A 137528-nucleotide genomic window follows, 5' to 3' on the forward strand; every position below is an offset into this window, starting at 1 on the left:
CCTATTTTCCTGCTGTGTCTGAGATTTTATTTCTATACATATATGCTTATTCTCTTAAAATAGTTATTTAGTTTATGCATATGAGTGTTTGCCTGTATGTATGTATGTATGTATGTATGTATGTATGTATGTGTACCATGTCCCCAAGGAGGGCAGAGGGGGACACAGGATCTGTGAGAACTGGACTTACAGGCAGTGGTGAGCTGCCATGTGGGTGCTGGGAATCAAACCAGGTCCTCTGTGAGAAGAGCCAGTGCTCTTAACCACTGAGCCCCACATATGTGCTGTCTTGGTCAGTGTACTATTGTGAGAAGACACCATGAGCAAGGCAACTCTTAAGAAAGAGAGCATTTAGCTGGAACTGGCTTACAGTTTCGGAGGTTTAGTCCATTAGCATCATGATGGGGAGCATGGAAGAACACAAGGTTACTAGAGCAGTAGCTGAGAGCTACCTCCTCATCCTGATCCACAGGCAGAGAGAAAGAGACAAACAGACAGACAGACAGGAAGAGAGACATGCGGACATAGAGAGCAAAAGAGAGACAAAAACAGACACGCACAGAGACAGAGAGAAAGAGACAGACACAAAGAGACAGAAAAACAGACAGAGAGACAGGGAGAGAATGCACCATAAGTCAGGCATGGGCTTTTGAAACTCAAAGCCCACCCCTAGTGACACACCTTCTCCAACAAGGCCACACCTCCTAATCCCTCTCAAGAAGTTCCACTCCCTGGGGTACAAACATTCATATATGAGCCTATGGGGCCCATTTTCATTCAAACCACTACATGTGCTTCTCCAGTTTCCAAGGTCATTACATTCAAAGATTTAAAAAAAAACTCAAGGTCTTTGCTTCTCTCTCTCAGTCTCTCTCTCTCTCTCTCTCTCTCTCTCTCTCTCTCTCTCTCTCTCTCTCTCTCTCTCTCTCTCTCTCTCTCTCTCTCTCTTGTCCCAACTGTGACTGAAGTTTACACTAACTGTAAAGCCAGATCTCCCAAAGAGTCCATAGACTATGCTAACGTTTATAACCCCAGGCTAGGATGGTATGTGCATTCTGGGAACTGATGTGCCAGGCCCAAGGTGAGGGACAGTGTGACAGCTACCCAGGACAACATGATCATTCTGTAATCACCATAGACTCCCAGGGTGACCATCTCTCACCGGGTGCCCATTGGACTGACCATCCCTTCAGAGTTTTTGTGGTGCCTCTAATGAGCTTTTCTCCACAGACCTCTCAGTATTTTGCTATAAAACATGTTTTCCTTTAGTGTGCACTTATGTGATGTGTATGTGTAAACGTATGTGTGTGTGTGTGTGTGTGTGTGTGTGTGTGTGTGTGTGTGTGTGTGTGCTTCTGCATATGTGTGTAGGTCACAGAACAACCTTGGGTTCTGGTCATTCATTTCCTTCCACTTTGAGACAGAAATCCCTCTTCTGTTGTTTGCCCCTCCGAGCTGGCTGGCCCTGCTAGTTTCTGTGGATTCTCCTGTCTCTGTCTTCCACCTGACCACAGCAATACTTAGAGTACAGACACATGACACCATGCCCGACTTTACAAGGGGTCTGGTGACTCAAACACAGTTCCTCACATTTGCAAAGCAAGCGTTTGACCCACTGAGCGGTCCCCAGCCTTTCTCTGTAAGACATTCTTACCTCACTTTTTCTCTGGCCCTTCATTAAAGCAAAGGCTGAGCCTCCTCACTACAAGTTAACAGGCCAAGACCATGCATGTATGAGGGACACTGACCCCACAGGGCAGTGGTTCTCAGCCTTCCCAATTCTGCAACCTTTTAATACAGCTCCTCGTGTGGTGGGAACTCCAACCACAAAATTGTTTCATTGCTACTTCATAACTGTGATTTTGCACTGCTATGAATTATAATGTAAATAGCTGGTATGCAGACTGATGTGGGAACCTCAAGGGTCACGGCCCACAGGTTGAGAACCCCTGCCATGGGGCACTTTGCAAACCTCTTTATAGTTTGAAATCTGTGTATATATAGTGCAATATCTAATATTTCTAAATAGAAAACTGTGTTCTATTCCAGTAGCAGGATGAAATGTTATGCAGACTTGCTCTATCCTACACAGGATGTGAACCACAACTTTACCCAGAGAATCCACTCAGTATATGTTATCAACCTAGATGGCACTACAGAATTTATTTGTGTTTTATATATGTCTTCTACACAGAGCACGGAGGTGATTTTAATTAACGTATTTAATAATTTCATGTATGACGCAAAGTTTGTATGCACCAAACCATCGGACTTGTGACATGATTTTAGAGGTCTGGGATTTCAGATTTTCACATTAGGGAAAGGCCTGTGTCAGAAAGGAGGCTGAACAGAGCAGAACAGTCAACTTTCCACCATTAATTTTTTTCCCCTCTTTTAGAACTTAAGTTGACTCTTAAGTTCCTTGATGCAAGAGGAAAAGATGACGTCATTCAATGCCAAGACTGAGTACGGGTCTGATGTAATTGAAGCATTCTTGTAGCTCTGGGCTTTAGAGCAGCTCAACAGGCCCAGCCCAACCACTCTGGATCACGCTTATGGAGATGAGGCAGAGGTGGCTGGCAATGAGTAGACCTCTTACTTACATAGGCACAGCATTCCAACCCTACTCATCACAGAAACAAAAACAAAAACAAATGCACTATCTATAGACAGGGAAAAATTAATACGTAAGCTGTAATCCATTCCTACAGTGGAATATTGTATACTGGGTAAAATAGATGAATATAGCTAACCTACAGACATATGGGGGAATCTTATAAGTACCCTGGTTCTTCTTGTCTGTGGCCTCACATTTTAGGCTTCCAACGAATGATCCCTATTCAGTAGTGATCCAAAAATATTAAATGGAAAATTCTAGAATGATTAGTCCATAAACTGTAACTCCTGTTACCCCTTAGGTAGGAGTGAATGTTTGTGAAGTTCTGGTCTGTCCTACCCAGGATGTGAAACAAGCTTTGTCCAGTGTATCCAGGAAGTGTGTGTTAGACATCACTTTGAAGCATCCTGCAAAGTTAAGAGGCACTACTGTAGTGCTGAATAAGGAAAAAGAAATGTCTTAGAAGATAACACGTGGTAGGGCCGAATTTTATAACACTTAAGAGTAAGAACAACTGAAATGCATTGTTTGGCTGCATACAGCGACGTGGGGAAATTAATGGAGGAAGAACCACTTGGTGAGTTCCAAATGGAAAGTCCTGGAGGCTTCTAGAAGAGCGGCAGAGTGGGATGGGGTGTGGCCTAAGGCAGCCTGGTATTCCTTTTCTGGCTGCTGTGACCGGGACAGAAACACTTAAAGAAAGAACAGGATCTCAGAAGATGAAGATCGAAGTCATGGCCACTTGGCCCCTGTGTGCATGGAGAGAAAACCATGCTGGTGGGAGAGTGTGATAGGGGGAATCTTCTCCCTTCATGGGGGTACAGGAAGCAGGGTGAAAGAGACACAGAAAGGGGTCAGGGCCAAGATACACTCAAGGGTGCCTCCCAGGAACCCTTCTTCCATTGGGTAAGTCTCATTTCTCAAAGTTACCAGAGCTTCCCAAAGACCACTACCAGAGGGCAACCCAGCATTCCCAAGGTGTGCCTGTAGGGGGCATTGCCTTGTTACTTTTCTGTTGCTGAGCTAAAATATGAGCAAAAGGGACTTAAGGAAGAAAGGGTTTATTCTGGCATATGGTTCCAGTGGAACAGAATCCATCATGGTGGGAAAGGCCCGGCAATAGGCAGGACACGGCAGCAGAAGCAAGAAAGCTGACGGGTAACATTCCCACCCACACACAGGAAGGAGAGAGAAACAGGGGGAAATGGGGGGGGAGGAAGTGGCAAGAAGCTAGAAACCCACAAAGTCTGCCCCAGTGATGTCCTTCCTTCAGAAGCAAGACTCCACCTCCTAAAAGCTCCACAACCTCCCCAGACAACGCCACCAGCTGGCGACCAAGTATTCCAGGACCACAACCTATGCGGGCGATTCGCACTCGGTAGAGCCATTCACAAGGGCACCCATAAATATGGGCGGCGGCGGGGGGTGGGGGGGCATCTCGTTTACTCTGTGTGGGATACTGGTGTGGGACAGAGGTGTGCACAAGATTGAGAAGATGAGGGGAGGGTTCTGACCATCGGGGTGGTCTCTGAACTTGAAGCAGCAGCTCTGGGAAGCACAGAGCAGAAGCTACACTGCAGGCCAGCACAGGCAACAGACCATCAGAGGTTTGAACAAACAGAATGAAGGAGAAAGGGCAGAGAAGGAAGCCTTCCCTAGGTGCCCTCGGTAGTAGGAACACCTCCCCCTCCCCCACTCTACACTTTCTTCCAGGAACAGCTGGCCCCAGGGTAACAGGACTCCACTCAGACTAGCTGTTCCGGCCTGAAGGTCATGAGTCTCTGGCCCAGCCCAACGCAGGGAGAAAAGGAAGGGCCAGTCTTTCTCTTGTACTAGAAGACTGAATCCTGTAAGACTGAAGGAAGAACTCACAAGGTAGGGGGGTCCTGGGTCTCCAGAGTGCTGGTAAGGTCCAAGCCAGGCCTGAGAGTCATCAGGGTCTTCTTTAAACCAAAGTCACCCTTCCCTTGTCCCCAGTGAGCTGGATTGCAGAAGCCTTTGCTGTCTTCTGCTGTGAGGAGACACAAGCTCTGGGCTGGCAATGTTAAAATGGTGTTAAGAGTAGGGGCCTGCTTCCTCCCGCCTGTGTAAGATACCTTCTCTTTGTGTGTTTTGGTTGAGGCATTGAGAAAAACACCAAAGGGAAGTCCTAAGTCTGCCTTTCTCTGTCCCAGCTTAGCTAGCTATGCTGGAAGCCCAGTGCAGCCTGGATCTTCTCCTGGCCCTGATGTGTACAGGGAGCATGGTGTCTGGGCCTTACAGCCACAGAGAATGCTCAGGGAAGACACCCATCCTGGAGACACCAACAGCTGTTTGCCAAGCTGTTTGTGAGCTCTGAGCTGAGCTCTATGCAGCTGGATGCTCAGCACTGGCTGTTTGTTCTGGAATATTCTATGTCTATAGGGCCTTTAGTATGACGAGAGAGCAATAGAATCTCAGAGTCATGAGGGTACAATGTCAGCAGCGGTGGGAATATCACTCAGACCTTTGCAGTGTCCCCAACCCCAAACTGTACTTGGACAGGGCTCTCTGATTTGCATCTCCTTTCTCTCAGGGGCCACACTGCTGTCCAAGTTCTTCCTCATGGCTGACCTTCTCCCTCTGCTGCCCTGGGCTCCCCAGGGGTCCCAGGGTGGGAACCAGGACTCAACAGGATCTCCAGCTGAGCAACAGACACAGACTGACAAAGTCCAGGACCTCTCCCCTAAATCCTGGAGACTCTTGGGGGTGCCTACTATTCACATAACTCCATCCAGTGATGGAGAGTCACCTCCAGGCACCCCCGATACACCACGATTTCAGAGTATGAAGACCTTGGACCCGGAGTGTCTGTCGCAAGACAGGTCAGACTTGGGAGTGGGATGGGAGGTGTCGTATGTTTTGCCTCAGCTCGAGTGTGGGCTCCTTTTGCTGAAGCTCAATTAGAGTCTAGCCTGAGCCCATGAGCCCTGATTCGAGGCCATGAAATAGATGTGTATATTAGTTATGTTTCTTTTACATGTAACCAAATACCTGATAAGAAGGAATTACAGAGGGGTTTGTTTGGGTTCATGATTTAAAGGTATCATTCATCATGATAAGGAAGGTACAGTACTAGGGGAGTCTTGCAGCTGTGGCAGCAAAAGCAGATGGCTTCAGGTCCTCTCATCTCTGATGACCATGAAGCAGTGAGATGGGCACACCAGCCTATGCTCTTTTTCTCTTTTTCCCCTCTTGTATTCAGTCTGGGATCCCAGCTCAGGACTATGCTGCACACATTCAGGGCTACTCTCCCCCACCACACACACAAACACTCTGGAAATGCACTCCCAGACGCACTAAGAGCTGTGCCCTGTAAGGCTCTAGTTGCCTCAGTCCACTGAAGTCAACAAAATTAAGTCAGCACAAGCCACAAATAAAGGCCTGGAATGTGCTTCGGGACCAGTGACTGTGGGCCCAACTGCATGCTGTCGTCAAGAAGGCTCACAGCACAGGCTGAATGTAGGTGAGGCCTGGATAATGGCTAAGAAGCAAAGGTGACAGACTGTAACCAGAATTTGGTTTCCAAATGGAAATAGGCTGACATGCAAAACAGCCTAGGGTAATGGATCAGAGCTTAAGAACAAGTGCTCCTCTTGCAGAGAAATGAAGTTAGGTTCCCAGCACCCACATTAGGCAGCTCGCAGCCACTTAGAACTCCAGCTCCAGGGCATCAGATACCTTCTTCTGGTTTCCATCATATGCAACATCTTCATCCCCCCCCCCCCCACACACACACACATACACTAATCAAAAACATCAAAACATCTTTTTAAAAAATAATTTTAAAAATTAAAAATAATACCAAGGACAAGACAAAATGAGGGCAAATGTAGTTTTCTGCGTCTCTAGTGGCAAGACATATTTGTAAGCCACCACAGAGCTATTTCCTGTTGTGGCTCACAGGTGGGTGTAAAACATTCAAACAAAACTTCTTCAAAGAAAACCGACTTCTAGCCCAGGGAGACTGAAAACAAGAGGTTCAAGGACAGAGTATCACCAAAGGAAAGAACCCGACAGACTGACCTTAAATAGAAAGAACTGTGTGCTGGGGTTTCTCCCCAGCTACGGATGCTGAGAAGGACCAAATGTTCAGGAAGCACAGCTCTGCCAGCACCAAAAAAGTCCCAGAAACAAGGATGATCAAGTGGGAGAGAGAGTCAAACTGCAGAAGGATACAATGGGGACTAGTTGTATCTTTCAAAGATACTGAATAAGAGGCTGGCTTGTTGACTCCTGTGTTGTAGCAAAACCGCACAGGAGTGATCCACACTGACTTCAGGGCAATAGCCAGGCAGAGACAAGAGGAGTAGGCACTTGAGCCTTTGGTGGCAAACGTTACAGTTTATCTGTTTTTAAAGGTGTATTTTTTAAATGTGTCTTCATGAGTGTCTGGCACGTGCATGTGAGTGCCTGCAGAGGCCAGAAGAGGACACTGGATCCCCTGGCGCTGGAGGAAATGCTTACTGGGAACAAAAGCAGAACAGACCTTAAGCACCAAGCCAGCTCTTCAGCCCTGTACGGTTTTTGAGACAGGTTCATGCTTTATTGTCTAGGCTCAGACTCATGGTCCTCCAGCTTCAACCTCCAGAGGGCTGGAACAACAGGGTGTAACACCACGTGGGACTTAACACTAAGGAACTTAGCCCTTCCCCTCCCTCCTCTCTCTCCCCCTCTCTCTTTCTCTTTCTCTCTCCTTCCTTCCTTCCTTCTAGACTGTTTCCTGCATTACCTTGGCAAGTCCAAACTCTCTCTGTAGACCAAGCGGGACTAAAACTTACAGCAATCCTCCTGCCTCTGCCTCCCAAGGTCCTCTAAGGTCTGTCATACCACGTAAGCTTAACAGCTTAATTCATCTAAAACAAACAAACAAACAAAATCCAGCTAAAATGACCAACCACCCACAGAAGTCCGGAGTGATTTTTTGATATGCAAATTTGAGCACAATGGCCTCCCACTTAAATACTTTAATGACTTTCCATTGTCCTTAGAAACAATCAGAACCTTTAAAGAAATTAATGAGGCTTTTTATGCATACTGAACCTCTTATGATGGTGAGGACACAGATGGCCATTATACACTTTTATTTGAAATGAATATTCACTAAGTAAAAATGTAAAAAATTTGTGGGGTTGGTGGTTCCTGCCTGTAATCCCAGCATTTAGGAGGCTGAGGCAGGAAGTTCATAAATTCGAGCCCTGCCTCAGCTACATACTGAGGTTTGAGGCCAGCCCAGGCTACATAATGATATCCTGAACCTCTCTCCAGCCCACCCAAGCCCTCACCACCAAAGTAAATGTCTTTCTAAGAGTAAACAAGCTACGGAAGTATAAAAAGAGCAACGGACACAGAAAGATGGAAGGCAGCCATGCAAGAAGAGCGAACTTCCTCCTGTGGAAGGGATAGCAGTGCAAAGGTCCTGAGGCCGGGGGGGGGGGGGGGGGGGGGCAGGTGGGATGAGCAGGGGTGTAGATTGACACCTGGGATAATCAACCGGGAGGCTAAGGAGGAGCCAGTTAGACAGACAGGTGGAAGGGGCCCAATCAGGAGGGCTCTGGACACCAAGGTGAGCACTTTTTTTTTTTTTTAACAAGGAATGAGGTGGAACCAGGGAAGGGCTTGAAGCCAAGAGGCCTCTGGCCAGACTTGGCGATTCACAGGCTCTCTGGCTGTAAGTGGTAACAGAGTGGGGTAGGAATGGAAACCAAACAAGGTGGGACTGGGCCTACTGTAGCTGGACAAGAGGCTGAAGGCCGAAGAGGGGTGGGGAGAAATCCCTGGGCTGGGTCCCAAAGCCAGAGGCTCGTTCACATTGTGTTCTCCAGCAAGGACGACAACCACGCCTGGCTTGCAGAGGTGGGTGCAGGGCTGGCTGGCACAAGAACTAGTCCTACACTGCAATGTATGGTCATTTCCCGTCCTGAGGCTCGGCAGGCTTCCCAGTATTAAAAGCGCTGATGAGCCCTGCCCCTGTGCTGTTCTGGGGGAAACCCCTTGCCTGGGAACAGGGGGCTCCCCAGGCCTGAGAGACTTGCCCAAGCTCACACAGTACTGCTAGGAGCCGGGTGGGCTGGAATCTGACATGGTCTGCACGATTAGGCTGGGGAAGTCTCCATACACACACGCGCGTGGAAAAGTGAACGCTTCTAATGCAGGAACTGCGGTTCTGAGGCTGGGTGGGGAGAGCGGGAAGAGGCTTTCCACCCTCCAGCTGTGGTTCCCCCACCCCACCCCACCCCCAGACTTCCGCCCCAGGCCAGTTCTTCCCAGCATCAGCCTGTCACCCACCTCCATCCCACTTCTCAGAGACTCTTCTGGGTCCTAGGGGAGAAGCCCAGGGTGTTTAAACTTGTTTGCTCATTTGTTTTGAAGACAAATTCTCACTCTGCATTCCAATGGCCTGGACTTCATTATGTAGCCCAAGCTGGCCTCGAACTCATGGCAATCCTCCTGCCTCAGCCTCTGGGATGTGAGGCGTGCGCTATCACGCCCCGCCCAGGCTGCTCATTTTAAATAAAAATTTTCTTCTATCTCCCAGCCGGACTCTTTCTCCAGCCATCCTAGGCCTAGGCCCGCGCTCGCGTCCAGGTCCCCCTCCCGGCGGGGGCGGCGCCGTGACGCGCGCGGGGCGGGAGCAGGAAGGGGGTGTCGCTGACGCCGAGGCGGCCTCCGGCGGCTCCGGCCTTTTGTGCGGGTGGCAGGGTCCGGTGGAGGCGGCGGCCGAGGCAGGCGAGGCCCGGGAGGCCCATCTCAGCGCAGCCGGCCGGGTCCTGCCCTGCAGCCGGGGCGCCGCATCCATGTTCGAGTAAGCACTGGGCCTCGGGGTGGGAAGCGGGGACGGCGGTGCGATCGGGCTGCGGCAGAGGGCCGGAGTGGGGTTCCCAAGCTGGTGCATGTAGGAGCGACCCCGCTGGGGACCAGGAGGGGTACACGTGTCTCGGGTGCTTGAGGGATTGCAACCTGGCGGCGAGACCCAAGCTTGGGGCGTCACTACCGGCCTGGGACGCGTATGGGCAGCGGGGAGCTCCTCTAGGCCTGGATCGTCCCCCTACAGGGAGCCCTGACCCAACACCCAGATGAAAGGACCGCGAGCAGCCCCACCCCCCATCCCCAGTACTGGGCAGGCCCGGCAGATCCTCCGGTCGGTGATTCCCGTTTGTCTTGGGGGCTGGGGAGAAGGAGCTTCTTTGAGCCTGAGATCTCGGCGGGGTGGGGGTCGTGTGTGTTCTGCCCCCCGCCCCCGCCACTCCTTCCTGGTCACCTGTGCCTGCGGGTTTCCGTTTGTGATTGTGCTCAGCGTGTGTGTGTGTGTGTGTGTTGTGTGTGTGTGTAACAGCTGGAATCCTTTGGGGCAATGTTGTGTGGCTGTCTGTATGTTATCTATCATCTTCTGTGTGATGGCTACCACCCAGGTCGAATGCATCTGGTGCTCTTGGACCCACTGTGGTTGTGTGTGAGACATGTCTCATTTTCTTTGTGGCACCGTGTGCAAATCACACATTCTGAGCTTGTGCCTCATTGTGACTTGTACAGCATTCCGCATCAGTCTCTTGGCTGGCTGTGCCTGTAATTCACCATGAATTACGTCTGTGAGTTACCTCCGTGAGCTCTCATTGTGATTTTAGTATGTGTGCATGTAGTTGGGGCTCGGCTGCTGTGCGCCTGACGTCCACATTTGGACGTCTTTTGGTTCCGTGAACAAGTAGAAATTGCATGTGTCTACCGGTGACAGTGTGGTGTCACTGGGCCCTTCGGGTGGCTCATTTACCTCTGGTTCCGTCTGTGGGAAAGTCCCAGTGTATCCAAATGTGGCATTGTTGCATGCCTTGGGTGTGTGTGGGAGATTGTCTCTGTCTCCCAGACCCTTTGTGGCTTTGTCTGTTAAAAGAGACAGAGACCCCTTGTGGTTTTCTCAGCTGAGAACCCTCCCTCCTGGGATGTTGGGTGTAACCTTAACTGCTTTGCAAAGCGTGCCCCTCCTCATGCTGACCCTTCAATATCTGGCAGTGCATTGTTCCCAAGCCCCCCTTGTCTATGGGAATGTCAGGGCTCTCTCACCTTGACAGCTGATAGTTCCATTCCTCGACCCTCGAGAACTGGCCCTTGCTTTGTTTTCTCTGCCTGGTGAACACCCTGCAGTTAGAGGGACAATCGGGATGTGTAGGTTGATATGATGACTTCCCATAGGAATGCATGTCTGGGTCACTGGGTCCCATGACTAGGTGACGTGTGAATAGTTTTGTAGTGGGTTTTGCTGTTTGTTTTGGTCTTCAGTGTAAAACTTTCTCATGGTTGTATATATGAAGCTGATTTATGTGGACTTACTGTGTTTCTCTGACTCTGGGATGCTGTGTGACTGTAGCATATTTGCGCGCGCGCGCACGTGTGTGTGTGTGTGTGTGTGTGTGTGTGTGTGTGTGTGTGTGTGTGTGTGTAAAACGTTCCTGGCAGTTGTGTATGAATTTGACACACTTACAATGCTGTGGTTGTTTATGCTCGTGACACTTCGGTACGTGTGAAAGGCAGAGAGACAGGTGGGAGAGACTTCGTTCACCTGCAGGCCAGTTTGCCTGGGACCCTCTGCGTCCCCAGCCATCTTTCCCATTCCCACACACCTGTTTGTGCCCTTGCCCCTCTGTGCTGAGGCGGATCCTGAGGCCCAGGACGCAGAGCATCTGCACAGTGAAAACGCCATTCTCTTTCGAGTCTCCGCCCCTTAACGGTCCTCCTCTCGCCACTCTGATCCCTCCCTTCACTCTCCCAGGACTGGCTGGCTGGATGGCTTGGGCCACCCTAGGGCTCTGCTACCCGCCCTTGAGAACTTCCTCTTTGTCTCATCCAAGAGCAAGAGGGATGAACTTGGCTTGTCTGTGCCTTCAGCCTGCCCTCGAGTGGACCTGGGGCTTCAGAATGGGTCAGGCCCAAATTTTAGCCCAGAGGTGAGAAGAGATCACAGGAACCCCCGTGGCCTTCTGCTCTCTAGAAACATGCAGGGTGGCCCAGGGTCTTGAGGTCTGCATTGGGAGCCCACGTGTCCTCAGTTCTGCTGGTCCCATGCTGTTCTCAGACCTGCCAGCCTCCTTCCTGGCCCTGAACTTGATGCTTTGAGAGAGTCCAGCACCGTCTCTCCCACACTTCGCCAGCTCTGTTCTTTGTCCCCAGCCCTTGGCCTCAGTAAGCCTGGCCCAGCAAAGCCTTTTGCAGTCAGTCTGGCTCACTTAAGAAACCCTCTCTGCTCCTAATTATTCTGTCAGAATTCAGTGTGCATCAGATTTTAAGTTGAGGTTTCTGATGGGGCGGGGGGGGGGGGGGGGGCGGTGGAGATTGACATTTGAGTTTTGTTTCTCTTTTGTTTTGTGGCAGTCCTGGTGATGGACTCCAGGGCTTTGTACATGCAAGGCATATCCTCCAGATTCTGTTGGGCGGATTCTACTGATTCACATGCCCAGCTCCTTATTAGTCATAGCTACTGGTGGGCCACACCCCCAGACCCTCACCACTAGGTTCAGGGCCCTTTAGCTACACATTCCCAACTCTGGAGTCCTTAAGACAGACTCTTGCTATGCAGCCTATGCTGGTCTCAAACTCTGTGATCCTCCTGCCTCAGCCCTGGAATACTGAATTAACAGGAGTGCCTCACCACCTCTGGATGGAATCTGTTTCAAACAGGTTCCTGATGATGTTGGTGGAGTGCTCTGGGGGGCTGTGCTGAGCTTTACAGCAAAGGCAGATGTCAGAGGCCATTATTTTGATTTCTGTGGGGTTGTGTGTGTGTGTGTGTGTGTTGCTCTGGCTCCCTGGTTAGTACAGCCAGGTACTTGGGACCTGCTGCTTACAGTGTCCCCACTGTGTTCTGTGTATGTTTAGACAGCAATAGGAAGGTCTAGGGCACCAGCTGAAGTCCCTCCAGGGTCAGCATAGCTTCTTGAACAGTTTCAGGAAGGTCGGTAGCAGAGGTGTCCCTTTTATTTCAGAAGCTGTGCACAGGGGAAGCTGTCATACATTGCTTCTTCGTCCCTTTGTCTTACATATCATTTCTTCTCCACGCAGCCTGAGGAGGTAAGAAAACCAGGTGAAAGTGAGGCTAGAGAAGGTGTAGATGCCGCCCTGTGGCTCTGAGGCTGCAAACCTTTAAGTCCTTTGAATCCAGGCTCTGGAGGGAGCAAGCAAGCCTGGTCACTTTGCTCATGCCATGGTGGTGCCTACTCATGGGCACCTACTAGGCAAAGGGGAGAAGGATGGGGAGCCAGAAGGACGGCATGTTCCTGGTAGATGCTCTGAGGACAAGAAGGTGAGGGTCCGGGCAGTGGTGGCACACGCCTTTAATACCAGCACTTGGGAGGCAGAGGCAGGCGAATTTCTGAGTTCGAGGCCAGCCTGGTCTACAAAGTGAGTTCCAGGACAGCCAGGGCTACACAGAGAAACCCTGTCTCGAAAAATCTAAAAAAAAAAAAAAAAAAGAAAGAAAGAAAAAAGAAGGTGAGGGTCATCAGCAGAAGGCTGTGATTTCAAATGGATACATGGAGACATGTCTGTCGAGCATGGCGGGGCTCCGGGGGAGTTCTGCCTACATCTAGTGAGAGAAGGGCATATGGATAAAGGGAAGAATGAAGGCAGGAGCTGGAGAAGAGGGAGTTCCCATGATGAGGGCCAGGGAAGGGTTGAGGGCTTTCCTGGGATAAGTAGGGTGGCCTGACAACCAGGAAGTCTCTGCTCAGTGTGGGAATAGGCTTTCTCGGGCTGTAAGTTGGGACAGACTGAGTTCAGACACCAAAGCATGGTGACCATGGAGAGCCGTAGTGACCCAAGCCACTGTTGATGTCCTTTTATTTAGTCATATCATTTATAAAATGACTTTATAAGAATCACATGACTTCCTCTCTCACACCCCATCAAAGCAGGGCTGCAGCATAGCGGGAACTAAGACAGCCCTCAGGCATGTCCCCAGAAACCCATAGAGCTGCTCGTTGGGGTGACTGCTGCAGCAGCAGGGTATCGGAACCCGCAAAAGACAGAGAGGTGCACTAAAGTCTTGAAGTGTTGTATAATATCTGCAAGGGCCAGGCATGTTCCTGTGGCCTGTAGGTGACTCTTTAGTGACTTCTTGATGTGACTGCAGAAGCAACACCAGCCAGGCATGATGGCACAGGGCTGTTCTACCTCAGAATGCTGAGGCAGGACAACCAAAAGTTCAGTCCCAGTCTAGACTACTGAGTTTAAAGCCAATCTGTACAGTTTATTGAGAGACCCCACCTCAAAATAAAAAGTAAAAGGGGGTCTGGGACGTGGCTCAGTGGTAGAACAGCTGCCTAGAATCCCCCAGTGAGGGGCTGGGGGTGTGGCTCAGTGGTAAAAATATCCACTAAGCATATACCAGGTTCTAGGTTCAATTCCCAGCTCAGCAAAAAAAGAAAAAAAAATTGCAGAGCAAAGAAGAGCAAGGGCAGTGTGAACAGGGAGACCTGCATGAACTAAAGATTATATGGGGGAGACATATTTGAAGAAACTTTCTGGGGGAGCAGAGATGGCCTAGTAGGTAAATGTGCTTCACTAAACCCAGCCACCCATGTTATATTCCTGGGATCCACACGGTAGAGGGGACCAATTGCTGAAGACGTTCCTGAAAGAGGAAATACCACTTGTATTCCAAAGTAGATCTGTGTACTGAAGTTAGAATCCTTCCCAGAAACTGCTGTGCCTCCCACTGTAAAACTGGACAGTCCTGGGCCCAGGCACACAGTGTTTTTGAGCAGCGATAAAATCAATCACTCGGAGTGTTTGACAGAATCCTGATAAGAAGTCAACAAAGATGTCCTTTAAAGTCCCTGCCTCTCATCCCCGCCGCCCTTATGGCTGTCGGTGTTTGCACTGTTACCAGAATGTTCTGTTTGCTTAACGTCCGCCTCTGGCAGGATGTTAACTCGCCAGAACCAAGACCAGGTCTCTGTTAGTGCTGGGCGCAGCCAGATCAGGGCTGTTCATTCAGTCCCACAGTGTTTATAAGCATTAATTATGGGCCCTGTCTCTAGTTTAGGTGCTAAGGATACCGACAGCAACCAAGACTTCCTCCAGTTCACAGTTTAGGGCAGGCAATAAAGAAACTGTGTAAACAAATGAACAGGGTGAGTGGAGATAGTGTGGGTGAGTCAGGAGGAGGGAGGGCGGGGAGGGAGGGAGCTCTTTCGGGCTGAGGGACCTTGGAGGAGGAGGGCTGAGGATGGAGTCCGTTATGCTGAAGCTGTGGGTGGGCTTGTTAGATAGAGGAGACCACAGATGCAGGGTGTGACCCTAGGAGCTTAAAGAACAAGAGGAGGCTGGAATGACTGGGACAGAGGAGGAACATGAGGCCAGGGAAATAATGAGACCTGGTCACATCGAAATCAGACTTAATTTTCATCTGGAGAGAGGGACAGCCAGAGTAGGGCTTAGAGAACCCTGAGCTGACTCAGCTAGCTGATCACCAGCTTCCTGGGCAGCAAGTGAGGAGAGACTGAGGCAGAAATAGCAGTAGAGAACTAGAAGAAAGTTTGTGTGCCATCTGTGTGAAAAGGAATGGAGGATGGGATGAGGAGACACAGTAATGAAAGGAAAGATGGAAGTTTTAGAGGTGGTGTTGGTGGGGGTCATGGACAGATTAGAGATGAGGAAAGGAAAGACACTAAGAAAGGTGCTTTGGGGTGGGAGACATGGTTCCTGGTGGCTAAGAGCTTATACTGCTCTGTAAGAGAACCTGAGTTCAGTTCCTGTTACCCATACGGTGACTCACAACCACCTATAACTCCAGCTCCCGGAGCTATGGCACCCTCGTTTGGTCTATACTGGCACTGCACATCTGTGAGTCTACATAAACAGTGCATGCACACACATACACACAAATAAAATAACACTTTTTAAAAATGTTTTAACACTTCAAAAAGAGGGGTACTGCCGGGCAGTGGTGGCACATGCCTTTAATCCTAGCACTTGGGAGGCAGAGGCAGGCATATTTTTGAGTTCAAGGCCAGCCTGGTCTACAGAGTGAGTTCCAGGACAGCCAGGGCTACACAGAGAAACCCTGTCTCAAAAAAAAAAAAAAAAAAAAGGGGGGGGGGTACTTAAGTTTGCATTTTGAGTGTCACATGTCAATAAAGGTTTGCTTTATGAATAAATTAATAAGATTATGTTTTAAAATAATTGGGTGTTGGGCATGGGTAAAAGCATTTGCCATATAATCCTGATCACCTGAGTTCAATCCCCTGGTGGAAGGAAAGAACTGACTTCCAGAAGTCCTCTGTCCCCCAGATGTGGTCATAAAATAGCAAGTGTCATGGAGGGCTCACTGTGTGCCTGACTGTTAGAGAGACTTCACAGTTTGATTTCTTTAATCCCCCATAATCCTACACAATGATGATGTATGTGGGGTCATCATTGCCTGGGCTGTAGTGAAGCAGTAGAGGCACAAGGATATTCAGGCCTGCTCTAGGGTTAGAGAGACAGGAAGGAGGTGAATGAGTGGGTAGGGAGATGGATAGAAGGAAGGAAGGAAGGAAGGAAGGAAGGAAGGAAGGAAGGAAGGAAGGACTGACTGATGGACTGATATGTTGTTGACTAGGATGGTAGATGGATAAACAGATAGATAGTTGGATGGACAGATGGAAGGATGGATGGACTGGTAGGTGGGTATATAGGTGGCAGGTGGATGACTATATGGATGAGCTGTGGTTAGGTGGGTAGGGGATCCATAAATGAGTGGACAGCTGGGTTGGGAGATGGATGGATGGAACTGATAGGCAGGTAGATGGCTATGTTGGTGGATGCATGAATGGGCAGGTAGATCGTTGGATGGATGAATAGGTGGGCAGATGGAGCCACTAGATGGATGCACCTTCAAAAATCAGGCTAATTCCTGCCCCTAACCTCCCCCCACCCCACCCCCACTCTCTTCTCTTCCTCTTCCTCTCCCTCCCTAGCACCACGCCCCACTCTGGCCGGAGCTCCCCAAGCAGCTCGCCGTCTCTTCGTAAGCGGCTTCAGCTCTTGCCCCCAATCCGCCCCCCTCCGGCTCCTGAGCCAGAACCAGGCACCATGGTGGAGAAGGGGTCTGACAGCTCCTCTGAGAAGAGTGGCGTGTCGGGGACACTCAGCACCCAGAGCCTGGGCAGCCGGAACTTCATCCGCAACAGTAAGGTGGGTGAGAGCTCAGGTGGGGTCGGGAGAGGGCGGCAGCAAGGGCAGAGAACACAAGTCTCCTCCTAACTCATGTCTTTCTCTTGCAGAAGATGCAGAGCTGGTACAGTGTGAGTATCTGTCTGCACATGGGGCTTGATAAAGGTATGGGAGAGGGCTGTCTGCCTGCTGGGAGCTCCAGACCAGAGAGAGCAGTTAAGGAGTGGGCGATACATAAGATGCTTCTATTTAACACACAGGACAGGATGCTGCTATTTGTGGTCTCTGAATGGCCTTGGGTGGGTCTTCCCCTCCCCGCTTGAGAAGTATTAGCCTAATCTTGTGATACCAGAGGGAAGAGTGGATAAGATTTAGTGATGCTGGTGGTGGTACCTTGCACAGGGCCTGACTCTTATATGAAGTCAGTAAACAGAGAGATGGCTCAGCAGTTAAGACTACTGTCTGCTTTCTCAAAGGACTCAGGTTTGATTCCCAGTACCCACATGGCCATTCACAACTGCCTGTAACTCCAGTTCTAGGGGACCAGATGCCCTGTTCTGGCCTCCTCCAGCCCTGGGCACTCTCCCCATGCACCCATATACATATAAGAAAAGCACTCATTCATATAAGTAATTTTTTAAAAGTCAGTAAATGGAAGGTATTCTTATGGTGGCATGTGTGTTGTGAGCAAAGAAGCCCCAAGGGCCAAGAAGACTGAGAGGGATCAGAAATTTTGGGGGGACAAATAGCGGCTTGGAATTTTCACTCAGGTTACCATGCCCCAAACCTCTCCACAGATGCTGTGTCCCACATACAAACAACGCAACGAGGACTTCCGGAAACTGTTCAGCAAACTTCCTGAAGCAGAGCGCCTCATCGTGGGTGAGTGTCCATGCCCCCAGCCTCAGTTACTGACCTGGACCAGAGCTTCTGGCCTCTCTCCTGCCACCCTGCTGGTTTGTGGGCTACCGCTGGGACAGAGCACGTGACTCACCGTGTCTGCCCGTCTCTCCCTCCGCCACTCTCAGATTACTCCTGCGCCCTGCAGAGGGAGATCCTCCTCCAGGGCCGCCTCTACCTCTCTGAGAACTGGATCTGTTTCTACAGCAACATCTTCCGCTGGGAGACCACAGTGAGTCAAGCCGCAGGTGGATGCTGAGGGGCCTCAGGGCCGGCAGGGCTTCCGGCTAGTTCTCACTGCCCTGTGCTGTCTTTTAAGATTTCCATCCAGTTGAAGGAAGTGACCTGTCTGAAGAAGGAGAAGACGGCTAAGCTCATCCCCAATGCCATTCAGATCTGTACTGAGAGTGAGAAGGTGAGTGATGGACAGATGGGGGTGGGGGGCACGCACCAGGATCACAGAGGAGACCCCCCCCCAGCTTACCTAGACATGCCCATCAGAGCAGATCCTCATTTGTGTTGAACTTGGCCTGTTTATTGTCTTGGTCCTCGCAGTGGTCCATCCCCACTCATTTTGGCTGGGGCCCCTACAGTATTCTCCTATGCAATGGCCCCCTTACATAGATGTTCTGCAATGCACTGATCCTAAAATCTCCCACGAACCCATCAGTTCAGATGTCCCCACCCCCAGCCCCAGCCCCAGCCAAAGCTGGGATAGAAACCCAGGGCTTTATATCTTCCAGAAAAATACCCCACCCCTGAGCCATCTCTCTAGATCTTGTTTGTTTGCTCTTTGTTTGGGGAACAGGGTGTCTTATGCAGCTCTTTCTGTCCCAGAACCCTCTATGTGGTTCAGGGTGGCTTTGAACCCACAGAGATCTGCCTGCTCCTGCCTCCTGAGTGTTGGGATTAAAGGCTTGCTTGTTTGTTTTTGTTTTAAGTATTTATTTCTTTTTATTTTACATGTATGGCTGTTTATCCTGCATATGTGTACCACATGTCTGCAGTACACATGAAAGCCAAAAGAAGGTGTCAAACCTCCTAGAACTGGAGTTACAGATGGTTGTGAACTCCCTGAAGTGGGTGCTGGAAACCCAAGCTGGGTCCTCTGCAAGAACAGCAGGCGCTCTTAACAACTGAGAGATCTCTCCAGCCCCTAGACATTGTTTGTTTGTCTGATTGTTTTTGAGACAGGGTCTGGCTGGCCTCAAACTCCAAATCTTGGCTCCGCTGCCCTAGTACTGGGTCAGCAAGAACCACACCTGGCATTTGCTTCATATCTGCTTAGTTGAGAGATAGCTGTGTCACTCTAGAGTCCTAACAAGAAACAGGAAGGACTAGGGAATGACCTGACAGCAGACTCCCCTTTGTGTTTGTCAGCCCAGAGCTGGAAGAGTTAGCCATCCCTGACATCAAAAGGGGCTAGGAAAGGCACTGAGCATTGCTTCTGCCTCGGGCATGGGGAAGGTTCTCTCTCCCACCACCTCCAGGAGGCTCTTCGCCATGGTGGTGACCACCGGGTGTCCCTACCCCATCCTGCCTCTCAGTCTCCTCACACCCCTCTTTTTGCAGCATTTCTTCACTTCCTTCGGGGCCCGAGACCGCTGCTTCCTCCTCATCTTCCGTCTCTGGCAGAACGCGCTGCTTGAAAAGGTGGGTATGACTGATGCTCAGGAGAATGGGATTAACTAGGGATGACCCAGAACTCATAGGAAACTCCCAGCTCTTCCTGTGGGCACCAGGCCCTTCTGCATCTGTGGCTTCTCCAAAGGTCTTGCCAGGGATAGGCCAAGAGTTCCCATGCCTAGCATTGAAGCAAAGTCCCCAAAGGAGGAAGGGATTGGTACAGACTGGCCCCCCGATGCTGAGGGAAACCTCCATGTGAGGCAATACTTAGTAGGGAGGAAGGGCATAGGTGAGCAGTCATTACACCTATCCATCAACACTGCTGATACCCCTGAGACACCCTTCCCCATCCCTGCTCGGCTGTGTGCCTCACTCTCTCTGCGGCACTCATCCCCCAGGGCAACTCCAAACGGGCCATCCTCAAAAGTAAGACTGCGAAAGACCTCCCTCCTCTCAGGAGCCTGATGGGGCAGCATCCCCAAAGAGGACAAGGCCAGAGGAGGGCCCTTCAGTTCCATTCTCATCACCAAGCAGTTGTGTGTGGCAAAGGGGACCATCTCTACTTCAGAGCTCCCAGGACTGGGTGTGGGCTGGGCTCAGTGATTTTGCTTATCTCAAACTCAGTGGATTAGGCATTGCTGGGGCTCTGATCTCAGCTCTTTCACCTCCCAGCAGGGTGACCTTGGATGGGCTACTGGGCACTTCGTGTCTTGAAGTCCTGAGAGTGTTGCACTAGTATCTACTTTGAGGTAGCACTTACGCAGCGTTTGTAGGAATGCCAGCAGCGGCCACTGCCTTAGCTGTTATCATTAGCTGTTATTATTTCATTATCTCTGGGGCCCAGCCAATCAGTGGGCAGTGGGATGCCCAGGGCTGCTGAGGATATATAGAGGAGGATAGAGACCAGACAGCATAGGAGGCAAGAGCTTGGACTCTTCTGGAATCTGACTAGCTTTGAATCCCTATGGGTCATTTGTGTGACCTTGAACACATGACTTCTCCTTACAGAATTTTCAGATCCTTCTCAGTAAAAAAGGGAATCTTCCATAGCCAGAGCACTATGGACTTAGGAGCTCTACGGTGTGGCTTTTAGGGCCTAGGACCCAGGCTCTGCAGAAAGAGGCAGGCTAAGTAGAGATGGGTAGTCTGGAGTGGATAGCCATGCTGCCCTCTAATGGAAGCTAGGAGAACTGCTGGAACCAGGCAGTAGAAACAAGAGGCCAACCTCCTATCCCTTATGCCTAGACACTGAGTCCTCGAGAGCTTTGGCACCTGGTCCATCAGTGCTATGGCTCGGAGCTGGGCCTCACCAGTGAAGATGAAGACTATGTCTGCCCCTTGCAACTGAATGGTCTTGGGTGAGTTGGAGGTAGAAGATGGCTCAAAGGGATGTCAGGAATTTCTGAGGGGCCTTCCTGAGTCCCTTGGATCTGTTGTCCAGAGATGAATTGTTGATAAACATGAGGTTACTTATGCAAAGCCTGGTGGGGTGGAGGGAGAACACAGTGAGTGTAGCATGTGGTGGCCGGAGGGTCCAGCCATCACCCACTTCCTCCTTTCCCTTGCAGGAGTCCCAAAGAGGTGGGAGACGTGATTGCACTCAGTGACATCAGTCCCTCAGGGGTGGCTGACCACAGCCAGGAGCCAAGCCCTGTGGGTTCAAGACGTGGCCGGGTCACCCCAAACCTCTCTCGAGCCAGCAGTGATGCAGACCATGGGGTGAGCAAGTGGATGCTTATGGGGAAAGATGGGAAGACTGGGAATGGAGGAGGGAGCATGGAAGATCAGTGCGGGGGGGGGGGCAGGGGGGGTGAGGGGACTTGGCAGAGGGATGAGATGGGGATGGGTGGAGAGAGGAAGACAGACAAGGAAAATAGAGGTGAATCGGGCAAATACAGCAGAATTGGAGGAAGAGGAGACACAAGGGGAGCAAGATAGATGGATAAGAGACCGATAGGCAGCAAAGTTTGTAGGCCAAGCTTCCACATAAGCCCTCATCCCTGGGTGGTTCTCAGGCCTCTGTCAGACTAGCCAAGAGCCCCCAGGTACAGACATCTTGTCCCCAGGGTTGGTCCTTCTGGCCAGGACCTAAACTTTAGTCTATCAAACACTTGTGGCCAGAGTTGACATGTGGGAACCCTTGGGCTGGGGTTGAGGTGTGGAAGACTAGATGGACCCCTTCTCTGCAGGCCGAGGAGGACAAGGAAGAGCAAACGGACAGTCAGCTGGATGCCTCCTCCAGCCAGACAGTGACCCCAGTAGCAGAACCGCTGAGTACTGAGCCGACACCACCAGATGGGCCCACTTCCTCCTTGGGTCCCTTGGATCTGCTGGCTAGAGAGGAACTGTTGACAGACACGAGTAACTCGTCCTCATCCACTGGGGAGGAAGGTAAGGAGGGAATAGGTGGCCCCCATTCATTCTCTTTGGTTATACCCAAGTCGGGACCAGTGAGAGCGGAGGCGTTGGTACCTAGGGCACATCATACAGATGGTTAGGGATGTCGCTCAGACAGCATCCTGCATTAATGGTTCTGTGGCCAGAAAAGGCTGGCTGTGAAATTGGTTATGATTGTTTTCACTAGGTAGACTTTACTCTTGTGAGCCCCGAGACAGAGCCCTAGGCTTGGTTACCCGACAATACATGGCACAGTGACTGCCACAAAAATCCCAGACATGGCTCTGATTGGTCTGACATGACAAATGATTCCAGTTGACTGTAGGAGTTCTGTGTCAATGGGCACCACTGCAGTGGCTTTTATTGTCTGGGCTGGGGCGTGTGCCCACCTTCGGCAAATCCTATAGTACAGGAAGAGTTTCGTATTGTTTCAGGTTCTCGGGTGTCTCTTGTTCAGGAAGATGAGTTTGCCCTTCCACCCTGGAGGCCTAGGAGTGAGAAGGAGCATTTGTCCCAGAGGAACCCAGAGATGTACCCACATAATGAGGACACTTTTGTCTCCCAGGTGACCTGGCTGCACTGCTGCCTGACCTCTCCGGCCGGCTCCTCATCAACTCCGTCTTCCACGTGGGTGCTGAGCGTCTGCAGCAGATGCTCTTCTCAGACTCTCCGTTCCTGCAAGGCTTCCTGCAGCAGCGCAAGTTCACAGGTCAGGGGGCAAAGGAAACAGAGGACCCTGTGTCTGGCACCTGTAGGAGCAGGCTTCATGCTGCTTCTGGCTAGCAGTGGCCTCGGAGAGGGTTTTCAACCTCTTGCTCACACTGGGTGTGCTTGTAGAGCTTGTGTTATCATGAAACATGAATGAGTTGGTACCTAGAAAGGGCCTCCAGCAGGAGCTATGCTAAAATCTAACCAATGCACATTAGTACCTACTCTCTCAGACTCCTAGAATCCTGGGCAGCCATGGAATGTCCGTAGCAGAGAACATACAATTAGACTGTTTTAAGCAGGTATTATTATTCCTGGGTAGAGCAGACACAATCCTCAGGAGACTAGAGGACAGTGGAGCTGGCCTGGAGAGATGGCTCACTCCCCTGAAGTGCTTTCTGTGCAAGCATGAGGACCCCAGTTTGATAACCAAAACCCACATAAAACAATGGGTACTGGATCAGCAAGGTGGCTCAGTGAGTAACGGTGTTCACCCGAACCCACACGGTAGAAAGAAGAACCAACTACCACAAGTTTTCCTCTGACACACTTGTGCCTGGTACACATGCCAGCCCCCCGTAAATAAATAAATAAATGCAGTGAAAGTATCTTAAACGGGCTAGAGAGATGGCTCAGGGGTTCAGGGCATGTACTGCTTTGCAGAGGACCCAAGTTCTGTTCCTAGCACCATGTGGGTCTGCTCACAACTGCTCACATGTGACTCCAGCTCCAGGAGAACCCAACATCTTAAGCTTCCACAGGCACTGAACTCACACTGACACATCCACACACTGACACACAGATACAAACATATGACATAGACACCCAACACACAGACTCACAGACACACATATGACATAGACACACAGCATGCACACACAGACTCACAGAGACACACAAAAACACACATGACACAGACACACAACATGTGCACACACAGACTCACAGAGACACACAACATAAAAACATGACAAAGACACAGAGGCACGCAGACACACCCACAGACAGACAGACACACACAACACAAAAACACAGACATACTCACACAAAAATATACACAGATACATAGGCACACACAGACACTCAGACACACACATGATACACACAGAGAAACCCAACACACAAAGACATAACACAGACAGCCATACACCATACCACATACATACATATACTGCACACACACATACACACACACAAACCCACTGAGAATAAAATAGATCTAGAAATTCTTTAAAAGCTGGGCACGATGGCACACACTTCTGAGCACGTGACTAGCAGGGGCCTGGCCAGCTGACCTGTCCCAGTTGGTGAGCATCAGGCCAGTGACAGACTCTATCTCAGGGAAGCAAGGTGGACAGCACCTGAAGAGGAACAAGGTTCACTACTGGTTGTTCTCTGGCTCTATATGAATGCTCCCATGTGCACACACACATATATGCAAGCTGCACTCATGAGTGCACATAGGCATATTCACGGTATATACATACGGCCATGCCTCCCCACCCTCCCCAAGACAATGGACAATAACATATTAGGGAAGGCAAGCCTAGGACTCCTAGGGACTGAAGGATGGTGCAATGGGGACCCAAAGGGAGGGTGTGGGGAGGTCCTGGGTTCAGTATGGAACCTGGTATGTGTGAGGGTTCAGGGGACCTCCAAGGGAAGGTGTCACAAAGGTTGGAGTTCCTTCATTTGACCGTTGGGAGAAACCAAGCCTGGTATCAAAAGGAAGCTAAGGTTGAGGCTGTGGCAATGACTGAAGCGGTCGCAGAAGGTGTCAGAAACTCCCCGTCTGTCATTACTGCTGTAGTCTAAATTTTTTTAGCTTCTAAACTAAAAGTGGGGTGGGCAGCACGGTGGAGACACAGTGTAGGGTGGTGCAGTTGGGGACAGGTCCCCAGAGAATTGAAACCCTCCAGAAAGGCTGGGTTTCCTACAGCCTGAGAGCAAAGAAAGGAGAGTGCGCTCTTCATTCTCCACCTCCCTCCCAGATGTGACCTTGAGCCCTTGGAGCAGTGACAGCAAGTGCCACCAGCGCAGAGTCCTGACCTACACCATCCCCATTAGCAACCAGCTAGGCCCCAAGAGCGCCTCTGTGGTGGAGACACAGGTAGGCTTGGGGAGGTGGCTGGCAGGTGGGCTGGCCCCGTGGAGCAGCTCTGACCTCCCGGCTGCTCCTTCTGTCCCCTGCAGACGCTGTTCCGGCGCGGCCCACAGGCGGGCGGGTGCGTGGTGGACTCTGAGGTGCTCACCCAGGGCATCCCGTACCAGGACTACTTCTACACTGCCCACCGATACTGTATCCTGGGTCTGGCCCGGAACAAGGCCCGGCTTCGGTGATCCCGAGTGTGCCCTATCTCTACCTCACCTCAGTGGTCAGGGCTGCCTCCACCCAGCATTGGAAGAGGTCATTGTGAATAGAATAGTTGATGTGCTCAGCTGTTCACTGAACCCCTGAGCACGAGTTGAACATAGATATTCTAGGTCTCAGGGACAAAGATTCCCCTGTAAGGGACCTTAAACTTCACTGGGAAAATTCCAGTGAATTAAGTGATTGCAGAATGTTATTCAGCTCACTACCTCACCTGGCTTTAGAGAAATTCACAGGAGGCTGGAGTGAGAGAGCAGGGGGTTGTACTACAATGATCAAAGGTGGACCTTCTGAGAAAGGAATATTTTGTAATAGAGGAAGAATGTCCAATACAAAGGCTCTGAAGTGGGAGCATGGGAGTAGCTGGAGTAGAGAAGCAGGAGCATGGGAGTAGCTGGAGTAGAGAAGCAGGAGCATGGAAGTAGCTGGAGTAGAGACGTAGGAGTGAGGTGCATTCAGGGAATCAGTCTGAGCCCAGAGGACCCTGAATAAATTCCACAGACAGGCTTCATCTGGCTACAAATGAGGGTGGAATAGGAGACCAAGAGGAGCCCTCCCACTCTGCTGTCTAGGGTGTAGAGGTAGGGCCTAGGACCAGTTGGGAGTGGCAAAAAGGACAATAGTTGAATTCTGGATAGGTTTTGTTGAGAGCAGGGCCTATAACATCAGCACTGAGGAAGCTGGGACCAGGGGATCCTAGGTTCAAGGCTGCAGTGAGTTCAAATTTGTAAGGGCCTATTACAAGATAAAAAAGACTGGTGTAGACTCCACTGGGGGAGGGCCTGAGGGTAGAGCTCAACTGTAGAACTCTTGCTTAGCAGGTAGGAATTTCAGTCCCTAGTATAGCCCCAAATCAATGGCAGTTATAGGGAGACCCCTAAAGTGTGGTTTAAGTGTAAATGTGGATGGAGGAAGCCGAAGAGTCCAAGGCCTAGGTTTGAGGTGATAAAGACCCTTTTCTGAATTAGAAGTCCGGGGCTTGTAGATTCCCCCTACAAACCTGACCTAGGTCCTCTCTTGTCCTCCTCCTAGTGTATCCTCAGAGATCCGCTACCGAAAGCAACCGTGGAGCCTCGTAAAGTCGCTCATTGAGAAGAACTCATGGAGTGGCATCGAAGATTATTTCCACCACCTGGGTAGGGGACTGAAGGCTGGCGGTGCAGGGGCAGCTGTGGCCCAGCAGGGTACAGACATACCGAGCCATCTCTTGTCCCTCAGATCGAGAACTCGCCAAGGCAGAAAAGCTGTCCCTGGAGGAAGGAGGGAAAGATACACGTGGACTACTGTCAGGCCTGCGGAGGAGGAAGCGGCCCCTGAGCTGGAGGGGGCACAGAGATGGGCCTCAGCACCCAGACCCAGACCCCTGCACCCAGACCAGCATGCACACCTCAGGTGAGTTACCTCAAGATAGGTAGCTGGAGGAAATGGACCCTGGGGTGCTCCTGGCTCACCCCAAGTTGTTGTTTTACAGGTTCCCTCAGCTCTCGCTTCTCGGAACCATCTGTGGATCAGGGCCCTGGGGCAGGCATCCCCAGCGCCCTGGTTCTCATCAGCATTGTGTGAGTAAGGAAGACTGGCATGGGTTAGCCTGGCTCTGTGATGTGGACCACGTGCTTGGTCTCTCTGGGCCTCTGCTTTGGTTGGGATGTGGGTGCAACTCAGAGCAAGGATTGCATATTGGGATAAGTCCAGCAGAGTTCCCACATGCCGCTCCATTTGTCTTAGAGAAGTCTTTATTGCTGGCACAGCAGCTACCCTGGGGCCCAAGGGAAGTCAGAGGGAAGAAATTTCTGGAAGAAGAGACAAAGTATGTGAAGTTAGCTACTCAAAAGAAGCCAAGTTGTAGATACATTGTTTTTCTGCACCCAGTCCTGAGCTGCATGAATCTGTAGACACAGCAGTGACCAAGAGTCCCATGGGAATGGTGGAGAGTTGTTGTCAGACCCAAGGGAGGGGGCTGGGTTGGTGTGGGAGGTCGTGGCAGCCAGAGATGAGAAGACATCATAGTTTCGGGGGAGCCAAGGACAGATGAGCTGAGACCTCCGTAGGGCTTGGGCAGGGACACAGGCATTTGGAGGCCAGTGTGTATGGGAAGGGCAGGACAGTAAGGAAATGCAAGTAAGACCCCAACATACCCGCTTAGAGCTGACCCGAGCCTGATGCTCAGCCTCTTGAGGCCTCAGTTTCCCAAGATCACCCGGGAACCCTGTGGTCTTGAGGTTCAGAGCTAGACGCCCTGGGTGGAGGAAGGCCAGGTACCAACCCTGCCCTGGGCAGTTCTCACATCACTTGTCTTCCCCTCACTGCCTCCGCAGGATCTGTGTGAGGTAGGGCATCCTCTCTCTGCCATTCCCCTTTATTGAAGCACATCCCCCTGCAGCGTTCTCTCCCTGTTCAATGTCCCTGGCTTTTCCAGGGAAGATGGCTTAGTGTGGCCAGCAAGCATGTAGGCATGACATAGGTCAAAGCGCAAACCCTGTCTTTTCTGCTTATGGGCTGTGTGACCCTAGGCATATCCGTCACCCTCTCTGAACCCCTTTCCTCTGAAAAGGGTGGGAAATGACGGCGCCCTTTAAGGTATGGTTGTGCTAGTGTGCTGTGGGCGGGTGCAGACCTCCAAGCCTGACTGGAGGGGATATCCATCATGATCCCAGGGGCCTGATTTCGGATTCTGTCCCCAGCCTCATCGTTCTCATCGCCCTCAATGCCCTCCTCTTCTACCGTCTCTGGTCTCTGGAGAGAACAGCCCATACCTTTGAGTCCTGGCACAGCCTGGCACTGGCCAAGGGGTAAGAGGAGAGAGCCTGAGGGCAGAATTTGGGGCCAGGGCTCAAGCACGTTAAGATGGCCAGGGCCATTCTCACTCTGATTCATCTCCACAGCAAGTTCCCCCAGACAGCCTCGGAGTGGGCGGAGATCTTGGCTCTGCAGAAGCACTTCCACAGCGTTGAGGTGCACAAGTGGAGGCAGATTCTTCGAGCATCCGTGGAGCTCCTGGATGAGGTATGCGGCAGCCATGCGGGGCTGTGGGGCCTTGGGTCAGGATGCATCACAACCAAGGGCTTCAGTTTCCTCCATCATAAAATGAGGAAGCTAGTTCCGGTAGCTGACCTCTTAGCTTGCTAGGGAGATCCATGGGACAGAAGGAACAAGACTCACATCCTGGAAAAGCATCCTTCAGGCATGGCTGGATCCAGCCATTTAGCTGTAGTAAGAATCCCCTCTTTCTGTGCTGCTAGGTAGCAGGTTGGTTTAGGGAGACATGCAGAGGATAGTCCTTTCTGTCATTAGCTGCTGGGGTCGCATGTCCATCCTTCCCCAATCCGAGTAGCCAGGCTGTACTAGGCTTGGTTCCTTGCCTGCCTTGGGCTTAGGTTGGCTGATAGAGTGACTCTCCCAAGGGCATTTGGTTCTCATCTCCAAAAAGGGATTGATGAAGTCACCCTGTAGAGTTCAGGGGACACTCAAGGTCAGACTGCTGTGTGACCTTAAGTAAGTGACTGTCATTTGGGCCTTGGCTACGTCTTCTGAACTCTTCTAGAGTAATGCCATCCTTCATAAGCTAGCAGCGCACTGACACTTGAAGTAATGCCAAGCACACTGTAAACACTTAATGTTCTTGCTGTTGGTGAGCCTCGCCTAGGCTTATAGGAGGTGCTGAATAACTACCCCGTCACCAAATAGTGCTCCTCTTGATCCCAGAGGACTGCAGCCAGCAGCTGAGGAAGACTGAGGAAAATGTGTGGCACTGGGGTGGGTGCCTCTGATATGGAGGAGAATGAGGGAAAGGCTCTAGCTTTGGTCCCTGAGGGCATCCCTGAGGGACTGAACTGAAGGAATTGATGTAAATTCTGTTTAGTGGGCCAGAGGGCATGGCTCAATGGTAGGGCCCCTGCCTAGAATCCCCCAGTGAGGGGCTGGGGGCGTGGCTCAGTGGTAGAGCCCCTGCCTAGAATCCCCCAGTGAGGGGCTGGGGGCGTAGCTCAGTGGTAGAGCCCCTGCCTAGAATCCCCCAGTGAGGGGCTGGGGGCGTGGCTCAGTGGTAGAGCCCCTGCCTAGAATCCTCCAGTGAGGGGCTAGGGGTATGGCACATTAATGAGAGCAAGAGCCCTTAGCATAGCAGAGCTGTCCTACTACCATCCAGAAGTGACAGTTCTCCAGCCAGCCATGCAGCAGGAAGCCCTATGGATTCATTGCTTTCTTTGTGATGTAAAGAAGGTGAACTGGTGGGTCTTCTTCCTCCTGGGGCAACACTGAGCAGCGACTGAGGGAAGGCTTATTTTATCTCATGGCTTACCGATGTAGTCTATCGGGGTCACTGGGAAGGCTCTGTCCAAAAGTAGAGATGACATAGAGACAGAGAGAAAGGCCAGGCTATAATCATCAAGACCCATCCTTAGTGGCCTGGGTCTGCCAGCTAGATCCATCCTGGAAGTCCTACAACCTCTCCTAGCCCAGGAGAGGATTAAGTGTTCAAGTGCATGAGGAGAGTGAGGGACATTTCACAGTCAAGCCAGGAAAGGAGGAAGTGTTTATTAGGCTCCGTCCTGGGGGATGTCCCGGGAGCATGAGAACAGGCCTCCCCTAGTAACCTAAGTAGTCAGGGAGGCCCTGCTTCCTGAAGGTGCAGCAGCCTTCCGCTATAGTGCCATCTAGTGGGGACCAATAGACACACCAGCCTGTGGGAGATGGCTCAGATTTAAGTAGTAGGCAGGAGGTATGCAGGCAGCATCCTTTGGTTCAAGGCTAGGTACTTAGTCCCCCAGTGTACTACTTACTCACTGTGGACCAGGCTCTAGCATCCCTCAAATCTCTGACATAACTCTATGAAGCTGGGATATTAATCAGGTGATTATATTAATCACCTGTTCTTCAGGCAAGGAAATGGGCCCATAGCAATGAAGGAATTTGCCCTCACACTGTTAGTAATAACAAAGTTCGGATTTGAACCCGGTCCACCTGAATCCACCTTGAGAAGTTACCAGGTGGTGAGGCAGCATGACCGTGCAGAATGGCGTGGAGAGTGTGCTCATCCTACCTCCCTCACCTCTTCCGGCAGATGAAGTTCTCCTTGGAGAAGCTACATCAAGGAATTACTGTCCCGGATCCTCCCCTGGACACTCAACCACAGCCTGATGACAGTTTTCCCTGAGGACTCCTGATTGAAAAGCCACACCCCTAAACGGACAGAAGGACACATGGAACCCTGGCAGCCACTGCTGGCACGGTGCGAATGCCGCCGGGAGGTTCCTGCCTGCCCCTCACAGTGGCCCCGCCAAGAGCCACACAGACCTGGGGACCATAGAACCAAGATGCACTTTAGATCTGTGTGAGCGATTCCAGCTGCCACTGCCTGCTCAGCCAGGGAGCTGGCCTGGTCTTTGGCAGGCTCCCCCTCCAACTAACTTATTTTGCCCAGCTGGGGTTGTGGGGGGCACCTTTTGGGGTGCACAAGAACCCCCTGGGTTTAATGTATTTATTTGGGAATAATGACCCCAATAAAGGGTTGGAAATGGCTATGGCTTGTACCTGTGGGGTCCTGGGAGCAAATGGAGGCTTCCCACTCACCCTGCTGTCATGAACCAGGTCCTAGAGTCCTGTTCCTATCACTGAGGCCAGCTGTGCCTTATGCAAGCCCAAAGCAGCTACCCCAGTGGCCTGCATACCTAGCAGCCCCTTAGTGGGAGCACATGAACACGGGGGAGCCACATTGAGACCCGCCGTCAAAGAGACTTGATGAGTCGATACATGTGTTCTTTGGGTATTGGGGATTGAGTCTAAAGCCCTCACTTTTGCTAGGCAAACACTGTACCCACTGAGTACCACTCACAACCAGGCTTTCCACATCTTGTTTTATTTCTTAATTTTAAAATTTATGTTTATTTATTTTGAGTGAGGTTCTACTACGACGGTCTGGCTGTCCTGGAACTCACTATGTTGAGCAGGCATGCCTTGCATGCACAGGGATCAACCGCTTCTACCTCCCCAGGGTGTGGGCCGCCTTTAGCCAGATTTAATAATTAGGTCTCTAAATCTTTTCTGTTGTGAGATAGGTTCTCACTAAACTGCCTGCTGGCCTTAAACTTACCCAGTAAAGCCCTAGTAGGGCTTTACCTTGCCCTGCTCCCACCTCAGCCCCATGAGGAGCTGGGATATATCAGGCCTGCATCACCAGGCTCAGCATTTATGTGACTCCTAACAAGGCTTGGCAAAGAGTAAGTCAACTATTTACCACAAAAGAATCGGAAAAATGAGACTCATATAGGGACCATCAAATGGGGACCAAGCTGTACATTTCATTGTGGGACAAAACCTTTTTTTTTTCCGAGGGGGGGTATACAAGACAGGGTCTCTGTGTAGTTTTGGCTGTCCTAGAACTCACTTCCCAAGCTGGCCTTCAAATTAGAGAACTGCCTGCCTCTGCCTCTCTAATGCTGGGATTAAAGGTGTGTGCCACCAAGCCAGGCTTTGTGACAAAATCTTAACACCCTCACGGCCACCACTGAAGCATAATTCCTCTCCCCCTGACATCTCCAGATTTAACTTTTTGTTTTAGATTTATTATTTATTCTTTGTGTGTATGGATGAGTATTTTGCCTGCGTGGGTGTTTGTGGACCATGTCCTCAGAACTGGATCCTCCCTAGAACTGAAGCTCTGAGTGGTTGGGAACCACCCTGTGGGGTGGTCCTCTGCAAGAGCAGCAAATGCTCTTAACCACTGAACCATCTTTCTAGCCCCCGATGTTCAGATTTATACACAGGATGCCATCCCTCCCCAAACCAGGCGCCTCCCCGCCAACCATCTGTGGTACTAGTAGAGCCCAACCATGTCCTCTGTCAAACCCTGGGCTGAGAGAGGTCTGGCTGGGTAGAAGGACCTTTGGAAGGGCACATGCTAAGTTGTGGAGTGGGAGGATTGGGTGGAAGCAGGAGCAAGCAAAGGGCAAACCCTGCCCTCCCTCCACCACAGCTGTGTGATTAGGCTGCCACCCGTGCTGCAGCTCTCTCCTCATACCTGCCAACGGAGCACAAGGACAGCACCTTGGAGTAAGAAGAAATCATTTCATCAGAGTAAAAGGCTGTTCTGCCTCTACCACAGCAGGGCTCCTCTTGTAGGGCTGTGAGGAAGTGCCCCTGTGTCCATTGCTAAGGTCTGTCCTCTCCGCACCTCCTCCTCCCAGCCCCCACCAGAGCCACTGGTGCTGGGAAAGGGTTATTTTCTGCACAAGGAATTTCGTGGCTTGGCTTAGGAGGTGCTGGCGCAAAAGCAAAAGCCCAGACCACAAAGGTGTCTGGTGTCCCTGGCTCCTGGCTGCTAGGTCCTGGACCTGCCTCACACTGGGGCTTCACTGGGGCTTTATTTCATGCCGAACTGGAAGCTAGGACAGGGCCAGCTAACCCCTGCCAAGAGTCTCTCTCCCACCTTGGTCCTGGTGGCCCTTTACCGAGCCTAGCAGAAGTTAAGGTGCTAGGGACCTGTTTGGGACACAGGTCAGTGCCCTCACCCAGGGGGTGAGGTACACACAACAAACAGACAAATCATATAAAAGAATACAAATGTGGTGTGGTTGTACATACTGAAGCAGGAGACCTCCAGTTAGAAGTCAGCATGGTCTACATAGTGAGATCCTGTCTCCAAAGTTAAACATACAGGACCCACTCCCCTCCAAGTTGTCCTCTGACCTTCATATGTATGCCTCGGAATTGGTGTATGGTCTCACACATACAGAGTAAGTAAAATATAATAAAAACCAAAACAAACCCCCATAATGTTAGGTACTGACAGCTGTTCTGACAAAGTAAATAAGAGCCAAGATGATGTAGTCAGTGAGGAGAAAAGCAGATTACTCAAAATGGGCACAGAAAATACTGTGAAGGTGACATTGGAGCCCTGGGCTTCACAGGACAATCAGCCCTTCCATCACCTGGGGATAGTAGGCGGGGTCGGGGTGGGGGGTGTCCAGGCAGAATGGAAGTAGGGCAAAAGCCCTGAAGCAGTGATGAGCTGGTGTGCTGGGGGTGGAGGAACGGTGGACGATGGAGTGGGAGGAGAGCTGGGAAGATGACGTCAGAGTAGCAGCGGGGGATCGCGGGAATGGCCCCTTTGAAATCCCGCACCTCCGACCCCCAGAGCTGTGGGATGCCAAGGTACCCTTTTGGCTTGGATAAGGTCTACAGGTTTCTATGTATACCTAGCTTGACCTTTTCACTCCGCCATGCCCTCTTAGGTCCTGGCTCAGAGATCTCCAGTCCGAGGGATCTCAGGTGTCATAAGTAGGTCTCTGGGATGTCTCAGCCTTATCTCCCCCAAGAACTGGGTAAGGTTAACCTCTATAATTAGGAAGACGGAAATTGGTCCCTCAAACTGTCCTCCAAGTCCTCTTGGGTGTCTAGAGATGACCTTTCTCAGAAGAGGAAGAGGAAAGGTTTCCGACACCCCCAGAGAGTCTGGCGAAGTCGGAGTGACCCAGACCATGCAACGGGTGCGCAGAAGCCGCGAAGCCACCGGAGAGGCCGGTGCCCGGGCGCCTCCCGGGCCGCTGCGGCAAAGGCTGGGCGGCCGCGCCCTCCCCCCGCGGTGATTCATCCCGCCCCCTCCCGCTCCCTCCTCCCTCCTCCGTCTCCCTCCTCCCTCCCCGGCCGCCGCTGCAGTGCGCAGGAGCCCGCGGTCCGCACCCCAGCGCCGGGAGCCCGAGCGCGAGCAACGTCCGGAGCCAGGCAGGGGTCGCCGCAGCCTGGATGCGCCCTGTGGCGCGCGCGCACGCAGCATCCCGAGCCTCCCGCCGCGCGGCGGGGATGCCTGCTCTCCGAGCCCCGGGGCTGGGCCCCCGGCGGTAACCGGAGCGGGGGGGCGCGCCCCCCCAGCAGCAGCTGCCGCGCCCGCGCCCGGGCCAGTCGCCGCCGGGGCCCATCGCCTGTCGCCGCGCTCTGCGCACCCACCGCCTTGCGCGGCCATGGGGACGCTGCTGGCTCTCGTGGTGGGCGCGGCGCTGGGTGAGTGTTGCTGGGGAACACGCGCCATCGGCGCTCGGGACGCCCCCCGCCCGAGTGGCCCGAGCTGCGCCAAGTCCCGGCCTGGGAAGTTGTGCGCGGTGCGAGGTCGTTGGGGTCGTGGGACCCTGGACGGCACAGAAGGATCGTGGAGATGCAAGGGTTTTTCGGGGGGTGTGGGGGGACACTTGGTACAGAGGTGCCGCCGCGGGCGCCGGGCCGGGGGCGAGGAGACGCGGAGTCAGCTGCTTGCAGAGCCCCGCAGGCTGCAATGTGACACCCACAGCCGCGTGAGGGATGGGGGAAGGCAGCGCCTGGGACTGGGGCCCGAAACGAACCGGGAGGCATGGATACCGAGTGAGGACTCCGGGCATGCCCTGGACGTGGAGGTAAACTGAGAGACAGACTGGGGCAGACAGGGACATTGGAGGGAGAGAGTTAGGAACTGGAGCCAGGAACAGAGAAACTTGAGAGCAGCAGAAAGATCTGGAGAGACCAAGAAGGGATGGAGATAGAGAGGCAGTCCCAGGAACAGAATGCCTGCCAGATGGAGTTTAAAACAACAACAGTAATAGTAATGGTGAGACATACAGTGGTGGGAAAACCGTGGAATACAGCCCTGCTGGGATCTTCAGAGACCTTTAGGAGGAATAAACATAGGGGAGACTGGAGCAAAAGGGAAGGTGAACCAGAAACCCTGAAGACTAAGAGATCGGGAGGTTGCGGGTGGGGGAGACAAGGAAAAGACCCAGAGCTAAAGTTGGTGACATGACTTACTCAGTTAGTGTGTGGTGGGACACAAGAGGTGGCAGGTAAGAGGGTGAAAGAGGGACCAGAGGCCTCTAACCCAGTGGTGAAGCAAAGAGCTTGGGGTGAAGGTCTTGAAGCGAGGAAGTGAGTCTGCTGAAGAGGGGACAGGGCAAGATGGTGAAGATCAGGAGGGGATGGATTCCGACACAGAATCTAGGGGAAGAAAGAAACAGAGCTAGAGTGAACCCCCTCACCCAACCTTCCTATCTCTCAACCCACGACTGGCTCTGCAGACGTCTTTCATGGTGGGAGTGACATGTAATGCTAGAGCCACCACTTAGAAGGCTATTGGCTTTTTGAGGACCTGGGCACTTCAGTGGAGTTACTCACCACAGTGACATCCTCTTTCCCGGGGCCTCCAGTGTACGTATTCTACTTAGCAACTACTGGGGATAAAGATGACAGATTCTTCCACCTAACAGGCTAGGGGAAAGGCAGGTGGAAAACTGAGGTTCTCAGGAGATGGGTGACTCGTCAAGGTCACACAGGGAGTGAGAAGCAGGGACAGGTTTGGCATCCACTGTTGGTAATAAGGGTGGAGAGGAAACAGATGGTTTCCGTGGGGCAGCAAGCCCGGTGTTGCCTCGGGTGGCAGGCGCCTTGCTAACCGGAGTCCACTGTGTCCGCAGTATCCTCAGCCTGGGGGGGCTGCGTGGAGGTGGATTCCGATACCGAGGCTGTGTATGGGATGACCTTCAAAATCCTGTGCATCTCCTGTAAGCGTCGTAGTGAGACCACCGCCGAGACCTTCACGGAGTGGACCTTCCGCCAGAAGGGGACAGAGGAATTTGTCAAGGTGTGTGGGTGCCTAGGCTGGGCTAGCACCCAGGTGTGGGGTGGAGCCAGCAGTGCTGGGTCTCAGGGTTGTTTGTTTGCTTGGGTATTGCTTTTAGTGCTAAGTAGCTTGGTCTGGTTTCTAACTCTTGTCAATCCTCTTGCCTCGGCTTCTTGAGTGCTGGGATTACAGACATGCGATTGGCTTGTCTGAGTGCATTGCTAATGATGAGGATGTGATACGGTGGATGACCTGGATTTAGATCACCACAGACTGCTGACCACCTTAGGCAAGTCACAGAGCACATGTCCCCAGTGAGGGGCCATGGTCGCTACTCCATATTTTTAGGTCACTACATTTATTTTTAGAGTGTGTGTGTGTGTGTACATGCCATGGCGTGTGTATTGAGGTTAGAAGACACGTTGAAGAAGTCCATTCTGTCATTTCACCACACGGGTCCTAAGGATCGAAGCCAAGCTGCCAGAGTGGTGGCAAGCACCTTCACTTGCTAAGCCATCTCGCTGGCTTCAACTCCCTAGGTCTGTGTGAGGGCTGAATGAGTTGATGCAGCTGGCATTATGGCTGGTAGGGGGGAAAAATGTCAAAAAATGTCACTGGAATTACTTGGCACCAGCAAAAATGTCTTGGACAGTCATAGAGCAAAATCAAAGAGTAGAAGCTTTTTTTTTTTTTTTTTTTTTTTTTTTTTTTTTTTTTTTTTGGTTTTTCGAGACAGGGTTTCTCTGTGTAGCCCTGGCTGATCCTGGAACTCACTCTGTAGACCAGGCTGGCCTCAAACTCAGAAATCCACCTGCCTCTGCCTCCCGAGTGCTGGGATTAAAGGCGTGCGCCACCACGCCCGGCGAGTAGAAGCTTTTGCACTGCGTGTATATTTTGAAATGTGTACGTGGCAGGGGAGGGAGACTGGGCGATGTGAACGGAGGCTGGGTAAGAAATGTAGAGAGGGCTGGTGAGATGGCTCAGTGGGTAAGAGCACCCGACTGCTCTTCCGAAGGTCCAAAGTTCAAATCCCAGCAACCACATGGTGGCTCACAACCATCCGTAATGAGATCTGACTCCCTCTTCTGGAGTGTCTGAAGACAGCTACAGTGTACTTATATATAATAAAAATAAATAAATCTTTTTTTAAAAAAAGAAGAAATGTAGAGAAAGGAGGCTGCAGAAGTCAGGCAGGCTTCAGCTGTGAAATTGTGTGTATATATGTGTCATAGGGTTAGAGTAGTCAGGGTCTGCTGTGGTCCCAAGGCAAGATCTCAACTTCTTTGATTCCCTCACTGTCCGAAGTCAAGATGCCTGAGCTTGGGCTAGGGACATACATGGCTCAGTGAAAGAGTGCTTGCCTGAAATCCACTAGTAAGAAATTGGGGGCAGGGCTTAGCAATAGAGCCCTTGCCAAAAATTCAACAGTAAGGAGCTCAAGTGTGGCTCAGAGTAGAGCCTACTCTACTCTGAATAGGTTCTACAGCTCTACTGACCTAAAATTCCTAAGTGAGGGGCTAGGGTGTGGCTCAGTGGTAGAGCCCCTGCCTAAGATCCTCCAGTGAGGGGCTGGGGTGTGGCTCAGTGGTAGAACACGCAGTAAGGGAATGGGGGTGTGGCTCAATAGCAAAGCACCTGCCTCACATGTACAAAGATTACAATGCCAGAAACACACACACACACACACACACATGCATACAACCTAAAAAACAAAAAGAAAACCTCAAAAGATGTTGATCCCATATATGCCTCATCTGTCCTTGGGGGGATCAGGATGGGGAACAGGTTGGGAATGGCATATGGAAGACAGGCCCAGAGGGTGACTCATATGCCCCACTCATCGCTAACCACCTAAGATCCTACGCTATGAGAATGAGGTGCTGCAGCTGGAGGAAGATGAGCGCTTTGAGGGCCGAGTGGTGTGGAACGGTAGTCGGGGCACCAAGGACCTGCAGGACCTGTCCATCTTCATCACCAACGTCACCTACAACCACTCTGGCGACTACGAATGTCACGTCTACCGTCTCCTCTTCTTTGATAATTATGAGCACAACACCAGCGTCGTCAAGAAGATCCACCTGGAGGTGGTGGACAAGGGTGAGTTGAGCCTTGTCACTCCCTGGCAAGCCAGATGGAGGGACAGATGGAAAGTAGGGGAGAGGTTGGTGCCACATAGAGGCCAGCTAACACCCTGAAGCCACAGGGAGAAGGACACCCTTTTTCTGGGTCTGGAGTCTTCATCCCACAGGAGGTCAGATTAGGCCTTTCCCCTGACAAATGGTATGTGCATCAGACCACACTCATGCTGTGTGACCTCTGACAGGTGTATTCCTATCTCTGAGCCCCAAGCTTGTCCCCAGCAACCAGAGAATATTCTCTATGGCTTGATTCTCCATTCTCTCAGCTGGGGCCCCATAGGGGAGAGGCTGGGGGCCTTATTGGGGCACAGCAGGAATAGCAAAGGACTCTGGTGTTTCTGAGCAGAGCCAGCATTTTGTTTCCAGCTGCCTTGGACCTCTTCACCAAACCATTTTATTGTTTTAGTTTTTGAAGCCTGCTTTGTTAACCTCCAACTCTTTTTTTTTAAATAGGTATATCCCAAACTTTTAAAAAATAGATATATCCTAAACGTCTCCTTTAAAAAAAAAAAGATGTATTTACTTAATGTATATGAGTGCTCTATCTGTACATGCCAGAAACGGGCGTCAGATCATACATTACAGTGATTGTCAGCCACCATGTGATTGCTGGAGTAGAACTCAGGACCTCTGGAAGAGCGGTTAGTACTCTTAACCACTGAGCCATCTCTCCAGCCCCTAGCCTCCAACTCTTGATCCTCCTGCCTCAGCTTCCCAAGTGCTGGGACTACAGACATGTCTCACTATCACAGGATAGATCACCTTCTGATCAACATGTACTGGAATTTTCCAGGGTCCTATGTCCTATTGTCTTAGAAGTCAGGGAGCTATTCCAAGCCTGGAGGCAGCAAAGAACTCTGGGAAGTGGGTCACTGGGGGCCGGTAGCAGTGTGCATCTTCCTAGATCTGGTTCCTTTACCTCTGGCTTCTTAAAAAGCCCCCGTTGGACCCTCCCACCAGCATCTAAGGAAGGAGCCTCACCACCCCCATTTTATGGACCCAAAGGCAAAGGCTCAGGGAATTTAGCTCCTGTGACCAAGTCACCTGACTGGGTCCTGGATTTGAACCCAGCCCTGCCTGGGCTAACGCTCCCTCCCCAATCTGTTTCTCTAGTGCGTCAGCCAGAGCCTGTGGGATTCTTTTTATAATTAGCTTTTTTATGTTTCTCATCAAAATGGTACAGAAGGCAAGTCAGAGGCACATTCGAGGACGTCACCATGCTGCGTGTGTGGTGGGCGGTGGCCACAGAAAGTGGAGTTTTGCCTGGGTGGACAGGGGTCCACAGAACTAAGGCCACCTCGATAAGGGGCCTCACACACCCCTGCTTGTGAGAGAAAAGCTGGAGAGCACAGTCAGTCTCTGTCTCATGGGGGCCCTTGCTCAGGGCAGGCCCGTGTGCAGAGCAGAGATGCCAGCTCAGACCTCCCTCTGTGACTGTAAAGCCTGCCTTTGATCCACGTTCTCTGCCCTGTTCTAACTCTCAGAGCCTGCACAGGCGACTGCGCTCAGAGCACAGAGAGCCTTTTCTGTTGAGCTCATGTTTTCAGAAGAGTCTCGAATTTTCTACTGCTATACCCTAATACTGCTTCTTTACGTTCTGTATGATGTTTTCATTTATTTTGTGTGTGTGTATGGGGGCACATGGCACGCACACGCAGTGGTGCACATGTGGAGTCACTGATAGGAGTCAGTTCTTCTTCCCCGTGTGAAGCTTGGGGAGCAAACTCAGGTTGTCAGACTCGGCAGCCAGTGCCTTAATCTGCTGAGCCAAGTCAGTGGCAATATCATATCATATCATATCATATCATATCAATCATATCATATTCTGGTATTTATTTTCTTACTTATGTGTTCATTTTGAAACATGTTCTCTACTATATAGCTCAGGCTAACCTCAAATTCACATTCCTGATCAAACAAGTTCTCTTGCCTCAGCCTCCTGAGTGCTGGAATTATAAGTGTGAGTTACCACACCCGAAAGGCTAATATGTATTGTTTTGTTTTCTCAGAGACAGAGTTTCTCCATGCAGCCCTGGCTGCCCTGAAATTCTCTCTGTAGACCAGGCTGGCCTCCAACTCAGAGATCCATCTGCCTCTGCCTCCCTAGTGCTGGGATTAAAGGCATGTGACACCATGCCCAGCTGGCCATGTTTTTTGTTTGTTTGTTTTGTTTTGTTCTGTTTTTTGTTTTATTTTTATTTCTGTTTTGGGAGGCTTTCAAAGACAGGGTGTAATGCTATTTGGGCTAATGTACAACTTGCTATATGGCCAAGGATGACCTTGAACTCCCAGTTCTTCTGCCTGTCCCCTCATATGCTAGGATTACAGCTATGTGCCACTTTGCCCATTTTATTGAGTGTTGGGATGCAAGCCCAAGGCTCCCTGCATGCTGGACAAGTACTCTGTAAACTGAACCCTTATTTTGGATTTTTGATATAGGTTCTCCTTCTGGGAGGTGGGTGCCATCTTGCTTGGCTCCTTCAGGGTTCGGCCGTTATTTCCACTCTTGTCTTGCTGTGTTCTGGCATCAGCCTTATTGGCCCCAAAACACAGTGGAGACTCATCCCAAAGCAGGGTGATGGGTGAAGGGCAGAGAAGGCTCCTCCTGGGGCAGGGCAGGTGTGGAAGGTGGCAGGATGTAACTGGATCACCCAGCACAGGTGGGGTAGGCAGCCCAGCACCACAGGGAACAGTAGTGCCAAAGCAGGCAGGCCAGAGGAACTGACGCTCATAGCCTCAGAGGATGCTGAGGAACCTGGCTCACAGGGGGCTGCTGTGTGGTCCCACAGTCTGTCTTAGAAGATTCCTGGTGTTTTAAGAAGGCAAAGATGGAGTCGCTGGTCTGTGATACCAGCTGAGGCTGAGGCAGAAACCTGGGCTGTAGAGAGTTCAAGGGTAGTCTGGGAACCATGGCAAAACCCCATCATCACATGAAAAATAATGTGGCTCAGTGTCGAGCTCCTGCCCAGCATGCATAAGCAGATGTCTGGGAGGAAAGGGAGGGAATTCAAAGAGCCACCCAGAGGAAGCCGTTGCCCCGCCCCATGTGATCCAGTGGGATCTCCCTCAGCTTCAACTCCTTCTCTGTAAAGTGGGGGGTCCCGCTGTCCCTCCTCCTGAGATGCTCCATGGCTTGCTAAAGACAACTTGGATATTTGATAGCTGTAACTAGGGCTCACCTTGGCCACAGGACTGTGATTTTACACTCTGAACAGTTATGCTTGGAGTTGAGCCCTAGCTCAGAGCCCATCTTGGCTGTACATCTTTGTCTTTGGGCCTTGGAGTCTTTGTCTGGAAAATGGGCTGTAGATTTAAAAGACAACCAAACTGAATGTGGTTGTAGCATGCCTTAACTCTTGGCATTTGGAATGCAGAGGCAGGAAGGTTGTGAGTTCAAGGCCAGCTTGGGCTATGTAAAGACTTGCTTTTCAAACAAAGATGTATAATTTAGCACAGAGCCTGAGGAGGGGCATGGGTAATGCCTGTTGAATGAATGAGTGAGTGAATGAATGAATGAGTGAGTGAGTGAATGAATTGGGGAGCATCCAGCCCTGCATTCTGCCCTCCCTCCTTCCGACTCAGAAACAGCAGCACCATCCAGGCAGGGTGGCAGGCACAAGGCTCATAGGAGGAAGACCAGAGGGAACAGCAGGGGGTTAGGGGAATGAGATCCGGGCTCCCATGGGGGCCAGGGACACAGGGTGGACACCAGCCAAATCCGGCTGAGGACCTGTGCCAAAGTGCCCTTCCCTTCCAGTCCTCTGGCTGGATGCACTCCCTTTACAGTTAAATTTAGGCCCCATGAAAAGAAGCTGGGGAGGCAGGCCAGCACTGCGGAAGCATGGAGGCTTTCCGCAGCAGCCAGTGCAGAGTGAGCAACGCTGGCCGCCAAGCTCCGTGTTCTTCCGTAGCCTCTGCCCAGCAACCGGGAGTGGTCTCTCTGCCAGAGGGGCTCAGAGACAGAGAGCCATTTGCCTGAGATTGCACAGCTAATAAAAAGCAGGCCCAGAGCCCCTGCCTGCCTATAGTCATTCTCCTATATGGCACCCAGCTACCACTAAGCAAGACACCCACTGAGTCTTTGACAGGCTGAGCACTGTCATGAGAAATTGGTCTTTTGCTTCTTGTTGTTATTTTTGCTTGTTTTTTTTTTTTTGGTTTTGTTGTTCGTGGTGGTGGTCTTTTTCTATTTCTGCTGTTGGAGGCAATGGAGGCCCAGAGAACCTTAGTCATTTTCTCAAAGTCACACGACTGGCAGTGGTGAGATTTAAACTCAAGGGTTTTGATTTGTAAAATTACAGACTGTAGTTCTCTCCCCGCCCCCATCCTCCTGAATGTCACAGATACCACATCTGAAGCACCCTGGCCCTAGACCTATCCAAGCACCTTGCCACTATCGGAGTAACTGTAATACCTCCAGAAACCAACATGGTTACATTGTTTGTGGCCCAAGCTCAGAGAGGTTGAACCACTTGCCCGAGCTCACACAGCAAGCATACTTCCACAGTGGGGGCTGTTGTGTCTCCCTGAGCTAGGGCCTCTGCCGCCTCCTTAACCATGCCCTGCCCTGTAGCCAACAGAGATATGGCATCCATCGTGTCGGAGATCATGATGTACGTGCTCATTGTGGTGTTGACCATATGGCTCGTGGCAGAGATGGTGTACTGCTACAAGAAGATTGCTGCTGCTACGGAGGCTGCTGCGCAAGAGAACGCGTGAGTGGGGCTGGTAGGGAGGGCTGGGGCCATTTAGGTGCCATCTGTCGTTCAGAGTATCTGTGTCAAGAGGCAAATAGTGTAGTTGCTCGCAGATGAGGAAAACGGAAACCCAGAGAAGAGGGTGGCACTGCTGCCAGGCAGCAAAGCCGCAACTCGAACCCAAGCCTTCTGGTTGGCAGAGTTACAGCTTGTTGGTCCTGGGCCTCCACAGATTCCTGAATGTCCCATTGGTGCCCTGTAGTTAGAGGCCTCTCATTCAGACTTGGGGTGGGGGTGGGGGACACCCAGTCCACAGCCCTCTCTAATCTCAGGAGCCCTGGAGGCCTAAGGCAGGGACTCAAGTCTATCCCATTCTATTCAGGGTTGGGCCTGGAGGGTCACTGTCTGCCTTTCCTTCCCTTGCACAGCTCAGAATACCTGGCCATTACATCCGAGAGCAAAGAAAACTGTACAGGCGTCCAGGTGGCTGAATAGCGCTGGTAAGGTTGATGGACCGACGGGTCTGCGCATCGCCAGCCAAGAGGGCTCAGGGACACACTCTTAAGTCTCCACTTCTTACCCTGCAGGCTCTGGGCTCCGCCTCATGGAAGAGCCAGCCCCTACGGGTACCCTCCCGCCCTACAGTGGGGATCAGCCCCTGGTGGGTACCCTCCCCCGGCAGTGGGGATCAGCCCTTCGGTCTCCCCAGCCTCACAGTTCTGCAGTGGAGCCACGAGGGTGGGAGCGGGCAGGGACTGATCCCACCTCACCCACCGCCTCCCACCTACCCTCCCACCGCCATGCATGATGGGTGAAGCAATATGGCCGCCCCACCCTGCTTTTGCTGCCTGTTTGGGGGAGGGGGCGGTGAGGCGAGGGGGCAGGCCCCGCCCCTTCTTTTTGCTGATTTGCACATAGGCCACTTCCCACACGCACTGCCAGGCCAGCCGGCCCCACCCCTGCTTGATGGGGTCAAGAGGGGTCGGGACAGGGACAGTAGTGGGCAGGAGGTTCTGGGCCTCATCTCCCCTCCGCTTCCTCCGGCTGGACCTGGGGTTCCCTTCCTGTGACACCTCCTAGCCCTGGCCCACCCGCCCTCTCTCACCAGCCTTCAATTGTGGTCTCTTGGGAAGGGCCTCTTCGGCCTCCTCTCTTTACAGAAGTAGTTTTTGTTCATGAAATAAAGATTCTTGGACTCGAGTCTCTATTCTCTCATTAACACTCTCACCCTCCCACTGCATCCTTCAGCCCCGACCCCTGGGCCTCGTGATGAAACATGTTTCTTGGGAATCTTCATTCCCAGCAAGCAGCAACTACTCTGCCACATTTAAGGGTGCCACCCGGAGCTGTTGAAGTTGCTTCGAGCTTAGTTAATGCTGTGACTCTGAGAGTCATTATTTCATGGAGTAAGACACAGGACAGAGGTGGCTTTGGAATCCACAGGACAGACAACTGTATGTCAGGGTTTTATGGGTCTTGCTATACTCTGAAAGAGTAAAAGGTTTTTTTTTTTGGGGGGGGGGGGGAGATGGAAGGGCAATACACTAAGACAGAGCAAGGATGGATGGAGACAGAGAGAAAGAGATAGGAGCAGAGATAGAAGTACGCAGGAAACCAAAGAGGAAGAGAAGAGCCAGGATCATTGGCCAGGAAGAACCAGTGTGACCCCCGCCTGAGAGAGGCTTCAGGTCCGTGGCTGGAGGAGGTACAGGGCCAGCAGAGAGGGCAAGTGGGTGGCCTGCTGTGTGGGGACAGCTGTCGTGACTCAGATGCCAGCGGGGCCACAGGCAGGTGCAGATGGCCTTCTGGGCTGTTTATCTGGCTCAGGTCTGGGGTCTGACACTAGTGGCCCTTGGCTTCTGGTGGGACCGGATGCACTTGCGTCTAGCTGCTTCCGGCTACTTGGCTGCGGCCTGGGCCTGGGCAACCAGTGCTGCGTTTTCAGGGCCGAGCCCTCATCCCCCTATCAGGACTTTCCGGGCTCCAGAGGTCACTGGGCAGGCAGCACAGCGGCTGCCAAAACAAACCACCCCCGTGACTTGTAGGAAAGTGGCTGGGGGAAGGGCTGGGCCCCCGCTAGGGACAGGAAGGGCTAGAGGCCCATAGCTGTATGAACTGGATCAGTGGAGGGCAGGGGACTGGCATGGTAGAAAAATCGAATGAAGGACCACATTGCTACAAGCATGGTGGACCGGGGACAGCCAGAACTTTCCACCTCATTCCTCCAGTTTGGAATCTTAGCCTTAGGGCCTCTGAGCGCCCCCAAGTTTGTCACAGACACACCTGAGTCCCAGTGGACATGGGAGGCCTGGCTGGTAGCTGAGCCTGCCTGGTCCAACCCCTGCGGGCCCCGCCCCATCAGCCAGGTGGCCTCTGTGGCAGCCTGTCCTGGGGTCCGCCCTTCCCCGCCCCGTCCCCGCCTCCCACCCAGCCCCCTCCTCCTCAGGTGAGGCCGCAGGCTCGGCAGGCCCCACGCTGCTGGCTGCTGCTGCCACCCTTGCCTTCCCGGCTGCCCGCTGCTGTGGGGACAGACACCATGCCCCTGCCCAGGCCCGGAGACTAACCCCAAACCTGCACCATCTCCGGCGAACCCCAGGGTAAGGCACAGAATGCGAAGCCCCTCATCCCCCACCAGTCTGATGCTTAGCAGCCCGTGTAAGAGATCCCAGAAACCCCCAGACTACTCCAGCCTGCTTTCCCTGCTAACTCAGAAATCTGAGGACTCCCCCAAGTTCTCCTCCCTCAAAACCCTCAAGTCCCCTGGAAGTTCAACCTCGCCCGCCTGGCTCTGACCTGCCACTCCAGGTGTCCCCCTGGTGGCTGGTCACACATTGCCACTATTAACCCCCGGCCCAACCTCTGTCTTTGCATGCTCTGGCCCCAGCTCAGGGTCGGCTGTTCACTGGATGGGAGCCTGGGACTGGGGGCGCCAGGACAGAGCCAGGCCAGGCTCCCCCAGGCCATGCCTCCTTGTTCCTGTCCCTAGGTTCCGCCCCAGCCCAACAGGTCAACCTGGGAATCATTAACAAGAGTCCCTGACATGGCGAAGGAGGGTGAGTCCCCCGTCCCTGAACCCCAGCTTCAGCCCTACCTAGCACCCCTCTTCTGTTTCGTCTCCCAGCCTGTACTCAGACCCCTGTCTTGGTGTCCTGTCAGACTCAAGACCACCCGCTCAAAATCCTCGTCTATCTGATTAACTATTAACTGGCCCTTCTGTGTGGCTGTGCCTCCCCGCTCCCCCATATGACCTTCCTAGTGCCTTGCCTCAGTTTCCCCTTAGGTCTCAGGGATTTCTCAGCTAACCAACAACATGTCGTCTTCTGGGGGCTGAGGTGGGGGCTGCTGCTGTTGCCATCTCTGTTAAAGGTGTAGAGCTAGTCAGGTTGCTCTTGCTGTCTTTTACTGTGTGATTCTGGGTAGGCAACTTCACGTCTCTGGGCTTCAGTCCACCTTTCCCTGCAATCAAGTATGGGTGGATACTAATATTCCCTCCATGAGGTGGTTGGGATCGTGGAACACACAGGCAACAGCTTGGGCCTTGGGGCATGAAATACATGTTATAACCCAGAGGTGTTCTGATTCAGGTCAGTCACTGTGGGAGCCCAAGAACCAAGGACCCAAGACCCCTCCAAATCCAGGCATCGTCCTTCTATCTTTTGGCTTTGTGGGCAAAAGAGCAGAAGGGGGACTTTGGACTTGACCTGGACGGATAGAGGAGAGAGACAGAAAAACCACCCCAGGCATGACCGAGACAGCCGCTCACACTCCTTCCCTACCTTGTCTGTACTTGGGGACCAAATGGCTAATCAGGGGCAGTCCCCACCGTACTCCCTGCCACCACCATCCTTCACTGTCCTCTAAGAGTCAGGCTAGCTGATTTCAGTCCTGGGCACTTTCTAGCTGTGTGGCCTTGGACATGACTTATCCTGTCTGGTCATTTGTTTTCTTTGTTAAGTGGAGATGGTCACTGTGCGGGATGGGGGATGGGGAGAACTCCGTGGGAAGCAGTGAAGGTGTGGGCCCAGGGATAAGCACCGGCGTCTAGGCTCCTAGAGTTCAGTGTCTGCTTATAACAATTCAAACTCTAGAGATGAGCTGTGGGCCTCTGTGAACCGGGCTCCCCTCACCTTGTGCTAAGTGGTTGTCAGGTGATGGGCAGAGCCTGGCCCCTTTGGGACAGTTTATATTTTCCTGTGGAGTTGATTGACAAGAGGTATCAGGGCTGGGGTCTATGAGACAGGGAAGGGAAGGAGTATCTGGATGGAGAGTGATGAAGAAGACACAGAGCATGGTCCCTGCATCCCTAGGCAGCTCTCTGTGCTGGGTGAGGGCAGCCCTGGGAAAGGTGACGGGCTGGAGATGACAGCTCCATTCTCATCAACTGTGGCATGGATTGAAGGGATTCAAAGGACAATAAAGTGGGTGGTGTGAGAGCCCAAGAGCCTCTGCTGCAGCTGCTGATTGTGTTTGTGAGACCATGATGGCTGTGGAAGTGTGCAACACTCTGGGCTCCCTGTACTGCTGCTGGGGTCCTGGAATTAGAAGGAGTGATCAGGGATGAAGGAGGGAAGAAGGAGGCCATGCCAAGCAGGGGAAGATGGGGCAGGGTGCTCAGGGTAGATGTTTGATGGAGATGGTGCCTGTGGCTGACCCACCTCAGAAGTGTTCTTGGCAGAGTGGGCTCTCTCCACAAGGTAGTACTAGAGGTTGCTCTAAACCTTGTTCTTTTTCTTTTACTCCTGAAATAATGAGGATCAAAGCCAGGCCCATATACATGCTAGGCAAGAGCCCTACCACTGAGCCATGTCCCCAGCCCCTCACTGGGGTATTCTAGGCAAGGGTTCTACTACTGAACCATGCCCAAGCTCCTAACTGTGGGATTCTAGGCAGGGACTATCACTGAGCCACGCCCCTAGCCCCTCGCTGGGGGAGTCTAGGCAGGGGCTCTACCACTGAGCCACACCTCCAGCCCCTCACTGGGGGATTCTAGGCTCTACCACTGAGTCATGTCCTTAGCCTTCTTTTCTTCTTTTTTTCTTCTTTTGTTTTGATACTTAGTCTCACTAAGAAGCTCAGGCTGGCCTCAAAGTTAACAATCCTTCTGCCTCAGCCTCCTGAGAAGCTGTAATGACAAGCTTCTAATCAGCACTTTGTGAGTTTTGTGGCTTAATCTGTGGAAGTTGTTTTAGGTGTTTGCTAATGACCAATGTGTATCTGAGAATTAGAAGAGACCTATATGGTCTCTAAAAGTCATGCTTATTCTGATGGGGGCTGGAAATGCTGGGCCTGGGTACCACAGAGGCCTAGGGGAATGTTCCTCATAGAGAAAGGACCACTGGGGTTCACATTTACAGTTCCCAGGTTTCTGTGTAAAGGGGCCACCAGGGAGATGAGCCAAAATGGTATTAAGTACACACAATGGACGGTGGGGCTTGGAGCTGGCCAGCCAGAGCAGGAAGTGATGAGCAGATAAAGGGAGGTCCTGGGCTGAAGGCTCCTAAGACAGCTGCCTCTGTGTGGAGGAGTGGAAGTCCCAGGATGAGGGCTTCTGAGGGCAGGGCAGAAAACCTAGGGATGAGGGGGATGAAACAGGACTGCTATGGAGAGAGGAGGAGGGCTTGGGGATGAGGGGGATGAGATGGACTGCTGTGGGGTGGGGAGGAGGGCTTGGGGATGAAGGGAATGAGATAGGACTGCTGTGGGGAGGGGAGGAGAGCCTGGGGATGAGGGGTTGATACAGGACTGCTGTGGGGAGAGGAGGAAGGCCTGGGGATATGGGGTTGACACAGGACTGCTATGGGGAAGGGAGGAGGGCCTGGGGATGAGGGGAATGAGATGGACTGCTGTGGAGAGGGGAGGAGGGACTGAGAAGGAGAGGGATAAGGTAAGACTGCTGGGTGAGGGAAGGAGGGCCTGGGAATGAGGGAAATGTGGTGGACTGCTATGGGGAAGGGAAGAGGGCCTGGGAACGAGACAGGGCTACTACAGGAAGGAGAAGAGGACCTGGGGATGAGAGGCTGACACAGGACTGTTGTGGGGATGGGAGGAGGGCCTGGGGATGAGGGGCTAACACAGGACTGCTGTGGGGAAGGGAGGAGGAGGGACAGGCTTGGGACAGCAGATGTGTTGAATGCAAAGGGGGAAGTGTGTAGAGGCTGCAGGAGCCCCGGGGCCTAGTGTGGTGCTCCGGGCTTGGTGCTAAGGTATCAGGAGTGCCCAGTTTTCAGGCTACTGAGCTATTTTCCTCTGTAAGTGACACTTTGTCTTAACCCACTAACAGAAACTGCCCTGGCAAGATCCTGAACCACTCCCTGCTCTCCTCCTAATGCTGATTTGGTACTGTGACCACTAGCCATGCTCTGAGGGACCTGGGTGAGAGGGCTGGGTTCTTGCAGCCTCCGGGGTACTTTGCAGAAGGTTGGGGTCAGCACAAGGCTTTCTTAGCGGTTGTATTCAGGTGCTAGGATTTCTGGTCCACCGGGGAGGACATCCCCTTCTCTCTAAGCTACTCCTGCCACGCCTCCCATGGCCTCCCCCAGGTCTTGGCACTGCCACAGTTTGGTGTTGTCGCCCTCTAACAGAACATCCTTAGTCTTGCCTGCTAGTCTTAGCCGTGCAGTTCCTCCGACGTGTGGCTCTGCCCCTTGTCATCTCTGTTTGCTGGTCTCAGATAATCTCTTCCTGGGGAATTTCCCCCTTTCCTTCAGAAGCCTCACTTGATGCCTAACCCTACATTGCTTAAAGGGCAGATGGCATAGAGCTTTATCATACTGACACACTGAGGCTCAGAGAGACAGTGACAGTTGCCCATAGCCTCACAGCAAGAATGGCTTATCAGTGTTTATCGAGGACCTGCTGTGTGCCAGGCACACTGGCACAACAAGAGGCCGTTTGGTTTCTTGGGCAACTACTTTGGAACCTGGATCTCAGTGTGCCCGGGGTTCAGGACATGGCCGCAGGCCGAGTCACTGGAGATTCGTGACGTGATCTCTCAGAGCCGTGAGAAAAGGGAACCGTGATGTGGGTCGGAGCTAGAGACGACGCTGGGCACATGGCAGGTGGCACAGGGTTTGGGTATGAGGATGTATTTAAAGAACTCAAAAGTCATTTAAAAAGTGAGTGCTAGGTGCATGCTCATTTAACAGATGAGGAACCTGGGGCTCACAGAGGAGGTTCCACTTGTTCAAGACCCCAGCCTGGAAAGGGTAAGGCTGCTATTTTATATTTTATCCTTTCTTTGTATATTTTTAATTTTCTATATGTGTGTGTACATGTGCCCATGTGTATGAGTATGTGTATGTGTGTGTATGTGGGGTGTGTGTGTGTGTACATGTGTGTATGAGAATGTGTATATATGTGTGCACGCACATGCCTGTGAGCATATGTGTGTGTATATACATGTGGATGTGCATGTTCACATGTGTGTATGGGTATGGATGTGGGTGTGTTTGTGCACGCACATGTATGCATATGAATACGTACGTGTGCCTGTGTGGATACTGGTGTACACATTGAGGACGGCATGAAGAATCTTGTGTGTCCTGCCCTATCACTCTCTGTGTATTCCCCTGATCTGGGGTCTCTCACTGAGCCTGCAGCTGGGCTGATGGCCAGGGAGCCCCAATGACCCTCTTGTCTGCCCACCCCAACAGTGCAGGGCTTACAGACCTGATCCACCCCACCTGGCCTTTTACACAGTGCTGAGAACCTATCTCTGGATCCCACACTTGCCCAGCAAGTGCTCTTACCCATGGAGCCATCTCTCCAAGGCCACTATTTCAGAGTGGGGTTGCCCCCGCATAGTGCGATGCCTGGCATTGTAGCACTTAGGAAGCAGAGGCTAGCCTGAGTATCATAGGGAGACCTTGTCTAGGCTAGTGGTGGTGCATGTCTTTAATCCCAGCACTCTGGAGGCAGGGGCCATTGGATTTCTGAGTTGGAGGCCAGCCTGGTCTACAGAGAGAGTTCCAGGACAGCCAGGGCTATACAGAGAAACCCTGTTTTGAAAAACCAAAACCAAACCAGACCAAAATACAGGCAGATATGGTGACACGTGGCTGCCATCCCAGCACTAAGGGAGGCAGGCAGGCAAACTCTCACTAGTTTGAGGCTAGCTTGTACTATATGATATGTTTGATGCCAGCATTATTAGGTAGTAAGACCTCATCTCAAAATACAAACCAAAAAAAAAAAAAATCAAACCAAAAAAAACTTGGGTTCTCAAACTCCCAGATACAAATTTGATCTTGGAACTGGGTCTTGTGAGAAAGAGGATCAGGTCTTGGGGTTACCAAGAGGGTAAAGATCAGAGGTCACAGGCACCTTAAAGTTGTAAGAACTTCTGGAAAGGTTATCAGAAGAGAGGATCTGGGGACAGGCTGGCCGGAAGCAACAAGGGAAATCCAGAAGTGCCTTGTCATCGGAAAGGAGTGGCCGCCAGCACTGGGGGGGGGGGGAGCAGGAGGCCTGGCCATGCCCCTTCCCAGCTGGAACCCTTAGGGAGCCAGACACCTGGCAGTCCACAGGACAGGAGAGAGACAGCCCTGCCAGCTGCCCAGCCTTGGGAAATGGGGCTTGAGGTGCCACAGGCCCAGGCCTGATTAAAAACCCTGCATTCCCGGGTAGGGGACTGGCCCAGTGCCCAACCCTTGCTGTGCTGAGGACCAACCTGGCAGTGGCCCCAGCTTGGTGTCTGTTGCAGGTGGCCGGACTGCAGCATGCTGCTCCAGACCCAAGGTGGCAGCTCTCACTGTGGGTACCCTGCTGTTCCTGACAGGCATTGGGGCCGCATCCTGGGCCATTGGTGAGAAAAGACACCCCCCTCCCCAAGCTCCTGAGGCCTCCCCTACCCCAGGGTTACAACCGCCTGTTCTCCCCTCTCCACAGTGACCATCCTACTGCAGAGCGACCAGGAGCCACTGTACCAAGGTGAGTAGAGCAAGCCTGCATCCCTAGGGTGTCCCAGAGGAGAAGCACAATGAGGAATGCAAAGCACTCTTGGGACTGATAACTGTTTCTACTCAATGTCTCTCATGCTGTTTGAGCCAGAATTTTGTCTGCAGCTCAGGCTGGCTTAGAACTCACTCAAGCTGGCCTCAGATTTGTGGCAATCCTCCTGCCTCAGCTTCCCAATGAGAGGATTGCAGGCATGAAGCAACGTGCCCAAGTGAGAGGCTGTAGTCTAAGTGACTCGGGAGACTCCCATCCAAGAGGTATAGATCTGACCTGGCTTAGCTTTTGAGGTCTACCTCTGAAGGGTATGATTGCTATCCAACCCCTAGACAAGGCAGCAACGAGTATCCTATAGATATTTTTTCAGTTTTATTTTTGAGATAAGGTCTCATGCAACCCAGGCTGGCCTCAAACTTGAACCTCCTGATCCTCCAACCTCCACCTTCCAAGTCCTAGGATTAGTGCATCACCACACCTAGCTGAAACACACATATAGACATACATATACATATGTATATATACATGTATATACATATGTACATACACATACATATAATAATATACATATTGCGTAACACACACATATAATATGTCATGGGATGTAGTCAAACACATTCCAGGGTGACAGGATGAACTCCCAGCTCTGAGAACCTGGTAGTTTCTATCTGCCCTATATACCAATGTGGGACATGAAGACCAGAGAATCACTGGCCCGTAATGATGGAGCCTGGAACAGCTCTCAGAGTTTGTGGACATGTTTGCAGCACATGGAAGATGCAGCCACAGGAACACAGAGGCAGGGGTCACATGTGAAAGGAAGGACTGAGTCTTCCCCGGTGCCGCTCCAAGCTGCTGCTCTGTGACCCAGGGCAGCAGAAGGGGGTGGTGATGGAGGGGTGGAGCATGCTTTTTCAAAGAAATGGGATTACAGATTTGAAACCGTTGGCACTGGACTCAGTCATCCAGACTGAACTTAGAAACGCTGACCTCTGGCCGGGGACCAGCCTCGAGACTTGATGGTATTGGTACATTAAGTTCTACAACAGTCCATTTTCATGTAGCAGGAGGGCACGGATGGGGCAAGGGTCAGCATGGTAGCACACACGTCTTCATTCTTGGGAGACTGAGGCAGGAAGATTCTGAGTTTGAAGATAGCCTGGGCTACACAGTGAGACTCTGACTCTTATCAGGTCATCCAGGTGGTAGCTGTGTGTATCGCCTGCACAGTTCTTGGTCAGGAAACTGCTGAATTCATTGCTGTAGTGAAAGCTAATATCTCAGGCCTAGCTGCAGGCTAAGGCTGTTATCATCTTAGTGTATGCAACAGGGGAAACTGAGGCACTGTGGAGTAGACGGGCTTGCCCAGGAGCACAGGACAGTAAATGACAGAACAAGGAGATCAGTAGGCTCTATCATTTCACATGGCGCCAACCCTAAAGACTCTTAGGATAGGATCCTGTCTGACTGACAGTTCATCTTGGCTTGCTGATCTGTCTCTCTGGACTCTAGTCTCAGGGCTTCCGCCTGCTCCCTAATACCCTGTCCCTCCAGTGTCTTCAGTATCTTCGAATTCATCCTCACCCTTTGATGATAGAACTCAGGGTCTTGCTCATGCTTAGCTGCCTAGCAGGTATGCTACAGCTGAGCCACGCCCCCAGCCCCTCACTGGGGGATTCTAGGCAGGTACTCTACCACTGAGCCACGCCCCCAGCCCCTCACTGGGGGATTCTAGGCAGGGGCTCTACCACTGAGCCACGCCCCCAGCTCCTCACTGGGGGATTCCAGGCAGGGGCTCTACCACTGAGCCACGCCCCCAGCTCCTCACTGGGGGATTCCAGGCAGGGGCTCTACCACTGAGCCACGCCCCCAGCTCCTCACTGGGGGATTCCAGGCAGGTGCTCTACCACTGAGCCACGCCCCCAGCCCCTCACTGGGGGATTCTAGGCAGGGGCTCTACCACTGAGCCACGCCCCCAGCCCCTCACTGGGGGATTCTAGGCAGGGGCTCTACCACTGAGCCACGCCCCCAGCCCCTCACTGGGGGATTCTAGGCAGGGGCTCTACCACTGAGCCACGCCCCCAGCCCCTCACTGGGGGATTCTAGGCAGGGGCTCTACCACTGAGCCACGCCCCCAGCCCCTCACTGGGGGATTCTAGGCAGGGGCTCTACCACTGAGCCACGCCCCCAGCCCCTCACTGGGGGATTCTAGGCAGGGGCTCTACCACTGAGTCACACCTCCAGCCCCTCACTAGGGGAGTCTAGGCAGGGGCTCTATCACCTAGCCATGCCCACCCTTAGCCCCTCAGTGCCTGTACCCTGCCAGCTGAACTTTCTAGAATACTGAGATATGATGGCACAGACAAGAAAACACAACCCTGACTGAATCCTGACTTTATTTTGTTCTGGGAATGAGATACCTCTAAATATATCTGAGAGTTTGGGAGCACACCTGGTGGTGTGCAGCACACCAGAAGAAAGGCTTTAAAAAAAAAAAAAAAACAGCACGGAACGTGGCTTTCAAATAAAGTGGGCTTGGGGTGCACAGCAGTGACAGGCAGCTACTTGGAAAGGTGAAGCAAGAAAGTTGTAAGTTCCAGTCTTGGCTACCAAGTGAGACCCTTGTCTCCCTAAAGCCAGAAACACACAGGAAGGAAGGAAGGAAGGAAGGAAGGAAGGAAGGAAGGAAGGAAGGAAGGAAGGAAGGAAGGAAGGAAGCAAGCAAGCAAGCAAGCAAGCAAGCAAGCAAGCATTTGATGTCCCCATCCCCAGTTCCAGTATCTTTCCAATACAACCCCCCCAAAAAAAATTCCTAATATGTTGGAAATCTCTTGATCAGTTAGGAATGCTGCCCACTGACTCCCAGTTGCTGTCCTTGTCTTGATCCTGGGCGTTCAGGGGATGGTGAGCAGCACTCAGTGAGAGGTGTCAGGCAGTTCTCAGTGAACCCCAGAACTGGAGGCCGTTTTTATAGCAAGCTGTCTAGCAACTTTTAGAGTCTTGCTGTGGATGAGTCTGTGCTGGCCAAAGAAAGGAAAACCTAAGCAGAGGATGTGGAAGCCAGCAGGCAGTCTGAATTCAAATCCTGCTTGGCCGGATGTTAGCTGTCTGAGCTGAACAGGTGTATCCTGTGATGTTTAGCCTGTGATGTGCATTTAATTTTATTTTTTTTTAATTGGTGCTAGGGATTGGACCAAAGGTCTTATGCATGCATGCAGGCACTCTACCACTGACCTACACCCTCAGCCTTTTGCTGGGGGATTCTAGGCAGGGGCTCTACCACAGAGCCATGCTCTCAGCCCCTCACTGGGGGATTCTAGGCAGGGGCTTTATCTCTGGGCCACAACCACAGCTCCTCGCTGGGGAATTCTAGGCAGATGATCTACTTACTGCTGCGTAAAGATATCAGCTCCCCCTTTTTATTTACATTTCACTGTGAGACCCTTTTCTCTAAGTTACTTAGGCTGGCCTTGAACTCACTCCAAAGACCAGGTAGGCTTGGACTTGTGGTCTGCTAGCCTCAGCTTCCTAAGTAGGTGAGAAGGTAGGCCAGTGCCACTGGGCCTAGTAATGTTCTCCTACGAAATATTCCCAGAATCCAGCTTTCTTCCCTGTGCTGCCCCCTGCTGGCCCAGCCTCTGTCCCTGTCACATCGAGGTCATAGTCTGAACTCTAGTTCTTCTTGCCCTACAGTCTGCCCCTACCAGCAGCCAGAAGGAACTTATACATTCCCCCAATCAGGTCAGTGTGTGACCCCTTCCCCGAGCTGAGTCCTGGTCCCTGGTCCAGCTACAAGCCAACTCTGCCAACCTCTACCTCCTGGCTGCTCCTCACCCAACTCCCTGCCTCAGCCTTCAGATCTCCACTTCCTGTTCCTTAGTTCCCCTGGCCTAGTTCTCGGTTCCCTCTCAGATCTCAGCATCCTTCTCACCTCCTTCGTTTCTTTCTCCTAGCTGCTCATGCGGCACATTCCCAGCGAAGCTGTCCTTGCCTGCCCACTTACAGCAAAGTGCAACGCCACCCCCACATACCAGCTTCTCCCTTCTGTCAGCCTCCATATCTCCACGGCCCCTTCTGCTGTGGCACAGGACACGCTTCCGTTATTTGTCCTGCTCATTATCTGTCTCCCCTCCTGGGCTTTGCACTCCACACAAGGAGAAATGCTGTGATTTTTGTCTACAGCCTAAAATAGGAACCAGTGTGTTCAAAGTTAGTTGGTAAATAGAAAGAAATGCCCCTACGGGCTTTGCCCTGACTCAGGTGTGAACAGGGCTTCTCTGACTTTATGGGGACAAATGGAGGACCAGGGAGCATTGGTTAACCACACAGACTGTCCCAGCCATTCTCAGACAGAACCACTGCTGCAAGCTAGCCTTCTGATACAACCCAGTCCTACATTTTGCCCCCTCTCTCCCTCTTTTCCCCATCTCTTCCTCCCTTTTTTTTCTCTCCCTCCATTCCATTCTTCTCTCCTGAGACATAACGCAGCCTCGATTGACCTCATTCTCATGAGCCTCCTGCCTCAGTCTCCGGAGTGCTGGGATGCTTTCACACCTGACTCTTGTCAGTTTCTTTATGATGTATTGGCTGGGTGACTTTTGTTTTGATTTTTGAAACGGGGTAGCCTTGACTGGCTTTGAATTGGATACGAAGCCCACTCTGGCCTCAAACCTGCAGTACCTTTTCTGCCTTAGCCTCCCAAGTGCTGGGACAGTAGAAGCCACCCCACCTAGCTAAGGTGATTCTGGAATCTAGAATCACTGTCTGACTCCATCTCCCAGGTTTTGCTTTGGTGACAGAAGAGCCTGGGTTCTCCACCTTTCCTCCTCTTCCTCCTCTCCATTGTCATCATCATCATCATTAATCGAGACAGGTTTCTCTTTTGTAGCTCTGGCAGTTCTGGAACTCGTTCTGTAGACCAGGCTAGTCTTGAACTCACAGAGATCTTGCCTCCACCTCCTGAGGGATGGAATTAAAGGCGTGCACACCACCATCCCCAGGCTAAAATGTGTAGCCCAGGAGACTCACGAACTCATGATTCTCCCGCCAATGCCTCCTTTGGCAAATTCTAGGCACATGTGCCACAACAAGACGCCCTCCTCCTCTTTTGATAGGGAGCTTGAACTGTTCTTGAACTCGTGATTCTGTTTTCATCCTCTAAGTGCTAGGATTACGTACTTCATTTCTGCCATGCCCCTTCTAACCTTTCTTTTCTCCATGTCATATTTATTTAAACGTTTTAGTGACCTGGTGAATTAGCTAAGAGTTTCTGACCCCTGCTCCCCCCACCAGTGGTTCCCCAAGCCTGACTGCACCCAGATAGGATCTCTGGACTTGATCAGCCACAGTGAATACCCTGCACAGACTTCCTCTCCCAAGTCAGATGAAGTGAAGTCAAGATCCTGCAACTCGGCTATCCCAGTTGGGGAGAGATACGCACTAGTATAATCCAACCTAGTAGTGGCTGCAGATACCACCTATGGGCCATGAGGGCCTCAGGCAGCCAAGGAAACTCGTGACCCAGGTCCGGCTTTGTCACCCTGCAGTGCAGCTCAGTCCAGGGGACTCACGGCTTGCAGTGTTTGACAAGACAGAGGGAACATGGAGGCTACTGTGCTCCTCACGCTCCAACGCCAGGGTGGCAGGGCTCGGCTGTGAGGAGATGGGCTTTCTCAGGTACCCGGGTGGACCTTGGGGGTAGAGAGGGGGATGGAATCGGGCCAGAGGTGGCTCTGACCCGAGCCCCGCGCAGGGCTCTGGCGCACTCGGAGCTGGATGTGCGCACTGCGGGCGCCAACGGCACATCGGGCTTCTTTTGCGTGGACGAGGGCGGACTGCCTCTGGCTCAGAGGTTGCTGGATGTCATCTCTGTATGGTAAGCAGGGCGGCTGCGGGTGGAAATGGCAGGTCTCCAAATATCATTCTAACTGGTCCCCTGATTTGTCTTTCTGTCGCCACCCCTCTCCTGTGTCTTCTCATAGTGACTGTCCTAGAGGCCGATTCCTGACTGCCACCTGCCAAGGTGAGAGCGTGGGGGTTGGATACAGGGGGCGCTGGGGAGGGTACATATCTTTCTCTACATGCAGCCCAAGACTTGAGTTCTGGGACCCCAGGGTGGAGTGTGTCCCCACAAACTGCCCTGGATCTCCACATGTCATGTCCCCTTGAACAACCCCGCGGTTGAGGGAGAGCCTTGTTCCCACAAACTGCTGGAGCAGGGTGGTATCTCCTCTCATTCTAAACCTTCCTTGTCACCTCTCCACAGACTGTGGCCGCAGGAAGCTGCCGGTGGACCGCATTGTGGGGGGCCAGGACAGCAGCCTGGGAAGGTGGCCGTGGCAGGTCAGCCTGCGTTATGACGGGACCCACCTCTGTGGGGGGTCCCTGCTGTCTGGGGACTGGGTGCTGACTGCTGCACATTGCTTTCCAGAGTGAGTTTTTCCCCACAGTGCCACCTGGGGTAGGGCAGGAGAGAGGTCTGCAGAGGCTGAGCCCAGGGACTTCTTCCTTCTGTCCCCGGCAGGCGGAACCGGGTCCTGTCTCGGTGGCGGGTATTTGCTGGTGCTGTAGCCCGGACCTCACCCCATGCTGTGCAACTGGGGGTTCAGGCTGTGATCTATCATGGGGGCTACCTTCCCTTTCGAGACCCTACTATCGACGAAAACAGCAATGACATTGCCCTGGTCCACCTCTCTAGCTCCCTGCCTCTCACAGGTAAGCCTGGAGGTCTAGCCTCAGCTTAAGGACTCCAGAGACTTAGGGATCAAAGAAGGGGCCTGTGAAGCAAAGTAGATCCATCTTCAGGTTTCCCTGACAATGGCGATAGCAGACCCACCGTTAGGGAGCACAAACTGAATATTAGCCATGGATGCTAGATAGCACGGCTGACAGTCACACACAACCATCTGAGCCTTCCTAAAGGAAGTCAGTCAGTCACTGTGTGATCCAGCGATCCCTTTCCTATAAACAAGAGAAGAAATACAGACGATCACATGGAAAACCAGTGCTCAGATGCTCTTCATAGAACATTTAGTCACGGTAACCTGGGCATGAAGCCTGGAATCCCAGCACTCAGGGGTGAGGAAGAGGCAGGAGGAATGGGCTCAAGGCTAGCCTTGACCACATAGTGAGTTTGAGGCTAACCTAGGCTACACAAGATACTCTAAGTAAATAAATGAGAGGAGTTAGGAGGAGTGGAGATGTTGCAAACACATAAAGAATCTGAGGTTTCTTCTGGGGAGACAGAATGTTCTGCAGTAGAACACAGTGACGGTCGTGCCAACCAGGGAACATGCCAAAGCCATAAATTCACGCATACGCTTTAACATGGAGAATTATAAGATACGTGAATTACAGTTGTGTAAAGCTGCAGTTATATACCTCAGGTAGGCTAAACCCCTCCAAAACCATGCAGAGGAGAGGCTGTATGTAGAGATGTCTCAGTGGTTAACAGCACTTGCTGTCCTTACAGAGGACCTTCATTCAGTTCTAACACCCACATCAAGCCACTCACAACTGTCTCCAGGGAATCCAACCCTCCTTTCTGGACTTCACAGGCAGGCACACACATATGCACACACACACACACACACACACATACACACACACACATGTGAATAAAAATAAATGTTAAATATGGAGGGGCTGGAGAGATGACTCAGTGGTTAAGGGTGTTAGCTGCTCTTCCAAAGGACCCAAGTTCAGTCCCTAACACCCATGTGGCAGCTCACAACTGCCTGTAACTCAGTTCCAGAGAATTCAGTTCCCTCACACAAGCATACATGTAGGTAAAACATCAATTAATACACATGAAATGAAGATAATTAATTTTTTTTTTAAAAAAGGTGCCAGGTGTAGCACATGCCTGTCACCTAAGCACTGAGGGAGGTTGAGGCAGAAAGACTCTGAGGCCAGCCTGGGCTGTGTTGAAAGACCCTTTTCACAAAATACCCACAATAAATAACTGCATCAATAATAGCAAGCTTACATATGTGTTGCATGAAACCATTTTGGTCAAAGAGAATTTATATGACTGTGGTCCCTATGAGACAAAATGGCCTTGTGACATCAGAATCTTAATTTGCATGAAGGACACTCTTAGGATCTTCACGCAATGATGACTCATCTGAGGACACGTTTCTCAGAGCGTCTGCTCGTTGCTAAGTGACTGTGCGCTTTCGTCGGCCTTGGTGTGTCCCGTGTCTGGACTCACCTCGTCCTCCCACAGTCCTCAGAGTGGCCTCTCTTACTGATTATTCTCATTATTCCCTCAAGTGCTTCCTGCTTTCAACGCAGCATCTGCTTCTCACCACGGCTTCTGCGGGGAAATTATGTTGTGTGTATGCTTGGTTTTCTTTTTTTTTTTTTTTTTTTTTTTTGCTTTTCGAGACAGGGTTTCTCTGTGTAGCCCTGGCTGTCCTGGAGCTCACTTTGTAGACCAGGCTGGCCTCGAACTCAGAAATCCGCCTGCCTCTGCCTCCCGAGTGCTGGGATTAAAGGCGTGCGCCACCCCGCCCGGCTCCTTGGTTTTCTTTTGATGCTGGGGACCAACCCCGGGACCTTGTGTACTGTGGGCAAGGACTCCAATACTGGGCTATAACCTCAGCTTGCGGCATGATTATTGTTTTGCACTGGGGTTGTATGGAGGGTGAGGTGACATTTTCCATCAGGGAGACAGTTCCATCAGTGAGGAGCTGCCAGGATTGTTTGCTATGCACTGCTCAATGACAGTCCATCTCAGTGGAGGCCTGTGTGTTTATTGTTATGTTTAATATGATTTTATATTTAATATAATTAATTTATTTTATGTGCATTAGTGTTTTGCTTGCATGTATGTCTGTGTGAGGAGGTCTGATCCTGGAGTTATAGATAGCTATGAGCTGTCACATGGGTGCTAGGAATTAAACCCGGGTCATTTGGAAGAACAGCCAGTGCTCTTAATCGGCCGAGCCATCTCTCCAGCCCCCCATGTGTTTATTATTGCAGTTTTCTGATAGGTGGAAATCAAGGGTCTCAAGAGCAGGGTGTGCTTTCCTGTTTCCTGCCTCTGGGCTGGAGAAAGCCTCATGACTATGGTTAAGAGCCCAAACTTGGGGAATTAAACTAACTTAGGTTTCAATTCTCCTTATGTTATTGTGTCTATGAAACTTTGGACAGGTGACTTGGCCTCTTGTCCCTCCTGATGCAAAGGTCAATCCCAGTTCTCTAGGATGACTGGGGATGAAAGAAAAAGATTTGGGGAAATGGTGTATACATTGGAAGATGAAGATTCCATCCTGGTAGTGATAGGGTGTGCTGGGGTTGTGTGGAGGGTGAGGTGGCTGGATAGCTGTGTCCCATGAAGAACAGACTGGCTAGTGAGAACTGAACTGTATGCTCTCTCTCACAGAATACATCCAGCCAGTGTGTCTCCCTGCTGCGGGACAGGCCCTGGTGGATGGCAAGGTCTGTACTGTGACCGGCTGGGGTAACACACAGTTCTATGGTGAGTTCCAAGCAATACCAGCCAACACCACTAGGAGGGGCTGAATCTGCTCTGGGGGAGGTTCGGTGGACCTCAAAGAGACCCCCAGGCCATGGAGTGGGAACCAGGAGAGAGGGCTTGTTTCCTAATTCTGGTCACCTTACCCATGTCCCCTTAGGCCAACAGGCTATGGTGCTCCAAGAGGCCCGGGTTCCCATCATAAGCAATGAAGTTTGCAACAGCCCCGACTTCTACGGGAATCAGATCAAACCCAAGATGTTCTGTGCTGGCTATCCTGAGGGTGGCATTGATGCATGCCAGGTGAGGGACACAGTGTGCAGCCCCCAGGCCTAACACTGTAGAGAAGGAGCTGGAGTAATGGGAACAGAAGCTCCCCACTGGAGTCATGGCGGTCTCTAGACAGGTTGTCCCATCCCCCCATCACCAGGGCGACAGTGGAGGCCCCTTTGTGTGTGAAGACAACATCTCTGGGACATCAAGGTGGCGGCTATGTGGCATTGTAAGCTGGGGTACGGGCTGTGCTTTGGCCCGGAAGCCAGGAGTGTACACCAAAGTCACTGACTTCCGGGAGTGGATCTTCAAGGCCATAAAGGTGTGTTGCTATGGCGGGGGACTGTTTGGGGCCCTAATAAGGAAAAGTAAGAGGGTACTCTGGAGAACAGGTGGATTCCCATAGGCTTCTGGGGATGGGACAAGCGTCTGAGACCTTGGAAGCCTGTGGCTCTTTCCCTAGACTCACTCCGAAGCCAGTGGCATGGTGACTCAGCCCTGATCTGGCCTCATCTCGCTGCTCCGTGCTGCACCAGCATCCAGAGTTAGAGTTGGTCTGGTGGCTCCAGCCCCACGTGGTAGGCTCCAGAATGGGCCTCACATGGAACGGTTTCCTGCTCAGATCCAGTCCACGGGTCCAAGGATGCTGGATCCAAGGACTTCTCTTCCACAGTGGCCGGCCCACTCAATCCCAGGGCCATTGGCCTCACTCTCCCACCCCATGTAAATATTACTCTGTCCTCTGGGGGGCGCTCTAGGGACCCCTTGTGCAGATGCTCTTTAAATAATAAAGGTGGTTTTGATTAATGGGTCTCTGCGTCTACAAACGGAAGCAGCGGTGTGGACATTTTGAGAGTAGCAGAGAGGACTGAAGGCCTAACACAAATCAAAAAGGGATTGTGACCCTCCCAGTCCCTACCCGTTTGAGAAAACATTTAAGCCGATCCTGGTGGCTGAGTCCTGTAGTTCCAACACTTGGGAGGATCTTCACGAGTGAAAAGCTATCCTGGGCTACGTAGTGAGTTCCAGGCAGGCCAGCCTTGGCTACAGAGTGAGACCCTATCTCAAAAAATAAAAGGAGGGGGGGGGCTAAAATGCCCGAAAGAATCTGACTTTAGGATTGCTCAACCCAACAACTCTCAAATTTCCTTCACTCTGCTAGCTTTCTGCAGACTTTCCCATAACCAGAAGAAACGCGTCCCATTTCTACATAAGTGAGGGTATGTGCAGTGGATCAAGTTCATGATGCACTCCTTTTATGAGAACACAAGAAAGAGCAGGGGGGAAAAAAGCCTGGGGAGGCCTAGCTCTGGGTCAGAATTGGTCGTGTGAACTTGTTGGATTTCCCTGTACCCAAAGTGGTACCTGGGGCTGAGGGCTGGGGGCTGAGGACTGGGGGCTGGGGACGCGGGCTGAGTCTTCAGGATCCACATGAGCTGTGTGTGGGAGACTCTTCATAAAAAAATGAGGCGCTGTTTCCAGAGAAAGTGGACGTCAGTGTTCGAAGGACAATAAATATGTCCGCTTATGGGCAACAACCTTGTGGGGCAGAGAGGGGTGAGTGGCAAGCCTTGTAAGTGCAGCTTGAAGGGCCGGCCCTCAGAGACCCACCCGTTCCTGCTCTTCCCCTGCCTGCATCTGCAGATCTCTGGAGCAGTGTAGATGGCCACCAGGGGGAGCTGCAGCCCTGGCGCTTGAGAACTTGAGGCTCTTCCCAGACAGGCTGAAAAAGGCCGGCTCAGCAGGACAAAATGCTCAACCTATGCTACTTCTCAAGATTTTAAACATTTCTAAATTTATTTTTGCTGTTTTTTTTTCTTGTTGGGGGGGGCTTTTCTTTTTTTTGAGACAGTGTCTCACTATGTAGCCCTGGCTTTCCTGGAACTCACTGTGAAGATCAAGTTTCCTTTGAACTCACAGACATCCATTTGACTCTGCCTCCCAAGTGCTAGGATTAAGGGCTTTGTCACCCTCATTCAGCCTTTTGGGGGGATTTGGTGGGTAGGAACCCTAACTGGTCTGGAACTCTATGTCACCCAGGCTGCCCTTCAGTGTGTGACAAACCAGCCTCAGCTTTGCCAGTGTGGGTTCCCAGCCTTACCACTGCCAGCTTAAGATCTTAACTGATAAATGTTAGAATACCACACAGCCTGTTAGCCGCAAATAGAAATATCTTCAAAAACACCCTGGAGGGACTCCCAGTCCATTTGTCTGGGAAACATTCTAGCCATGACCACCTGATCCCCCACAGCCTTAGTAAAGTCGATCTTCAACGCTGTATTGCCTGCAAAGAGCCTCCCAGTCCTGCATGTCACTCACAGAACACCGATCCACCACTGCCCCTCAGGGTTTTCCAACATTATCTCGTCTGTGGCATTTTGGCGGGTCAATCAAACGTTGGCTTGCCAAAAATGCACAAGACTCCCCTAGCATGCTCAAAGTCCTGGGTTTGAATCCAAGCAACATACACAACTGTATACAGAGTTGGAGGGAGGCAACCATAAATGTCCCCTTCATAATTGTCAGCTGAAAAAAAGGCACCATTCCTGTGTTTTAGAAAGGCGGGGCCTCTCCAGGTGCATGATGCCCTGTGAAGGGTTTGAACAGATTTGTTTTGGAGGAAGGAGAATGCTTGTGCAGAGGGGACAAGTGGAGAGGGCATGGCCTTGCCCCAAGAGGTGGGAGAGGATTGTGGCCCTCCCTATTCTAAGGGACCTGGTAGAAATTTAGGCATGTATTAATTTCTTTTCCATTGCTATAGTGAGACACCCAAGGGTGAATACTTTATTCAGAAATGGGGTATAAGAGCTTGGGGGGATTGATCAGTGGTAAGAGTCCTTGGTGTTCTTCCAAAGGACCTGAGTTCAGTTCCCAGTACTCAGACTGTTTGAGAACACCTGTAACTCCAGCTCCGGGGGGTACAGCGCTCTCTTCTGGTTCCAGGAGCACATGCACTCATGTACACACACACACACAGAGTTAAGAAAACAAATTTTAAGAGGTGTAAGCAGGACAGGATGCAGCACTCAGGGTATTGAAGTAGAAGGATCAGGAGTTTGAGGCAAGCATGGGATACACAGAACCTATCCCAAAACAGAGCGGGGTGAGAAAACTGTCTTCCGCAGCACAGTAGGCTGGAAGTCCAATAGCAATGAACCCCATGAGCACCCACAGTGACCAGTAATGCTGCAGAGGGGCCTGTGGGGGAAAGGATCACGGGAGTAGACTGCACTCAGCAGGGGCTAGTCCTGACCTTTCTGGAATAAGCACTCTCTTGGGCCCCATCAGAATATATTGATCCCACTTCTGCTGGCTAGTGCTATGTCAGCTCCACACAGGTTAGGGTCATTTGGGATGTGGGAACCTCAACTGAGAAAATGCCCTTATCAGACTAACCTGTGGGGAAGTCTGCAGCTCATTTCCTCGATTGATAACTGATGTGGGAAGGCCTGGACCACTGTAGGCCATACCCATCCCTAGACAGGTCGTCCTGGGTGGTGTAAGAACGAAGCTTGGGCAAGCCATGAAGAGCAAGCCAGTAAGCAACATTGCTCTGCTTCAGGGGCCTCTGCTTCAGTTCCTGCATTCAGGTTCCTGTCCTGACTCCCTCGGGGATGGAGTATGAGCTGAGGGTTGTAAGCTGAAGTAAACCCTTTCCTCCCTAAGTTGCTTTTGGACGTGGTACAAATGGGAACTACTGCAGCAATAGGAACCCTAAGACACCTTTCTCCCAAACCCTTGCTCTGGGCTCTGCCTTTTTGTTTGCTTGTTTGTTTTTGTTTCTTCAAGACACGATCTCACTGGGTAGCCTTGGCTGTCCTGGAACTCACTCTTTAGATCAGGCTGGCCTCGAACTCACAGAGCTCTACCTGCCTCTGCCTCCCAAGGGCTGCGATTAATTGTTTGTTTGTTTTTTAAAGATATATTTATTTTATGTATGTTAGTACGCCGTAGCGGTCTTTAGACACACCAGAAGAGGGCGTCAGATCCCATTATAGATGGTTGTGGTTGCTCAGGACCTCTGGAAGAGCAGTCATTGCTCTTAGCCATTGAGCTATCTCGTCAGCCCCAAATGCTAGGATAAATGTGTATGCCACCAGCTGGAAAAGTAGCTGTTGGCTGTCAGTTGCCATAAGTCAGCTGTCCTGGCACTGCTCTGACACTTGCTGTGTCCCCAGCAGCTCAGCCCTCACAAAGAAGCAGGCAGACTCCTTGGTTTGCCAGGAGAGATGGAGCCTAGCTGACAGAGCAGAACCAGGGGCTTCTTGGATGTAGCCCCTGCCTCTGAGAATGACACCTAGGGACTGAGCAGGGACAGCATCCAACACTCACCTTGCCGGGCCTCCCAGCTCAGGCTTCCTGAAGTGAAGCCACATCACATCTCACCCCGTCGTGCCAACAATGCCAGGGCTACACACAGCCAGGTGAAAAGGCTGAAGAAGTTGATGATGCAGGCTCACGGTGGCGCTGTGTCTTAAAGGTTCTAACACTGGTGACCAAACTTCCAAGGGACCACAAAGGGGCGCACTGGGGGTGGGGGCGGGGGCGCGGTAAACCACAGAGGAACACCAGGCCCAGTCCTGTGTGGCAGGAGACTGGGTCTTCACTCTGGGTTCCCCCAGCGCTTTTAACTCTCCAGTGCTTCAAAAGACCCCAGTGGGCTCACCTGACAGGAAAGGGGTTCCCTGTCTTGCCTTCTCTGCCTCCAGGAAACGTTTTTTTTGTTGTTGTTGTTGTTTTGTTTTGTTTTGTTTTCACCTCTTTACTCCTTTGTTTGCATTGTTTAGAAAACAGACAATTCAGGGTCCCATGTAGCAGAGGCTAGCTCAAATTCCCTATGTAGCTGAGGATGGCCTTGGCTCTTTTTCTGCCTATCTCAGCCTCCTAAGGGCTGGAGTGACAGACATAAACCCACCCTGCCCTTTCTGTCAGACAGAATCCCTCTGCTTTCGTGAGTTGCTTTTCTTACTGCTGTGATAAAATCCCTGCTATAATTTACGGGAAGGTTTATTCTGGCTCATGGTTTTGGGGTGGAAGATACAGTCCGTCATCATGGGAAGGCATAGTTGGCTGGGACAGCCAATCACGGTGGTGGGAGCCTGAACCCAACTCTCTTCTTATCTTGCAAGATCAGGATGCGCACAGACAAGCAAATCCGAAGCAGAACCCAGCACCCGCATCACCCCCACTGGAGTCTCCAGCCACTTCCTCACACAACGTCCTACAGCCTCTGAGAACAGCGCCACCATCTGGGGACCCCGTATCCAGACACAGGAGACTGTATGGGATATGTGGGATTCAAACCTTGACTGTAACTCAAGCTGACTTAGAATTTGCTATCCTCCTGCCTGGGTTTCTTGGATTACAGACCTGCGCCTCCACACACAGCTGGAACAGTGAGCTCGGAGCGGCGTGATTGTTAGAATCCACACAGTCAAGCAGAGCGTAATGTGTGGTTTCTTTCTCTCGCTAGCTCTTTCTCAAGTGCAGAGGCTGCCATGATTAGGGAGGGCTGTGACGGCCATTAATTTTACATTCAGAAGTAATTGCTGGGAAGGTTCGAATCATGCGGGTGCGTAGGGAGACGGATTTTTGGTTTCTGCATAAAACGTGGTGTTATTGCAATAATGCGAGTTAATCAAGGAGCTGCCGTGCTGCCCTGTGCCAAACAAAACGCCCAAACCTAGCAGGGAGTAATAACCCTCCGATCAGGCTCACTGGATGAGTGGCACAGAAGGTTGGACAGGGATAGCTGTGTCTGCTCTGTGATGCTCTGCCCTTGGTTAGCAACACGGAGGACTTGATAAGTAGGGACTGTAGAGGCTTCCTGACCTGTGATCTGTGTCTAGGCTGGAGGGCTGGCCTCCACTGGGATGACTGACTCTTCTGTCTGTAGCTTGTGCCCTCTCCCATCATGGCTGCCTCAGGAAATTTGTACTTCTTAAAAGGTAGCCTAGAAGCCAGGAGTGGTGGCGCACACCTTTAATCCCAGCACTTGAGAGGCAGGAGCAGGCAGATTTCTGAGTTCGAGGCCAGCCTGATCTACAGAGTGAGTTCCAGGACAGCCAGGGCTACACAGAGAAACTCTGATTCAAAAAACAAAACAAAACAAAAAAAAACCAAAAAAAAAAAAAAAAAGTAGCCCAGGGCTCCCGAGTATTTCGGAAGTCTCTGCCTTTGACATTCCAGCCCTGCCTTTGCTTTTCAGTCAGCCAGTGCAGTCGCCAGTCTACCTGAATTCTAAAGATAGGGACAAAGATTCCGCCTTTCAGTGGAGAAGGCGTCAAAAAGTCGGGGGCCATTGTTTTAGAACACCCATTGGATCCAGTTGGCAGCTGACAGAGCCAAGAGACAGTCTCTTTAAAGGTCCAGCCTGAGAGAACTGCCTGATGTGACCCAAAAATGGTTTGACAGGAGAAACAGTTGTCATGTATGATGGTTTGTATATGCTCGGCCCAGGGAGTGGCACTATTAGATAGTGTGGCCCTGTTGGAGTAGGTATGGCCTTGTTGGAGTAGGTGTGTCACTGTGGGCATGAGCTTTAAGACCCTTATCCTAACTGCCTGGAAGCCAGTATTCTATCAGCAGCCTTCAGATGAAGATGTAGGACTCTCAGCTCCTCCTGCACCATGCCTGCCTGGATGCTGTCATGTTCCTGCCTTGATGATAATGGACTGAACTTCTGAACTTGTAATCCAGTCCCAATTAAATGTTGTCTTTATAAGAGTCATGGTGCCTGTTCACAGCAGTAAAACCCTAACTAAGACATCACACAAGTGTGAAGTCCTCAGTTCAAGCCCCAGAGCACAGCTGACAAGCTGGGCACAGCAGTGGGCAGCTGTAACCTCAGCGCTGAGGAAGCAGAGAGGGGGATCTTTAGGGATCACTGCCAGACAGTCGGTGTGTTCCTGGTTCAACAAGAGACCCTGTCTCAAAAAGTATGGTGAAGGTCAACAGAGGAAAACATGCTTATATGAAAACACATGCTTATATGAAGATCTGCCTTTTAAAGTTATAAGTAACAAAATTGTGGCCATAGTAAATTCTCAATTGCATTTATTTAATTATAAATGTTGTGTGTGGAATGAGTCGCCTGTGCCCAAGGTGTGTGTATGGAGGTCAGAGGACAGCTTTCAGTATCCCAGCTCCCTCCTTCTGTCACATGGGTTGTTGGGACTGAACTGGGCTGTCAGGTTTGGCATCAGAGGCCTTTACCAGCTGAGCCATCTCACTGGTATCTCCAGATAACTCTCTCCTGTGCCTCTTGGTCCCCCTGTAACCGTTGCAAATGCTGGAGGACAAGTGTGTGTCACAGCACCCTGTCCCCATTGTCCTCTGCAGATGCCCAGTGCCTGACCCTGGGCAACCTGCAGCTATGTACCCCTCCATCTGTAACAGCAACGACTCCTGTTCTGTCCTATGCGTAGGCGTCAGACCTGTTTCAGGGTTCTGGGTGACTTGGAGTATATCAGGTACCTCTGTGGGCACCAAAGTACCCCAGATTAATGGGGAAGCCAGAAGGCTGTTATTGGCATATTCGGGGCGGGGGGTGGGGAACAAAGTATCCTAGACAACTCTGATCTGAGTCAACTCAAAGGAGCTTCAACAACAGCCGGATAAAGGAGTGGCAACTTGGGCACGCTGGGGTTCTGGGTTTCAGCCATCCCGAGTTGTAGCTGAAACATCTTCATAGGGGTCTTAGGTGCTGGGTGACCGCTCTACCTTACAACCTGAGGGGTGGACCCTGGGAGGGTCAGGGTGGGACGGAAGTGACTGGTGTACACAGGGGCCTGGGAAGCTCCCGTGAACTGCTATTCCCACCCAGTCTGGCTGCTACTGGTCTGGATGTGGACAGGAGAGGCGGAAGAAGGAGGAAGGAAGGAGACAGTATGTCTGGGGCTTGCTTAATAGGTAGCACTATCACAGGCACCCAGGACCCAGAAAGAGGTCAGATCCCTACACACACGACAGTGCAGGAGTCCAGCTGTTGTTACAGACAGAGAAACCGAGGTGTCCTACACTGTTTACATCACTGAGGCCATGGGGATCCTGCTCTCAGGTTCAAGCACACTCAGCAGATCCAGAGGGTGGTTCCATGGTTGTCTCAACCCATTCAAGTTGACAATGAAGGTGAACTATCACTGTCAAATGCAAGGCTCTGGGTTTAATTCCCAATACTGGAACAAAACAAGGACCCATGAGATGGCTCAGCAGGTAGGGGGGCTTGCTGCCAAGACTGATGCCCTGGGTTTTATCACAGGCTCACAGGATGGAAGGAGAGAGCCAACTTTCTGTAAGATGTTTTCTGACCTCCACATATGCACCATGACACACATACACACACATGCACACTGGGGGCGTGGCTCAGTGGTAGAGTCCCTGCCTAAAATCCCCAAGTGAGGGCCTGGGGGTGTGGCTCAGCGGTAGAGCCCCTGCCTAGAATCCCCCAGTGAGGGGCTGGGGGCGTGGCTCAGTGGTAGAGCCCCTGCCTAGAATCCCCCAGTGAGGGGCTGGGGGCGTGGCTCAGTGGTAGAATGCTTGCCTAACATGTGTCTTAGTTTAATCCTTAGTGTCTCTGTTTCTCTGTCTCTCTGTCTCTCTCTCTCTCTCTCACACACACACACACATACACACACACACATACACACAATATAACAAAATTTAAAATAATTTTAAAAGATTAGGCATTGTAGTGGATATGTGGCAATGGCTGGTGAGGGTCATCGAACCCTCGGAGACCCTCTCCTAAGCTGTCAGTCATCCCCACCCCCGCCCTGCTGCTGCTGATGTTAGAGAAGAGGTTGACATACACGCTGTGGAGCTGCCCTGGTGTCCTTTTGGGTTGGTGTTAGCCAGCCCTAGAAAGCCTGACAGCCCCAGAACTTAGTTATTTGTCTACCTTGTGGTAAGACACTAGGACCAAAGCAACTTATGAAAAAAAGTGTTTAATCCATGGCCCACAGTTCTAGGTTAGAGTTCTTGACCATCATGGTGGGAAGCGTGGCAGCGGGCAGGTAGGCAGGCAGGCATGGCACTGGAGCAGAAGGTGAGAGCTTACATCCTGATCCAAAAGTAGGAAGCAGCGAGAGCTAACTGGAAAAGGCATGGTGTGTTTTTCTTTTCTTTTTCGAGATTTATTTTATTTTTATGTGGTGTGTGTGTGTGTGTGTGTGTATGTGTGTGTGTGTGTGTGTGTGTGTGTGTGTGCACATATGAATGCAGTGCCTAACATGGTCAAAAGAGGGCATTGGATCCCTTGGAGTTGAAGTTGCAGGCAGTCATTCACCGCCCAACCTGGGTGTTGGGAACAAATTCTGGTTCTTTGCAAAAAGCAATGCATGCTCTTAACTGCGGAGTCATCTCTCCAGCCCCTTCCTTTCCTTTGAGTCTCACTGCATGGCATAAGCATGCACCATCACAATTGGGGGGCAGGATATTAGGGATGAGATCTGAGACCTTGTGTGCAACTAGGCCAGCAAGAGCTTTACCACGGAACTACGCTCCCAACCAAAAGCTTTCTTGACAAGATCTCTGTTTCCATGCTCCTCCTGCCTAACACACACAAGCAAAGCCAGTCTAAAGAAAGCAGGGTCACAGCCCAAAGGCTCTAGGGGAGTGTGGTGGTTTGAACGAAAAGTCCCCAATTCTTGGTCATCGGAATGCTTGGTCCCCAGTGGACAGTTTGCGTAGATTTAGGAGATGTGACCTTGCTGGAGGAAGTATGTCACTGTGGGGCAGGCTTTGAGGTTTCAAAAACCACGCCCTGTTTCCTGTATGTGACCTGTTTCCTGTTTTCATTGTGAGCAGTGAAATCTCAGCGGCTGCTCAGGCCGCCATTCTGATCCCTGCTGTCACTCTGTCTGCAACATTAAGGGCCCTAACCCTTTAGAACCCAGAGGCCCAAATTAACCCTGTCTTCTACAAATTGCCTTGGTCATGGTGTTTTATCACAGCTTAGAAAGGTAACTATGGCAGGGAGTGTCGGGCCTGTCCCAGGAGTCTGATAAGGGCACAACCCTATCCTCTACATTCCATTGGTGGCTGTGGAATGATGAATAGGCTTGGTCCCTATAAATTCATATATTTGAATGAGTGGCCTTGTTGGAGGAGGTGTGACCTGTCATAAGAAGTGTGTCACTGTGGGGAGCAGGTTTAGAAGTCTCCTATGCTCAAGCTAATCCCAGTGTGGGACACAATCTCCCTCTGCTGCCTGCAGATCATGGGGTAGAATGCTCAGCTACCCCTCCAGCACCTCATCTGCCTGTGTGCTGCCATGCTTCCCGCCATGATGATAATAGAATAAACCTCCATTTCCATCATAAGCCAGCCCCAATTAAATGTTTTCCTTGATAAGATTGGTCTTGGTCCTGGTGTCTCTTCCCAGCAATAAAACCCTAAGAGAGTGGCCTTGATATGTTCACCTCGGTGCCTTGCAGACTGACACTGGCTTTTTAGTCCTCTGTGACTATTGTCACGCCATATCTGCCACGAAATATGACACCTATGTTCATGCCCAGTTTTGCCTGGGTAGGGACATGGGAGATGCCCTCTGCTCCCATACCGGCTATCTCTATCACATACATCTCCAATACCCCAGCTTCACAAGCCAGTTGCTCGCACAGCCTAATCCTCTGAGCTCCACAATGGGGAGGGTGTGTATCACTGCCTGCCTATCCAGGCTTGCCATTGAGCTGGCTGGTACATCGGTCCACACGGCAACCTGTATCTGTGACCTCTGTGTGCATCCCTCTGTTGGGGGTTGGTGTGCTGGTAGAGATTCTGGGCATGCCCAGTGGGGCCAGTGCACAGCCTCAGCATGCAGCCTAGGAGACACCTGACAGCTTGTGACAAGCGGTACCTGCTCTGGATTCCACCATGCCCATTGCCTCCTTCTACCTGTCAGATGGGTTGACTCCTCTCATGGATGCTGGTGGGATTTCAGCCCTGGTTCCTTCAAGGGCTCCAACTGTACCATTGGCTGCCTTGGTGGCTCTGGATTGCTTCCCATCCTGTTGGCTCCTCCTTCAAATAATCTCTCCCAGAACACACTTGGCAGAGCCTCAGTTTCTCCCCAGCAAGAGAAAGAGTCCTGAGGAACTCCAAACGTCAGTTCACAGTACCCGGGCTGTTTTGATTGGTTCCTTCTTGAATCTGTCCTGTGGCCTGGGAACAAAAGACTGGTATCTGCCTGCACCAGGCTTGGCCTCTGGGGAGATGGCCTGACAGAGGTTGAGATGAGGTTAGTGGTGGCAATAGGTACTGGCCAGTACCCAAAGGACAAATGTCCACTTTCCCTGTTCTTGTCTTGCTGCCAGGCCATCTTTGTCAGAGCATTAAGCAGTCTCAGCAGTCATTGTGACCACAATGTCCAGCTCCAAGGATTAAAGCCAGGGCTGTGTGCATGTAAAACAAGACCTCTACGACTGAACTATGCTCCAGCCCCTCACTGGAGAATTGTAGGCAGGGGTGCTACCACTGAGCCACGCCCCCAGACCCTCACTGGGAGATTCTAGGCAGGGGCTCTATCACTGAGCCACGCCCCCAGCCCCTCACTGGGGATTCTAAGCAGGGGCTCTACCACTGAGCCACGCCCCCAGCACCTCACTGGGGGATTCTAGGCAGGGGCTCTACCACTGAGCCACGCCCCCAGCCCCTCACTGGGGGATTCTAGGCAGGGGTGCTACCACTGAGCCACACCCCCAGCCCCTTACTGGGGGATTCTAGGCTTTCTACTAAGCTACTTCTCTAGCCCTTTTTGTGTTTTCTATTTTGAGACCAGCTTTGCTGATTTGTTCCTGCTGGTTGTGAACTTCACATGCTCTCTCCTCAGCCTCTGGTGTAGCTGAGACTGCACGTCCACCTGCCAGGATTGGCTATGCTGTTATTGTCTCCTTGGTCCCAAACTATGCAGCCCAAGCTTACGTTGATCTTATATCCTCCTGCCTCAGCGTATCCCAAGTCCTGAGACTGTGGTTCGTTCTATTCTAGCTCAAATAAGGAATGCCTCTACTTGCCTGTGTAAGCATTGAGGAACACGGATCCCAAAGCCAGGCTGCCTTGGTGAGAACAAGCCCCACCGCTTTCTGTGTGCACTTGGGAAGCTTGCTTCATACCGCCCGCCCCTTTTCCATCAAAGAAGTGAAGGAAGAGGATGTCACACCCACCTGTGAAATTGTGAAGGCTCCAGGTACCATAGTGAATGTGAGACAAGGGCTCACTGTTGGTGTGAATGACACTCTCAGATGACAAGATACCAAAACACAGGACAGGCAGCAGGTAAAAAAATCCTGTCTGAAATGCTCACCTCTGTCACCTCGTCACCTCGAGAAAGGGACAGGAAATACACCACTGCCCACAACTGGATCCTGCCACAATGAAGCACGGGTGACTCTTTAAATCAAGTGGAAGTGTAGGGGGTGGGGGGAGGGGTGAAGGCCTGTCAGCCTAGCATTTGGAAGTTGGAGACAAGAGCTGAGTGGAGTTTAGGCTACATAGCCCTCGAGGAAACACCAAACTTGAGCATGAAATAATTTCGGGAAGCATGTGGTTTCTCAGCTTCTGAGGCCACAGGGCTGCCCTGACTACTGGATCCAGTGGCCACAGAGTCGCATAGTGCACACTGGGAGACCTGCCCAGGTGGCTGAGCTGAGATTTGAAGTCAAACAGATGGACTGTAGAACCTATGGATGGGTACTCACACTGGGACAGGTTGAAAACTGTTTGGGACTTGGGCCTGAGGTTCTTAACTATTTCCGACAAGGCAAAGAGTCCTGCAGTGAGAGCCAGGACACAGGACACAGGCAAGCAAGCAGGCCAGGAGGCGGCCCTGCTGAGGAGACCCTGTGATCTCCCAGCTGCTGGCAGGACATGTGGAGTCTTCCAGAAACAGGCCCCACACGATGCAGCCCCACAGAGTTCCTGTCTGTCTGTCTGTCTGTCTATCTCCTTTAATTGTGACATTAGGTGCAGCTTTGCTCATTTACTTTTGCAGCACTGAGGACTGAATCCATACCTCTTGCATGTTAGGTGAGAGAGTCACTGCTGAGAGAGCCGCACCTGCAGCCCTGAAGAGTTCTAACAAATAGCTTTGGACCCTTTGTCAGAGCCCCTGGCACAAGAACCGTGGGGCCATCAGCACCACTGTACTCATTACCATGGTAACAACTAACACCACCACCAAAAACAATCCTCACCCCTATCACCACCATCACTGCCATCACTATCATCATAATCACCACCACTACCACCATCACCTCCACCACCAACACCTCCACCATAGCCTCCTCCAATGCCTCCACTGTCATCATCACCCTCACCATGGCCGCCACATCTTCACACCAGTCCCTCTGCTGCCCTCAGCCCTTTCAACCCCTCTCTGCTCCTGTGGTCCTCTTCTGGTTGGAACCACCTCCAGCAGAGCCTGTTCACAGAGTCACATAGTCCCAGCTGTCTTCCTCTAGAGCCAACCTGTTCTTCCCACGGCCATTGCTCTGGGACTTGTGTTCCGGCTTCTGTGAACACATCCTTTGATAGGTGCCTGGCACCATATCAGGACAGCCGTCAGTGTGACTTGTGTTTCATCTAAGTGGCTCGGTCTAGCATGGCTGCCCCATGGGAATGACTCTATATTCCCACTGACACCTTCTGTTGGTGTGTGAGCCACTCCACTGCTGTGGGTCTTCTGCCTGTACTTACTACAGCATCTGTCCTCTAGCAGACCAGGGTAGAGGTGTGGAACTCTTAAGGCCACATACCCTCTCCTGGCACCTGTCATACAACCAGGTGCTCCAACCTCACCATATTGGCGGGAGGACACTTGAATCCTGGGCCCCTACAAAACTGTCTTTGTCTCATGGGTCCTCTTGCTTGCTGCGCTTTAAGGGAGAGCATGGCAAACACTCCACAGTATTCAGTGTTGGTGGAACCCAGTCTGCCTGTAGAGAGAAGGATCCCTGACCTCACTGAAGCAAGCATCACAGTGCTCAGAGACTCGCCTGCTGACTTAAGCCCAAATCATGCAATGGCTCAGACTCCTGGAAAACCATACATTATACCTCCGAGTGAAAATGCAAAGATTGAGGGTCCACAGAACCCCTTGTATACCAGTTTGGTGGATCAGGGGTACAAGTAACTGTAAACATCATTAAAACAAAACCAAATGAGTCAAAATTTTAGATTCGGTAGCTGAAAATTCCAGATCGGGAACCAGGCATGGTTTGATCAAGGTACTAGCTTGGTTTCTCAGCTTTTCTCTTGGTCTGTGGCCTTCTGTAATATTAGATCCATGCTCTGGTTGGTAGACAGTGTCTTCCTCTCCTTCAAACCAGAATTTCTTGTTACAATCTTCAAAGAATGTAAACACCCCAGTAATCCTCACTGAGACCTGGGACTTTTGTCCAGGACCCACAGGGCTGGCTGTTTTCCTCCCTGCAGGGCCCTGCCCACAAGGGTTTCTTTGTTGACTGTTGAAAACCCCTACAGCCCCACCCCTCCCACTCCACCCCCTTCCAGGAAGGGAACCAGCTTCCAGAATTAGTCACGCTGTCTGTATCCCACACAACAGCCCCATTGAAGCCAAAGGACAGCCTTGCAGGGAACTGGCTATTATTATCCCGGATGCACAGAAGGGGAAACTGAGGACCAGGGTGAGAAAGTGTCAGAGATGCCTGGCTATCAGTCCCTTCCTTCCCTCTCCACCTTACTTACCAGACTTCCTATATTCTCTCTGAGGTGCCTGACTTCAGGAAGGTGGAGGCTTGAGTCACATGCTGTGGGTCTGGACCACAGCAATTATTAAGTGTGGCTCTTGGCTGCCTAGGAAATAATTTCTGAGCCTTCTCCAACACCTATGCTTCCTATGGGGCAGGTGGCAGCTCATGAGACAGCCAAACCCTTCCTCAGCCCCTTCTAGAAGGAAAAGAGACACAGATAACAGTCAGATACTAAACTGTGTGCCAGGAAGTGATGTCTTAAGCAGGAACATGGTTTTAAAGGCCTGCGAGAGATGGCTCCATTATGGGAACCTAAACATGAGTTCTGTCTACAGCACTCATGTTTAGACAAACAAACAGGGGCTGGAGAGATGGCTCAGCGGTTAGGAGCACTGACTGCTCTTTCAGAGGTCCTGAGTTCAATTCTCAGCAACCACATGGTGGCTCACAGTCATCTCTGACTCCAGCTCTAGAGGATCTCATGCCTTCATATGGTCTCCGTGAGCAACGTACACACACATAGTGCACAGGCATATTTGCAAGCAAAATACACACACACACACACACACACAAAGGGAAAAAAACTCAAAGAAAACTTAAAACAACACTAGCAACAAAATAAAATAAATTAAAAAAAAAAAAGCTAGACAAGGTGTTACGGTCTAGGTATCTTGATTTATTTTCTCCGCCAGTTATAGAGTTAAAAGAAAAATCTCATGCTCCAGAGTCAGAGTCAGCGGCAGACAGATCTCCAGCCCCGCAGAGAGTAGCAGAATCAGCAGTTGAAGAAAGGCTCTTACTGGGCGTGCAGAAACACCAGTGCAGCAGGAGTGCAGAGAAAAGGGCCCTCTGCAAAGCCTCTCTTTGAGGCCTGGGACTTTTTAAGTCTGAAGCATCTTCCTCCCTTGATTTAGTTAGTGCCAGAGGGTTTGAAGAAAGACAGGCTGGTTTATTTGGCTCAACTCTTGTGTAAACTCTCCTGATCTGGCCTTGAACTTGTTGAGCTGGTCCATCCTACTGGCAGGAGGAAAAAGCCCCCGCCAGACTTTTGTTTTAGAGGCCATCTTTAGTCTCCAGTCTGGAGGAAGGCAAGGAAGTCAGCCATCTTGGAGGCTCATCGTCTTCCTTAGCTAGCTCCTCTCCTTATCTGTCTGCCTCCCGGGGAGTCTCAGTGAGCACCTACGGTCTGAGCTGGGGGAGAAGAAACGAGACAAGAATATCCCTTGGAGGTCACTGGCCAGCCAGTCCAGCGGAATTTGTGAGCTTAAGATACAAAGTTAAGTTTCTGATGAAGACAACCAGTGTTAACCTCTAACACACACACACACACACACACACACACACACACACACACACACACTGTGATTGATTGAGTGGCCTCACTGGGAAGGTGGTACCTGAGTGGAGTCCAGGAGATGAAAATGAAGGAGGGATAGAATGAAAGATGCTTCCCAGACAGACCCGCAAAGGGCAGGGGACCTGGCTGAGTGGCTGGTCAGGTGTGAGGAGGAACAGGGGAACACCAGGGACAGGCTGGAGTACCGAACCTGAGTTCAGAGATCACGGGTCCAGAGGTGACAAGGGACTAAATGTGGGACTTGTACATGGCCACACTAAAGCCTCAGCTTTTAGCTGGAAGGCAATGCCTTTGGGGCAGGCCCGTGGGACCTGACTCAGCAGTACAGGTTTCTTCTGGCAGTAGCTGAGGATAGAGTACTCGAGCTACAGACAGGAGCAGGGTGCCTGGCAAAGGCTGTCGTGCCACTGGGGTTGGGGGTGGGGTAAGAGGCTGGGTCTCGGTGACAACCTCTGTTGTTGGTGCTGGAGGCAGGAGCCTGCTTCCAAAACACTCCCCCTCTGACCCAGCTGTCTGGGGGGATGGCACTCAGGGCTAAATGGCACTCTGTTGTCCTCTGTCATCTCACTGCTTATACAGAAGACCTGGGTCTTCCCCTCCCTTCACGGTGGGACTTGGCCCTAAGTGACAAGTCGCTGAGCCAGTCACAGCTAGCCCCAGAGCCACAGTGACTGGGACAATCCTTTGAAAATGCCAAGATAGTCAACAACAACAGGGTGTGCCTCGCTCTGGCTTGCTCAAAGCTCAGGATTAGCCTCTGAGGTCAGTACAGGAGGCCCAGAGTGACTGAGGGTGCTGAGGTGGGACCCAGGCTGCCAAGAGGCAGCACCAGCCAAGCCTCATGAGCTGCACGCTCAATGTTCCCGCAGCCTCAGGCTCTGGCCACATATGCAAGAGGTTAAGTCAGGACAGGGAGAGTTTGTAGCCAGGGGTCACTGGCTGGGAACTGATCCCTGAGCAGACTATGAGACACAGTGGGAGAGCGGGAGAGAACAAAGGCTTTTATCGAGGGGAAAATCAATACATAAGATATTTAATATAGAGAAGTATATTTAATATATAGATCACACATAAATATGATTTCGTATTCTCAATTAAACTCTTTTTAACTTTTAGGTTATTCTAGTCTTCTTTTAAAATACATTTACATTACTTAGTGTGTGTGTGTGTGTGTGTGTGTGTGTGTGTGCACGCACGCTGTGGAAATCAGAGGGCAACTTGTAGTAGTTACTTCTTTCTTTCCACCATGGGGGGCTGGGGATTGAACTCTGGTCTCCAGGCTTGGCAGCAATCACCCTTTCCCCAGGGAACCACCTCAATGGCCCAGGTTACTCCAGCCTAAATGTCTTTGTTTCCACACATTGTGTTCAAGATGGGCCTTCTCCTCCTCCTCCCCTTCTTCTTCTTCCTCCTCCTCCTCCTCATCTTCCTCCTCTTCCGGAAGACTCTCCTGATGAGGACACTGCCTCTGCAACAGAGAACAGCTGGGGCAGCTGCTGCATGCCCTTGTGCCTACCTAACAGAATGCAGTTAAGACATCCAGGCCACACCACTTTGGAAAGCTTCCCCCCACCACACCCCCACCTTGTTGTTTAAACAGTGCAATGCCATCAAACTAAAGATTCTTGTTTTTTATACCCTCCCCTGGGAGGCAAGTTACGTTGAAGTTTGCTGTGTAGATCAGGCTAACCTTAAACTCACGGAGATCCACTAGCCTCTGCCTCCTGAGCGCTGGCAGGGCGGCCCCCAGTTTCCTAAATGCTTGCCTTTCTGCACTGTGGTTTTGGTAATGGCTGGCGTGAGAGGTGTTCATCAGAAACCTAGAATTCTATAATTCACCACATACTGCTTTTCTCTGCATACACCTAGCAATGGCCAACCGAAGGCTAGAGAGAGAAATCTCTGGTTCCCTTCCCCACCTCGCTCTCTAACTATCCCCAGCCTATAAGTGGATGGCAGGCTTTGGTTTTTATACCAGAGACCCTCTCCCAGGTGCCTACTATAAAGTCTTTGCTGTAGTTACCGTTCCTCCCTTTGTCTGTCTGTCCTTGTTGCCTTTATGGGAAGATTTGATTGTGTGTGTGTCTGTGTTTATATATTTGTGTGGGTGTAGAGGACACCTTGAAATCTGTTCTCATCTTTCACCATGTGGAGCCTAGGATTTGAACTCAGGTCATTGGGCTTGGCAGCAAACACCTCTACTCACGGAACCATCTTGCCTAACCTGTTTGATTTGGGGGGGGGGGGAGGGCATGGTCTCACTATGTAGCACAGGCCTGTCTTGAACTCTCCATCTTTCTGTCTCAGCCTCCCCAGCACTGAGATAATAGCCTATGCAGACCATATCCAGCTCCAGGCATTTTTGTCAGTTAACTTTCCAAGGCCTTTGGAGGTGGGGAGGAAACCCTTATTATTTCCTTTTTTCCTTTGCACTGTGAGCAGACATGTCCTGTTTTCCAGGGCTCCAGTGACATCCTGTGGGAGTGCTGGCTGCACAGACATCCCTGAAGATGTACCTGGGGTCAGGAGCCAGCCTGGAGCTAGAACAATCCTCCCTGAAAACCCAGGACAGATGGGACCTGGCTGCCCTGCAGAGATAAACCTCATTCCAACCGTTGCTGCCAGGCCAACCTTGGGTCTAGCCCAGGCTTTCCAGGAGAAGCAGGAAAAACAGCTTGTTGTTGAAATAGCCTAGAACGTTACCAAATGTCTTGCTCCATTTTCTGCTGTCCTAACAGAATACCTGAAGTTAAAGGCTGGGGAGTTCAAAAGGATGTGCCAGCCTCTGGTGAGACCTTTCTCATCTCATTGCCCCATGGCAGAAGATGGAAGGGCATTTAGAGCCAAACTCAGGAAGCAGAGGCAGTCTGGGATCTTTGAGTTCAAGGCCAACCTGGTCCACAGTTGCCCAGGGAAGGAGATGGGGGGAGGAGGAGGGAGAGGAGAGAAAGCCGCCTCTCTGGCAGTGAGGGTCTTCAGGCAGCTGCATGGAAGAAAAGGGGGAGCTTCAGAGAAAGGTGAAGAAACCCAAAGTGCCAGGGAAAGACAGCAGGCTTAGAATTTGTGACGGGTATATGAAAGAAAAAGATTGTAAGTAAAGAAAAATGCATGTTTTTGGTTGGTTGGTTGGTTTGTTTTTGTTTTGTTTTGTTTCTTGTAACTTAGAAAAACTGTCAGGCTGCAGTGTTCACAATGAAACCTTTCAGTCATCCCCACTGAGGAGGGACTTCTGTGAAGGATAAGCACATCATCGCCTTAAGGGGATAATTATTCCTCCCATCTCCCTTAGCAGGGCTTTAGTGAATCCACTTTTGAGGGATGATCCAGCCAGGTGATTGACAGGCCCAGCTGGATTAACTCTTAAGGGAGTTGTCCTAGTTAATTTTAACTGTCAACTCAACTATAGCCTAAAGTCACTGGAGAGTGGCGTCCCAGTTGAGGAATTGCCTAGATCAGATTGGCCTGTGGGCATGTCTGTGAGGGAATTGTCTTGTTTGTTTAATGATGCAGGAAGGTCCACTGTGGGTGACACCATTCCCTAGGCAGCTGATCCTTGGTTGTATAGAAGAGCTAGCAAAGCCTGAGACTGCGGGCGAGTCAAGCAAGCAGCATTCTTCCATAGTTTCTGCTTCAAGTTCCTGCTTTGATATATCTCAATGCTGGACTGTAAGCTGAAATAACCTGTTTCCTCCCCTAAGTAGCTTTTGGTCAGAGTGACAGAGTAACGGCAGTAAAAGCAAGCTGGAGCCAAGCAGGGATGGCACCCACCTTCAGTACCAGCACTCGGGAGGCGGGCAGGAGGATCTCTGAGTTCGATGCCGTCCTGGTCTATAGAGTGAGTTCCAGGACAACCAGAGCTACGAGGTGGGGGTGGGTGGGGTGGGTGAAAGGAAGAAAGAAAGACGTAAGCCAGGGTAGGAGGAGACAATGATGTGTAATGTTCTAATCTTTGGAGCAGATCAGAATGTCATGTCTCCACCCAAGGCTACAGGTAGATTCCATTCTTTTGACCAGGAGGACCCAGGCTTGGAAGGAGCCTGTGACCCATCCCCTGTGACCTCTGAGGCCAGTTCACTGATACCCGTAGCTTTGACTCTACTTTCATTGCATTCCTGAAAGTGTTGTGATGCTGAGACCAAACGGGTGGTTGATTTTTTTTCCCCCCGTTAAGTTAGAATTCCCACAGTATTGAGAAATCAGAGCCTGTCCCAGGCTACAAAGGTTGCTCTGGGCCAAATGACCTCCAAAAGGCAACAGGAGGCTATTGAGCAGATGACAGCACTAGGAGCCCTTCCTGCTCTTGCAGAGGACCTGAGTTCTTTCCCATTACCCACGGTGGGCAGGTCACAAAAACCTGAAACTCCAGCTTCAGGGGATCCAATGCCCTCTTCTGACTTCTGAGGACACTGTGAGCATGCACGCACGCACGCATGCACACAGATAAATAAAAACGAAAAAGAAAAACATGAAGGAAAGATACTTCCAATAACCTTGTCATCTATATTAATATATGTTGTTATAGAATATATTGTACATATAATCATCCCGCTACACCTGTCTGTTCTGTGTGGGAGGAATCCATCAACTGTAGCAAGTACTCTGAGGGGAAAAAATGTCTTCTCCTGAGCATGTCTGACCTTTTGACCTTGCAACATGGTATCTGCTACAAATGTGTGGGGGGCTCTTGTCTTGTGCAGACAAGAGTCTTGGGCAGACACAGTTGCCAGGACAACTCTGTATTGTTGAACACAGAGTAACAACTCTTTACCTAACATTTCCACTGTACTGAGTATTACAAGTATTGTGTAGGTGATTTTAAATCCATAGCAGACATGGCTAGGTTCTGGGCAAACACTATAGCATTGCAAATAAAGGACTTGAATAGCCAAGCATTAAAGGCATCCTGGCAATATGTGTAGACACTGAACAATGACTATACGCTCATTTTAGTTTACTATTTTATTTTATCTAATATTTTAAACAATTGAGATAGGATCTTGCAACATATCCTATGACTTGCTGTGTAGCCCAGGCTGGACACATACTCAAACTCTTTTGGCTTCAGCCTTCTAAATATTAGGATTACAGGTATGTACCAGACTGCCCTACCACCTCAACAGTTTCAACCAAGCTTTTTAAACACACTTAAAATTTATTTTAAATCGTGTGTCTTTGAGAGGGTATGCTGTATGTGTGTGCAGGTGCACTCAGAGGCCAGAGGCATCAGATCTCTGGGAGCTGGAGTTACAAGCGGTTGTGGCGCTGAGGGTTCCTGGAACACAACTCAGGTCCTCTTCAAGAGCAGCTTGCACTCCTAACTGTGGAGCCCTCTCTTCAGCCCCCTCACGTAAGCTTTTTAAGAAACAGTACATTTCTCAGTAGGTAAAATGTCAAAGTACAAGTGGAATTACTCTCCTCTGTCTTCTTCCATATGGGTGTGACTCTCTGGGGATATTTTATCCCTATACAAGTACATACACACACACACACACACACACACACTCCACTCCACACCACACCACACACAGACACTGTCTCTCTGCCACAGTGGTATCACCCCCCTCCACACATACACCTCACACACCTCGCTTTGGTCCCTTACCAAGGAGACTGAAGATCTGCTTACATCTGACCACAGGGTGCCACTTATCTTAGACAAGATAGTCATTCTCACACTCATCCTGCCTCACAATCTGCTCACAATTCTCACCTGGTCCCTCTAGCATCTGGGTGCACACCCAGGAGGGATGAAGGACAGAAACCCAAACTTTCCCACTCCCACCCCACCCAGCTCCTGCTCTCCGATGCATGGAGTTCTATGATGTCCAGCAGAGGGAGACACTCTCCTACTCTTAGGACCACCAAGGGTTTTAAATGTCTCCCCAGAGGCTGTCGAGCTTCTGGAAGATGTGGCTAGGTACAAAGATGCCCTAGGGGGACCTGGGAGTCTCTTCCCCCCATCCCGGGCCAGACCACTGCCAGGCCTGTCCTTCCTCTGTCTGTATCTCTAGCTGTGCTTCTTGCTTTGGTACTGCCCTGAGGGAGGGGTCCGCTCCTTGATGGGAGGCAGGAAGCCTTGTCCTGGCTAGGGCCTGAAGATCAGGAGCTGCCAACAGGGAACACAGGCTATCATAGTTAAGTGAGCTACATCAGGGAGGGAGGCCTTGATGAGAAGTGGGGAGTCCTTTTCCTTGCCCCACAGACCCTTGCCCCTAAGTTCCCTTAAACTTTCCTCTCCACACCCACAACAGCAGCCTCTCCCAAGCCTGGTGCCTCTGGGTCTCCACCCTACCGCCTTCACCATAGTGTTGGGGGTCGTCTGGAGTCCAGCTGGTGGCCGAATAGAAGCCACCCCTTTCCTGGCCCTGCCCCTCCCGGTGACCCCAATCCTCTGCCAGCCACTCAATGGTGCCTTGTTCTCCATCCAGACCCCGGACAAAAGTTCTTCTGTGTAAGGAGGAAGAATTTGGGGGGAGGGGGGCACCTCCAGCAGGGACCATGTGGGAGCCTTACAGACCCCAGGCGGAAGGATGCCATTTGGACAGGGGGCAGGGAAGGGTGGGGGCTTGTAGAGTACAGGGAACTCATCTGCAGTAGAGGAAGACAACTTTGACATCCACATCCATGCCCACACCCACTCCGTAGACTGAACGTCCACCCGGCATCTCCTTATCTCTGAGAGAAACATTGAAAGTCAGTTCGGTTTTCAGTCTTCTGGGGCCTGGTCTATGAACCCCAAGATCCAGACCTCCCCCCACTTCTACCCACCACTTGAGTGTCTTCTTCCTATTACAACTTTGGCCTTGTCAGTGTCTTTTATTAACCCCTGCCAACAAAGAATGGAGAGTGGGCTTTAGTTCCCTACAAATGCCAGTGGGTGCATTCCCCAAACAAAACCACAACTGGCGGTGCATGCCTTAAATCCCAGCCTGCGAGACAGAGATGGGTGAATCTCAACGAGATCAAGTCCAGCCTGGTCTGTAGTGTGAGTTCCCAGGCCAGCCAGAGCTACATAGTGAGACCTTGGGTCTCAAACAAAGAAAGAAAAAGCCCCACCCCCACTACAACCTAAATCAGAAACAGATTACATGTATGTTCCACGTTCTCCCACATCGCTCCAGGATGATGGTCGTCTGTCATTAAGGACCCCAGAATCTTCCCCATTCCCAGTCTCCTTTGATGTTTAGGAGATCAGACACACCCTCTTCCCTCCAATCCTCAGCCCACCCTGATCCCCTTCCACTTTACCTGAGGCTACCATAGTTAAAGAATGAGTAGAACTGTCTCTTTAAGGGAGGAATGGAGTGGGGGCGTCCCTCGCCTCAGGGAGACCTGACTTGTGCCTGCCTGCCCAGGTTTGCTCAGGGCGTGGCAGTGTGGATAAAGGCTGTCCCAGCTTGGCAAGTCCGTACTCTGCTTTCTCCCGGAACCACCTCACAGCCTGTTGAGCTACTCAGGTGAGTGGCCCTGGGGGACCCTTCCTCCCTGAGCCTCTGCTCCCCGACTCTCTCTAACTCTCCTCTAACTGTGCCTATTACATAGAAACTGGGGTTAAAGACCCCTAAAACTTTCCAGCGTAAAGATTCTTTTATGGGGACAGGAGACTACCCGGCCTCTGTCAGCTGATTGTCCCAGATGGCTCACCTCTGTGGGACTGGATTATACAACTGGGGGGGGGGGACTCACCTGATTTTCATAGAGAGATTGGGGAAGCCTGGGGGGAGGTCTGAGAAGATGAGAAGTCTGGGTTTACCTGAGGTGTCAGGCTGTACAGGAAGTGATTACACCGTAATATCGTGATTGAGGGTTTCTCAATGGGTGAGAGTAGAGGGGTGTCTAGGGGTGACTGAGTAGATGAACAGTAATTTAAGTGCCCTGGGGGGGAGGAAGCAGATGGAGGTGTGTGTCTGAGCGACCAGGTATTAGGGCACAAGGAAGATAAATGAGCACCAGGAGAGAGAAGTCTGATCCAGGGAAGCCGTAAAGCGGGACTTGGTTAGGAGATGGGGACTCAGATGACAAGGGTGTATGCATCCTACCCCTGCAGATAGGACCATCCACCATCCTGGAGTAGGGGAGAACACGGAGGCAGAACACAGAAGCTGCTCTCTGACTAGCACAGGCAGGAAGCAGTAAGGGGTGCTTCGTGTCCCAGCAAGGCTGGTTCTCTCTGTGCTGGCTCCCACTCGGGTTCACTCAGAGATTGTGGTCCTTTGGGGCCTTGGAAGAGTCTGGAGAGAGAAGTGTAAGAGGTGAGATTCAGCAGCCATGTTGATAGAGCATGCAGCGTTAGGATGAATTCCCATGTGATGGCTGTGTGGGATAAGGACAGTGTCAGCTTCATCAAGCTGAAAAGACAGTATGAGGGAGTCAGGCTGGAAATGAGAAAAATAGCCGCATAGGTTGGGCACTCAGCGGCAACCCATGCATGTGTGACAGAGTATCAAGGGGCAGCCTTGGACCACAAGCATCCATAGCTGGGACCCCTAACCACTACCGGAGCTCCCCAAAGCTTGCTGGGGCTCTAGACATCTGAGAAATAGTCCCCAAATCAACTACAAGAAATATATGTCTAATCTAAACTAATGGGTCCAGGGTATGTGTGTGCATAGGGTGTGTGTGTGTGTGTGTGTGTGTGTGTGTGTGTGTGTGTCAGATAAGTGTTAATTAAGTCCAGGGCCTGAAGAGCAGGCTAAGCAAGCCTCCATTGCTAGCCCCTCACTGGGAGATTCTAAGCAGGTACTCTACCACTGAGCCACGCCCCCAGCCCCTCACTGGGGGATTCTAGACAGGGGCTCTACCACTGAGCCACACCCCCAGCCTCTCACAGGGGGATTCTAGGCAGGGGCTCTACCACTGAGCCACGCCCCCAGGCCCTCACTGGGGGATTCTAGGCAGGGGCTCTACCACTGAACCACACCCCCAGCCCCTCACTGGGGGATTCTAGGCAGGGGCTCTACCACTGAGCCACGCCCCAAGCCCTTCACTGGGGAATTCTAGGCAGGGGCTCTACCACTGAGCCACGCCCCCAGCCCCTCACTGGGGGATTCTAGGCAGGGGCTCTACCACTGAGCTGTATCTTATATCTTTAAAAAAAAAAAACGTTTTATTTTGTGACAATATCTCACTAAATTGTTCAGTCTGGCCTTGCACTTAGCTTGTATCCCAGGTTGGCTTGGAAGTAGAATTTCTCCTGCCTCGGCTTCCCTAGTTACTTGAATGACAATCCTGTAGCCTTGATTTAGATTAATAAAGAAGCTGAAAGATTTCTAGGCCTCTGGGATTGGTCCCAGAGAAATGGCGACGTCTGTGTGAGCATGTGGGACTCCCCTGCACCATCGGTGACTGGTGGCTCCATTCCCAAGTGTGTGCTTTGGTGTGAATGAAAAAGGTTATTTCTGAAGGGTGACATTGGGACTGCTAGGGATTAAAGAGAGGAGTCACTGTAAAGTCACTGGACAGTGTCCAGCAGGTGGGGAGTGGGGATGAGGGGTGTGTGTGTGTGTACATGTGCCTATGAGCTCAGGACAGTTGAGCAGGGCAAGCAGGGGAGGTTCACAGAGAGCAGGACTTTTATTACAGGCCTCCAGGGTGATAGAAAGACAGATGGTCACAGCCAGGGCTGTATGGAAGGGGCTCTGTGCTAAGCCTCACTGGAGAACCTGTAGTGTTTGCTGCCAAGAGGGCTGGGGCGAGGAGTAAGCAGGGGCTGAGCAGAGTGAGGGTTAGGGTAGGGGGCAATAACTGGAGTAGAGTTGGGACTGCAGAGAACGCTCAGTGGGGTCTCAAGGGACAGACCCAGGGTGGGACAGAAGACAGAGGTCCCTCTGGACATATCCCACTAGCTTGACATTATTTCCTACATACACGCACCCAGCAGCCCAGGGAGTCAGCTCAGGCCTCAGCTAGAAGCCTGCAGTGTGTGGGCAGAGCCGGGCAGGCTCCAAGCTGTCTGTGGGAGCCACTCCCAGAACCCGGGCCTCCTGCCACCTGGCTCCTGGCACCCTCTTCCCCAAAACACCCCGGGGCCCTCACAGTTCTGAGTTATGAACAGCTAGTTGAGAAAGAGGCATTGTTTAAATTCTGCTTTCTGGATCAAGTCATCCAGGGCATCAACTTTCTTGTATCAGAGCCTCAGTTTTCCCATCTGTAAGATGGGACTAACAAGTTGGATTTGATGGTGCACACCTGTAATTCTAGCCCTTGGAGACCTGAGGCAGGGGGTGGCAAATTCAAGGCCATCTTAGACATAGCAAAACACTGTTCTACCTCCTCTCTCAAGGAAAAAAAAAATCCATTCACAGTAAAACCTAATATCACTGCCAGGAAAATGGCCTCTTTGCACATAGGACCTGTTCCTTCATGGAACCTGAATGCTCACCCAGCCCCCACTTGACTTTGGGGCTTCTTATCTTCCTGCCCAGTGAGCTTCAGGTTCACTGCCAGTCTTCCTGTGTGTACCCTGGGCTGTGTTCCTGGTGAGCAACAGGTGAGACAGAGGTACAAAGCCTAACATCCTGGTCACCCTGCTGAGGTTAAGGCCTGTTCTCTGGACTCCTCTAGGTCAACGCTTTGACATGCAAGAGGTTGCTCTGAGCCTGTTGGTCCTTCTAGCAGGTGAGTATCTGGCCCCAAAACTGCCTTTTCTCAGAGCCTCTCAACGGGCAGAGTCTCTCTCTCTCTCTCTCTTTCTCTCTCTCCCGCTTTCTCTCTTCCTCCACTGGGGAGATGCCCTTTAATCATCAGTGACAACAAGCAAAAGGCTCAGTCCAGTACTGTTGTGCTGTGTGTCACACCCTCCCTACACTGCCATCCCACAAACAACCAGGAGACCAGCAGTGATGAAGCAGGTAACCTGAGTACCCCGTGCCTCAGTTTCTCCATCTGTGAAAACACAGAGAAGAATGTCACTTAGTCATAGGGGCTTTGTGAGCCCTAAATGAATTAATGTTTGACCAGGGCCTGGGTGGAGCAGGCTCCAAGCGTGTGTACCTAAGAATTAAGCATTGTTTTTCTCCCGTTAGCAGAACTCAGGCCCGGAATGAAGCCAGATGAGCTTTCAGCCAGAATTGAGTTCCTCCTTGCTATTGGCATGCGTTTCTCCTTCCTCACCCGCTCTGCCTCTTCTTTGCGTGTGCATGACTGTGTGCGTTCATGTGTGTGCATGCATGTGCGTGTTTATTCACGTGACAGCCAAGGACACCTTTGGGTGTCGTTCCTGAGGAGCAAGCCACCTTTTTTTTTTTAATCATTTATGGATATGATGGTTTTGCTTACTTGTCTGTGCTTGCTAACTGTGGAAGCCAGAAGGGGGCATCAGAACCCATGCAACTGGAGTTACAGATGGCTGTGAACCATCGTGTGGGTGCTGCAGACTGAACCTAGGTCCTCTGCAAGAGCAGTCATTGCTCTTAACCACTGAGCCACCTCTCTCCGGCAGCCCCCACCCTTTTAGATCACTTTTTACTTTACTATTCTTTGGGCACAAGTAGTCTTCTGTTTGGGAAAGGGATGTGGGACTGCTCTCAAGTTGCTGACTGTGAGTCATTTCAAAGGGGAAAGGTCAGAAGACCCGATTACTGTGGGATGTAGCCATGCTGGGGCCAGCAAGGCAGTTTGTAAGCAGTGCTGGTGTGAAAGAAACAGCCCTGGGAACAGGAGCCATCTGCTGTCTTGAAAAGCAGGCTTCTCCTGCAGGAGGCGTGGCCCGGCCCCGCCTGGAGGCTGGAAACAATGTTTCTGGTGGCAAGGCTCAGGGTGGGGGTGGGTGAGCGAGCCCATAACTCCAGGAAGGTGCAAGCCTGTATCTCCACGAAGGTCCACCTCCAGATGGAACCAGGCAGAGGTTAAATCCTGTGCACTGTGAGGTGGGGCTGTTCTCCCATGGAACATTTCTCATTGGCAAGGAACCTCCATGGATCCGGCTGAGGGCTCTACTAAGGCCACCTTAGTCATAACCTGTTCTTTCTTGTCCCCCGCAGGCCTGCCTACTTTGGATGCCAATGACCCTGAAAGTGAGTCGAAGCCCACCCTCCACCCCACTTTCCCAAGACCCCTACTGTCTTAGATTCATGTGTGTGTCCTTTCTCTTTGCAGATAAAAATGACCCTTTCTACTACGGTAAGAACTGAGTCCTCTCTTCCATTCTTCCCATCCTGCTCAGTATTTTGTGCACAGGAGGATGACTAACAGTTCGCAGTGACCCAGGGACCAGGATAGGAGAGATTTTGAGTTGGGTCACTGAGCACCCGGGTTAGGTGAAAGGTATATCAGCTTTGCGGAGAAATACAAGACAGGCACAAACATGACCTGAGTCCATTTCACAAGAAACTTTAGTTTCAGATCAACCACCAGAAAGCTGGGTCATGAAAATCTTTCTAGAGAAGATAGGGAATTCTATACCTCCATCTTTGGTGTTTCCAGCTTCCATCAGGAGCTGCCCCCTTGCCCCATCCCCTCCATCCCCTCTCCTCCACTGGCCCTCATCCCTGTTCCAGGACTTGAGCACCTACTGGTCCTTCTCCCTGGAGCATTTTCTTCCATGTTTCCAGGGCCACCTCTGCCTTGCTGCAGATCTCTGGTCCAACGGGACCTCCTCAGAGAGCCCTTGGCTGATCACTCTCTCTAACGACCACCCCCTTGACTTCCCACCCTGATCCTTTCCCCCCTGGATGGACATGAGATATCTTGTTTGCTTGGATATGAACTGCAATGCTTGCACAAAGGGCCTGGGTTTGCTGTTCTCTTTTACTGCCGTCAAGTGAGTTGGGAGATGGGGAAGAAGGAGCTGGGCTAGCTTTGAGGTCCCCTTTGTCTCCCTCTCAGATTGGCACAGCCTCCGAGTCGGCGGGCTCATCTGTGCAGGGATTCTCTGTGCCCTGGGCATTATAGTCCTCATGAGTGAGTACTTGAGAGCTCTGGGAGGGAGGGAGGGAGGCAGGGAGGCAGGGAGGCAGGGAGGGAGGGAGCAGGGGAGGGGCTTCTGTTCTTTCCTCTGACCACGCCTCTCTCCTATAGGTGGCAAATGCAAATGCAAGTTCAGACAGAAACCCAGGTGAGATGGGCTCTGGGCAAGCTCAAGAAGGCTCAGCCTTGTGCAAGGTCTCGTGCTTAGGCCTGGGTGCTCAGCCGTGGGGCCTCCTGGGCTTATCCATGGCAAATCATCCCGAGAAAGCTTTGGTCCTTATTGTCATGTTTAGCTTTACATAGACATACAGTGGGAAACCAGCCAAGAAACTGTCTGGGCAGCCTGAGACTCCTTTAGCCCTGAGGGAGAGGATAGACAGAAGAGGATTTATTCGGACATTATCTCGTTTATTTCCTTAGTCACCGCCCAGGAGAAGGGCCACCTCTCATCACACCAGGTATGACACTTAGGATGGTTGGGGGTGCACGCGGGGTAACAGTCATGAGTGGAAGACAGGGTGGGTGCGTGCCTGCATCAGAGAGAAGGAACTGGGAGACTCTTGCAAACTGACCCCATTCCCTCTACCAGGCTCAGCTCACAACTGCTGAAGATGGACCAGTTAAAAGAGCACAGGTCCTGGCTCTGAAGGTGGGCTTGAACTCCGAGCTGGCTGGTCTCCTCCCCTCCTGACACTGCCTTCCCCGAGCCTCATCTCACCCCTCGTGGTAGCAGGCTCTTTGTTCAGTTTTTAATATAAAATGATTTCACATTGTGCTCAGGTGCCAGAGACTCTGTGTGGAGCTTGGAGTGAGGTTGTGGGCAGCAGGGAGGTGGGCAGATGCTGGGGCAGGCACTGGCATGCAGGAGCTGGTGGTTGAATCTCGCTTAGACCTGCACATCATGCCCTATGGTGGACATGGGATTTGCCCCTTCCCTCCATGGGCAGCCTTCTGTGCCACTTAAGTTCTAGTGGCAAACTAGGGACACTTCTGGGAGTGAAAAGGAGCCCTAATAGCATGCAGTGTGGGTACACTGGTTGACACTGAGAATAACTATATAATAGGGTCATCACACCATGTTGGGGCTACCCAGATACTTTAGCTGTACCCCCACCCCTGCACTGGTCTCCTTGTTCATGTTGAGCGGCCCCCACTTTATCACCAGACCTTTCCATTCACCCGCTGTCCCTGTAAGTCCTGTAATTTCCCAGGACACCACTGATACTCTACAGTGGCCACACAGCATGAGACCCTCCAGTGACCCCCTAGCTCTCTTGAGACTCCTTTGTATCCATCAGGGCCTTCAGAATGATGCCCATGTGCCACCCTAGAAAATGCCTAAAACCTTTCAAAACAAAATTCCTATCCAGAGTCATCACCTGCCACTCAACAAGAAGCTCCTGCCTTGAGCCCATAGAGCGGGCAGGTTGGGTATGCCGGGCATTGATTGACCTCGTACACTCTGTTCTTGCCCCCGGCACATTCTGGAAAGGGGTACCCAGTGATCTCTGTGACGCCTCCAGACTTATCTTTCCTGCTTCACTTTTACTGCACACACGTAAAAGAATTCAGCCTTTGGAAGCAGACATGCGCACAGGCAGCAAAGTACCGGGCCAAGAAACTGCCCAGCAACTGTGACGTCACAGAGACCCGTATTCCTCCACGATAGCCAATGGCCAGATTGGGTTTAAGTGGAAAGGAATGCTCTCTCTCGGTACTTTATATGCAACAGGACCAAGGGGACATTGAGGGCGGGGTGTCCAGACACCTTGGAGCTCAGCAGATTGCCCTTTTGGTTTCTGTACCCCAGCTCCAAGCTGTGTACCAGCCTGAACTCCCAAGACGTTGTCTATGAGAGTATCTGTCCTCAGCCAAAATGTGGCTTCAGACTGGAGGGGCCCTAAACATAGCCGGGAATAAAGCCACCACCCACTTGCCCCTAAGGTACAGATCTTCCAAAAGGTGGACTAAGCCTAACCCAGGCTGATGCACTTGGCTAGTGGTCTGTATCACACAGGACTGGCTGTGACAGCCAGAAGGCCAGGCTGAAGAGGTTACCCAGATATCCCAGAATACCCTTGCCAGTCCCACAGCCACTTTCAGGGTCTTTCCCAGCTTCAGGCACTGAGATCCAATTCGTGGTGCTGGTAGATCTGTGTGGGGCCCTTGAAGCACGCTGCAAATAGAAAGCGTCTTCCTGCTACGGTGACTTGGGCAAAGGCTCGAGGGGCCACCAAGGCCGGTGGGCCCAACTCCTGTAGTGGCTCCAGGATCCCTTTCTCAGACTCAAAGCGGAAGACTTGGCTGAAGGCGAAGTCGCTGCCCAGGATGGCCAACTGGTCTCTGGCAATTAGTAGTGGCTGGAAGACATGGGACCCTCGGGATGGAAGTTGCTGTAACAGTCGGAACATGGAGCCATCCCAGCGCATGACCTGCAGGATTTAGAAGCAGTTAGAACCTGGGTCATGAGACATGGAGCCCGCCTCTCATCCTGGATGCTCTGGTGGACTGGGAACACAAGCTTATAGGTTCTCAGTTTACCAGTAGCCCCTCTCCCTTTTCGAGAGCCTTGCTAGTCTGGCACTGACTGATCTTTCTGCCTCAGCCTCCCTGGTGCTGAGATGACAGGCCTCTGTGATACCAACACTATGCCCAGCAACTTTCTTAACTTACAGGTAACATTTGTGTGCTTGGAACGGGGCATTGTTATAGACCTTCCTCTCTGCCTCACAGGCCATACAGAATGCCCATCAATGGTTTGTCAGTCTTAGTAGCCATACGTTATGTGTTTATTCCATATGCTCCGGCTACACCCTGACCCAGCTTCCACCTTCTCTACTCTCGTATCTCTGATCCCTGATTCCCATTCTAATCTCCATTGCTCCCTCCTGGAGACCCCTTGAATAACTGAGTTGTGGGGTGGGAGTCTGTCCCTGACTGTGCCTTACTCTGAAAAGATAATCCTGGAGACAATGAGAAGGTCTTAACACTAGCTTAACCTGTCCCAACAGGAAGTGTGTAGAAGGAGTTAACATTCTGGAATGTTCTAAAGACAGGGCCAAGCTTAGCAGAGTAAATTCAGAATCTTGGAGCAGGTCATGTTGGCTTGAAGCCAGCCTGGACTATATATTAAGATTCTAGCTGAGTCTCTGCCTCATAAATCCAAGGGCTGCAGTTTAGTAGGTAAGCTCTCACTTAGAATCACCAGTGAGGGTTGGGAGCCTGGCTCAGCTGCAGTGCTTAAGCCTGAAATTCACTAGAAAGGGGTTGAGGGCATGGCTTAGTGCAGTCTGCTTGCCCAGAATTCAGCATGGATTCATCGTGGGTGAGGCTCAGTGGTAGAACTCATTCCTGGAATTCACCAGTGAGGGGGCATGCTGAAACAGTGGACCAGCCCCCTGCCAAATGAGGGTTCAGCTGGTGGGATCAGGCCTGGCTTCCATTGCCTGCCCCCGGCCTCACCATGGAGTCCCCAATGTATCGCGTCAGGCACAGGAACACATCTCCTCCAGCCTGAAAGTGTTTTGTAGCATAGACGTCCTCTGCCTCTGGGATGTCCGTGCGCCTCTCGAAGCGGCCACTAATCCAGTGAAAGAGCACAGGCCTCTGGGAGGCTGAAGCAAGCAGCAGATGCGGTCGGCCATCCAGCTCCAGGGCCTCCGCATCGGTATCGCGGTGCCAGGCGTGCAGGCTCTGACGTGGGTAGAAGCCCGGCCCATCACGACACAGCAGCGTGGTGCTGCCAGCCTTGGAGGCATCTGCCACCACGAAGCAGGGCTGTCCATCCAGCCAGAGGAGCTCGGCATCATTGGGTCGCAGCAGCCGTTGAGGGGCTAGGACCTGCACAGGGGTCAGACGCAGGTCGGGGCTGGACCGTGACCACAGCTGTGAGCCTCCCCACAGGCGGGCAGCCAGTATGAAGAGGCGTGGGCCCAGCACCAGAGGCTTGCAGGACACCACTGAGGGCGCTGTAAGGGAGAGTGGGACACAGTCAGGCTCAGTGGCAGCCTGGGGATAGGAGGGAAGAGGCCAGGACAGGAGGGGAGCTCACCAGATAGCTCCTCCTCAGGCCTGAAGCGTTGCAGGCTGTAGTCCCACACCAGGATCAGGCAACGGCCAGCGAAGGGCTGGGCCAGGACCATGTGAGGTTCCCCCTGATAGGAGAAGGACTCCACGCTCAGTGCCGACTCCCCAACAGTCTGGAGCCAGGACAGTTCTAGGGGCAGCAAGAGAGTCAGGGGTGCCTAGGGGTGGGCAGGGGACCACATTGCTGAACTTTGGTTTAGCACATCTTTGAAATCAGAATGAATAGTGTTCTCCGCATAGGGTCCTATAGAATGCATAGGGACCTATAGAACACATAGGGACCTATAGAAGGGAACCTTTCCCTCTATAGATGTGTTAACTCTTGAAAACTCGACATCTTTCTTTTCAAACGCTGTGTGGCGTCATCAAATCGTCCCTCAGAAACTGTTTTAGTTAGATGTTGTGGCATATGCTTGTGATCGTAGCCTTGGGAAGCTGAGGCAGGAGGATCTCTGGTTGCTGGTCAGCCTGGGCTACATAGTGTGACCCTGTCTCAAAAACACAAAACAAAGCAAATAACATGTTTAGTCACTCAACTAAACTTGACAACAGCATTCCTGTGAGCTACACTGTTACCATGAGAATGTGAGGTTCAGTAAGCCAGGCAGTCATCTATCAACAACCTTCATCCTTCCCAACAGGAGCTGGGGCATGAAAGACAAGTCTGTCAACCCAGCTGCTCAAGAGAATGAGGCCTGAGGACTGACGGCGCAAGGCCTGTCTGGGAAACAGGAGTCAGGGCAACTCAATAGAGACCCTATCTAAAATAAGTAAAAGGAGGCTGGAAATGTAGGCAGCTCATTGGTAGATTCTCCTGACCAGAGTTCCCCAATAAGGGCCTGGGGGCGTGGCTCAGTGGTAGAGCCCCTCCTTAGAACCCTCCAGTGAGGGGGCTGGGGGCGTGGCTTGGTGGTAGAGCCCCTCTTTAGAACCCTCCAGTGAGGGGCTGGGGGCGTGGCTCAGTGGTAGAGCCCCTCTTTAGAACCCTCCAGTGAGGGGCTGGGGGCGTGGCTCAGTGGTAGAGCCCCTCTTTAGAACCCTCCAGTGAGGGGCTGGGGGCGCGGCTCAGTAGTAGAGCCCCTGCCTAGAATCCCCCAGTGAGGGGCTGGGGGCGTGGCTCAGTGGTAGAGCCCCTGCCTAGAATCCCCCAGTGAGGCGCTGGGGGCGTGGCTCAGTGGTAGAGCCCCTGCCTAGAATCCCCCAGTGAGGGGCTGGGGGCGTGGCTCAGTGGTAGAATGCTTACCATACATGTGGAAGGCTCTTAGTTTAATCCCTAGTGTCTCTGTTTCTCTCTCTCTCTCTCTCTCTCTCTCTCTCTCTCTCTCTCTCTCTCTCTCACACACACACACACACACACACACACACACACACACACACACACACACCACTTTTTCCATGAAGCAGGGAGATGACCACCGGGCAGCCTAGTTAGAATGTTCCAGCACTCCTACTAACCTACTCCTAAGATATCATGATCAAGTTCACACCAAGACACGAAGTGTGATGTTCACCTCACTGTGTGAACATAACGTCCTCGACCTAGCCTCCCTCACCTCCTTTTTGCTGTACCCGAAAGTACAAAGATGTCACAACCTGGCTTGAACCATGAAAACAAAGGCATCAACTAGGGGCTACCCCACCCATGCAGACAGCTCATCTGGTTCCGTGTGTGTTCATGTGTGGGGCTGCATGCATGATGCATGTGTGGTCAGAAGGCACATGTATGAGAGGTGGTTCTTTCCTTCCATCATACGGGTCCTGGGCATTGAACCCAGGTCAGCAAGCTTGGTAGCAAGTACTCTTGCCTACTGAACTACTAGCCTAGAAAATTCTTTTGGGTGGCAGGGGTGAATCAGGGTTTCTCCTGGAACTCACTCTGTAGACCAGGCTGGGCTTGAACTCACAGAGATCTGCCTTTCTCTGCCTCCCTGAGTGATGGGATTAGAGGTGTGCATCACCATCAGAGACAGTCACACAAAAGGAATCTCTCTCATCTCCCTCCCTCTCCCTCTCTCCCTCCCTCTCCCCCTCCCCTCCCTCTCCCTCTCTCCCTCCCTCTCCCCCTCCCCTCCCTCTCCCTCTCTCCCTCCCTCTCCCCCCCCCCAGATGGAACTTTGCTATGTAGCTCAAGCTGGCCTCAAGTTCACAATCCTCCAGCCTCAGCCCTTCTAGCGCTGGGATTACAAGCATGAGCCACCATGCTCTGCAGAATCTTCTTCAATTTTCCTTTAAGTCATGTCCCTTCCCGGGCTGCTGAGACTGCTCAGTGGGTAAGGGCACTTGCCACCAAGTCTGATGGAGTTGAGTTCAGTCCCAGAACTTAATAAGATGGAATGAGAGAACCGCCTCCCACATGTTCATCCTCTGCATATGTGCCGTGGTGCATATGCAGCCCCTCAACACATACAATTAAAAAAAAAAGTGTCACCTGATGTTTAAGCCCTTCCTCACTTCCTTAGTCCCAGCTCTGGGCTTCCTCCGATGCTATGCCTTCTCCAGTTCTGACCCGATGCTTCGTCTGTGCTTCTAACTCCCACACCATCCACTGCCTGCGTATCCTAACCCTGTCCCCAGCCTCTGCCTGCACCTGTCCATTTTGGAGAGATCATTTCTGGACTGTTTGGGTTCCCTGACTTTTCCTAAACAGTAGCCTCAGGGAGAGCAAGACCCAGGGGCATCCAAGTTACTGTGGTCCTCCCCCAGGACCCAACACTCAGAAAAGTGTCACAATATATTCTATATATTCGTGGAAAGGCAAAAAAAAAAAAAGGCAAGCTTCAGGGAAGAGGGAGGGGAGGTACCCACAGCTCCCGGCACTGAATGGGTGCAAAAGAGGGATTCCCAAAAGTGGATGCTTACAGCCTCTTGTAAGGTTGTGTGAGGATGCATGCCTACCAACCCCCACTATCACCCCCACCCGACCCATGCATGGGAGGCTGAGACCAGAGGATTGCTGCAAGTGTTGAGGCCAGCTTGAGCTTCATAGCGAAACACTGTCTCTGAAAACAAAACAAAAGTAGCAACCAGTAAGGGTTAGCGAGATGGCTCTGGGTTAGGAGCACTTCCGTTCTCACAGAGAAATGGAGTACGATTCCAGTCAGAACAGTTTGCAGCTGTCTATAACTCCAATTCCAAGAGATCCAACATCTCTGGCCTTTAAGGGCAGCTGCACTTGAATGCACACACCCGTACACAGACATACACACATACATATAACAAAAATAACAACAATAACAACAACAATAAAAATAGCCTCTTGTCCCAGGACCAGCTTCAAAAGCTGTGCAAAGACCAAGTGTGATCGTTCATGCTTGCAACTCCAGCACATAGAAGGTGACAGAGGCAGGAGGATCACAAGTTCAACGCCAACCTTGTCTGTGAATTGAGATCCTGACAAAAAGAGAAAAAGTCTGGCCCAGTGTTGACCCCTCCCAGAGATCTAGGATTACTGCTTTACAAACGAGGAAACAGAGACACAGGAGTTTACCTCCTCAACCTCATGGCTACCTCCTCCACCATCTTCTATCTGGGGACCTGTTGTCCCTCCCACCCCTGGGAGTTGGGGAGGGGCAGGAAGCCTTCACCTGTGGCTCTACACTTGAACTTCTTAGGGTCAAGGTGATTCAGTTGTAGTTGAGCAACGGCAGGGGGACCCGCACAGGCACCTGTGCCCACACTGGCATTCACCGTAGGCATCCACTGTAGCAACCAAAGCACTCTGCAGTCGCACTGGAACGGGTTACCACGGAGGTCCCTGGGGTGAGAATCCAGGAGGAAAGCTGTGACCCGGTTTCTGTGGTTTAGGGGCGGAGTTATCTGAAGGTCGGGACGGCACCCTCGGATGACAGCAAAGTATAAAAGAATCATACTCACGTGATCTACCCAAGAAAGCCCAGATCTCCCCCCTAAAAGCATTCCCAAGCCCCACCCTCCCGTCCCCCTGAGACTGAACTCACACATGAGTCAGAGTCTCCAAGCCTCGGAACAGGAATCTGGGTAGAGCCTCGAGGTGGTTGTTGGCCAGGCTTCTGATGGAGCAGGGAGAAGAAAGAGTGTCAGCCAGGGCCAGGAGATGCTATGGCCTTGCGGGTGGGTGGGGCTGCCTATGGTGGAGGGCTGGACTGTGGAGATACACACAGGTGGGTGAGTGAGCGAAGTCCCCTCAGGGCGTTCTTGGAGATGGAACCGATCTTGTTGTCCTCAATGAAGCTGTGGAGAGAGGGCAGGGTGAGGATGAGGCCTACAGAGCTGGATAAACTGGCCCTAGGAAGCCACTGCCAGGCTGGTTTGCCCTCTCCCACCCTGTGTGACCACAAGGAACCAGGGCCACTCTCACAGTAGCCAAGGTCTTGGCTCTCTGGTCATTGTCAAGCTTAGCATAGACACGGCTGCCATCACCACCACCACCGGGCACCAGTGGCACCAGGTATGCTCAACGCTACTGCAGGCTTCCCCTGCATGTGTGCCTCTCATCATCGCTGAGTTCAGTACCACTAATGCCATTAACCCCAGCACCATGCTGTCATCTTGCTCCATCAACACGCACTACCATCTCCCACACCGTCAACACTCAAAGTGTCCCCAGCATCACACCTTCATGACCAGAACCAAGACAACTGCCACAACACCAACACTGCCACCATTGTTACACACCTCAGCGGGCACCGTCAGTATCACCATCACCACCAACATTCACACCATTACCACTGGTACAGCAACCGTTTCCATGAATACCAGCAGCAGGAGTTTCATCATCCTTGGTAAACCCAGAGCCAGCAGCAGCATCAACGCTAACGGCAGGGCTGAAACACAGCTCAGCTAGTAGAGGCAGTTTTGCCCTAGGTTTGATTCCTGGGGTCCAGGTAGTACAAGGAGAGAATCTACTGCTGCTGACTTGGGCCACGGCACATGCACTGTGACTCTACCCCAAAAATAAATGCAATTTAAAAATATTTTTAAAAAGCATGCCACCTGGGCTGAGGTATGCCTCAGAGATAGCGAGTGCTTACCTAGAATCTCCCAGTGAGGGAGGGACTGGGGTGTGGCTCAGTGGTAGAGCCCCTGCCTAGAATCCCCCAGTGAGGGGCTGGGGGCGGGGGGAGAATGGCTCAGTGGTAGAGCCGCTCCATCGAATGCCCCAGTGAGGGATATGGAACTACTCTCCCAGATTGCCCAGTTTCCATTCCCAGCACCACAAAACAAATAAAAAAAAAAGGGCCCCCAAAACACAAACCTAGAAAACAACCCACATTCCATCCATAGCCATGACCAACATCAGCACATACCGTAACACATACCTCTACATTTATAATATGCACAAGCACCAGCCCCATACACCTTGTAGATATTTCTAGTAACACCAACACTATTGTGGCAGTCATTTTGGTCGACGTCCCTCCCATTTCATCAGTAGCAACATAACCACCATTTCTCCTCCAACAGTTACCAGGGACAGGCCATCACCCCCTACAGACCATCATCCACACCAGCGACACCAGGCTACCAGCAGGACCAAACAGGCCTTGAATTAGCCATCCTCCTTCCTCGATCTCCTGAAAAAGCTGGGATTGCAGGCCTGAGTACCAGGCCCAGCTTTCTTTCCAACTCTTGAAATACACAGAGGTGAGATTTACTTCTGACCTGAGCTGCCCACACTGCAGACTTCCTCCTAGGAGCCTACCATTGTCCAGATGCCTCCATCTGCAAACCACCTCCCTCCTTCCCATCCCTCCAAGAGTCACAGAGAGGCTCTCCCACACCTCCAAGCCCACCCTTCCCACCCTCTGGGTGTACTCACAGGTACTGCAGGTAGGACAGGCCGATGAAGGCATCACCCTCAATTACAGAGAAGGTATTGGATGTGAAGAGGCTGGGGAAGGGCAGGGCGGTGTTGTCAGAGTTGCAGACCTGTATCTGACTGTACCCTTAGTCCCATCCAACCCAAAGACACATATACAAGCGTGGGGCTATCTGAACAGACACGCATGATGCACACACATCCTCACAGGTGTCTGAAAAGCCCCATGCATATATGTGTGGGAACACACACACATACATGAGCACACACACATCCCACATACATGCACACACATGTGCACATGTGCACATACCCCACACGCATGTATGCATACGCACCACACACATGCGTGCATGCATACACACACATGTGTACACACACATGCATGAGCACATCACACCCCAAAATACATGCACACACACATACACACACATGTACACACACACCATACACATGCATGCACGTGTATACACACACACACAAACACACACACAAGTGCATGCATGCACACAGCCTCCATCCCCAGGCAAGAAAACCTATTCTCTTAAGCAGTGTGTTGTGAGCCCAGCCAGGCCACACTCACAGCAGGTGCAATGATGGCATCTTTAAGAAGCTGCCAGCCTTCAGCCGGGAGACCCCCATTCTGACGAGAGAGCTGGGGACATGGACAGAGATTAGTGAGCAGAAAAAAACATTCCAATTCTCCTCTCTCAAATCAGAGGCCTTGGCCTGCCATGTTGGCCTGGGGTGTCTCCTATTCCTCCCCACACATGTGGCCAAGGTCCCTGGCAGCATCCAGCCCCTGGATAAGTGCTGCCACTACTCCCCCTTGCCTTCGGGACCCCCCCCCCAACCTGCACCTTTCCAAATCTTTCAGACAGGCCAGAATTCTTTGGTGTCCAAGATTCTGAGAGACCTCGGCACCCCACCCCAAATCCTGGAGTCTCAGGTCTCCTCCCTCCCTTTCGGCCCACACAGGGCCTGGCACTCACAGTGACAGGAGCGTGGTGGAGAAGCTCTCAGGCAGCTCGGGGGAGCCCTCACACAGGGTGTTCTCCTTGGAGCAGGAGCAGCGTGGAGGGCACTTTCCTTTGGGGGGACTCCAGGCCACTCCTGCCCCAGCCCAAGCCAACAGGAACAACAAGATGCCCGCCCCTCCCATGCCCCTGCCCCAGCCCAGGCTTCCTCTGTCCCCACACTGCCAGACCCGAACCACTACATCTCCGTGGGATGCCCCTCGATCCTGCTACTGACCAGGCTGTCCTGTGGCTGGCTGGCCTTGTTCCCTCCTCCAGCCTGTGCCTCTCTTCCTGTATCTGGAGTGTGTGATTTTCTATCAATATCTTTCTCTCCCTATCTTTCTATTATTCTATTTCCCACCCTCTGTGATCTCTGCCTTTCTGTCTTTGTCTCTCTGGTTTGACCTTTAGGTCTCTGGGGTGTGTGTGTGTGTGTGTGTGTGTGTGTGTGTGTGTGTGTGTGACAGTCTGTCTGTCTGACTGTCCTAACTCTCACCTCCCTGCCCTGTTTCAAGTTTCCAGTACTTTCTGGGTGTCCTCCCACGCTGATCTCACTTGCTGTGGCCTGGGATGTGCCTAGCAGAAGGGTAGGAAGGAGGAGGTCAGAGGCCATCAGAAGAAAAGGCCCAGGAAAAGAATTGAATGGCCTTTGAGGGGGCGGGGCTTCCAAGGCTGCCACCCTAGGCACTTCCAACCAACCCCCTCATCAGAGTCCCCACTCAACCCCAGTTGGGGAGAGTGGGAAGGATGCCCCCAGGGTGGAGACCAGATGGCTCTGCAGACTGCAGATGGGAGGGCTAAGAGGAGAAGCCACTGGGGGATGGGGGATATCCTAGCTGTTCTAGGCCAGCCCCTTCTCTTGGAGGGTGTGGTCCACCCACTCACCAAAGCACCGCCAGGCCAGCACCAGGCCAGCTGCTCCCCCTGGTGGTCACCATCGGTAGGACAGCTGCCCTGCCCCAAAGCCAGACCTCCTCCAGAAGATCCCTGTAATTAACTCTATGAAATCCAAGACTGGATACAAACACTAATGCCACCCCTCTCTTCCACATCAAATCTATCGAGCTTCGTCCTAAAGCTTCACTGTCGTTCTCATGACTAACTTACAGCCCCAGGACGCTGGCTCAGGGCCCCTCCGTATTGTTCTGTGTCCTCTCCTTGGAGGTTGGAATTCAAGGATTTGTGGATAACTGGGTGTTTTCATCCTTTTAGAAACTAAGACAAATTCCCTCTGTCTGTTTTTTTATGTTTTGGTTTTGGTTTTGTTTTGTTTTGTTTTTTGGTTTTTCGAGACAGGGTTTCTCTGTATAGCCCTGGCTGTCCTGGAACTCACTTTGTAGACCAGGCTGGCCTCGAACTCAGAAATCCACCTGCCTCTGCCTCCCGAGTGCTGGGATTAAAGGCGTGTGCCACCATAGCCCGGCCAGTTTCCCTCTGTTAAATGAGAAAAATTTGTAACTCACACACAACCCACCTAACATCCTGGTCCTTCCCATGCCCCTTGTGTTTGTTTGTTTGTTTGTTTGTTTGTTTGTTTGTTGTTCTTTTTCTTGCTTGTTTGCTTTTGAGATTGGTCCATGATTCATTTTGAAGCCCATGCAGCCCTCAAGCTCAAGGCTCTCCTGGCTTAGCCTCGTAAGTGCTGGATGACATGCCACCACATCCGACTGTGTGCCAGGTTTTCTGTGTGTTAGCCCACTGATGTCACAACAACCTTGTGAGGTGGGGTATTGCCATCCCTGATTTATAATCCCTGCTCCTAAAATGGGGCAAACTGAAGCATGAGACACATGATCAGCTTCATAGGGCCTGTCGGTTCTAGCTCAGTAGCAGCAGCGGCTTCATTGCCTGGAGTTAAAAGGCTGAAGAACAGGTAGCCTCTTGCCATTGAGGTGCTATCCGAGGACAGCAGCCAAACAGATCTGGGGTCCTGCCCTGTCCTGTGTTGCCTCAGTAGAGTTACTTAGACTCTCTGGTCCTCAGTTTCCCCATTTGTCAGTGGGATAATTCACACTATTCATCCCCAGACTGAAGAGAGAACTCAGTGAGGGAACAAAACAGCTTTGAGGTTCAGTCAGGTTTGGGGCCAACTTTTTTTTTTAGACAGGATTTCATGTAACTCAGGCTGGCCTTGAACTTGGTACACAGTCAAGGGTGACCTTGATCTCCTGACCCTCCTGCCTCCTCCTCCTCTGTGAGATCACTGCCAGGTTATGTGATGTGGAGGACCAAGCTCAGGACTCCAGGGGTGCTAAGTCAGCACTCTGCAAGCTGAGTCACATCTCCAGCCATACACAGGGACACAGACAGAGGTTCAGAGTGGGGATGCCAGCTGTAGTTCCAGCCTTCAGCAGTTGAGGCAGGAAGGTCAAAAGTCAGAGACAGACTCAGTTACAGTGTGTTTGAGGCCAACAACAGGGTGCAGAATAACGGCCTGTCTCCAAACACACAGGAGAGAACAATTAGAGAGCTTTCTGCTAGGGCCACAAAGGGGCCAGCGACAGGCCTGACCCATTCCAGCAGCACCTCACTCCAGTTTGCCATGAGAAAGATGAAGTGAAAACCTGGAATTTTGTAAATGCAAACAGACCATTTACTGTGAACCAACTGTTCTTGCTGCTTCGCACGGATTGTTCTAGATAATCACACCACCTCCCTTTGTGGCAAATACTGCCATTCTTTCCATTTTACAGAAGGAACAATTGAGGCACAGAGAGGCTAAGTCATCAGCCTAGCGTCACACAGCAATAAAGCATTGTGCTGTCACACCTTGGGGCAGTAAGCTCTTCAGAGTCACTCTGGCTGGACTGGTCTGGAATTAGCTAACTGCCTGTCTCGCCTTCCTGGCTCTGTGTAAACTCCAGGGTTATCTTTAACCAGGGATATTGGGACACAGGAAGAAAGGGGACACAGGGATCTCTGAGACTAGTGACAGTGTCTGTAGAGCAGTGTCTGGGCTGCTGTTTGCTTGTTTAAGCCTGGGGATATTTGGTTGACCAGTTAGATGTCTTAAGGAAAATCAGTTCTGGCTACCTAGACCTCAGTTTACCAATCTCTAAAATGTAGATGACAAGAAAATGTCAAGTTCATGGACCTCTGAGCCTGGCCAGGAGTTATAGATATGGTATTAGCAGCTTCTCCTTTTTGTAGTCCAGGACAGGAGAAGGGATAGTGAGGTATCAAGATCAGTCCAAGGTCAGATAACAAGACCCTTGAACCCATGCTTGGCCCCTGGTTTCTCTGTCTCTAAAGCCTTTCAAGTGGTCTGGCCTGGGAGAACAGCGGAAGTGTTTCCCCGTGGTGTTGACACCGCTACATGAGCTAAGGGCATGGGGATTTCAAGATGAAATGCAAGTCTGGGGCCTTTGAGAAGTATGGTCCAATGTCTGTGACAGTATAGACAGCTTTTTACTGTGTGCCAGTTTACTGGTGACCCATGCACGGGGTATGTATACAGTGTGTGCACTGCAGACAGCCATGGGGAAGAGGAGCTGCCAGGGTTAATTTGTTGTTGTGCTTGTGTTCCTATGTGCTCAGCTGTGTGTTCAAGCTCACAGCCCTCACCTCCTGTGGTGTGGGAATGGGAGGACTGGGTGAGTCTGTCGTTGAATGTGTTCCTGCGGCCTGTGTGTGATAGTATCTCACTGTGTGTCAATGTAGACAGAAGCAGGGCAATGTAATTTTTTCCTTCTTTTTTTTTTTTTTAATTTAAAAAGAAGGGTTGTATATCTCTCTATGTAGCTCAGGCTGGCCTCAAACTCACTCTGCAGGCCAGGCCGACCTTGAACTCTCTATCTTTCTGCTTCTGGTTCCTGAGTCTTGTTACAGCCCAACTATATCACTGCACAGATAGCCTCTCTCTGTGTGTGTGTGTGTGTGTGTGTGTGTGTGTGTGTGTGTTACTCCTGGTGACTTTGAGTCAGCATAACATACATGCAAAATAAAAGCACCACACATGTAAAATCAAAGAAACAAAACAAAACAAAAAACTCTAGTTATCAAAGGCTGGCAGAACACTGGGTCAGAGGTCAGTGGCCTCGAAAGCACTTAGGCTGTATGACCTTAGTCCCCAGCTGGGCTGATTCCCAGGAAACCTAGCAGAAAACACACTCTGACCCTGATCTGGCGCTCTCTCTCTCTCTCTCTCTCTCTCTCTCTCTCTCTCTCTCTCTCTCTCTCTCTCTCTCTCTCTCTCTCTCTCTCTGTGTGTGTCTGTGTGTGTGTCCTCTCATAGTCCAGTCCACACAAAATCACATGCTGCTCCTGGGACTGTGCTGAGAGAGTTAACCTAGCTGGCGGGCCAGGGCGGTCTGGGCTGGGGGCCGCCCCCTGGCCCCCCTCCAGCCTGGGCTCCAGTTTCAGTTGCTCGTTGGGGAGGGCAAGAGTGGGGTGTGGCCAGGAGGGGAGCCTGCGGGGGTGGAGCATCCAGTTCTGGGCCAGGGGGTCCAAAGTGCTTAGCTCCCAGGGTGCACAGCTGGACATTTGGGGGTCTTCTGTCAGCAGGGGACAGCGTGAATGGGGTGAGCGTCCCCCAGCCCTCCCTCCGGGCCCTTCAGCTCCCCTAGCTGGGAGGCCTATTTTGGGAACAAGAGTGGCCAGCCTGTGGCTTCTCAGGCAGGCCTGACCCAAGAGGGAGGAGAGAGTGTGGGGACAGGGGTTGCACAGGGGCGGGAGAGTTAGTGACTCCTCCCTTTTTCAGCGGCCACTGCGAGACCCTTGGCAGGGGGTGAGGCTCAGATACTCATTTGTATAGGTCTGTTTCTGTCTCTGTTTGGGGGGCACAGAAGGCCCAGAGCAAGAGAATGTGCTTATGTCTATACCCTGCGCTCTCTAATCAACAGTTTGGGGAGAGGGTGTTGTTTGCTCCCGTTCCAGCTACACCCACTGTGTGTCTGTTTGTGTGTGTGTGTGTGTGTGTGTGTGTGTGTGTGTACACGTACCTGTATATAAATGTGTCTGTGCCCGTATGTGTGTCCCTGAAACAACATCTGACTTCTCTCAGGCATGGACCGCCTGTCACTCACTGGCCTAAAGTCTTGTTGTGAAAGATGTCACCCAGAGGTGACATCTTCTTTTCTCACAGCTTCAAGGAAAGGAGATGGGGTGGCCTGTAGGGATGTGGCTCCTGGCTGGGCCTCACCCCAGCAGTGTTATACAGGACCCCCCGAGTCGTTGGAGGGGGGGAGCTGTTGCCATGGTGGCCCGTGTGCAGCAAATTCCTCCCGGGTGAAGTGGGAGATATTTATACCCAGGGTCAGGGAGAGAGCGGGCAGGCGGCCGAGGGCAGGAGAGCTGGGACGGCCTGGGTACAGAGAGACCACTGGTTGAGGTGTGTAGGGGCAGGTGGGGCTGGGCATGTCCTGTTGTATGTCGCCTAGTGTTCCCACCTATGTCCAGAGGCAGCTTGCTTCCCTTACAAGGGTAGGTTTTGAGACTCTGGGACCAGCTAACGGATGGGAGTAGCCTGTGGGAGGGCCCCCCCCCAGGAGTCTGCCTCTCCCCATCTGTCTTGCTGCTGTGTATGCTGTGGTCTCCTGGTCCCTATTACTGAGTTGTTTTAGGGACATGGTTTCGGGTGAAGCAAGGGAGCCATTCAACTTGAATGGCTGACACTTAAGTCCTTAGGCCGTCCTTGACTTAACCCCATGGGTTCAGGTCCTCTTTAGGAGGGAAAGAGAGCAGGGCAGAGGACATTTCTTGACCCTGACTGACTCCCTAGGGCAATGGCATCTCCCGGCCACATCCTGGCTCTGTGTGTGTGTCTCCTCTCCATGGCCAGTGCAGGTGAGTCCAAAGTCTCAACCATGTGGGTGGCAGAGATAGGGAAAAGCCCCCCAAGAAAACCCAGTGAGAGACTCCAAACTAGACTCTATGTAACAGGAAATCAGGGGTCTCCTAGGCAACAGCGGGAGTGGATGGAAGGTGGATTCCCGGGGTGACAGAAACATGAACAATCTGCAAGATATCAGGGTGCCGGACCAGTGCTGGAGGTTCCAGGACGCAGAACAGGCTGGCAGCCTGCCAGTGGCTCAGTAGCACCTAAACTCCTAGTCCAAGAAGATCAGTGGCGCCCCTGAAGGGTTCCCTTATACCTTCCCCTTTTACAGACCCCAGGAGCTACTCTAACGCTGTTCTTTATTTCTCTTTCTAGAAGCTCCACAGGAACCGGATCCATTCACCTACGGTGAGGGGAAGCTACTGTGGGGTTTGGAGAGAGGGCCTGCGTGTTTCTATTCCCTCTCTCTGTCTCTCTGTCACTGTCTCTGTCTCTCTGTCTCTCATACACACACACCACATCCTCCACTCTCTCCTGCTCTAGTTGTCTTAGACCCCCTTGCCTGTTTGTTTGACCCCCCCCCGTCTCATTTGAACTGGTTTCTCAGTATCAGGTACCCCACCCCCTATGACCCCCACTTTCAGCGGCATCCTCTTCTCCATCCTTTCCCTCTTCCTACCACCCCCTCCCTGCCTCCTTCCTCTAACCTGTCCTCTCCTCCCCTCTCACATCTGTCCTTTCCCCTTCTCTCTCCTCCTCCTTGAGCTGCATACTATACTCTTCCCCGCTGGTCACCCTCCTCCGGGGCTGTCCACAGATTACCACACCCTGCGGATCGGCGGCCTCACTATCGCTGGAATCCTCTTCATCTTGGGCATCCTTATCATCCTTAGTGAGTGTCTGCACCTGTGTTCTCCATCCCGCCTCCAGCCTTCCCTCCCCAAGCCCCACTCCCAGCAACACATGCAGCCTGTGCGCTATTCACGCCCAACACAGGCTCAGTCTTCAACCACTTCTCTCAGGTCCCACCCTGACTCCAACCTCGCACCGCACAGACCCCACCCCCACTTCAAACCACGCCCCTCATCTCCCACCCAGACCACGCCCCCACACCCTACTCTTCTCCAGCCCCGCCCCAGGCCCCACCCCCTGCGGCCTCCCCAGTTTGGAGGAGAGCCTAGGGATGCGGGAGCGAGAGGGAAGCTCAGCCTATACCCTCCCACTCCACAGGCAAGAGATGTCGATGCAAATTCAACCAACAGCAGAGGTGAGTGGTCCCTCTGGGCCTCCCTCGCTCCTCCCGCAGTGGAGAGGAGGTTGGGGCGAGGCAGCAAGTGCACCCATCCTGCAGTGAACATGTATTAAGCGCTTAGTGTGTGTTAAACCCTAAGAAAGGCTCCTGGGCCGGAGCGATGGTCAAGCTCCCTTTCTGCCTGGCCTAGCGCCCAGCCAGTGGGGGCGCTGGGCTCCCACCAGCCCCGCAGATGGAAACTCAAGCGTGGTGAGGCGAAGCTGGGCAGAAGCAGCCGCGCTGAAATGAGATCACCTCACAGGGCGGCCCAGTTTAGCTCCAGTCCCGATCCTCGCGCAGGATTCCTCTCGAAATAAACCTTTAAAGCGCAGAAAACGTAGGCATGCCTTCTGCGTGCTAAGATGATCACAGATGCCTCCATGCCGACCCTCTGGCATGCTTGAGTGCGCACTACGCGCCAGGTGCCCGATTCCTTCTCTATTATGTACTCCTTACCCCACCCGGATGAGGTGCGCTCCATCATCAATCCCGTTTTGCATATGAGGAAACTGAGGCACGGGGCGGTAAGGTGACTTAGGGTCACTCACTGGACCCAAGTCCCAAGTCTCCCAAGACGCTGTGACCGTCCCTCTCCCAACAAAGTCAAGTACCTTCCCCAACATCCCGGAGGCCTTCACCCGTGACAGGCTGGGAGCACCTCCTGCCGCACCCCGAAACAGCAGCCGGGCGCTCTTGTTTCTGACGGACCGTGTTCATATCAAGTCCACGGTGGGGGGTCGGGAAATAAGGCCTGCATTAGGGGGCTTCTAGGAAGCGGCTGCCTTTCCTGGTCCATCCGAATTCCTCTGTCTGTTCCTTTCCAGAACCGGGGAACCCGATGAAGAGGAGGGAACTTTCCGCAGCTCCATCCGCCGTGAGTTCGGGGATACTGCGGGGTTTGTGGGGCAGCTGTTTTCAAGAGCCCCCTCTTCTTGGGCTCAGAATGGGTTTGGCGGAGAGTTAGCCCTGGTTGCAGACTCCCCCTTACCCGAGAACTCTCTGCTTCGCTCTCAGGTCTGTCATCCCGCAGGCGGTAGAACCTCCACCTGGCTCCAGGAAACTCAGCCAGGTTCTGCAGTTGATGGGAGGAAGGAGGGAGAGGGGTTTGGAGGGAGGGAGGCAAGGGGCCCAGTGCCAGGGTGGGATCGTGGCAAGAGTTTGCCACTTACTCTTTTCACCCCCCGCAGAACCCCCTTAGCACCTGACACCTCTCCCCACCCAGATGCTCGCCTGTGACCACCCCCAGCGTCCCCTGCATCAGCCCTGCCTTTCGGACACCCCTTGCTGCTCAGACCTCTAATAAAACTCGGTTTTCCTTCTTGATAGCGCTTGGTTGATATCAGTGACTCTTGTGCGAAACCTCGGGAGCCCCCTTGGCCCCGGCAGGGGGCGCCCCCACCCTTGGGGAAGGGGCGGGGACGTCAGCAGTGGGCGGGGGCGGGGGCGGGGGGATGGCTTGGACGGGGGCGGGCTCTTCGGGCCCCCATTGGCTATAGGCCCCCACTCTACCAGGGCTCCCCCCACCTTACCCCACCACATCAGTCTGTCCTGCTTCCAGCTGCTGCAGCCGCGCCTTCGCTGCCTCAGCATTCAGCAACCCCCTGCTCAGGCTCAGCATGGCCACCCCAACCCAGAGCCCCACAAACGGTGAGCGTCGCTTGGGGAATGGGTGCTAGGAAAGAGGTGGGGGAGTCTAGGAGCTTAGGGGACAGGATGTGGGAAGAATCCCATACGGAAAGGAAGACGAAGGGGAGATATCTGCCCCTATCATGGGCGGAGGCCCATGAGCACATTCTTTGACATCCCTTGAGGTTTCTTGAGCACCCTCTCCCAGGAGATATCCTCCCTGTGCGGGACCTATGATTAGAGAGTGACAGTCCCAAGAGAAAGGATGCGCGGACAGGTTGCCATGGCAACCGGGTGCCTGGTCCAGCACAGCGGTGGAAGAGATGGGGTTTAAGGTGGAAGCTGACGGATCTGCAGCCAGAAGAGGTTCTGGAAGACTTCAGCACTCCAAGATGGGCCAGCTAAGGGGGGATTCATTATCTCATGTTTGCCTAGTACAGTGTGGATATTTACTAAATTCCTTGACAAGCAGAGATGCTAAGGGACAGAGGGACGATTAAAGGGAGAGAGAAGAGGGTGATGGTGGTGGTGGTGATGGTGTGACCAGAGATGGACTAAGAACGCATGAAAGAGACAGAGACCAAGAGATACAGGAGAGGCAGAGGCACAAAAATCCAGGTAGCAGGCTTTCAGAGACGCATAGTTGGGAGGAGACAGACAGACAAACAGATGGACGGACAGAGGAAGGAAGAGGGGCTGAGATAGAGGAACATAGACAAGTATGAAGGGAGGGGGAACGGGTGGGGCTGCAGCACTGCAGTGAACCTGCATGGTGGGGATGGAATGTTGGGGACCCTCCTCCCAGCCCACATGCACTTATGGTTTCATCCTGGAGATACACTTGTCTCCCGGCATCCAGCCGAACTGGGTTTACACTTCACACCCATTAACCCAGATTTGCGTTCATGTTCACGGGCTTAAACACTCTCTGACTCCGTGGTTTCCTGATCTTCCCCCTCTGTGTGTGGTCCTCTGTGGACGAGCTAGGGGGATGCTTGAACGAGGCTGGGGGGCAGGGCAGAGGACTGGGGGTTGCTGTGGATGGAGTCCCTGATGATGGAGGAAACCCTAATTCCACTCCTACAGCACCTTTCCTCTTTCCCAGCAGGCGGGGTTGGGGGAGGGGGACTGCTGTGCGGAGCCCTAGCTGCAGAACCCCAGGCAGGGCGCGGGGGGGGGGGGGGCGGCGGAGGGGGGATGAGGGGCTGCAGAGTCTGGGAGCCACCCCAGAGGGGGGGGGCAGGGCTGAGCCAGCAGGTCTGGCGGGAGCCCAGGGCTTCTTTTCGCAGAGGTGGTGGTTAGCAGGATCGATGGCAGCAGACGGGTAGAGGTGGGAGGGCAGATGCCTCGCCAATCCCCTTCTCCCTGTCACAGGCTGACAGGGGACCGCAGGACTTGGGAAACCCCGGGGGAGGGAAAACTCGGGTGCATTCTTCTCCCGCAGCTTAAAGAAACAAATTAATAAATTGTTGAGGGAGAGAAGGGAGATGCGGCTCTTGCTAGAGAGCGGGAGAGAGAACAGAATGGGGATGTGGCCATACCTGGGTCTAGGTCCCTATTTTGGGGAGTGAAAACACTCAGGTTGGCCAGAAGCCAGGTCTCCAGGTGCAAAGAGGGGAGGTAAGATTGCCCAGTTCCAAACATCACACAGGACCCCACCCAGCCTGGAATACCAGGACCCCACCACCTCGAAAGATGCCCTGGTTTCCATAGCAACCACCTCCTTCCTGATCTCTCCCTGGCAGCTCGCCAAGAGTGGTGTACATTGCTTTTCCTGCCTCCTGGCTCCACCCGTTACCCAGCCACACCCTAAAGACTGGGACTGCTGTGGACAGGGGGATCCTCAGAGGATTTTTGGAGGAACCCAGCAAGATGCTGGGACAAGCATTTACCTGGACAAGGAATGTATGGGAAACCAACACCTCCATCTTTGGTGCAAATACCTGCAACCTAGGAGGCCCTCTCATTCATTCATTCATTCATTCATTTGCTCACTCATTCATTCATTCCAGAAAACTTCTTGCGAACCAGACTGAATGGCAGAGACCAATTTGCCCACCCTCTAAGGTGCAGCACAGGTGACTCTCAGACACTGGGTTCCAGCTGTATGCTTCTGTGCTTCTGAGGTTTGCCCTACTAAGATGTTCCTTTTGCTGATGTTTATCTAAGACTTTTCCTCCAGAGAATCAACTTCTTAAAAAAATACTAGTGAGTTTTATTTTTTTTATCACCACTATAAGTGGAAAAATTAGTATTTTTTTTCTCTCTTGCCCTAAAGTAAGGCAAGAAGCAGGTGTGGTCATCCATGCTTGTAATCTCAGCACCCTGGTGGCAGAGGCAAGAGGAATATGAGTTTAAGACCAGCCTGGATTCCATAGTAGGACCTTTTTACAAAGAGCAAAACTAAATCACATTCCCCAAACAACAACTCATTTGGCAAATATTAAAGAGACATCAACACTAAACCAGGAGACCTGGGAAGACACACCATACAAACCAGAGCTAGTTTTGGTCTTGTGTCATACCTGGCTGTGTCAGTCAGTTTAGGCTCCAGGTAGCACTGGTAACAAATAGCACCAAACGCCTAGTGGAGGCAGGCCACTAATGTCATTGCTCACTTATGAATGTGCAGGAGGCCTCTACACCCCAAAGACAACTAAAGCACTCACAATCTTGAAAGTTCATTGGTCGGATCCAAAGACAAGGCCCCACCCAGCCCCAGTAGAACCCAGAAGTGTGTGTGTGGGGGGGGGAGAAACAAAGCCATTACCCAACTCCCTTTCTTGTGGCACAAGCTGCAGAATTCTGCTGTCACAGGACAGAAAGTGATACGAGCTGCAGGAAGAAGCTGACAACTACAGGGTGGACATCCATGGTACCACTGTGTAGTCCTGGCTGGTCTAAAACTCACTTATGCAGACCAGGCTGGCCTCGAACTCACAGAGATCCACCTTCTTATGCTTCCCTAGTACTGGGATTAAAAGCATGTGCTCCTGTGACTGGCCAGAGTGGGCATCTTATACGGGAAGGATTTTTTGAATTCCCCCTCTTCCTGGCAGAGTCTCATTGTAGCCCAGGCTGTCCTTGATATCACTCTTATCTCCTTCTTCCAAGTGCTGGGGTACAGATGTTGGCCACCAGCTCGTTTTGGGGCTGCTGGAAGGGATTTAAAGCAAAGGTGAAAGGTGAAAAAAGGTTACACAGGCACTCGTGCATGTGCTTGTGTGCGCGCGCGCACACACACACACACACACTTACTTTCTGAGGTTAGTGGGAATCCACTAAGGGTCTTCTGTTTCACGTGATGGAGAAGATTCATTTACAGAAGAGAACAGAGTTACCACAAGATTGATCCCAACTCACAAAACTGCTGGTGTCTTAGGTGACAGGGAATATATGTTTCAGATTAGCTGCCCATACTGCATTTGGTAGCCATCAAAGCAGGTAGGAGAGCAGGTGGCAGTTTCATGACCTCAGGGGCCCTTGGATGACTGGGAAGGTTGAGGGAGTCTTCATGGAAAGCCAATGCATCTATCTGGTTGTCCTTTTGTGAGACTGGGCTATGATAGGTCCGGCATGGTGTGTGTGTTGTGTGTGTGTGTGTGTGTGTGTGTTTGTGTGTGTGTTGTGTGTGTGTGTGTGTTTGTGTGTGTGTTGTGTGTGTGTGTTGTGTTGTGTGTATTTGTGTGTTGTGTGTTTGTGTGTGTGGTATGGCGTGTGGAGGTGTGTGTAGTATGTGTATGTGGTGTGTATTTGTGTGTTGTGTGTGTGCTTCTGTGTTTGGGGGGGTGCGTGCGCATGTGGTTCATAGAATGACTCTAAGGCACGTACCAGCTCTCCTAGGGGTCTAGGAGCAGGACAGCTGGGTGGGTTGTGCACCACACAGGGCAGGGTACTGGTTGATGGAGTTAATGGGCCTGATGAGCATCCTATGAGCTCTACAGAGAGGCGGTACTGTCCAGCAGCAAGGGATTTCCTATGCCAAGTCCTCTAAAGAAGCACTTGGTCCATCTTGCTCCTCAAAGATGTTCAGAAAGCCAGTGCTGAAACATGTTTCTCCCTGTTCTCTCCCCCTGTCTTCTTCCCCACAGTTCCTGAAGAAACAGATCCTTTTTTCTATGGTGAGTGTTGGGTCTTGTGCCTGGGATAACCTAGGGCTGGGAGGGAGGGGTGGTTTCTACTGAGACCGTCATACCACAGCTATGTGGCTGTAGCTATGGTTCACTGAGAAGGAGTCTGTGGAGGGCAGAGGCAGACTGGGGAATGGGGTTGGTCTCCTACCTTCTGCAGCCCCTGATGAAGGCTGTGAACTTCATAAAGCCTGTTTTTTTCCTTGGGTTCAGGGTAGAGATTAACTGGGGTTTGCAAGACTCCCTCTTTAGAGACTAGCAAGAGAACTGGGAAGGGCAAATGCATTCATTATATCAGCGCTCGATGGACAGTGACAGTCAGGCTAGGCTGCTGCCTGCCTCAGTAACAAATGGTCCTCAACATGTCTGTGGATTATGACGAGGACTATGCACTCGTGCACCGGAAATAATCAGAGAGCAACTTGGAAAGAGTTATAAAACGACTCTGGGGTTCAAATATTGATTTCTCCATTCCCTAGCTCTGTGGACTAGGGCCAAGCAACTTTCCCTCCATGAACCTTCCTGCAAATAAGATGTGGTAACGTTTTCCACCACTGAGGAATATGGAGAGAGTTACAGTAATGGCGTCTTTCTGTCATGCCCAAGACACTGAAGCCCTGGGTCTGACAGATCTGAGATCTAGCTTGAATCTTCTTCTTTCTGTCCCTTGACCTCCATCTTTGCTTATGCGTAAGATACATCTCATAGGCCGAGGTCTTTACTACCTCAGGGCCTTTGGGCTTAACTGTTCTTTCTGCCAGGAACATGACCCCCCCTCCCCCCAGCTCTCTACACAGTGAGCTAAGACTCCTTTCCTTTCTGGCCTTAGATCAGATATTGATTGCTCACTAGGAAGCTGTTCCCGAGTCCCCCAGCAGAAGCAGCCATACCTCACCCTGCCATGACTTGGGGATTTGTGTGTATGTGTGTAGTTTTGGTTTTTGTTAGCAATTTTTGTTTGTTGATGAATGGTTGATCACTACCTTGGAGCCAGCTGCTGAAGCGGCAGATGCAGGGTGTACTCACCAGGTACCCCAAGTCTCCTCCCTGCAAATATATGCAGTGCCTGTCTGCTGGGTGCCAGGTGCTGTGCCAGGCTCTGGAGACAGCATGGAAGACCAGACTTTTTTGCCCTGGCAGCTCACATCACACATGTATTGGAGACAATAATCATTCCTGCTAGCATTCAGGAGCCTGAGGCAGGGTCATTGTGAGTTTGAGGTCAGTTCACATTGTGCAGTGAGACCCAGTCTCAAAGCTATGCATTCTTTTCTTTTATTTTTTTAAAGATTTATTTATTATATATAAGTACACTGTCGCAGACTTCAGACTCACCAGAAGAGGGCATCAGACCACATTACAGATGGTTGTGAGCCACCATGTGGTTGCTGGGATTTGAACTCAGGACCTTCGGAAGAGTAGTCAGCACTCTTAACTGCTGAACCATCTCTCCAATCCAAAGCAATACATTCTTATGAAGGAAACTTAATGGGTTAGAGAGAGCTGGGAGCATGAGACTTTTAATTGGGTCACTTCATTTAGGCCCACAGGCTGGTGAGGAAGTCACGTATATGGAACCTTTGGGTAGAGAAAGTGGCTGGTGCAAAGGTCCTGAGGCAGGATGGTTGGTATGCTGTAGAAATAGGGAGGCTTAGATGGCTAAGCAGAGGACTGTGGGAAGAGAGGGGTCCCTGAAGCCTGAGTGGGATCAGGATTAGGTCATTCACTGAAGGACTCTCATTTATTACATCAGTGGTAGATAGACTGTGTTAGTCAGGATAGCCTGCTGCCTGCCCCAATAACAAGAAGTACTCAATGTCTCCATTGGGTATGGACTCCATTGACTCCAGGACTATGGGCCTGTGTGCTGAACTAACTGGAGAAGCAACTTGGGGACAGTCGTAAGATGACTCTGAGATATGAATCCTGATTTACCTTGGTTTCTGCTTGGAATCCTGTAAGGGCAATAGAGAGGCCTCAGGGGGCGCCTGCACTGACTGGAAGCAATGGAGTTCTCATGGCCATGGGAGGGAAATGGAAACAGGGCAGCAGGACCAGTGGGAGGTCTGCTGGGATAGTCCAGGCCTTGATCATAAGGGCAGGACCAAGATGAGGATCTGGGAAGAGGCAACTGATAGAACTTAGTGTGGAGGTGAGAATCCAGAAGGGCAGCAATGGGGGTGGGGGGCCGGCGCAGAGGTTCTGGCCCAGGCAGGGTTTGGATTCTTATTCCCTGATGGAATTGGCGGCTCAGGGACTAAAGGCATGCTCTCTTGTTCTGCTGAGGCACGGACTTGGCTGGGGCTGTGCTGTCCTGAGCTTCCCCTGTCTCCCTTAGACTATGCCACTGTGCAGACTGTGGGAATGACCCTGGCCACTATCATGTTCGTGCTGGGGATCATCATCATCCTGAGTAAGTGCCCTCCCCACCTGTGGGTCCCCACCTTAGAGGCTCTCCTGCCCACCCCACCCTATCCCCACTGGCAAAGGTCCTTTGATCTTTGAGGGTTTCCTGCTGGTCCCACCCCATCCTTATCCTTGAAGGTCCTCTGCCTGCCCTGCTCTGTCCCTTCCTGTCACACCCCAATTGCTCCCTGCTGTCTCTCTCTTAACAGGCAAGAAGGTGAAGTGCAGGAAGGCGGACTCCAGGTCTGAGAGGTGGGGCAGCCTGGGGTCCTGGGATGGAGACCCCTAACCTAGGGCTCGGGGAGCATCCCCTGAACCCTGTTAAGCTTCCTCTTCTCTCCCTACAGCCCAACATGCAAATCCTGTAAGTCGGAACTACCCTCCTCAGGTGAGCATGGTTCTGGGGGACACTTAGAAGTAGCAGGATCCTTAGATACTGGTGGAGGGCTACATGGGGGGGCAGTCTGGGGGTTGGATTCTAGGTCCCTCGGAGGTTGGGGTCACAGAGGGAGAGTTCCAGACGTATCTCAAGAAGGTCCTAAAGAAATGCAAGCCTCAGAATGCTTGGTGGGGTGTGGCTGGGGAAGTCTGAGAGGTTGGAAGAGGCTAGCACCTGAGAAACCCACACAGGGAAGGGCAGAGCAGGGGAGAGAAGGGAGAGGGAGGGCAGAGCGCAGGCTGCTGAATAAAGGCAACCAGAAGCATGGAATACACATTTAAAGATGGGGGTGAGGTGGGCAAGGAATGGTGGTGCATGCCTCTAATCCCACCAGAGGAGGGTTGGAGTGAGAGGGGATGGAGGAAGGGTGGATCTCTGTGAATCCCAAGCCAGCCAGGCTACATAGTGAGACCCTGTCCTAAAAAGTGGGGTGGTGGGGTGGGGGAGGATGCTGCTGGGGATGCTGCTGGAGGCCCCGGGTCCAGTCCTCAGAAATACCTAAACTGGACACAGCGCCTGCCCATAATCTCATCACACTGGAGGTAGAAACAGGAGAATCAGGACTTCGAGGTCAGTCCTAGCTATAGAGAGCATCTGAGAGCAGCCTGGCCTACACACAAGACTGTGTCTCAAAAACAAGCAGACGAAAGGGTTCTGTCTGGAAGGAAGTGAGGGGAGGAGGAAACTGGTGCAGAAGACAGAAGGGAGGGTCAGCGCATGGAGACAGGAAGATGATAAGATGGAGTGAGAAGGAGGCAAGTTTCGAGGGGCATCCATGGGAGGCTTGTTTAAATTTTAGAGTTGTTTCCTTTCTAAGGACTTTTGGGGAGTAAAAACTCTCTTCCTTTTACAGTGTCTTACTGTAGTTCTGGCTGTGCAAGAACTCACTGTGTGGCCCAGGCCAAGCTTACACTCAGAGTCATCCTCCTGCCTCAGCCTCCCAAGTGCTGGGGTTACAGGTGTGAGCTATTGAGGTGGCTTCCCATTAAAATCTTATGACAGCCAGGTGCGAGCTGTGCATGCCTTTAGTCCTAGTAGGAGACAGAGGCAGGCAGGTCTACAGAGAGTTCCATGACAGCCAAGGCTACACAGAGTAACCCTGTCTCGGGTGGGGGTGGGGGACTTATAACAACAAGTAGTGCTTAAAGAACTAAGTATAAATGGGGGAGACCTCATGAGAAAACTACATCATGTTTTCATATATTCTTAATGAGATTTAAGAATGTCACGGGTATCTCTCTGTGGTGCTGGAGCAGGATGGAAGGAGGTGTTTGGTCCAGCCTTAGCTGGGCAGAAGAACAAAGGTAGCCTGTCCTGGAGGACGCCTGCTAGATGCCTAGGTTGTCTGGAGAATATGTAGAAAAGGAGCCTGGAGTATAGCATGAGGTGGGGCTCTTCCAAGGAGACTTTAAGCCTCCCAAAACACACGGGTTAGCCTTGGGTGTCCACCACAGCTGGATTCCCTTTCTCCATTGCTCGAGATGGGGCAGACAGTAGCTATGAAGATTTCCCTGCAGTGACCAGACATCAGGAGTGGGGAAGACATGAGGATCCCCAAGAGTCAGAGGGCAGCCATCTTTGGACTCTGATTCTTTCCCTCCTTAGGTCAGTAACTTGAGTTCTCTTCTGTTCCTAGCCCCTGGAGGTGGCGGTGTGTAGGATCCTCTGCAGATTTCCACTGCTGTCCCTGGCCAGAGTGCAGGAACCAGAGGACCCAGAGAAGGCGGTGGGGACCCAGCCTGGCGCCAGGGAGTGCGCCCCCAATGAGCCGCCAGACCCACCCCAAGGCCGGAGCCAATGCACCCCGCTCTCCCTCCCCAGGCCTTGGCAACAACGATCCTATTTGTACCCCAGACCCAGAGACTCAGGCCTCCAGCTCCTGGGATCCAGGAGTCCATACCCAGTCCCCTGGGATCCTAGTGTCCCTCCCTCCTGCATCTCCTGGTCTCCTTCTCCAGGACCTTCCCGGCTTCCCCTCAGGGTCCACATCTTGAGCTTAATAAATGTGCATTCGTTTTTTCCCCTCGTTCTGTCTGTGTATTGTCGTCTGTGGGCACCAGAGGACTGGGTGGGAGGCTGAGGTGACTGTCCTTTTCCCCTCCCCCCTCCTCCTTCTCTTCCTCCTCCTCCTCCTCCCTCCAGGACCTCCTCCCCTCTCATTACATCCTTCCTTCCACACCTCACCCAAGGGTCTTCCCTTCTCTGCACCTTGTCCCCATCTGCGTCCCTCAGACCCTCGAGTTGAGGCCACCGCCTTCAGTCCCCCACCATCCTCCCCCTCCCCAGCTCCCACCCCTGCCTGTGGGGCCTGGAAACGAGAGAGGAAATGACTGGGACGCTCTGGTCCCCGCCTGCCTGCGTCCGCGCCCGTGGCCACACCCTCCACCCTGAGGCAGCTCCCACGCGGTACTCTGACACTTCAGTCTGGAGATCTCCAGCTTAGATGTAAGTCCCTCCTTTGCTCTATTGCTCAGGGCCACACACGCAGGTGGGAAGCTGCTTGGGAGGAGGAGAGGGGGATCTCGATGCCTCTCTGCCTCGTATTCACTCTGTGGGCACCTCTTCTGCCTCAGTCTCCCTAGAGCGCCTCCATTGCGGGCAGACAGGTCCCTCTACGATCTGCCCAGCGCCGGTGCTGGGCGCGGTGGTGCCTGCAGGGCAGCCGGACACCAGCTCACTTTTTCCTTTGAGAGCAGCCCCGCGTTAGTCACCCTTCCTGTTCCCCTCCTGGCCCCGCTGCTCTGGGCTCCAGCCCTCGAGGGAGCAGACACAGCGGGCCACTGGCTTCCTCCACTCAGGAACCATGGGTCAGGAGGATCAGTTCCAGCTTTAGGAGGAGGGAGCGGCATCTTTGCCTCAGGGGTGTCAGGAAGCCAGACTCGCTTGATGCTTCTGGTTTTCTTTGGGGATCAGCTCCTGGAAGAAGGGGATGGTGGCCTGAGACGAGGGAAAAAAAAGCATCTCTCCCCAAAGGCAGATATCAGAGGGTCCTTGAGACCAGAGGCCTGCTCCAAAGAGGCTGCAAGGGGGTGGGAGGGTGCGGAGGGGCTATGCCTTACCTTTGCCTCCACTTGTCCCACAGATGTCACTGTTCAGTCGCCTGTGTCTCCTCACTATTGTCGCCCTGATTCTGCCCAGCAGAGGTAAGACACCACCACCATCACCACCACCCCTCGCCCTGATCCAGCCCCAGGGGGGCAGCTAGATGGGTGATTGCAAAGCTCAAATGCTGGGTACCATCTTTTCACTCTACTCCCTCGCCAACCCCCGCCGCCGAGTGAGCCAGCACCAGGAAGTGGGAAGGCAGGCTCTGGGTAGCACCCTCTTTCGGGTGACTGTTTCCAGAGGGTCTGGCTGGAGCCTGTCCTGCTGAGCACCCTCCCTTTCACCTCTGAGAAGAACTTGCTGAGTTTGACTTGGCTGGGAGATCGGTGTCAGTTTTCTACTAGGCCGCCAGGAAACCCCAGGCTCCAGGCAAAGCAGAACTGATGGGTTTTCTGAGAATACAGTTGGGCAACGGGGTCCAAGCTGGGGCTCGGAGACCCTCACTCTGGCCTGGAAAGTACTTGTAAAAGCGCCCAGGTGGGTGGGCAGTTAGTTCTGTTCTGTGCCTCACCATGCCCATTGTGTGGATGGAGAGAACTGTTGTTCAGTGAGCACACAAGGCGGGGCGGGGCACAAGAAGAGGAAGGAGCTGCTGATAAGCCCAATGAATCTGAGAGTCAGTGGAAGACTGGGTTGGGGTGAAATCGATAAGAAGATGTGGGACCAGGTAAAAATTGTGGGCTCTGAGCCTGCGGGGTCTGTCTGTCCTGGCATGGGTGTTCACGGGTGACTTCTGGCTGCAGAGGCTGCTAGGCATCTTCGTGGGGGGGGGGGGGGGGAGACAGGGTCTGGCCCATGAAGCACGAGGAGCAAGCCCATTCCCTCCTTAGCTGTCTGTCTATGGGGCAGAGAGCCCTGCTCCATTACTAGCTCGTGCTTTTCAGATGAGGCAAATGAGTGCCTCAGGTCACGGAGCGAGGAGGAAGTGGTCGGGAGTAGAATGTGCTCCAAGGCCCTGGTTTACTCCAAGCACCTGCACTCTCAATGCAAGGGTGTGCAAAGGTCCTGCGGCAGTAGGAAGACTTCAATCACACTCAGGACTGTAGAGTGACTCAGTTAAAGCTGATTCCCCTGGGCCTTCAGTGGGTCCGGCGTGGTGGGACAGAAGACATGAGAAGGGGGTGAGAGACTCCCTCCTGAACTCTCAGCCTTTATCTCCCCAGGGCAGACACCAAAAAGGCCCACATCCATTTTTACAGTGGACCAGACTTCTGCAACTACTCACGACAATGTCTCAGGTAAGAAAAGTGATCGAGGGCTGGAGAGATGGCTCAGCGGTTAAGAGCACTGACTGCTCTTCCAGAGGTCCTTAATTCAATTCCCAGCAACCACATGGTGGCTGCCAACCATCTGCAATGAGATCTGATGCCCTCTTCTGGTGTGTCTGAAGACAGCTACAATGTACTTATTCACATGCATAAAATAAGTTAATCTTAAAAAAGAAAAGAAAAGAAAAGAAAAGAAAAGAAAAGGAAAGTGATCAATGAAATTCTCACCGTGTACAACACCACCACCATGCTTAGACCAAAGAGGGAAATTTACATTTGTGTAACTGGGAGGAAAAAAAAATCAGGGATAAAGATTCAATAATGGCTTGATCTAGGCACTTAAAAGCTACTTATGAGGACCCTAGTACCAACTCTTGCTTCCAGTTGCTCTGTGTGGGGTTCAGTCATTCCAGTCAGCTAGAACTCCATCTTTCTCTGCCATCAATTGCCCTGTTTGATGTCAGAGGAGGAGTCTTCTCTAACCAGGACCCACCCACTGAGTGCTGGGCTGACAGGCACCGCCTCCATGCCTGGCCCAGGAGTCCTGATTAGAGCAGGCAATAGTGGTTTGTGGTCAGGGAGGTTTGGGAAACTGAGTCAAACACCTTTTTCCAGGGAAGGCATCTGAGTCCTGCTAATGGGTGTGGAGGCAAGGGAGATCCAGGCATCCTACATGAGTGCTTATCAAGGAGCCTGAATTCCTCTCATGGCCTCAACATGGACCATGTTCAACCATGAGGACCCCAGAGCTGTTATATAAGGCCCGCCATATGGCACATGGTCGTAAACCCCAAGGTGGGGAGACAGAGGCAGGTGGATCTCCAGGGCTTGTCAGCTTAGCATACTTGGTGAGTCTCAAGCAGATGAGAGAGCCTGTCTCAAAGAAGGGAGGGCAGGTGGCTCTTCAGGAAAGACACCGCAGAGTAAGTGCCTCTGCCCACCTTGCGCACAGGCAGTTAAGAAAAACATAGAGTTGCTATGGAAACTCTCCAGTCTTCACCTGGGGAAATTCTCTGCTGCTCTCTTCTCACATCTCTCTCTGACCCTGTTTTTACCCCAGATCCAGATCAAACCAGCCCAGGAGTCCAGACCACCCCTTCCATCTGGACCAGTGAAGGTGAGTGGAGGGGGAGGGGCAGAGCCCACACTTGCATCCTTACCCCTGACAGCTGCTGGTCCTCACTCCCTCCAGAACATCCCAGCTCTAGACCCTTGCCAGCTGCACTCTATCCCTTACTTATTTTGTCCAGACATTACTATTTTGTAGCCCAGGGTAGCCTTAAACTCAGGGCAATCCTTCTGCCTCAGCCTCTGGAGTGGTGGCATTGCAGAATGTGCTGCCTGGGTCTATCTAGCACCCAATCCCATTGACTTAAAAACAAAATCTCTTTTTCATTGACCCATTTTTAAAAGTTGAGCATTAGATGTTTATAAACACTTCCGGTGCCTGCTCAACCATAGCTTCTGTTCATGTCTGGATCTCTTTAGATTTTTTTTTCTAAATAATAATTATACTTTTTCTTGGAGTATAATGTAATTTAGAGTACTTCTTGTAATTTTTTTCAGTTAATGAATGACTAGTGATGCTGAAGACATGGCTCAGTGGTAGAGCCCCTGCCTAGAATCCCCCAGTGAGGGGCTGGGGTGTGGTTCAGTGGTAGAGCCCCTGCCTAGAATCCCCCAGTGAGGGGCTGGGGTGTGGCTCAGTGGTAGAACCCCTGCCTAGAACCCCCAAGTGAGGGGCTGGGGGCTCAGTGGTACCGGGCCTATCATGTACAAGATTCTGAGTTCAATCCCAGATAACATAAAAGTTGTTCTATGCCAGCACAAAGAGGCTCTGGCAAGAGGATTAAAAGCTTAAGATCAGCCTGAAGAGATCCAGTTTTATCTTGTTTTGTTTTTAAAACTACCAGGTGAAGACTGGTAGTGGTGCACTGTTCAAAGAAAGTCCCTACTCCATCCCAGCAAGGTGTCACCTGGTATTTCAGCCTGGAATACCCCAATGTGGAGGGAGCCCTGGCAGGCTGGTCTGGGGAGCTGAGCACATCTCTTCCCCTTAGTTCTCACCCTCCCCTCCTTTCCTTCCACCAAAGTAGAAGCCACAGGAAGCCAGACAGCATCCAAAACCGAGACCCAGCAACTGACAAAAAGGACCACCTCGAATCCAGTGTCAGATCCAGGACCACATACAAGCAGCAAGAAAGGTAGAGCCCCAGCTGGCAGTGTTTAATTTCCTCTGTTCTCTCTCTCTCTCTCTCTCTCTCTCTCTCTCTCTCTCTCTCTCTCTCTCTCTCTCTCTGTGTGTGTGTGTGTGTGTGTGTGTGTGTATAGATGTTTGGAGGATTCTGGGTTAAAGTCAGTGATTCTTTGAGAACGACCTTCTCGGGTCCTTGATGAAGCTAACTTCACAGCAAGCAACTCCACGTTGGAACATTCTAACATGCCTTACCCCAGTGTAATAGTTGAGCCGACTGGCCGTCCATTTCTCCATTGCTGGGCTGGTACGGAGAAGTAGAGCTGTGGGTTTCCTTTGTGTCTTTTTTCTGTTACAACCGGAGCTTTTTAGTTGCAACCTTAAAAAAAAAAAAAAAAAAAAAAAAAAAAAAAAAAAAAGATGTATTGGCTCAATTCTGTAAACCCTGAAGATAAGATGTCAGGCATAGCTGGATAGAGGAAATTAAGCACAGTCAGTATGTCTAAATTGCTTGTCGTCCTCTTTTGTCTTCTTTCACTCTTTTTCTTGGTAGTCAAAATGCCCCATATTCGCCCAGCTCGGAGCCACACAACTTTCCTATAAGCCCCGCCCAAAACCTGGGCTTGACTTTCTTTTTTGTTTTGTTTTGTTTTGTTTTTCGAGACAGGGTTTCTCTGTATAGCCCTGGCTGTCCTGGAACTCACTTTGTAGACCAGGCTGGCCTCGAACTCAGAAATCCACCTGCCTCTGCCTCCCAAGTGCTGGGATCAAAGGCGTGCACCACCACACCCGGCTTGGGCTTGACTTTCTTTTTTTTTTTTTTTTTTTTTTTTTTTTTTTGGTTTTTCGAGACAGGGTTTCTCTGTGTAGCCCTGGCTGTCCTGGCACTCACTTTGTAGACCAGGCTGGCCTCGAACTCAGAAATCCGCCTGCCTCTGCCTCCCGAGTGCTGGGATTAAAGGCGTGCGCCACCACGCCCGGCTGGGCTTGACTTTCATTGTCCCGGTTGAGCTCACATGTCCTTGTATGATCCAATGGAAGCCTGAAAGCAGGCTGTTCTGACTGGTCAATGAAGCCTTAATCCTGACTGGAAAAGTCCATACAGCCCAGAATCAGGAAGGAAGTAGTGTCCTCGGGACAAGTAGGTTAGTGGTGGCAGCAGGTGTGTGGAAAGAGGCTGAGCTGAGACTAAGGCAGCAGATGACCCCTTAACCTTTGTGTGACGTCAGAGCTCAGGAGTGAGAACATGAGGCCGGCGTGGGGGTACATGGCAGACCCTGTGTCCAACATTTTAAATTAAATTAGAATTAAGAAGAGAATGCCCCGCTATTTTTTGGTCCAAAAGTAGAGAGGATGTTCAGAATATTATAAATAAGTATCTCCAGGCTGGAGGGGCAAAGTCAGTGAAATCCTGTCCCCTGCTCTCCGGTTGTTAGCGGAGGTCCAAATGAGGGACCCACCTGGGCTGAGCAGCTGGTCCAGCCTTGGGGGACGTGGAGGTGCAGGCAGGTGCTTGTTGCCAGAGTGTGGGTGGGAGGTGCCTGTGCTCTGCACCCCAGATGTAGCCCTGTTATTATATCCACATCCCTGGGTCAGCCCCTGATGCTCCTCCTGCCTTCCAATGTCTTCTGACCATTTTTTATGCCTATCACCTGAAGGTACCCCTGCAGTCTCCAGGATCGAGCCTCTCAGCCCATCCAAAAACTTCATGCCTCCATCCTACATTGAATATCCACAGGGTTAGTATCTCTTCTTCTTGACCAGAAACAGGCACTCTATAGTTTCTTTACCGTGTGGGCAAATCTACAGGGCTCGTGCTATGGAAGAAACTGTGCTCTCAGACTGGGTGGTAGCACATGCCTAAGTGCCATGGAGCCAGCCAGGTCACCATGTGGTACAGCTAGGAGGTTGCTTTCTGAGCTCTGAATTTTCAAAGTTGAAATTAAGACTGGGCTCAGTGGGGCAGATCTTCTGGTCACTATAGATTCACTTATACAACTTAAGAGCAATTGTAGACCAGCAGGGGCTCCATTTGGTCATCCTGATTCCTCCCCTCTGATATCCCCCCTTCCTGCTTATTGAACCCCCACTGATGACATAGACGCCACATGCCCACGTCACCCATTCATCTGTGTATTCAGCATGGATTCATGTGTGTGCCAGACAGCCATAAACAAGACAGACAAATATCTTTGCTATTGATGGGTGTGGTGGTGTATTCCTGTAATCTTTGCACCTGGGAAACAGAAGGAAGATGGCAGCAAGTTTGAGGCTAGCCTGGACTACATAGCAAGTTCCATGACAGCCCGGGCTACATAGTGGGACCCTCTAAAACTGACACCGTAGTGGAGGAAGACAACAGATAATAACTGGAATACTTACATCAATCATCAGATGATTTTTAGTTTGCTAGCAAGAAAAATAGAGCAAAACTCAGGATTAGAGAATGCTCATGCACAGAATCAAAGACTTCCAGTGAAGGAGGTGACTCTCCTCCGGGAGAGGGGGCGGCAGTATAGAGGCCCTGAGATGAGTGGCTGCCGAGATGGACTCAGGAGCAGGGAGGCAAGTGGGTGCTGAAAGACTTCATAGCATGTCACAGTGAGGACTTCCACTTCTGTTCTGAGGTCTTAGGAAACTGAGGCTCAGGTGTCCCCAGTCCCTACTTCTGCATTTCACTTATTCACTCCACAAATGTCCACCCAGGTCTGACTTGTATGTATCTGTCCCCTCTAGATTCGAATGAGAACAACCCCTTCTACTACGGTAAGTTACCCCGCTCCCGCTCCCGCTCCCGCTCCCCCCTCCCGCCCCCCCCCCCCGCACTGCTGGAGATAAGTGGGGAGAAAAAACAAAGACCCCCGCCCCTCCATTTCTCTCTCCACAGATGATACCACCCTCCGGAAACGGGGACTGCTGGTGGCGGCGGTGCTGTTCATCACGGGAATTATCATTCTCACTAGTGAGAGTCGGGCATGGGCAGAAAGGGCAAGAAGGGGCTGGGGGCGGACTGGGCTTCATGGTGACTGAGGATCAGGGTCTTGAAACCCCCTGGGCAAGGCTGTGCAAACTCAGCACCCCTACAAACCACCCCAGGGGTGATTTGGCCTGCTTGTTGCATCCAGCTGGGCGGTTCTTCTGGTTGCAGCAGGGGGCGCTGTTCCTAGAGTGCACGTCTCTTCCTCTGTTGTCCTTTTCTTCCTGGGCTCCGTCACGTGGTAGTGCCCTGATGAGCGAGGCAGAGACACAGGACAGAGATATGCAGGCTCAGATGACTGCTAGTGGATACTACCTTATGCTTCTTTACAAGCCAAGGGTGCTGGCGTCAAACTCACAATCCTGCTTCAGCCTCCTGAGGCTTGGGGTTATAGGTGTGCCAAGCTGATCAGCAGTTTTGAGGTTTGTTTTGTTTTGAGACAGAGGCTCATGTCGACCAAAGATGGCCTTGAATCTGTGTGTGTGTGTGTGTGTGTGTGTGTGTGTGTGTGTGAGTGCAGAGACCATGACAGACAGAAGAGGGTTTTGGATACCCTGGAGCTGGGAGTTTCAGAAGATGTGAGTCTCCTTAGATGGATGGTGGGAGCTGGATGTGACTAACCACTGAACCACCTCTTCCACCTTAACCTTGAACTTCTGACCCTCCTGCCTCTACCTCCCAAGTGCTTAGTTATAGGCATAGGCAGTTAATGCAGCACAGGGAGTCAGCCCCATCACATTGTACAGGCCAGGCAAGCACAACCGAGCAACAGCCCTCTGGACCTGACTTCTTTTATCCACCAGAGCTCTGCGGGTTGCTGTTCTCATTGTGACCAAATACCGGACCGGGATCAATTTCTGGAAGCGTTTATAGCTTAAGAAGAGATCCATGGGTTTGGGAGGTATTGGTGGGCAAAGTGCTTGCTTGAGGACCTGAATTCAGAGGCTCAGCCTGGGTATCTGGGTGACACCCACCCATGCTGAAGAGAGAAAGGAGCCAGCCCAGCTGCATCAGTGTGTGCCAGGTTCAGCAAAGAAGACAGAGTCCTTTGACTCTGAAATACAGTGCAGCCCAACCAAGGAAAACACTCCATGTCTACCTCTGGTGGGGGAGGATGTGTGGTCAAAGAGGCTGAGTAACAAAACAGGAAGTAAGAGAGAAGGGAGGAGACTGGCTGGTCTTTCTATGACAGCACACCCTCCGGAGGGCTAACTGATGGGCAAGCAGAGCTATAACTTCCTAGGTGACCCTAGACTCTGCCTCTCAAAGGCTGCCCACCCTCTCCGTCCCAACCCTGAGTACTAAGGACCCAACATCAAAGACAGACATTGGAGGGACACACCCAAACCACACGCACTAACAGTGGGAAAGGCCAGGGAGACACAGACAGGGAAAGCAGAAGGGGAGGCCTGAGAGGCAGGTGGCTGCCATCTTCTCATGGCCCCGTGGCTTTTTAAACTCTACGCCATCTCCAATTGACTCTAATCCAGGTCCCAGCTTCTCTTGCTCATGTTCTTCCATCTCACGTCTGCCCTTTACCACAGGGATGTTTGCACAGGCTGCTCTGCCCCACCACAGCCCTGCATTTGTTCATCTCAGTGTGTGTGTGTGTGTGTGTGTGTGTGTGTGTGTACATGTAGAGGTCAGAGGACAATTTCCATGAGTTGGTTTTCTCCTTTTTTAAAACAAAGATTTATTCATTTATCTTATGTATATGGGTGTTTTATCTGCATGTATGTCTGCACACCAGACGAGGGCATTGGATTCCATGGGTCTGCAGTTATAGACAATTATGAGTCTCCATGTGGATGCTGGGAATTAAAACCAGGACCTCCTGAAGAGCAACCACTGAGCAGTCTCTTTAGCTCCTGGTTTTCTCTTTCTGCCCAAAACTCAGGACGTCTGGCTCAGCAGCAAACACCTTTACTTGCTGAGCCATCTTGCTGTCCCCCTTCACTGGGAGTTTCCTGAGGTCCAGATTGATCCCCCACCCCCACCCCCCAGCCGGTCCCCAGTGACTTTGTGATAATTAGTACTGTTTCCAGCTCATGGGAAAACTGGTTCTTTTTCTTCCAGGTGGGAAGTGTAGGAAGTTGTCTCAATTTTGCCTGAATCGCCACAGGTGAGTGCGGGCCAGCATCCTGATGGGCACCCCAGCTGGAGCCTCCAAACTACACCAACTCACCACCCCCTGCCTCCTCCCTCTACCCCAAGAGCCTACAGAGTGATCAACATGAAAGAATCCTGAAAGGAAGAGGCCACTGGAGGGAGTCGGGCTTAAGGCTAACTATCTTCCCACCCTGGGGGGAGAGGTCTCCCTAGGCACTGCTGTGGCCCTATCTATGCTGTTCAGATAAATCCACATGGTCTCTTCCATGGCCTCTGTTTTCTGTGAATTTGTGACAAAGGAGTGGGAGGAAGAGTCAGGGCTGGGCTTGGAACCCTAGGGAATAGGTATGGTTGTTACACACTCAGACAACAGGACAATATGGTGGGAGGAGAAGGGGAGGCCTGGCGTGTTCACGGAAGGAGGGTGTGTTTAGGGTCTGTCACGATGAGAGACAAGACCTCTGTCCAGGAGCCTGGCTTACAGCATACCTTGGTATCAATCAGAGCATGAGTAAGCACAATGTGGGGACCCCTGTGCAGTCACCCCTTTATCTTCACATGGCCAGTCACTCTGCCCCTCGGGATACCTCATGCGTAGCTGTGAAAATGCAGCCCACACTCTCAAGCTCTGTCTCCTGCAACAACGCACAAGTTGGGCTTCAGGAGGACTGCTTGCTTAGGGCATGTCCACCAGGGAGGCTGTGGGGCTCGGGGATGGGCTCTGAGCAGAGAGGGCCTGGGAGGAGGGATGGGCTCTAGCAGACAATTCCTGGAGTTCCTTGGACTCCTCCTTATTGGGAGGGAGCCACCTAGTGCAGCTATGCAGGCTTTTTCAGACCCAGGGTGTTGTGGGGAAGGATAGGTGTCTTCTCCAAGATCATGGGCAGGGTCACAGCACAGACAAGAGACCAGGTCCCAGGCAGGGGGGAGGAGGGGTTGCATAATGCAGTTGCAAGAACTTCAGTTCAGAGTGAGCTGGGGATTACAAAATCATTTCATCAAGCCACAAAGCATGTGGAAATAAGGGGAAAATACATCATAAGAAAGAAGAGAAGCTCTTGGGTGGGGTGTGCAACTGAGCCACATGCCTGCCCAGTACGAACAGAAGTTTCAGTTTGAACCGGAGCATGCCCGCAATCTCACAACTTGTAAGGTGGAGGCAGGAGGATCAGAAGTTCAATGTCCTTGGCTTCATATCTCAAGTTCAAGTCTAGCCTGGGCTACAAGACTTCCTGTCTTAAAAATAACTAAGTAGGTGGGATGTGGTGGTGCCCACCTGTAATCCCAGATCCGGGGAGACGGGAGGTGCAAAGGCAGCAAGATCTCTGTGAGTTAAGTCCAGCCTGTCTATATAGCAAGTTCTAGGCCAGCTAGAGCTACACACATAGTGAGACCCTGTTTCAAAAACAATTTTAAAAAAGCAAAACTAAATAAATATTAAAAGAAAGAAAGAAAATGTCAAAATGCTTCATATAATAACTAACTCAGCCTGGGAAGATAGTCTAGTAACGGGCGTGTGCACACTGGAGGACCTGTGTTTTAGTCCCCAGAACTCACAGAAGAAGCCTGGGACAAGCCAGGCAGTGGCATTGCATGCCTTTAATCCCAGCACTTGAGAGGCAGAGCCAGGCAGATCTCTGGAGTTCGAATCCAGCCTCGTCTACAGAGAGAGTTGCAGAACAGCCAGGGCTACACAGAGGAAGCTTGTCTCAAAAAGCAAACAAAAGAGCCAGCTGTGGGAGCTCACACCTGTAGGCGGAGCATTGAGGAAGGGGGTACAATGGCAAGCTAGTCTATGGGAAAAATAGGCCAGGCTCAGTGAGAGATCCTGTCTCAAAAACACACACACACACACACATATATATATATATGTGTGTGTGTGTGTGTGTATATATATATGTATGTATATGTATATATACACACACATATATATGTATATATATTAGAGAGAGAGAGATGGGACCACCCAACACAGGTATTGGGAATTGAATTTGAGTTCTCTGCAAGAGCAGTTAGTTCATGCTCTTAACTGCAGAACCAGCGCTCCAGTCTTTTTTTTTTATTTATTCACTTAAGTGTATGTGTCTGTGCATTTGGAAACAGTACCTATAGAGGCCAGAAGAGGGTGCCAGATTTCCCAGGAGATGGAGGTAGAAGAGGTTTTGAGACACCTGGATATTGAGGCTGGATTCAAACTCCAGAGACCTGCCTGGCTCTGCCTCCCGAGTGCTGGGATTAAAGGTGTGCACTGCCACTGCCAGGCTGATCCCAGGCTTCTTCTGTGAGTGCTGGGGACCCAAACACAGGTCCTCCAGTGAGTACACACAGTTACTAGACCATCTTCCCAGGCTGATTTATTTATTATATGAAACATTTTGACATTTTTTCTTTATATATATATATATTATTTAGTTTTGTTTCAAAATTGTTTTTGAAACAGGGTTTCACGATATATTTATCATAAACTCAGGAAAATATATACAACCCCCCCCACCCCACCCCACCCCTGCACGCGCGCACACACACATACACACACACATAAAATCAAATCATCTGAAAATGTTATTTTTGCTTGTTTGTTTTTGTTTTTTGTTTTTAAAGGAAGGCCTGTCTCTGCAGCCCAGGCTGGCCTCTACCTCCTGAGGGCTGGGCTCACAGACACATGCTGACTCACTCAGTTTTAAATGGTGCTGGGAACAGAACCCAGCATTTCCTTGTGCTTGCCAATCACATTACCGGCTGAGCCTGTTTATTATTGTCTTTTTATTTTTTTCAGTTCTGAGGCAGACTCATTCCTTAGCCCAGGCTGGCCTCATACTCAATGTCCTCTGTCTCAGTTTCTCTGGGATTATGTGTGTACCAACTGTGTCTTGCTGACTTAAATATCTTTAGCCTAAAAAAGTTAATATGCAATGATAATGAGATGAAGTTTATTCCCAACTGTGGGTCATTTTATTTTATTTTACTTTATTTTATTTTATTTGAGGCAGGGTCTCTCTATTCAGTCCAGCCTGTCCTGAAATGCACCTTGTAGACCAGGCTAGCATTGAACTTACAGAGCTCCACATACTTCTGCCTCCCGAGTGCTGGGATTGAAGGCATGCACCACTACAAACAACTATGGGTCACCTTTTAAAAACATTGCACAGCCCTAGGGGAGGAGCATGCATATTGTCACAGAGAGAAAATGCCCCACAGAATAGGAGAAGCTGGTCCTGGTTTTGTCCCTGGCTGAGCAATCATGCCAGAATGCAGATGTTCTAGGATGTTCATAAGATGGTATTTCCCAAGCATCAGCCATCATAGCCCCTCCTCCAACCTTACCCCATTCTCACACCACCTGTACAGCAAGCTACTTTTCATGTGAGGCCCAATTCCTCCTTTTATTATTTTTTTATCTTTCTTTTTTAGTTTATTTTTTATTTTTATCTATTTATATTTTTACATCCTAATCGCTGCCTCTGCTCCCGGTCCTGCCCCCCCCACGCCCAGTCACAGAGTCCCACCATCCTTCCTCCCCTTCTCTTATGAGAAGGTGGGGCCCCCATGGGTATCCCCTCCCCAGGGTGCATCAAATCTCTGCAGTGTTAGACACATCCTCTCCCACAAGGTAGCCCTGTTGGGGAATGGATTCCACAGAGAGTTAATAGCTTTAGTTAAGGACAGCCTCCACTCCAGTTGTTGGGGATCCCACATGGAAACTGAGCTGTACATCTGCTGCTACATATGAGCCGGGGGCCTCAGTTCAGCCCATTGCATGCACTTTGGTTGGTGCCTCACCAACTCCTCCTTTTAACTTAATAAATTTATTCTAAAAGCCAGTCCTGTGGGAAGTCGATACTGTTCGATATAAATAGAAGATAGCCATTAAGATAACTGCAGTAAAACCGTATGAGGACAAAGCATTGTATCGCCTTCTCACTGTGTATCAAGTTGCTGACCAAGGGCTCTGGGCCAGAGGCCGTTCTTCTCTATTGGATGGGGACCATCAAATATCAGGGATGTGATTGTCATCCTGATATCCAAAGGGACAACAGAGTTTGGAGGCTCAAGAACACCCACATTTCAAGTACCAGTTGCAAGTTTAAAGGTGTCTGAGATAACCACTAGTCCTGTGGTTTGTGGAAAAGTCATGTGGGTTGAACGTTTAGTCACAGCTATTGACGCTGCTGAGAGGTAATTGGATCACAAGGGTGTCAATTTCATTAATGGATTAAGCCCATTGGTGTAGTCAGTGCTGGGCGGGGCTGTTAGGGAGTAGGGTCTGAGAAAGTAGATTTCCGGGGGTGTGGCTTGCCCCTGCATCCTTCCTGTGACCGCTTCCTGGCTTCACTGATGTGAGCAGCCTTGTTTATCTCACGTTTGTCATGTTCTGCTGTGCCACAGATCCATAGCAAGGTGGCAGCTGAGGACACCCGGTTAACCCCTCTGAAATCGTGAGTCAGAGTCAATCTTTCTCCTGTAAGTTGTTACCCTCTGGTAGCTTGTTACAGTAACAGAAAGCTGACATCCATGAGTCTGACCACTCAGGAATCACAGAATGCGCTGGGTAATGTGAGCCTTATAGTCGCAGAGTTTTTATGTAATTACATTACAGGTATGGGTATTTTGCCTGTATATATGTCTGTGTACCATGTCTGTAGTGTTGCAGAGGCCAGAAGAGAGCATTGGATCACTTAGGCCTGGAGGTTATGAGACACCATATGGGATATTAGCCTGTTTTTCTGGAAGAGCAGCCAGTGCTTTTAACCTCAGAGTCACCACACCGGACTGTGGTCACAGATTCTTACAGAAAAAAAGAAACGTTAAGATCTGCTAGGGAAACACTCTAGGGGTCCACACACAACACTTCCAAATGGCCATTCCCGATGCAGTCATTTGTGGACAGTGTTAACTTCTTCAAGTGACAGAATGCGCCAGGACTCATGGGATCCTGCCAGTTCTCATGGTCGTGATGTCATATGTTCCCCCCACATCCTTATGCTTGTAATGGCATAACTCTGGATGGTTCTAGAAACACGGGGCCACATTGGAAGGTAGCTGGCATCAGTTATACCTTTCAAAGTGATGTGCTGTGTGCTGGCCCCTCCCTTAATCTCTCTGCTTCCTGTCCACAAGGAAGTGAGTAGCCTTGGGCACACAACTGCCACCATCAGGATGTCCAAGCTCATGGGGCTGAGTGACCAAGGACTGATCTATCCGAAATCATGATCCCAAGTGACCCTAGCTCCTTTTAGTATCTTCTCAGTTTGCAGCAGAACTAACTAACCAACCAGGGATACCCACTCTTGTCTTGGCGTCTGGAGTTTTTAACTGGGGCTCCCTCACAGGGGTATCTGGAACCATCACCATGCCTGGCATTAGCTTCCAGCTGCTGAGGAGGTGGGGTTGAGACTATGTAGCATATAGTTTTGTGCTACCCCGCCTTTAGCTCTGGGAAGTGATCACACTACCACCCCCTCCCAGCTTCCCTTGAATCCATGGATAAAACACACACACACACACACAGTTTTCATTTTCAACTTGCCTTCTTGGCACAATTGCTGGACACTACTATCTCCCATCTGGAAAATGAGCCCTTATCGTTACTCTTAGCTCTGCTCCTCCCACCTGCCCTAGTCTTAGATGGTCAGTTGAATCTAGTCCCTGCTAGACATCTCTGACCACTCACCTATAGAAGCAGCCACAGCCCACAGCTCCTCCCAAGACCTCACATGGTTGCCCGATTCTCCTCTCTCCAAAGAGAGGAGAATGTCCCTCCTTCCTTGGGTCTCCTTTTTCCTCCAGGGACCCGGAAATCCTGCCTATACCTTCTACCCGGCAATTGGCCCATGGCTTTCTTAACTGATAGATTGAGAACCAATTGTGGAACAAGACTTCAGCATCAGAACTACCCTTACAGATTGTGTGACCCTCACTACAAATGACACTGTTAAAACCCCTCTAGTGACATTCTTACCCTCCCCCGCCCAACCTTCCCCATCCCCAGACAGCGTTTCCCTGTTTTTCTCCAGGTGTTCTGGAACTTACTCTGCAGACCAGGCTGGCCTTGAACTCATAGATCCATTTGCTTCAGCCTCCTCAGTGCTAAGATTAAACAAATGAGCCACCACTCCTAGACAGACCATAGAGCAGCTTTTTTTGAGCATTTTGTACCCTGAAATTCTTCTGATGAAATGTGAATAAACATCTATTCACTGCCGATAGACCAAGTAACGATTCCTTCACCTGAGTCTGGTTTAGTGACTCTGTGAGTTTATGTGGGTTGCTTACAGGAGTAGCGCAAGAGGTTATGAAGAGCAACATGGGTGATTTAAAAGCAGCCAAATCACTGACAAGCCCACTCAGCCTGGGTGGCAACTCCTTGAAGCTGCCTGCTTTACTTGTAGGCAGCTTAGAGCCCTGGAAGAAAACACTCTCCAGCTGTTGTTACAGGCTCTTAAACCCTGGGAGAGAGGCCCTGTGAATCTTGTAAATTTCAGGAGTTTCTGAGATGTCTGAGTTGATTTTACAGAAGCAGGAAGCAGAGAGCAACTGTAGAAGCAGCAGCTGGGCTAGAATCTTTGCGTATGTGTTGGGGGCTGGGAATGGCACTCAGGGCCATGCACATGCTAGGCAAGAACTCCATGCTTAGCCACACCCTTGCCCCTCACTGGGGGACTCTAGGCAAATGTTCTATGGGATATAATCCTCAAGGGCCTTCTTCTGCCAAACAGGCTGCACCTTCTGATGGGCTCAAAGTCTCCTACAATAGCTCCACCACCATTTCAGATGGTGAGCCTGGTGTGTGTGTGTGTGTGTGTGTGTGTGTGTGATCTCAGATTCAGACCACAATAACAGGAAAACATAACTTTCTTGTATGGAGAGAACCAGGCATTGATGGACAATAGTAAGACCTGCTGGCCATGTCATGTGGCAAGAACTCTGCAGTCACAATGGTGGCTTAGAGATGGCATTTATCTCTCTGTCACATCACAGAAATTGAAGAATGGTTGGGTCTATAGAAAAGTGTTCTCTCTCTCACTCTTACTCTCTCCCTCTCCCTCCCCCCTCTCCTTCCTCCACCTCCCCATCCCCTCCCCTCTTCTGTATGTGCAGAAGATGGGGGCTTCCTTTTATTCAAATGTAAAAAGAAAAGTATATCTCGACACTGCAGGTTCTTGGGACTTTCAGGGCTCAGCCACACAGAATCTCCAACTTGGAGAACTTCCAGAAATCTCTCCTGGGCTTCCCAGAGGGTTCTCATTAGCCACCCGAATGCTTCAGAGCATAAAGCACCTCTTTTTTTTTTTTTTCTGTCGCCCTGTGGTCTGCCCTCCTCCTCCAGTCTGAGACGAGGTGTGCTGAGTGGGACTCTTGCCAAAAGTTAATGGAGTTGGTCTTGTCATTCATCCAGCCTCCTGCATACAGTCATCGAGGCGTTTGCTTGAGAGGAGTCAAGGCCAGATTGCACTAGCTGGAAAGAATCTGTTTAAAGGGAAAGGTGACTTTGACACTGTGGGCTCTTGGGATTTTTGGGGCTCAGGCACATGAGCCTAGATGTTCCCACGTGGAGTAAATATGTATGAACCTCCCACACCAGCCTCGGTGCAGGATGCTGGGTCTCTGGCAGGCTGATGAATGACTCTGGCTCACAGTGATGAGGGATAGGGTAAAGGGTCTGAAACAGAGTGTAAGCTGTGTGTGGTGGCTCACACCTAGGCTGGGAGACAGCTCAGTTGGTAAAGTGCTTACCATGTGTCTTAGCTAGGGTTTCATTGCTGTGAGGAGACACCATGACCACAGCAACTCTTATAAAGGAAACCACTTAACTGAGGCTGCCTTATAGTTCCAGAGGTTTAGTCCATTATTATCACGCTGGGAAGCATGGCAGCATGCAGGCAGACATGGTGCTGGAGGAGTTGAGAGACAAGTTTACATCTTGTTCTATAGGCAGCAGAAGGAGATTCTGTGTTATACTGAGCATAACTTGAGCATAGGAGACCTCAAAGTCCACCCCCACAGGGACACACTTCATCCAACAAGACCACACCTCCTAATAGCTCCACTCCCTATGGGCCAAGCATTCAAACACATGGGTCTATGGCAACCATTTTTACTCAAACCACCACACTATGCAAGTATGAGGATGTGAGTTCAATCCCCAGAACCAACATGAAAAACCTGGGTGTGGTGGTGGTGGTTTATAAACTTAGCACTGGACAGTTGGTGGCAAAAGGATCTCAGGGGCTCCTGGCCAGCCAGCCTTGCTGAAACAGTGAGTTCCAGGTTCCATAAGAGATTGTCTCTTTTTAAAAAGCCACACATTATTTCAAGTTTGCTCTCTCTCTGCTTCCTGCTTGGGTTTTAAGATGAGGGCACCCAGCTTGCTGCTTGAGTCAGGTGCTTTCCTATGTCCAGGCTTCCCAGACACCATGGTCATGGACTCTAACTCCCTGAAACTGTAAACCCAAATGAACTCTTCCTTCTGTAAGCTGCCTTAGTCATGATGTTTATCATAGCAGTAGTAAAGTAATTAAAACACGGGGGCATGCACACACACACACACACACACACACACTGTCTACACTGACAACACAGCCACTCCATGGTACGGTTAAGAGGAAGGTTTTCACATCACAGTTGCAGTACAAAACAAAACCAGGTAGATGGTGCCTAGAGATACAAGTCAAAACTATCCTCTGACATCACATGTATTCACATGCAAATGTATATCTGCACATGTATGTGCATGCACATCCATGCACACCCAAGGAAAGCAAGCAAGCAATTGAAAACCATTCCAAGTACCATCACAGTAGTAACTTGGCTATTTTAAACTACATTTCCCAGAATTCTCTCCACCCAAATGGTGTTCTTTCCCTTGATCCTCCGTCAAACCTTTCCAATTCCTGAGTGTCACTTGTGTACTTGGCCATCTGATTGCTCCAGCAAGACACCCACACTGTTTGTTTGTTGTATAGGACACTAATGTGTCCTAGGCCAGAAGCCCAACTATGAGTCCAGACTAATCCAGGGCTAGCTCCCGACTCTGAAAACACAGACAGGAAAAATTAATGATCCAGGACTAGAGAGTTCATCAGCAAAGGGACTCCAGAAAGTCAAGCACACAGGGGTCCTCTCCTTTGTGTTCACAGGCCAGACAAAAGTCCTGCAATTATATGGCCACCTGGGTCATTAGCTGATGTTGGTCAGGTAGAGCCTTTTCAAGATAAGCAGTTGTTGTTGCCTAGGGGTGATTTAGGCTCCAGTCTCAAGCCGTTGACTTGTCAGACCTGTTGCTCCCGAGATCCCCGTGAGAGCAGAAGAGAATGTCTGAGAAAGATGAGTCTCAGACCCAAGGAACAGCTGGCACTTGAATAACAGCTGCCTCTTGTGTCTTGTTACAACACTCTAAGGTCAAAGGCATCGCAAACTGACTGAAGTGGCCGGCTC

At 51.5% G+C, this 137528-nt stretch overlaps 8 protein-coding genes across 20 annotated transcripts; 7 read left to right on the top strand and 1 right to left on the bottom strand.

Annotated features, from left to right (window-relative positions):
• Nucleotides 1–4402: 4402 nt before the first annotated feature.
• Nucleotides 4403–30299, top strand: Gramd1a (GRAM domain containing 1A). Of its 3 annotated transcripts, XM_029479690.1 has the most exons (20): nt 4403–4492; nt 5172–5460; nt 16585–16801; nt 16891–16911; nt 17578–17662; nt 17809–17912; nt 18000–18095; nt 19253–19333; nt 20552–20664; nt 20875–21025; nt 21496–21697; nt 22269–22412; nt 24403–24521; nt 24605–24747; nt 25815–25918; nt 26001–26174; nt 26254–26341; nt 27464–27571; nt 27665–27785; nt 29842–30299. In XM_029479690.1, exons 2-20 carry the CDS (start codon nt 5201–5203, stop codon nt 29932–29934), a joined length of 2424 nt encoding a protein of 807 aa, XP_029335550.1. In that variant the 5' UTR covers nt 4403–4492; nt 5172–5200; the 3' UTR covers nt 29935–30299. The 3 variants fall into 3 exon arrangements, 2 of the variants coding, with proteins under 2 accessions (XP_029335550.1, XP_021022243.1); XM_021166584.3 differs by lacking the exons at nt 4403–4492; nt 5172–5460 and adding an exon at nt 9291–9440; XR_015047981.1 differs by lacking the exons at nt 26001–26174; nt 26254–26341; nt 27464–27571; nt 27665–27785; nt 29842–30299 and having other exon boundaries at nt 24605–24818.
• Nucleotides 30300–33428: 3129 nt separating this feature from the next.
• On the top strand, nt 33429–43393 carry Scn1b (sodium voltage-gated channel beta subunit 1). Its single transcript, XM_021166656.2, has 6 exons — nt 33429–33776; nt 35213–35379; nt 37215–37455; nt 42070–42211; nt 42622–42693; nt 42781–43393. Exons 1-5 carry the CDS (start codon nt 33737–33739, stop codon nt 42686–42688), a joined length of 657 nt encoding a protein of 218 aa, XP_021022315.1. The 5' UTR covers nt 33429–33736; the 3' UTR covers nt 42689–42693; nt 42781–43393.
• A 1225-nt stretch (nt 43394–44618) lies between these two features.
• On the top strand, nt 44619–61703 carry Hpn (hepsin). Of its 3 annotated transcripts, none has more exons than XM_029479726.2 (14): nt 44619–44790; nt 45180–45246; nt 49339–49398; nt 50819–50996; nt 51080–51121; nt 56689–56818; nt 56895–57017; nt 57124–57164; nt 57408–57573; nt 57666–57856; nt 60531–60626; nt 60784–60926; nt 61054–61218; nt 61360–61703. In XM_029479726.2, exons 3-14 carry the CDS (start codon nt 49339–49341, stop codon nt 61396–61398), a joined length of 1374 nt encoding a protein of 457 aa, XP_029335586.1. In that variant the 5' UTR covers nt 44619–44790; nt 45180–45246; the 3' UTR covers nt 61399–61703. The 3 variants fall into 3 exon arrangements, with proteins under 3 accessions (XP_029335586.1, XP_021022277.1, XP_021022278.1); XM_021166618.3 differs by having other exon boundaries at nt 50895–50996; XM_021166619.3 differs by lacking the exon at nt 49339–49398 and having other exon boundaries at nt 50895–50996.
• A 22615-nt stretch (nt 61704–84318) lies between these two features.
• On the top strand, nt 84319–90645 carry Fxyd3 (FXYD domain containing ion transport regulator 3). Its single transcript, XM_021166680.3, has 8 exons — nt 84319–84421; nt 87528–87581; nt 88946–88978; nt 89061–89084; nt 89790–89864; nt 89982–90018; nt 90291–90328; nt 90460–90645. The coding sequence occupies exons 2-8, from the start codon at nt 87542–87544 to the stop codon at nt 90477–90479; spliced, it is 267 nt and encodes an 88-aa protein (XP_021022339.1). The 5' UTR covers nt 84319–84421; nt 87528–87541; the 3' UTR covers nt 90480–90645.
• Nucleotides 90637–101504, bottom strand: Lgi4 (leucine rich repeat LGI family member 4). The gene is made up of 9 exons (XM_021166607.2): nt 100746–101504; nt 100337–100408; nt 99754–99825; nt 98094–98165; nt 97913–97984; nt 97541–97710; nt 93922–94086; nt 93333–93838; nt 90637–92302 (listed from the first exon to the last, which is right to left on the bottom strand). The coding sequence occupies exons 1-9, from the start codon at nt 100913–100915 to the stop codon at nt 91988–91990; spliced, it is 1614 nt and encodes a 537-aa protein (XP_021022266.1). The 5' UTR covers nt 100916–101504; the 3' UTR covers nt 90637–91987.
• A 3652-nt stretch (nt 101505–105156) lies between these two features.
• Fxyd1 (FXYD domain containing ion transport regulator 1) lies at nt 105157–109162 on the top strand. Of its 4 annotated transcripts, none has more exons than XM_021166677.3 (8): nt 105157–105292; nt 106492–106556; nt 106924–106956; nt 107366–107440; nt 107779–107815; nt 108664–108713; nt 108854–108908; nt 109027–109162. In XM_021166677.3, exons 1-7 carry the CDS (start codon nt 105288–105290, stop codon nt 108874–108876), a joined length of 288 nt encoding a protein of 95 aa, XP_021022336.1. In that variant the 5' UTR covers nt 105157–105287; the 3' UTR covers nt 108877–108908; nt 109027–109162. The 4 variants fall into 4 exon arrangements, with proteins under 4 accessions (XP_021022336.1, XP_021022338.1, XP_021022337.1 ...); XM_021166679.3 differs by lacking the exon at nt 105157–105292 and adding an exon at nt 105429–105498; XM_021166678.3 differs by lacking the exon at nt 105157–105292 and adding an exon at nt 105463–105525.
• A 199-nt stretch (nt 109163–109361) lies between these two features.
• Nucleotides 109362–118466, top strand: Fxyd7 (FXYD domain containing ion transport regulator 7). Of its 3 annotated transcripts, none has more exons than XM_021166685.3 (6): nt 109362–109486; nt 113557–113586; nt 115934–116008; nt 116211–116253; nt 116349–116389; nt 118077–118466. In XM_021166685.3, the coding sequence occupies exons 1-6, from the start codon at nt 109456–109458 to the stop codon at nt 118097–118099; spliced, it is 243 nt and encodes an 80-aa protein (XP_021022344.1). In that variant the 5' UTR covers nt 109362–109455; the 3' UTR covers nt 118100–118466. The 3 variants fall into 3 exon arrangements, with proteins under 3 accessions (XP_021022344.1, XP_029335601.1, XP_029335600.1); XM_029479741.1 differs by lacking the exon at nt 109362–109486 and adding an exon at nt 109522–109831 and having other exon boundaries at nt 116211–116244; XM_029479740.2 differs by lacking the exon at nt 109362–109486 and adding an exon at nt 109527–109831.
• Nucleotides 118467–118812: 346 nt separating this feature from the next.
• On the top strand, nt 118813–128360 carry Fxyd5 (FXYD domain containing ion transport regulator 5). 4 transcript variants are annotated; one of them, XM_021166661.3, is made up of 10 exons: nt 118813–118885; nt 119523–119583; nt 120709–120783; nt 121874–121930; nt 122907–123017; nt 124666–124746; nt 125744–125773; nt 125895–125969; nt 128061–128106; nt 128199–128360. In XM_021166661.3, exons 2-10 carry the CDS (start codon nt 119523–119525, stop codon nt 128230–128232), a joined length of 570 nt encoding a protein of 189 aa, XP_021022320.1. In that variant the 5' UTR covers nt 118813–118885; the 3' UTR covers nt 128233–128360. The 4 variants fall into 4 exon arrangements, with proteins under 4 accessions (XP_021022320.1, XP_021022322.1, XP_021022323.1 ...); XM_021166663.3 differs by having other exon boundaries at nt 122910–123017; XM_021166664.2 differs by having other exon boundaries at nt 128061–128360.
• The last annotated feature ends 9168 nt before the right edge of the window (nt 128361–137528 follow it).

The sequence above is a fragment of the Mus caroli genome, unplaced genomic scaffold, assembly GCF_978045245.1.
Source record: "Mus caroli unplaced genomic scaffold, Mus_caroli_1 scaffold_8, whole genome shotgun sequence".
Classification (NCBI taxonomy): domain Eukaryota; kingdom Metazoa; phylum Chordata; class Mammalia; order Rodentia; family Muridae; genus Mus; species Mus caroli.

What these genes read in the sequence shown, in the direction of transcription:
- Lgi4 (XM_021166607.2), bottom strand. Translation starts at nt 100,915, where the DNA reads ATGGGAGGGGCGGGCATCTTGTTGTTCCTGTTGGCTTGGGCTGGGGCA. An exon ending in TTGGAGACTCTGACTCATGT is followed by an intron (nt 97,711 to 97,912) that starts GTGAGTTCAGTC and finishes TTCTCACCCCAG; the next exon opens with GGACCTCCGTGGTAACCCGT. An exon ending in GTTCAAGTGTAGAGCCACAG is followed by an intron (nt 94,087 to 97,540) that starts GTGAAGGCTTCC and finishes TGCTGCCCCTAG; the next exon opens with AACTGTCCTGGCTCCAGACT.
- Fxyd5 (XM_021166661.3), top strand. Translation starts at nt 119,523, where the DNA reads ATGTCACTGTTCAGTCGCCTGTGTCTCCTCACTATTGTCGCCCTGATT. An exon ending in CCTGATTCTGCCCAGCAGAG is followed by an intron (nt 119,584 to 120,708) that starts GTAAGACACCAC and finishes TTATCTCCCCAG; the next exon opens with GGCAGACACCAAAAAGGCCC. An exon ending in TACTCACGACAATGTCTCAG is followed by an intron (nt 120,784 to 121,873) that starts GTAAGAAAAGTG and finishes TTTTTACCCCAG; the next exon opens with ATCCAGATCAAACCAGCCCA.
- Hpn (XM_029479726.2), top strand. Translation starts at nt 49,339, where the DNA reads ATGAGGAACCTGGGGCTCACAGAGGAGGTTCCACTTGTTCAAGACCCC. An exon ending in CCTGACTGCCACCTGCCAAG is followed by an intron (nt 57,165 to 57,407) that starts GTGAGAGCGTGG and finishes ACCTCTCCACAG; the next exon opens with ACTGTGGCCGCAGGAAGCTG. An exon ending in GCTGCACATTGCTTTCCAGA is followed by an intron (nt 57,574 to 57,665) that starts GTGAGTTTTTCC and finishes TGTCCCCGGCAG; the next exon opens with GCGGAACCGGGTCCTGTCTC.
- Fxyd7 (XM_029479740.2), top strand. Translation starts at nt 109,789, where the DNA reads ATGGGGTTTAAGGTGGAAGCTGACGGATCTGCAGCCAGAAGAG. An exon ending in GGGGATCATCATCATCCTGA is followed by an intron (nt 116,009 to 116,210) that starts GTAAGTGCCCTC and finishes CTCTCTTAACAG; the next exon opens with GCAAGAAGGTGAAGTGCAGG. An exon ending in GCGGACTCCAGGTCTGAGAG is followed by an intron (nt 116,254 to 116,348) that starts GTGGGGCAGCCT and finishes CTCTCCCTACAG; the next exon opens with CCCAACATGCAAATCCTGTA.
- Scn1b (XM_021166656.2), top strand. Translation starts at nt 33,737, where the DNA reads ATGGGGACGCTGCTGGCTCTCGTGGTGGGCGCGGCGCTGG. An exon ending in CGTGGTGGGCGCGGCGCTGG is followed by an intron (nt 33,777 to 35,212) that starts GTGAGTGTTGCT and finishes CTGTGTCCGCAG; the next exon opens with TATCCTCAGCCTGGGGGGGC. An exon ending in GGACAGAGGAATTTGTCAAG is followed by an intron (nt 35,380 to 37,214) that starts GTGTGTGGGTGC and finishes TAACCACCTAAG; the next exon opens with ATCCTACGCTATGAGAATGA.
- Fxyd1 (XM_021166677.3), top strand. An exon ending in ACCGGATCCATTCACCTACG is followed by an intron (nt 106,957 to 107,365) that starts GTGAGGGGAAGC and finishes GGCTGTCCACAG; the next exon opens with ATTACCACACCCTGCGGATC. An exon ending in GGGCATCCTTATCATCCTTA is followed by an intron (nt 107,441 to 107,778) that starts GTGAGTGTCTGC and finishes CCCACTCCACAG; the next exon opens with GCAAGAGATGTCGATGCAAA.
- Fxyd3 (XM_021166680.3), top strand. Translation starts at nt 87,542, where the DNA reads ATGCAAGAGGTTGCTCTGAGCCTGTTGGTCCTTCTAGCAG. An exon ending in CCTGTTGGTCCTTCTAGCAG is followed by an intron (nt 87,582 to 88,945) that starts GTGAGTATCTGG and finishes TGTCCCCCGCAG; the next exon opens with GCCTGCCTACTTTGGATGCC. An exon ending in GCCACCTCTCATCACACCAG is followed by an intron (nt 90,329 to 90,459) that starts GTATGACACTTA and finishes TCCCTCTACCAG; the next exon opens with GCTCAGCTCACAACTGCTGA.
- Gramd1a (XM_029479690.1), top strand. Translation starts at nt 5,201, where the DNA reads ATGGCTGACCTTCTCCCTCTGCTGCCCTGGGCTCCCCAGGGGTCCCAG. An exon ending in AGATGCAGAGCTGGTACAGT is followed by an intron (nt 16,912 to 17,577) that starts GTGAGTATCTGT and finishes ACCTCTCCACAG; the next exon opens with ATGCTGTGTCCCACATACAA. An exon ending in CCTCTGTGGTGGAGACACAG is followed by an intron (nt 24,522 to 24,604) that starts GTAGGCTTGGGG and finishes TGTCCCCTGCAG; the next exon opens with ACGCTGTTCCGGCGCGGCCC.